The 120,150-nt window shown below is 45.5% G+C and overlaps 1 protein-coding gene across 1 annotated transcript; it reads right to left on the bottom strand.

The window, feature by feature from the left end:
- Window positions 1-57,040: 57,040 nt before the first annotated feature.
- Window positions 57,041-119,781, bottom strand: GPC4 (glypican 4). The gene is made up of 9 exons (XM_052672903.1): window positions 119,598-119,781; window positions 94,368-94,526; window positions 80,570-80,961; window positions 70,125-70,290; window positions 63,758-63,888; window positions 63,400-63,546; window positions 62,849-62,985; window positions 60,445-60,620; window positions 57,041-60,116 (listed from the first exon to the last, which is right to left on the bottom strand). Exons 1-9 carry the CDS (start codon window positions 119,764-119,766, stop codon window positions 59,908-59,910), a joined length of 1,686 nt encoding a protein of 561 aa, XP_052528863.1. The 5' UTR covers window positions 119,767-119,781; the 3' UTR covers window positions 57,041-59,907.
- Window positions 119,782-120,150: the final 369 nt, after the last annotated feature.

Raw genomic sequence — 120,150 nt, 5'->3', positions numbered from 1 at the left:
AAGAACTGGCTGTGATATTGATGAGAATGAGTTGTTAAAAGAAAGCACTTTGGGCTGCAAAGTATACACTGCCATTGAGATCAATATTGGAATCGGTTTAATTAATTTGTATGGTCAATAACCTGGCAGGGGGAAGGCACACGCCAGCTATGCAATCTGTTCACAGTACAAAACAAGCACGGCAGAGCAGTCAACACACAAGGCGATGGCTCTGCCTTGGACCACAGAATCATAGAATCATTAAGGCTGGAAAAGACCTCCAAGATCCCCAAGTCCAACCCCAGCCCACCCCACCATGCCCCTCACCACATCCCTCAGTGCCACATGCCCATGGTTCTGGAACACCTCCAGGGATGGTGACTCCACCTCTCCTTGGGCAGCCCTGTGCCACTGCAGCACCACTCTTTCTGAAAATAATTTTTTTTGTAATATCCAACCTGATCCTCAGCTGGCATAATTTAAGGCCATTACCTCTCGTCTCCTGCAAACACTCACCCTGCAGTGAATGCCAGGACAGGAGAATATGGGGAACGTGCCATCATTAGTGCACACCAGCACTGCTCCCATTTCTGGTGTGAAGGAAAGGGGACAGCTTATGGGAAGGTGAGGACAGAAATATCAATCCTCGGGGAGTGAGGCTGAGAATTCCCTTGTGTTTTCTGATCTGCAAACCCTGTCAGGGTCTTTCGATTCTCTCGGAGCAGAGAAAGGAAGAGAGAGATGCTGAGATAATTACTATCCTGGCAAAGAACTTATTCTTATATCCAGAAGGAGAGTTACAGCCTCACAGCTGTCTTCAGGATGGAGTGAAAGCATTTTTTCCATGGTACATTGCAATGGCAATTAATTTACTCAGTAAATTTAAATTAACCTTTATTTTAAAGAGGGAAACAACTAGTTGTATGAGACATCTTCCAACGTGACATTTACTAAGGACAACGGGATAATCATTTGAAAAGCAATTAAAGGTACATTTTTCACGTTTCCCCTCTGGCAGCCCCCCGTGCTCAGTGTCTCTTCTTCCACAGCACATTTCGAATTGCTCATGGTCACTCAGAGCCCTGAGTGCCTGGGGTCAAACCTTGACAAAGGCTCTGTAAGAAGGGAAATGTCTTCTTCTGGATTGGTGATCATAGCATTGGACAATTCTCCTGCACAGGAGGCATGTGAAACTGCTCAGGTTATCTTCTCTACTGCACAAAACTAGGAAGCCATTTTAAAGAGCTCCAGTCTTCCAGCAGATGATGTTGAAATGTCAAATTCTGAGTTCCAGCACTCTCCTCCAGTCTTACAGAAGACATTTTTTTTCCTAGACAAACATTGCTGAAGTGTGTTCAAGAGGAAAAATGCCAAATGAGTGCTCAACAACATTCTATTCTACTAAATAATCCCTTTATCTTAATGGAAACAGTATTTGGACCATTTAAAATAATGCATTCTTACCTTTTTAATCAACAAAACCTTTATAATAATGCATGTGTAATTACTGCCAAGAACACGACAGTATCTCATTCTAAATTACAATAGAGGAGGCAGCAATGAGCTGAAAGGCACAGTTCATGGAAAAACTAACAGCTCGGTCTGGCTGGTGCTTTTCTTATGAAGCATTTAGTCAGGAGTTGGCATAAAACTGCCTGCAAGGGCACCAAGGCTGGTGCCAGCCAAGCAGTGGGAGGTGGAAGGGAATCAGACAGGTCACTGCATCAGCAACCACCAGCCCTGAGAGCTCTGTTTGTTTTGAAGCTCTCCTGCCTTCATGCCTTTGACATGTAGCACACAGAGCAGCAAGATAAAATACCTCCTGTCCCACCTATTGTTTTGTGGGATGACCTGTCAAAGCCTAATTAGATCATCCTGTGCATGGTTGTTCTGGAGAAGCTTTGTGATCCTTGAATGTCAAGCTGTCAAGGAGATAACCTAACCTTTGGAATAACAGTATGTTAAGAGCAGGAGCTATTTGTTACTGGCAATGCCGCCTACTTGTCTTTGGTGAGGAAGGGCAAACCGAAAATCCAAGACACAATAATTCCAGTACAAATGAGTGAAACAAACATGCAGCAAATGGGATCCAATAAAAAAAAGTCTGCAGAAATCAGCAGCATTGCAGAGAGCTTCAGGAGGCCTCGTGGAGCACCATGCCTCGCTCGGACCCGTCTGCTTTAATATTTGATCTTCTGTGCTGGCTTCAGCTGCTCCAGCATGATATCTTGAGGCTTCAGATCTCTAAAAACTGTGCTGCTGGATTCTAGATGAACAAGGAAAGTCTGGATAAGACTGCTTACCAGAGGGAATTAGCTTACAATATTACTTTAGGCAGAGAGACCTGTGGGAAAATGAAGTGTTCTATATAAATAACTCCTGCAAATGTGTAAGAGAGACCTGGGACAAGCTGATAAGAGAAAACAAATTGCATGCAAACAGATATTATAACAGACAAAAACACTCAGCTGTCACATTGACCGATGCAGTGACCAGAGAGGCACCAAGCACGATGAGATGCAAAGTGTGGGTGAACACACACTTACAGCAGCACTGATGCGGCCGCAGCCCCTGCCCAGTGGGCAGCCTGTGCCCCTCTGCCCACATGGTGGGATGCTGGGTTGTCAAACCAGGGGACCAGAGTGCAGCACTGAGCGCTGACTGCAGACATTTGGAGGGGAAGGGGATATGTGTGTCTGCATACTTTCTGACGTGCGGACAGCAGAACCCAGCAAACCCCCAGCAGCTGTGCACCAGTGCCAAACACGAAGGTAACGCAACTCCCTACTCCTACTGCCTGCTATACTTAGCCATATACCCAGGAAACGTACTGGTCTTTCAGCTGCAACCACAAGTGGGAAATCACACGCATTCAGTTTTCCACTGCTCCCTTACTGAGTTATTGCTTCCTGAGACAGCGTCGTCCTCCTCCACTAGCCTGACCTACATTCTTTCTTTCTAAATGCTCAGCCTTGCATCTGCATGTCTTGGAATGCATACTTGTCCACTTGCACTTGGCTTAGCTACTGCTCAGGTTGTCTGTCGGTGAGCAGCTTTTTCTTCACCCCGTTCCCAGTCTTGTAATCACTTGGAAATCTTATCGGTACATTCAAAATTTTTTCTTCCACACTGTAGATAAAAATATAACAAAAAGCTCAGAACAAAAGCTGATCCTTGGGAACAAAAATAAGATAAAGAGATTTCATTTTGGACAGAGGCCACTATTATTATTAAATGTGTGCCCTAATGATTAAATAGCATTTTTGATTGATAGAAAAAGTTTGCATAGAGACATCTACACATATTAGGTCAATAGTATTGCTTTTATTGAGCCTGAGTGTAATCTAATGACAAAACATCGTGTTAATGTGACAAGGTCTTGTTCTCACAGCCTTACATTGACTGACATGAATTATCTCACTTTCCTTCAGCACTTATTCACCAGGATCTGCCCTTGCATTACTCGACCCACATCACCACCCAGCCCCTGTCACTCACCTTGCCTCCAGGCTCTTTGAACTGTCCCTGATTTCTGAGATTAAACATTTCTGTCTAGCCTAATGAATCAGGTCACTCGTTGAGCAAGTTGATTGAACTGGGTTGCAAAATAGGTCTTTCTTGGGTACATGAGAGAAGGCCGTATCTTCCACGCATCCAAGGCACTTCATCCCACTTGTACTCACAGTAAAGAGTGCCATACCGTAACCTGTTAGCATGGAAACATCTTTGTAGGTTTGGAATTGGTGAATTCTTTGACACCTGGAACTTCTACTTCAAGAGATATCAGGTGAAGTGTCCTGGGTCAAGTAAAGCAATCTGGCATAATGCAAGACTCCATGGAACCATGTGATTTCTAGGCGAGATCAAACCATCAGAGCAGTCCTAGTGAATACAAAAGCCAAAACGCATTGCTCAGCCTTCCCCACTGTGGTGTCATAGAATCACAGAATCATTAATGTAGGAAGGACCACTAAGATCCCCAAGCCTAACTACAGCCCACCCCCACCATGCCTATAACCACATCCCCATGGTTCTGGACCACCTCCAGGGATGGTGACCCCACCACTGGGCAGCTGTGCCAGTGCAACACTGCTCTCTTGGAGAAGAAGTGTTTGCTAATATCCAGCCTGTTTCCAGACACTTCACAAGAGGTCACACTGTCCTTATGTTCCTTCTTCATTATGTTCCTTCTTAATTTCTGTTTTCCAAGGGTCAGGGGTTTTGTTTGCCTCTTTATGACAGATGTAGTGTAAAAATAATCCTGTGGATCCCCTGTTGGCTGGGTGGGCACAGCTGCCTGGAACAGCTTCTGCCCACATCTGCTCACTGAATACCTTATGTCCATAAAATGGGCACCAGCATCTTCCAGCTGCAACTGTTCCATTAAGACACATGTCAAGAAATATCTGTCACACCAGCCCTTGGTCAATCCTGCATGGGGAGAAAAGAGGAGGCAACTCCTCCAGTGCCCTATGAAGAGGAGAAGCACAAGGGCACACACCTGCCACCAAGGAGAGAAGGCTGCTGTGAGCTGAGCAGCAGGTGGTGCTCCTCCTGCCCTTTGCACACACTGCAATGAGGTGATGACATTGTGCCATGTTTTCCAGCCAGGAGATTATTGGTATTTATAGCAGTGATATAGCAGATCATTTGGACATGGAAAAGAGACAGGAAATCAATTAGCATCGATGCATGTCTCCAGACTGTGAATTTGCTCATACAAATCCAAATAACCTTCCCTCTCCACAGCCTGTGGTGCTCAGGATGGGAACAGGTCCCGATCGTCCTCCAACAGGCCTCTGAGCACAGGAAGAAATGGAAACAGGAACTTGTGGAAGCAAACAGCAATTGCTTTGCCTTGCATGCAATGAGGACTGCGACGGTCTCTCTGCTAAGCACTAAATGGAACTAACAAAGCACCAGCAGAATAACAACAGAAAAAAAAACAAAACATTAAAACTGAGCTGTAAAAAAGGCGTTACTAATTCACGTGGCAAGCACAGCTTTATTGCTGCCCATTCTCCACTCTGCCAGGGATGCACACGGCAGACAAGATACAACACTGCTCTTTGCTCTCCCAACCCCACTGCAAACAGAGCTCCTGCAACCTCTGTCCCTCTGTGAGCCTCGTGCTCTGACCCAGAAAAGGAAAAACCACAAAGCAAAGTTTTTGTGTGATCAAGATGGGGGGACTAGGATCTCTATTCCGCAGGCATGGGAGGTGCTGATGCTCCCTGGATGCCCATCATGCATGTGTCTGTATCCGCTGCAGTGGCATGGTGGTGCTTGGTGCCCAGATATTCCAACCAAGTTTTTGATTGAAAATATTCCAATGTGGGGGAGTGGGAGGGAGCGATGTGCTGGCCGTCTCCCTGCAGATAAATCGAGGCTTTCTGGAAGCTGTAGCGCTCTGAAGCACAGCTTGGGGAGCTGCAAAAAGCAAACCACCAAGGAGCTGTGTGATGTGAAACCAACTCCTTTTGAATATCATCTAAGAGTGAGAGCATTCCCCCTGGAACTGCGCACAGAAGAAGGAAGCGGCCCATACAGGAGGGAGAGACAGCAAAGAGCGGAACAAACCGTGTCTGCGTGCCGTGAAACCTAGAGCGTGCCAGCGCTCAGAGCAGAAGGGGGATGGACAGCCTGAGACCAAATCCCTCCGTGTTTGGGACCAAGGAGGAGCTCGGCAGCAAATCACCAAATTGCCCCTGGGGTTTGCAACCCCTGGTTCAAACTCAGCATCTCATCATCCTGAGCGTTTGGTGATCCACCAGCCTGAGTGCGCACCAAACCGTTCTGCAGTCGTCTGCTGTTCCTGTCAATCTGTCTCCCTGTGTACAGACAGGGAGAGAGAGAGCAGAGATCTCTGACAGTGGGCAGATTAATAATACATTTATTTTCTGCATGCATCATGGGGAATGGGAAGAGCCGTAATTCAAGAGCCTCCCTGAGAGTTTTGCAAATTTTTCACAATAGGAGACAAGAGCAGGAAAGGAGCTTTGTGCCTCAGCCCCTTAAAGCTGGTGCCACTCTGTATTTTAATGTAACATTTAGAAGGTGCACAAGGACCCGTGTGCACCATAAATACAAAGTGCAGATATGAAACCGATCAATACAACTAGCACATCACTTTCCACAAGCTCTTAGGACAGGGAGACAGCAGCTCCATGCGCATCCCATGGCACTGGTGCTTCTTGACATCGTTAAGAAAGAGCTTCTGGGGCACCCGTAAGGGCTCCCAAATGGAGCTCATCTCTGTGGGGGAACAAGGGCAGGGCTGGTTCTCCTGTGCTGCTGTTTTCTTGTCCGCTTAAGCACCTGCATTCCATTTTAGGGAAGGAAATGGTTATTTAGAAAGCCAAGGCTATTTCTTGCAGTCTATTTTTTTCCCTCTTAGCTCGTTTGCACATTCACCTAGTTTCAAGCAAAGGGAAGCAGAAGATGAGATTTTCTGATATCAGAGTTGCTTTACATATCTGACAGGTAGGTACAAAACAAGGTGATAATGAAGGCATGTTGGCGTGTATTAATCAAAAATGCAGGCAGAAAGGCACAGGCTGAGACTAGTAATTTATACGTCTTGCTTTCTTTGCAGCTTTTTGAAGCCTTAAGAAAAGGAGAACCTAGAGAAGTCTGAATAAGAATTACCACTGGATGTCTGCATTTCAGAGGCAGATCTGAGCAGGTCTCCCTGAGCGCTCCCACCCCGTGAGGTCACCATTTCCTCAGGGCTGCACAACTAGAACAAAACCAGCTCACACTGGAGCAAAAACCCCAAATAAGACATGCAGATCAGGACATGCTGGGAAAAGTTGAGCTTCTGGCTTGGCTGAGGGGCCTGTGGGCTAACCTGGCCAAGAAACTGCCTGTCAATTTCACAGTTTGGCTGAGAGGTTGAGGATAAGGAGCGGTGCAGAGCAGACGGCTTTGTTTTCTAATAGCCAACTACTGTTTTGAGACCACAGACCCTGTCAGTACAAGTACACAAAGTTTTTTGTTGCAACTCCTGATAAGAATGATAGCATAGGACAATGCTGTACTACCAAGAGGCAGGGTACTCCATGCCAGTAAACCACCAAAGTCAACCCCCACAGTAGAATCATAGAACACCCCAAGTTGGAAGGGACCAATGATGATCATCAAGTCCAACTCCTGGCTCCTATAGGACCACCTCAGTCTGCTCTTCTCTGGGCTGAACGAACCTCAGCCACTCCTCATCTTCCTCCTCCTCCTCCTCCTCCTCGTCTTCCCCCTGCAGACCCTTCACCACCTTTGTAACTTCAGTATACGGGACCTCTTGGGAAAATCTTGTTGAGCCCCTACAACATCATGCAGATGCCAGGTGCCGTAAGAGTGGAGGAAAAACAATTTCAAAGGAACTGGAATCAGCTAAGTCATATTTTTCAATATATCTGCATTATTGGTAACTCTTGTGATCATGACATAGTATTCTGCAGCCTTATATATGCCCATGCTAGATTCTGTTAGGTCATCATTTGAGTCAGTAGAGCTGCTGTTCCATCTGCATTTCAATTATAAAACTCCTTTGCAGAGATTAATAACATAGCTCATGCTTTAAGCCAAGAAGCAATTTTTTCCCCCTTCAAAATTTCATTAAAGTCTGCTGATAGAGCAAAAAGCACAGTGACTTTCTTTGTACTTTCAGATGCTACTTCTATACTCTCTCACTGTGGAGAAATTATGCTCCAGGCAATTAGTTCTTAGCTGGGACTAGTTGTTCCTGACCTCCAACGTTTCAAAGGAAAATCCAGATCCTACACAGCTAAAACACCACTGCATGAAGTCCCTGCAACAGCAGTGATTCCCCAGATGTACTAACAGCTATAGTCTGTATAACAAAACAATTAGTATTAGTCTCAATATACTGGATACAGCCAATTCCCTGTGAAATAACATTTAGAATTAATTCTGCAAATGATTTCATGCCTATTATAGATGTGAGCTGCACCGTGTGGTTTGATGGGTCTGAGACACTACTCTTAAGCACATGGAACTGCTGCATTCCCTGCCTGTTTTGCATCAAAGTAATGGCTACAGGCCATGAGAACAACATTGCTACACTACTTCATATCAGTCCCTTAAAGACACTCCTGTGTCTTTTCCAACCCCAGCTGGAGCTGGAATGTTCTCCCAGTTTTCATTGTTTTCTCCCTACATTTTATTGTTTTTATTGTTTTTTTTTTTTTTTCCCTTACCTTCCCTCCCTGTGAGATTTTTCCCCCCTGCGTTTCAGTAAGCCAAGCAGCTGGATTGCAGAAACAATCATCTTTACCCAAAGTGAAATTGAATCATGACATTATAGGATTTCTGTCCTTTCAGTTCTCAATTTCAGTATGTTTTGTCTTACTTTGCCTTAATGGTCAATAGAAAGATTCCCCGAGACCTTGAGAGGATAAAAGAAAACTTGTTAACATAATAACAACATTTCAGGGAATCATTGCTAAGCTGCTGATGGCTTTCGGCTCCTTCCAAGCTGTGTCAGTGGCTTTGTTCTGAGTACTGCTGGTACAGATCTCACCTCCTTGCCCCAGCAGAGTCCTGCAGGGTGGGTCCAGAGCCATCTGTGAATCAGAAATTCAAATTATTAGATGAAAAGATGGCTGAATACACACAAAAGAGTTCTAAGAACATCAAGCCCAACCGTCAACCATGTCCACTAACCATGTGTCTTGAATTACTGCCAGAGCCCCAGCTTGGAGATCTCATCATCTTTTAAACAATATCGGAACAAGCAATGGGTGGTAAGGGCCAAGACCTTGTGTGTTGCCTTTGTTGTTTGACAAGGAGCAGAGAGCAGACAGCCCTTCCCTGCTCTGCAATGTGCCAGCAAGGCTCAGCTCTGGGCAAGGCTCCACTGCCCAGGTAATGCAATCCAGCCCAGGAAATGCAAAGCCATGGCTGTCCCCGTGTTATTAAATCACAACCTGAGCACACTTTTACAAGTACAGTAGCTAGTTGTTTGGCTAATTAAACTATTAAATTAGGCTGGAAAATAAGCATTTGGAAGTTCCAAGCAAGACAAAGCCATGAATACTAAGAACTCCCCAACTTAGTGTGATTGATTATACAAACAAACCCTATGTATTGAAGAAGTGTTGCGAAATAACATCGCTTTCATCAACTTGTAAACGAACAGTGGTAGAGCGAGAGTGGGGGGAATAATTAATTACACTCTGAAACATTTTACTGATTGAATCCATGACCCCAGTTCTTGTAAGGTCATCAAATGATAGATTAGTGCTGCACAGAGTATCACAAATGGCATTTGTGCTGGGAAGCTCATTATATGAGACGTCAGGTCATGTAAATCATAGGAAACAAATACAAACATCCATCAGAGAAATGCAGACAGTCATTACAGGCAGCAGAGAGGAGTTGAATTATTATGCAAAATTTATTTTGACTATTAAAATACAAAGAGATGACACAAAATTGTCCTTTAAACAAACATAAACTACAAGCATTCTGACAGGAGGTTTTGTTTATATATGTTTCATCTCTTCAGTGTGCCACGGCTGTAAACAGTGCCTGGAAAACAAAGGAGAGAGGGAAAAAAGAAACAAACAAAACCCATCGGTGTTCCAATATTTGGGTCTCCAGATCTTTGCTTTATTCAGGAGAGAGCTCATCTTCCTACCTCTGCATAATCGATGCAGAATAGGAAGGAATAGAGTGTAATTACTGCGTGCGAGTCATTTGTTACACATCCTGTCTGCTCAGAGAGAACAGAAGTGAGTGCTGCTTCCAGACAAGCCATTTTTTGTTGTTTAGGGAGATGCACTACACGGGTTGGCAGGAGTGTGTAGATGCTAAAGAAGAGAAGACCAACAAGGAGGAGGCACTGTAGCAGGAGGGTTTCTACAGGCCTCCCAGTGTTGGGACAGGAATCCACTCACCAATTCCCAATACTACGAACGGATCCGGGAGTTGAGATGGCTTCTTCTGGAGTCCGTTTTCTTGCACGTTAAAGGAACCCTTGGGTGTTCATCCTATTTCTTTTTCATTTGCTTAGTGAAGCCAAATTTGTACCTTCTAACAGGGCAGATGGGTGTATTTTTGATTTGCCCACTAGGGAAGCAAGTTCTTTCTTAGCTCCAGATACAAGAGCTGAACACCAGAACCATAACAAATACTGGCCACTTGAAGCACCATGAATTACAAACTAAGCACAATTGCCCCATTTTGAATGCAAGAAAAAGCATCTTTTTCACTTTTAAAAAGCTCAGTGACACAACGAGATACATTTTTAGAATCATAGAATGGCCTGGGTTGCAAAGGACCACAATGCTCATCCAGTTCCAACCCCTGCTATGTGCAGGGTCACCAACCAGCAGCCCAGGCTGCCCAGAGTCACATCCAGCCTGGCCTTGAATGCCTGCAGGGATGGGTATCCACAGCCTGCTTGGGCAACCTATTCCAGTGCCTCACCACCCTCTGAATGAAAAACTTCCTCCCAATATCTAATCTGAACCCCCCTGTCTCAGTTTAAAGCCATTCCCCTTTTCCTATCACTGTTCACCCTCGTAAACAGCCATTCCTCCTCCTGTTTATACGCTCCCTTCCCTACTGGAAGGCCACAGTGAGGTCTCTCCAGTTCCTTCTCTTCTCCAAGCTAAACAAGCCCAGTTCCCTCAACCTTTCTTCATTGGAGAGGTGCTCCAGCCCCTGATCATCTTAGTGCCCTCCTCTGGACTCGCTCTATGAGCTCTGCATCTTTCTTGTACGGGGGACCTCAGACCTGGACACAGCACTGCAGATGGGGCCTCACAAGAGCACTGTCATAGAGTTTAAGGGTAAGAAGGAAGGCGGGGAGCCTTTCCACAGAATTGCTTGTTTGGCTTCACAAAAGGCAAAAGCAGGGATGGTAGGTCATGTTTTTAGGTAGAACACAGGTACTTTGGTACCAAAACACCTCCAAAATAAGTCTAAATCCCTGGGACTGGAAAATCACAGCATCCCTTCTTGAACGAGGCTCCTTCCAACAGGCTCAGGATGATGTCTAATGAGTCACATCTCCTCTCAGTCTTGTTCCATCTTTCTCTATTGTAAATCACTCTAATCTCATTTTATGAACACCATATAAGAAGGTAGGCACTGAAAATTACAAATAATCCGTCAAACTGTGATTTGTGAATAAGGAACGCAATATCCCTCCTGCTACCTGGAAGTTGTTTGTTTGATGGAAAGGAGGAACTGGACCTTACAATGAAACAGAATAAAGTAGATTTATTGGATCTTTTATCGTCTGAAAAAAATGTTTACACTGTTACTAATGTAAGACCGATTGATACCATTTGTACATTTCTTCTACTGCTGCTCCATGGTGGGATAAATTAGTATGCTCTGAACTTTCCTTGGGTAACAAGCCGTGAGCATGCGACCACTGCCAGTCTCAGTACATTCGCTGCTGCCAATATAAATTGCCTAGTCCCTTTGCAACCAGATAAATGGAGTACAATTCCAGTAAAATAAACACAATCCCAGCACTGGAAGAAATTGCATTTGTTGGTAATCCCTTTTCTAGTGAAACACCAATGGGGGTTGTGTCAAGGAACTATAAACAGAGTTGCTGGAGATACAGTAAGCAGTACTTGGGTTCAACCAGATATACAGAAGAAGAAAAATGCTGTAGGATCCTGCTGGCCATGTTTTAGGAAAGCATTGCAAATAAAAGCATTTGCAGGGTTAGTGCTTGGGAAAGCCCTTGGGCCAGTGAGCAATGAGCTCAGCAAAGCCAACAACAGCAGTGAAATAGTGGCAGGGAGGGTGCTGTGGTAGAAGCTAAGAAATAATTAATAATAAATAAATGCAGTGCCATTTTATGTCAGGAAAGGCTCCCAGTGCCACCACAGCTCCCAGCATCCCTCACATACCTGCTCAGCTCCTATGGACAGCTTGACCCCCCCAGGAGCTATGCAGTGCCACAGTGATACGTCACAGTGTGGCTTAATATATAATCCAAGAGGAGCTCACCTGGTGACATCTCTGTCTTGATAGAAGCAGCAGCAGTCAATGCATGCTATTTTCAGCTTGTTTTGAGCATCTCCCCTGCTGCTCTCTGAGTCGAAGCCCCAGGTGAGTTCATCCCAAAGGGAAGAGCAGCGATGCTGGAGCTGGGCACACAGGGCTTGGTCCTGTGCCTGGTGTGGGGAAGGAGCTTGCTGGCTGTCCCTTCCCCCCCCACACGCCCCATTCCTCAGCCCTCACCCCAAGTCCCTGTTTACGATGGGGACAATCCTTGGGCACCCACCCCACTGCAGCTCCTCCAGCTCTGATGTGCACCAGCCATAAAACCAGCGCTGTACTCTTTTAAACGAGGGAGGCTTTATTACAGCCTCCTGTAAATCAGGCCTGAAATTACCGCTGTGGTTTCTCAATAAGCCCGAGTCCTGCTGAACAGCTCATGTAGCTTCTGTTTGAAATTCCTATTTTAAAACCACTTTTGTTGCTCCCCCATGAAAGCAGCTCGATTTGCAGCCGTACAGCATGGAGCAGCACGGCCCACCGAGCGGGAGAGACTCTTTCCCTTTAATGACAGCCATCTGCGGGTCCCTATAACTTAGCAATGTTCCCAGCTATGATTGATGGAGGGTGCTTAGCTTTACGGAATAATCTTTACTATTTTACAGGGTTCCCTTTTTCTCAGTTAAATGTTGTTTTCTGAATAATTCCAAGCTGCCAGCAGGTTTACAGAGAAGAAAACCGGAATGAATCTCTCCTCACTTTTATTTACTCCTCTTTGAGCACTGTGTTTCTGCATCCATTTTGGAGATTTACAGCAGCATTAAGTTTGCTCCCCTCGTCCTCGTTTTATAGATTTCTGCCGCAATCATTTTGAAAGCCAGAAAGCTGACGGGAAAATTAGGAAATTAGATAGTGTGTTCCTATTCCCTCCAGTGCCCTGATGAAGAAGTGGGGAAAGAAAGAAAATGAAGGTGTAATAAATATCAGAATGCAGCCTGGGGGCTTTGTGATGGAGGTGGCACCTCCCCTGGGCATCACCACTGTACCCCAGTCCTCCAGTGCTGCTCTGATCAGGAGCAGAGGCAGCTGAGCCCCAGAGTGGCTCTGCAGTGGCTGTCGAGGCAGCAGCGATCCCATGTGCCAAGTTCACAGGCTAATTGTTTATCTCATTTTAATTGCTAATGGTGGCCCGTGGCGCAACGGCTCCCTGCACTGAAGTTATCTCTGCTGAGTTTTTAGGATTATTGAAAATAATCACCACAGAAAGAGAAAAGCAATGGCAGTAACTGCAGGATCGGGGGACGATGGATAGGATTCCTGCTTGACATATCATGCGTGACCTGGGACAGCCCCACCACCAGCTCCCTCCGAACAGCCTCTGAACACAGAGGAATCTCATGCATGTGATGCTCAGGGCTCATTACATATCATCCAAGCTCCGGGAAGATTGCACACACTGCTGGACAAACCATGTTTGCTTTCACCTGAGCTTTGCTTCTTGTCCAAGGTGGCTGCACTGGCCAAGTGCTGCCCTGCAGAGACCCTTCCACCACCTTCAGCACACAGGATATTGTGCTGGTTTGCTCCAGCAGCACCAGCTTGCCAGGAAAACAACCTTCAAATCAGCCCTGCAGATCATCCACATGACTGCCTGGACTCCGTTTAAACCTCTCAAATCAAAAAAGGCATGCTGAGAGTTGCAGAAAGTTGCTTATCTAGCGACAAGCGAGGGCTGGGTATCTCCCAGGAGGTGGTACCACCCGCAGCCAGTGACAACTTTACCCACAGCATGAGCAGTACGCACCCAGCTGCAGGTGTCTGCTCTGCTTGAGCTCCGTAGTCGTTGCAGGCAAAATAAAAATGCTGGAAATCCTCCCATCAGGTCAAAAAGTTACCTATTTGCTTGAATTTCTTCCCATACTGGATTACAAAGACTGATACAGTTCGCTCTTGCCCTGGTTCCAGGGATGCATTTACTATGGAAGGAGTTTTCTTACTCATTTTACCCAAAACAAGACTGATTTTCTACCTACCTTTGAAATCTGACTCACCCATTTTGTATAGTGCACTGGCCATGGTTTGGGTTAAGAACGGATATTTTAAGCAGAGAGAACATGCAGTCCAACTTTCCTGCTCTTTATAGAAACATCTGCAAAACGAAGCAACAAAACACATCAGAATACTGAAATTGCCCACGGAGTGAAATTCTGAAATTGCATTCTGCAAAAACTGACACACCATTGTCATTTAGCCCAGTAAGTTAGAAAGAGATTCAAATATAGCTTTTATTTTGCCATCACAGACTCCAGCTCTATACAACACAAAATGTGACTATGTTAATGCGTGATATGATATACAAATAAAAACGTGCCGCTTCTTACTCTTCACACTGGTGCAACTTTATACTTCAGAATGTAGACCTAAAAACTCATTTAAATTATAATATAAATGATACTCATTGCGCGACTTTGTACTTTGATTTGATGTCTGATATTCTGACTGGCAACGGAGCATTTTTAGTGCTGCAATACAGCGGGCATGAAATAGAACGGTTCAAATGAAGTAAAAAAAAAATTTAAAAAAATGAATAGAAATAGACTAATGATGAAGTAAAGAAAAATCAGGCGTGCTGCTGGCTGTGGTGTGGCGGCCCAGCTGTCCCCATCAGCCAGCCAGCTGGGCAGCAGGCGAGGAGGCCGGGCAGATGTCTGGCTTCTGCTGATGGCTTGATGGCATTGACGTGTTCCCACAAAGCATCTTGATCCCATCAAATCAGCGCTTCCCAACAGAAAAAAAATTGTTCTGCTGGAAAATTGTTGACCCATCTATTGGCGGCTGATTGTTCAGCCGAGTGCTGTGCCTCCAGATGAAGAAAGAATGGAACAAACCCTCTTCTTCCTGGATCGGGAGTTTGGAGAGAGAACTGAGTAGTGCTCATCCCTATCTACCTTCATATCACTCAGGACAGCCCATACTTTTACTATTCCCCCTTCAATCACATCCTTTCCAAGCAAGAGCCTAAGCATTTTTAGGTTTTCTTTCATAGGGTCATGGAGTTGTAGAATCTTTAAGGTTGGAAAAGGCCTCCAAGATCATCAAGTTCAACCATCACCACCATGCCCACTCATAGAATCATTCAGGCTGGAAGGGGCCGGTCCCTGTGTCCCTATGTCTAAAGGTATTTGTTGTCTTCTCTGTACCTTCTGTTCTCCTTTGATATTTCTGTCATTGGCAAACAGACCCTCAGGTAGGACTGAGCCCATGAGGATGGCGCCAGCGCTTACAGAGCAGCAGCCATAAGGGCACATCCTGATTACAGGCAAGTACTGATTGAGAGCCCTTCATTCTTCATTTGTGGGTAGCACAAACATCTCTAGAATTTCTGCTGAGTTTTCCATCCATTGTAAAATCTGATAGGACTTGATTCCAAGTCCTTATTTCCTAACTTTTACCAGTCCAGGATCCCATGAAAGCCTCTTTAGTTGCTTAAAAGAGGTCTCTGGTTATAATGTCCATCAGGCAGTGTCGTCCTGCTGGCTTAATTTCCAGTGCATTTGCTTTTGTTAAGTACCCAAATGAGCAATATCTGCTTGTAGGTATCACTGATGTGATTATATATTTTTTAAATTTTATGTTCATTCCAGTATCTTCTTAGCTTGCTTCCTCATTCTTCTCTATCATCTCCTGCTTTTAAAGTGAAATGCATCTTTTCTATGATGCTGTTCCATAAGGATGTTGAATTCGATAAGAACAGTCACTACTATAGAGAATAACTCATTTGTAATCATCTTCAGTGAGTTCCTCAGGTGTGAAACAAGAGTTGCATTTTCTCACCTGGGCTTTCCGATTGCTTCGAATAGAAAAGATCTCTTATGGCATTTCCAACCCTGACCTGAGACTCATGACCCCACATTGCCTGGAAAACTACCGGCTCCTTTTACTACCGATGTGCTGCCTTCTTTGTGCAGCTGTGAAAGTGTGCAGGGTTTGAAAGATATCTAGTAAAGCCTTGGCACACTGGGCCTGGGAAGGAGACTTCAAAGCTATCACGGCACAACCCATCCCTCTCCCATCTGGTGCAGCGACGCTGCTCCTTATTGACTGGGTTAGAATTAGAATTGATTTTCATAGAATGGCGCTGTTGATCCTCTTGGATTGCATTGTTTTCTGCTCCGGCTGCTTGTGCACTTTTCAGCAAAGCTGGAGATTTCTCTGCCACGTGTTTGGCTGTGCCCAGAGCTCCTGCTGACGGTGGGAGTGATGGGGAAGGGGCTGCTGGCACCGGGAAGCAGGTGATGAAATACTGTACAAATCCTTCCTAGTAAATCAGATTTAATTCTTTTATGTTATTACAAGCTCAATTGAAAACAGTGCAAAAAGTCTTAGTAAATCTGTCCCCTAGGTGCCTTATGTCTGTATTTATTCTGTCTTTATAAATTCATTCATTTACCCCGTTCAGTTTTAGCTTCTGGGTGTTAGTTTTTATCCAACATGATTTAATTTTATACTTGGGATTGGGTTTAAAGCTTGCACCATGAACTAAATAAGTTCATTAAATGCTCTAAGTTTCTCTGGTTACAAGTATAAATTCATCAGCATGGAAATAATGACATCTTAAACCTATTAAATTTAAAATATCTTTATGCTCAACCCCGGAGCTCAGATATGCCAGCCAATGGTAATCAAATGCCACCCAACCACTCAAAAATTTCCAGGGAAGAGAAAATGAGCTGGCTTGAGTATGCCTGCGAGGCAAATCAGGCTGTCAAAATCCTATCATTCTTGGGAGAAATTTACATAGCTCATATTAAACACACCGGTGAGACTGGGAACCCGGAGTAATTAAATGCCAGGGGGAGGATGAGGCCCTGGGAGATGAGAAGGGTGCCGGGGGGGCAGTGGGGCTGGGGAAGCACCGAGCCGCGCACCCACAAAGTGCAGCAAAGCGCTGTGGATGCCCGTGGTGCAGGAGGAGGTGAGCAGATGGGGAGCAGCACCTTTTTGCGTGCTCAGCCCTCGCTGCAATTCCGAATCCTCAGCCCCAGAGCAAAGCTGCACTGCGGTTTCGTTTGGTTTTCCCAAAGGCGACCGCTTCGGTTTAAGGCGGATAGATCCACACTGTGCGGAGTGTGAGGAGCTGTAAGCCTCCCCTTATTGACGTGACATATTGTAATGGCTTCTTTGGTTACCTATCAAGTTACTGTGTACTTAGAAAGCTTTAATCTGTAGATTATTTACTCAATAGACTGTAACGGCTTCACATAATAGCCCATAACGGCTTCCAGCAGTTATAGCCTATTGTGTCAGGGAGTTGGTGTTGATTTTTCCACCCTAAATCTAACACAAAGCATCTGGGATAATATATGGCATTGTGCTGGCCTAATAGGAAGTGCCTGCGCTCTCATTTTGTTCAATTCTTTTGCTTTTAAAAAGTCAATATCAAGAAAAGCGTTTGTTTTCCTAAAAGCACAAGAGGAATTTCGTAACTCCCAGTGCTTCTATGGCCAAAAGCGGGCAGAAAGCTCAGAGATGGTGAAGGCTGAGCGTGCACTGCCAGCATCCTCCCATGATCATCAATGACAACACAGAATATAGAACCTCAGCATCATTAAGGTTAGAAAAGACTGCTAAGATCCCCAAACCCAACCCACCTCCACCATGCCCATAACCATGTCGTCCAGTGCCACATCCCCATGGTTCTGGAACACCTCCAGGGATATACAGATGCAATATCTTAAACACATTCTTAATGTTTTGGTGTTTTTTTTTTACTTTTAAGATATTTGTCATTTAAAGGACGGTTTCCACCAGGTGAAAACATCTCTAATTTTGAGCCCAACTGCTCCAAATTGATTTGATTTCATTTAAAGCCTAGCTAATTAATTAAAACCACTTGACAATGCCCCTTTAATGTTTAACCAAAGAACACACTGTGCTCCAGCTGAGCTGCTAGATGTTTACGTCTTATTAGCAGGCTTCCCAAAGCTTGGAGAGGAGGATTTCCGTGCAAGTTCTCACCCCACCTTTTAATTACACCTAAACAGCTCATTATGGTTCTACTACAAACTTTGCTCACGAGAACATCCTGCAACATGCATTTAGCATGTTCCGACAGTGCATCCCTACACACTGGGTCTCATACATCACTCTATTTTTATTCACTGGAAGATCTCAGGAAACCTCCCTGCTCCATTTGGGGCAGAGCGAGCACCAACGCTCGTTTCCATATTAATTGCAAACATGAAATAAATGCTCTGTTAAGACACGCATTCATACCGAGCTATAATTAAGCAATATGCAGACGTGCTCCCAGTACTCAATAAGCTCAGGGAAATTGCAAGTAGCTGAGGCTGTGGGCGGCATGGGGAAGGGTGAGAACGGCTTTCCCTGGGGGATGTTTCACCATATGCTTCTCCCCATAAGCTGTGCATGCAACGCGGAGCCACACTGGTGCTCAGGGCTCCCATCCCAGCCCCTCTCCCACGCTCTGCTTTCCATCCCTGCTGCACTGTCCCCATCCTGCTCCACACCCATACCCCACTGCAGCTCCCACTCAGGCATTTATAAAGGGTAGTTGAGCCCTTTGTGCCACTTTTTTGCATCTCCCTGGCTGCAGGGGCAAGGTGGTGATGTTGCTTGGTCAGACGGGGGTGGGATGGATGCTCAGCATCCTTGGGGGGGTTTCCATGTGGAGCAGAGAGAAGACCCAATGCAGGTTGCCGGCGGATCGAGCCTCCCTCCTTTGCTCAACCCGGGGGCTGAGATGATAATTTGCTTGCACTTGAGTAATTTCTGAAAACATAAACAACATCTTGCCATGTGTTGGCCTTTTTCTGTTTCTTGGGATTGATTTCAGCCCGTTGTGACAACAGAGGGATTCTGCAAGAAAGCATTGGCTGAGGGAGTGAAATCATTAACGCCAGCTCACAAGTCCTAATTGCCCCAAATGAGTTACACACTGAAATAGCCTGGCCCAGTTATCAGCCAGAGCATCCCTGAAAGCCGGCACTGAATGCAGAGAAGGCTGCATCAGAAGCACCATTCTCAGCCCTCTCCCAGTTGCTTTTCTGAACAACTCCACCAGGATTTATACCGTCGATGTGAGATTATTCCCTATACTTCTATTCCTTGTTCAAATGTATAGAAATTAATTTTCTGGTCATAATTTCAGTACCTCTGGGACATTAGCAGGATGGAAGTAAAAATAGAACATCATTACGGTGTCAGGTAATGCGGATGAGTGTGACTAATAACCTGAGTGTCATTGATTTAATAATCTAATAATGTCTCTGCACACTCAGCTCACAGACTCACAGTTTGCAGATCAAGATTTAAGCCCGGCTGCAGCTGCAGATCAGAATCAGTACCTCTGCTTTAGGGCTTGGACCGATGATAAGCAACCTGCAGCTGGTTTTCCAAGATGAAGGAGTGGGAAGGAGACGGCTGGTGTCTGCAGGTGTTGCATTCCCATGGGTAACAGCAGTGGCAGGTCACAGCTCCCGCTGGGGACATTTCCCAAGCTCAAAAAGAAACGCTCATCAAGCAACAAAGGTCTGGCAGCTTCCAAACAGCTGCTGGCCCATCAACAATGTCACCTAAAAATGCAAAGGAAAAGAGCTCTAAGGTTAATTATGACACTTTCTTAGAAAGGTGTGTTCCACAGCCTTGGAACGAGAAGGAAGGGAGGGACTGGTTGGACAGGCAATCATTGCCCCTTCCCTGGCATCCCCAAGGGCAAGGTGACAGATGAACCCACACTTCTTTCCCTCACCACTGTGTGTGAAACTGCACAGAGATGCCCACTAATGAGACATGACATCATGTTTGCTATAATTCGGGTGTAACAGGGACTATTGACCTTCTCAAACAGTGTGTGAAAATCCTGTTCTCTGGCTAAGCATCTTCAGTGCAGTAAAATTTGCCTCTACCTCAGTGCCAGCCTCTTCTCGCAGGTAACAGCAACAGGACAAGGAGGCGATGGCCTCAAGTTGCTCCAGGAGAGTTTCCAGTTGCATATTAGGGAAAAGTTCTTCTCAGAAAGAGCAGTGAGGCACTGGCACAGGCTGCACAGGGAATGGTGGAGTCACTGTCCCTGGAGGCGCTCCAGAACTGTGGAGATGTGACACTGAGGGATGTGGTTATGGGCATGGTGGGATGGGTTGGTGTTGGACTTGGGGATCTTAGTGGTTTTTTTTCCAACAATTATTCTGTGACTCTATTCTATGATTCTGTCTGGGGCTGCCCTAAGGCACCTCAGGAGGCAAGTGGGCTTTAAGCACAAGCTTTGACCCCCCGAAAACCCTTTGCAAATAATTCCACTTTTTCCAGACCGTGCCCCAAAGGCCTCATTGGTCTCCAACCCCTCTTCATCTCAGACATATTTATTTGTTTCCACTTAACTTCTCCCAGATAAGAGGAAGACTCCCCAGGGAGTTACCATAGAAACACTCGATGCAGACCTGGCAAGATCAGGGTAGCAGAGCCCAGAAAGATGGTAGAGATTATGAGAAATTTCACAACCACTCTCCAAGCGCCATTCCACTGGAAGATAAGCAAACCCAGGACTTAAAATAGAAAACATCCCACATGGTCACCAACAGAGTGGCTGCAAATGGCTCCTCTCTCTGGGGACATTCAGTGCCCTGAAGCCACAAACGTCCACTGGAAACTTTAAAAGAGCTCTCAGGGAGTTCCCATATTGTCTTTTCCAGATGCCTCGCTGCAAGCAAGCCCTGCAGCAGTTCTTTGCCGCACTCTGGGAAGCCCTGCTCCATAGCCACGGTCCATTTCTAATTAAGAAATATCCATCTGTGGTAATTAGCTTTCTACTTGCTGGGGGTCTCAGTTGTGCCCTTTGGGTTTTCCCAGCAGCCAGGCATTGGAAGGGTTCTCTGACAACTTCCCAGCCTCAGCAAAGCCCTGCTGACTCTCACACTATCTGCACAAGTGTTTAAGAAGCACCCAGGTCTTGGCTAGTGCCTGGTGACATTGAGAACCCTTTAAGCAAGGAAATGTCCTTCTGCATAATGGACTGAGAATGATGGGATTAAATGCAAGAAGGAAATGTAAGAAGTCAAGGAGCTACCTGTCATTAACAGCTATCTGGTGTCTCGTTCAGGGCGATTTACCACTGCTTCTTCTGTCCAAGCTGATCATTCAATAAAACACTATTGTGAAAGCAGATGTCATTGGAAGCACTTTTTAATATAGAAAATATTAATTTTCTGCTATTCAACAGTGCACCCAATTCCATTTTTTCTATTAAACTCTTCCTAGACTTTGAACAGAAGAGAGTAAGAAATTAAGAATCATGGTTTTCCAAGTGAGCCGAATTTTTGGGACAGTTACTGTGCTTCCTCCTGCCTGATGCTCATACACAGAGATATTGAGAGCCATTAGAAATAAATTATCCTTAACTGCAAAATAGAAGGGGATTCATCAACAATATTGATTTCTCTTTCACGTACGTGGAGTTGCTTTGGCAATTAGCCTTGGAATCACTGTTTCTTTCCTGTAAACCAAATTTTAGTTGCAGAGTTCAAGAAAGGAAATTAGGAAAGGAAATATTGGGAAAGGAAAAGGCAATTTGTAAGAAAAAGCATACACTGTACCAAACACGTGCCTCTGCCTCTAAATGTAGGCTGGGAGGTTGGCAGGGCTGGGTGGAGTCCTATGGGGGTTTATGAGTACATTTATCTTAATTGCATTCATGTGGCTGTGGAATGGTTTGATCTGGTGATAACTGATATCTGATTTTTATGTGCATTTCTGACAGATGTGAAGGACACACAGAGCAGGGAATGGATTGGATGTATGGATGGAGTTGTGGAAAAGATTCTTAATACTGTAACATAGTCAGGCATTAAATCTCAAAAAGAAACAGGCAAATTATGCATCTAACTACTTATCATGTAAACTTAGAGTGAATGTGGATGATACTCATTTCTTGGTTTACGAGCACCAGAGAGGCATGTCATAAAAGGGAGAATAATATGATTAAAATTAATGTAAAATACTATGGGAAGCATAACTTTCAAGTTTCATTTTTGCAATGCTGGAACTTCTAGATCTAGCTAGAATAAAATAATCTCAGAGCACATCGCTTTCCACTGTAACTACACTCATAGAAATTAATGCTCCTGGAGATGAGCACTTGCTTGAACAACAGCACTGCAACTGATCACTAACTGGCTTCAGCATCACTGCAAATACTCAGCAGAGCCCCACACTCTGCTGCCCCACGTTCACTATGTGGTAAGCTAAGCTCCTATGCAATAAAAACAGTGAATAAAATACAGAATTTCTCTGACCATAAGATCATGATGGTAATCCCTGGAATGGCAAAATTCAGGAAAGAAGTCACACTTCAGGTTGGATATTAGGAAAAAATTGTTCTCCAAAACAGCCTTGCTGCAATGGCGCAGGGCTGCCCAGTGAATGGTGGGGCCACCATCCCTGGAGGTGCTCCAGAACCGTGGGGATGTGGCACTGAGGGACGTGGTGATGGGCACGGTGGGGTGAGGTGGGTTGGACTGAATGATCTCAGTGCTTTTTTCCGACCTTAATCATTCTATGATTCCATGACTAGCCCATTAACACCACCCCAGCCAGCCGTCCCTCCTACAAGCCATTTGCTCGCTTGGGCTGCTGCGCACTGCTCTTCCAATTCACCACAACACATCTTTCACTAGTTCTATTATTCTGTGTTAAATTCACTCATACGGGTTTTGTAAACCTACTTCCAAATTTTTATCTTGATTCTGTTCTCCTAGAGATTATTTATCCTTAATTTCCATGCTGATCTATAAAAAAATGCCTAAAACATGCAGCAAAACTTTTCAGCTCTACATTAGTCGTACCATGCAGATTATTACAGAAGGCATAGCTTGGAAAATCCCTAAGCTACTGTAATTAACCTATTTATACCTCAATTTTCTTATAAGATGCAAAAGAGTTTGAAAATTTAAAGAGTGTCTGTGCTGTTTCCAGCTTTGTGTTGGAGTTCAGGCTGTGCCTCCTCTCCTATGCACAGCTCCTGCCATATATTGTTTAATCATTTTGAAGATGAGACGATTGCATCTGTGACCCACGAGGGCTTGCCAAGCAGCTCGTCACATCTGCAAACCCCCGAAGCTCATGTGGAGAGTTCCCAGACCTTCTCTTACATATTCTGAAAAGAACTACTGCTGTTTGTGCCTCCCATCAGAGCTGCTATTTCATTTCCAAGCGGATGTAAATTAACACATTTTATTAATCAGACAGCATTAATGTCTGAGCAAAAAATTTCAGCCTCCTCACAAAACCGTAGCATGGCTGTTATGAGATCCCCCTGGCTTTGCTCATGACCAGGAGCAAATCTTTTTTCCTGTCACAGACATGCTTGGAGGCTAACAGAAACAAAGCCCAAGAGAAGCACGTGCAAAAGGACAGAAATATTTTCCCACATACCTGCTAAGAAAATGCAGCTTACGTGGTGCATTGATGTCACATTTCCAGTAGGATCAATCTTGGTTGTAAAGCATCTTACTGGAAACAATATCAAAAGGCAAATCAGTCACACATGAAAGTAAGACAGGATATAGGAGTCTGACTCTGTAGGACACCATGGAATTCTTTCACTCTCACTACATATATATAAATATTTTTTGCCAGACCGCTCCCCCATCCCCTCTAAATTAGAATAATGTCAAAATGTAAAATGTTTGGGTTTTTGTGTGCACCTGGACTTCTGGATGCTCACCAATCCCACCCACAGACATGAGACCTCATGCCTGACTGATTTCAGTGTTGTCTGAAGTGTTTTGGAAGATCACCAGAATCCCAAGAGATTTATCCTCATAAGCTTTCTGGATTTAATAGTGACAACTTCTACTGGGCAAATTAGGCAAGTCAATTTTACAGCAAAGGCAAGTCAAATATGCTATAATTAATTCAAATTAACACACCCACAAGATTCTGAAGCCTGTGATCAGTCAGGTGGGGATGCCTGCAGGAATATCCAAATAGAAGTCATTATTAAGAACCTTGAGACTAAACATTTCAGAGGAAGCCAGAAATAACCTGCACAAAAACAGGCTGGATTGCAGCAAACCAAATGTTATCTTTCTGTAGAACTTTACTATTAGCAGTGACCAGCAAAGCGAAACATTTCCTGTAAATCTGGTTCTTTAACATTACATTTAATTGTTCAGTATCCAGCCTCTGTGGAGGACTACTGGAGTGCATCTCGCTCCACATATGGTCTATAATAGGAAACGATACCTCTGAAACTCTGAATAGCACAGTGCCATTCAGGAAATTAGAAAATATTACGTTTTGTAGTTAGAACCTTCACACATCACTTGCTGATTTTGTTCCTTTATGAAAGCACAGTGTCCAGCATGAGCATGTATTGTGATCAGGCATCGATGAGAGAACCAAGGTGAAAAAAGCTTATCCTGAGACAACAGTTATTATTTAGATGCAAGGGGAAAAGAAAACAATTTTGACATTAGAATGAGAGCGTGGACTCATGACTTCAGCATTATATTTCAAGCCCTGGGCAAAGCTGCAGGAAATGGAGGCCAGGGAGGGATTTTGGATCATAAGGATGTGGATGGCTCATAGGCCATCACTGGAGGATGGCCAAGATCTTTTGAGCTGTCCATGGGCTACTGAAAGGAATAGAGACTGAGCAGAGATTCATGTGAGAAGAACCATGCTTGTTTGTCGGGGCTGGACACAGGCTGCCCACTGCTTCCCCTCCCGTCCCCATAGCAGGCAGCAGAAGGGCACCACAGAGGAGGTAAGCTCAACAACGAGGGACACATTTTCTACAGGCTGTACTGAGACACAACATGTCCAGGAGAGATGCTGAACACCATCACCCTCCTCCAGCTCACTTCCCAGTTGCCTACTTACATGAACATTTGCCAGCTGACAAGCTCTTGCTCAGTTCCAGTGAAAGCTCCTGGATTTTCTCCATTCCCAGTGATTATGTTGAGCTGCTGGGATCAGCTCCTGCTGATACTGGAATTGCCAGATCACCCCTCTTTAAATCCCTCCTCCTTGCTAATATGAGAAATGCAAACCCCAACACAGGCAGAATGCTTTTCAGCAGGACACACAGATGATAGAATCATTAAGGTTGGAAAAGTCCACCAAGATTATTTAGTGCAACCATCACCCCATCCCCACCGTACCCACTAACCATGTCCTTAACGCCACAATGACAGCCACCTCCTCGGTACTGGCTCCTAAAGTTGAGCAGAGGTTCTTTGTAGCAGAAACAGCTCTCAGAGATGCTAAGGGCTCACACCACTCATGAGAGAGGTTGTAAAGATGTAAAATCTTCCAGCGCTGTCTAAATGAGAAGAAAATAAGCCATCTGGCCATGGCCAACAAGCCACAAGCCATGAGAATGGCCAGTTTGTATCCTCCAGCCCACTATCCTGTCTCTGACTCAACAGAGCTGTTGATGCCTAAAGAAGGGGTTCAGACCAGGGCAGACACACAGCCTGTGTTCTCTGACTGTCTCCAGGGAGCTATGCTTAGTGACTTTCTATGCTTGAGGCGACTTCCATGTGTTACCACCCTTGCTGTATCGCTCTTCCATGAACTCGTCTAATTGCCTTTTGCATCATTTAAGCTTTTGGCAACCAGTCTCCTGTGGCAGTGAGTGCCACAGCTGAACAACATATTGTGATAGGAAACAGCTCTGCTGTGTGCACTGACAAGTACCCAAGCAGCTACTTTGGGTTTCCCACCCTGGGCCAAGCACTGTGTGGTGGTGCTCTGCTGTGCACACCTCCCACAGACAACCATGGCATTGTCTTCAAGCTGCAAGGCAAGCCCAGCCTTGGGGTCTCACCTGTGTCTCCTTGTCCCAGTGCCAATTTCTAATGGTAAGAAATAATCATTAGAAGCAGAATGAGACCAGGACCCCATGACAACTAGTAATAAATATGAATGGCTGGAATTTAGGCAAGGTCCAAGTTCTACTTTCTCACAGACCTACAGCTCAGCAGCCACATCTGCTTTACCTGAATACCTTTGACCCATTCTGGCCATCAGACCAGAAAATTTTGCCAAAGATGTGGAGATGCAAGATCTATCTAAACACTTAAAGATTCCTCTATTCCATTCTGTTGCCTCTTTTTTTTTTTTTTAAATCATTTTCTCCTAAAGCTCAATTTAGCAATCACAGTAGAGATGTGGTGTTTTCATGCGAATCCTTAAATTTACAGACGTGCTGAGCTGAAATGGGATTTGCAGTGAAGGCTTCCTTGCTATTCCTCCTGTCTCTTATATACCATGCAGGGATATGCTGGTGGAGGCAGCCAGAAATAGCTCTGAGACTTCCAAAGTCAGAATTGAATCCTGGGGTACCGAGAATGGGTGAGAACCAGCACAGCGCAGCCCTGGTCTGAGCACTCACTTAGGACTTCCCAAATCAAGGTTGAGATAACAAAGCCAACACTGGTGAATGCCATCACCCTGCAGCTAGTATTTTCTGCCAAGCTGGATGAACTGATATTTTCTGTTAAGAAATTGTTTTGCTGAAAGTTTCTGCCTGGCTCTCTGAAGCACACAGCACCCCAGTGCAGGAGCACAGTGCTGCAGACAATGCACCTCTGCACTGTGACACCCAGCAGCTTTGCCCCCAAACAGCACCAGCCAGGCTGCAAGAGTTAATGACAGTGTGTTGCTGATAGTGTCAAGAGAGTTGCTGGGTCACTGTGTCTTTAGCCTGATTTAAACTGGTAGCAGCCTGGATCTCATTTTTAATTACATTTTGACTGTAGCTGTCTGGTTATTTGTATAAGGAAAAATATTGGCATGCCAACCAGGTCATAAACTGTCAGGCAGATCATGTAGAGGAAAATGCCATGTATGCTACTGTCACAAGCATCATTCCTAATAACAATGCACTCTGTGAAATATAATATTTAGCAAGTTGTGCTTAAAAAGCAGATTGCATTTCTGATATCCCCTGCCAACGAGGTATTTACCAGAGTTGTGCTGGCTCTAATGTCCCTTTTGCATCCTTTCAGAGACAAGAATAGATACATCACCATCATGACGTTAGCAAACTTGGAGACTGCAGACACTTCATGAAATAAATTGGGACTGGCAGGCTAAGTACTCGAATTGGCGATGCAGGAACCACTGGGCCTGTCTCTCTACTGACACACTATTGCTGGGAGAATCGACAATGAACCTCGCTGCCTTCAGCATTAATGACTGCAGCTTTGCAGCAGCATAAGCTGGGGATACGGCTGCAGCATCGCCTCCACACAGCCCAGCGTGAGGCAAAATTAAGAAGTGACAGCAGTGCCTTGGCAGGTGATCTTATAGACATGCTGCCATCCTGCTATTCAGCCTGCCATGTGCCTCACCTTCTTTAAATGTGCTTTTTTCCTCCTCTCTGGATGCCTCAAACACACTGCTGCATCCGCTTGTCAGAGCGCTGTCATGAGCAAAATGACACATCAGCTCTGAGGCTCTTGACCTGATCTTGGACTCGATGAAAGAATGGCGAGAAAACAGAAATAGCTTATGTTAAGGAGTAAAAATAAAATAAGTAGCAAGAATGACTTAATTGAAACAAGAAACTGAATAAACATCCATTAATGTATTCCTAAGGGATCAGGAAGAGGATGGCACTTCCAGATATGGCTCTAAAGTTAATCCAGAAGCATCAGCTCTCCTCTGGGGATCCAGAGGACGACGTCACCTGTCTGTGCTGGAGGCACTTTGGGAAGTGCAGACCTGCTGGACAATCTCCCTCCTGCAAAAACAACAGAGAAAACAACTCAATGCCCTGTGTGTAGCTCAGCAGTAAGAAGATGGGAATGGCCAACAAATTTCACAGCAAGTCACAGCAAACCAACCTACTTCCCTTCATAGCAAGATGATTAGTGTGTAGGGAAAGGTAGCAGTGGACATCATACATCTTGGCGCAGGAAGGCTTTTGACACCATCACATTTAACTTTCACATAAGACAAATGAGGAAATTGGAACTAAATGAAATTTCCCAACTTGTCACTATAGGCAACAGGATTGTGGTTCAGCGTGACCTTCCTAAGTGGGAGAGATGACCCAGTGTAGTGCTGGTAAAGTTCAGGCAGTCTGTAGAACACAACTACACAGCAGTTTGAGACTCTCTGAAGCCATATTTTTTCTCTTCGAATGGCAGAGCAACATCTGGGTTTCATCCTAGTCTCACTTTCATGCAGTTGGCAGCTTGGCTTGTTTCTGCTCCCGTGCTATGTGCTCCTGATGGACCTGGGTGCCAGCCTTCCTCCCTGACCCACGAGCCATTAACTGGTATCTGCAAGGAAAACCAACTCCTGAAAAATCTGAAGTTCTTTCCCAAATTTTAACAGCACCCAGATATTTTTCCAGTTTTTCAGTGGGGGTATTTTTACCCCTTAGCATAATCTTGCCTTTAAAACATTACAAACCACATTTCAATAGATAAATAATTTAAAGCAAAGAAAATAGACGCTCCATCAAAGAGCCCAGCTGTTCAGCCATCCGTCGGGGCACAATATGCTGGGATAGTTGGAGGCTGCATGCAGACCTGATTGCCCATTAAAGAGACGTACATTTCACGTTGCTGCAATCAAGGCTCTCTGGAGAATTTTGCATTGTGCCCACATGTAATATGTCAGATATTTGCCAGCAGGGGAAACACTGTAAGAAGTGAATGAGTTTTCCTCTGTTCAGTGACATTACTAATGACTCATGCAGGATTATGGGTAACAAACCTTTGAAATGAGAGGTTGAGTTGTACACTACATTATACATCTGAATTTCATGGTATATTAGTGACAGTGATTGGTAATACAATATGATGGGAAATTGCTAACATCAGTGAGAAGTTAATACGACGCACTGTGATTTCTCAAAGAGTTCCATACTTTTTCCAGCACCACCCATAATCTGCTCATTACTGCTCTGCAAAGAGCAATCCCTCTCATGGAGTGAGGGGCACCAGTGCTCTGACAGCTGGTCATAAATTTGAATAGAAGATATGCAATCTGAAACGTTCATGTTTCCATGGATCGTTACCCAATTGTACCTCCTCTAAGAAGCAGGTGATTTTTTAACATCCTGCGACAGTTTGTTTCTGCTGATATTTTCTCTCTCCAGATAAATCTGATGCCAGCTCATGTCTTACAGTTTTTCTTCCCATTCTTGGTCTATTAAAATGGCTGATACAGTCTGTACGCACGTTAACTAAACACCGGTTAATGGAGTGTAACTAAGAAGAATGAATATATTTACAGAAAGAGTATTTCTAGGCATTAAAATAAGCGTACAGTTCCTAACACAAGACAAATGTAACCACAAATTTATGTTTATAGACTGGCAAACCCTGTGGCTATGAGTGTCCTCTCAGTTATTCCCTCTTCAAACAATCTAAACAAATTTTGCTAACTCTTTACCTGATAATAACCTGGAATATTTTGTAGCTATTTTACAATGCCAGTAAATGACCATCTGGACTTCTCTGTTTTTAGAAGATTTAGTTATTGCTGGGGGAAATGGGTGAATTAACTGGAGTGATGGCACTGAAGGCCGAAGCCAATGAACCCATATTGTAGCTGCACCAAGACTGTCACCCTCCAGAGGGGACTTGAAATGAATAGTCATTTCCAAGACAAAGTTAGCAACACCACTTTGTGCCTTGTCCATATTTACCCCAACGGCATTCTTTTCTTCTTCTGTTTCTTCACTTCTGCCTGCAATGGTGGAAGTGGCCAAGTGAAATGTTTCTAGCTATTCCAAGGCTATTTCTGAGTCCGGCCATGACTGTACAGAAACACTCCAGGTTTAACAGCAAAAATAGTTCAGTTTTATGGTTCACTCATCTCTGACGCTGACCTGCTGACCAGTAGCAAAAATAATCTCTGCTGTTACGTTGCCCTGTGGAGCTGAAGGGATGAATAAAAGGTCACTTATAAGCTTCAGTACCATCAAGTCCCTCAGTGCTTGCATCCATCAAACCTACTTAGGAGCACAGGGTTGATCCAGTAGAATCTTGAAGTCAATGGCTCTGAGGCTGAAGCACAGTCACCCATCCTCTGTTTATCCACTCCTCTTCTACCTCAGGTCTGTTCTGTGCATTCACACCTCACCCAAACAAATACCTCCCAGAGCTGTTCAGGCAAGATGTCCAACACAAAAGAACCTTCACACGTCCTAGAGACTTCTAGCAATACCTTGAGTAGATGGAAGACAGAACTACACCTCCTGTTACTGATACAGCTCAGCTCACACGCCAAAGGAATGGATTTAGAGACTATTTTTTCTTTTGGTTTAACCTTCCTTTTGTTGGAGAAGCTTTTGGATGGATGTCCAAAACTCCTTGTGTGGCAAGTCCACTGAAAACCACAGCTGAGATCCCACCAGTGGGTTGGACCGGAGCTGGGTGGTAATTATGACAAGTGAATGGAAGACAGTATCTCCCTCCAGCATTAAATTCAAGCCCTGACCTTTTCCAACATAATGACTAACTCAACCTTTACATAATAATGTGTGTGATATTTGGAGAGTATAACATATGTGTCATTTTAATTAATTGAACAGAAATAGATTTACAGAAGAGAAATGAATTAACCAATCAGCAATCACCTTTCTATCTATTCCGTGTCAGAATAATTAGTTTATTCTCCTAATCTCTTGACTCCTCTAGAAATCATAACCTCACTGACCTCCTTGAGAATAGGAACTCATTTGAATAGTGCCATAATTGTGCTCTGGGTGCGTTATCATCCAGTTTCATTTTTATTAAGGTAATCTTATCCCTTCTTATTATGCCTGTCTCTGACAGGCTGACCGAAACCTCAGCAAAGACTGCTCAATAACAGGGGTGTTCTGTGGATAAAGATAGTGGCAAAAGAATCCTTCCTCCTAGAAGATGGGCTGGTTTTGTTGACTGGAGGATCAGCAATAACTTCAATAACTGTCTGTCTGTTCAGACATGTGTCCTGACATTGGCAGTAGCAGATTGCTACCAACTAGCAAATGCTTAAACAAGATCACAATTTGTTCCAGAATGATAAAATGACCCTACAAAGTGAATTACACTGTGAAAAATAAATGTAAAATACTGTGTAGATGCACAAATGATTATTTCATTATCTGGCCAATGTATGAGCGACAGATACAAATTGTTCCAATCATAGCGTGATGAAAGAGTAATGAACAATGGGTTCTTGAATGAGCACAGGAAGAAAATAATGAATTGCAGTTTAAATGAAATCAGGAGTCAATGGACTGGATCACAGACTGTCCTTCAGATGTAGGAATTCTGCATTAGTTAAACACTGTCATTTGAAGAAACGTCCTTTAAGAGAAAGGAATCTAAATGGGTCAGAAAAAGAGGCAAATAAGACAAGTCTGGCCACTGGCTTGTTTTTGCAAGCTGGATTGGAGCATTCCTATTCCTGCTGCTTTGCTAATTCACGTGGCAATCTGCAGATTTGTATCTTGCACTCAGCAAAGATAACAGATCATTTGTAATTCTGCCTTTCCCCTACTTTAACCTTGTTTCTTCTCTACTACTTGGTTACCTTTAGGTGACATCTCTAGAGATCCCTTGCCCATCACATAATTTCTACATGTAATGAGGACCAAGATAGCAATAGTTTCTGGGAAGGAAAGGGTCAGTGACGTTGAAATAACTCATGGCAAAGGCTCCTTTATTTATGTTTATTGGAAGTCTATCTGCAATAGCTGAATTTCTCTTCTTCAGTTGTGTTTCATACCAATAAACCAAGAATTAGGATTTCTAACATTATTTCCACAGATACATGTCATGTTTATGCATCACATCTATCCGTCACGTTACACAACAGCTTGTTAGATCTACAGAGCAGCGGCATTTCTCTTGTGAGTGCAGGACATCTGACCACGCTTGCTCACCACACAGAATTTCTTTACACTCTAATAAGACATCTTCCTCCGCAAGCAGCCTGCAGAAACCAGCTGGTTTCACAGGCAGGGCTGAATGAGTGACACAAACCAGCTCTGTCACTGTCTATTGCTGCTCTACTGCTGCCACATCCAGAGCCCACACTGCTCCCCAGCAAAGGGCACAGTGCTCTGGGCTGGGTGTCCCCAAGGGACATCTTTTGCTGCCTTCTGCTCAACAACCTCAAGACATTTGGGCCACAGAGTCATCAATTTTAGGAAAGACCACTAAGATCATCCAGTCCAACCGTCAGCCCATCACCACCATGCCTGCTAAACCACTTCACTCATTTGAAAATGAGTTGCAATCCCGGCTCTGCTGAACACTGTCAGAAGACAGAGAGTGATGGCAAGAAAATGTCCAACTGCCAGCTCATTGTAGAGCAGAAACATGTGGCACCTTACCTTTGTGGGTGAAGAGGCTCGGGGTGAGCGCCGACATGTGAGAAAGATGGCATCACTGCCCACTCCTGGCTCAGGTCCCTTCTGTCCAGTTTGATAACAAGTGACACCACTTTGGTCTTGAAGAGCTGGATATTAGGAAAAATTTCTTCTCTGAATGAATGATGGTGCAGTGGCATGGGCTGCATGGGGAGTGGTGGGGTTACCATCCCTGGAGGTGTTACAGTGATGTGGAGATGTGGCACCGAGGGATGCAGTGATAGGCACGGTGGTGATGGAGTGGGGTTGGAATTGGTGATCTTTTCCAGCACTAATGGTTTTACGGTTCCAAGAGGCATCAGTCAGCTGGGGTGCTTCTTCAGGATGAAAAGTGAGCAACAGTGTCCATGCTGTAGTTAAAAGTGGGGAAAAAACCAAACACATTAGATTATTTTGAGTCTGGAGATATGACCTGACATGAGCACAAGGACAACCAGGCTGACCCGTGCTCTTGGTGCCAGAAGCCCTGAGATGAGGCAAGGCTCCAGCCCTGTGACTCCAGCAATGCCTGCACAGAGCCCAGCGCTGCAGTGCAGAGCAGCCAGCTCCTCCATGCCAGCATTCTCAGCCAGCAGCCACCCAACTCTGCGGAGCATGACAGCACTGAGATGCTGCAGGGTCCTCTGCAAAAAATAAAAAATCCGAAGTGCTAATTACAAAGTTACACCCTGTGCTTAGCAACTGAACTTGGGTGGCAGAGCCCTGCCCACCCAGGAACTGTATCACCCCAGGATGACAGCACAGCCAGGGCCAGGCTGTGCAGCAGGGATCCCCAGAAGCCAACCTGCTCATTAAGAACTCATCCACAGCAGGAAAACGCCTGGAAAACTTTGCTCTGCACATCAGGAAACAACAACAACAAAATATCCAAAGCCAGAAAAGCCAGTATGGGGAGCAGGGAATATTTACGGTGGGGGAGGTTTGCAGGCTGCACATTATGAATGTGCCTGGGTATGTTATGCACCTTCCATGCGAGCATGCGTCACTGCAGGGCTTTCTGTGGGTGTGCATTTGTTTGGTTGGATTTTACTCTGTCCTTGTCTCTGCGTGCATAGCTGCACAAGTAATGAATGCGCCTATTAAAGCGCAGCCAGAGCATTTGTTTCTGAGGCTGGTGGAGAGGAGTCCCCACACCAGCAATGTGCTGCGTTTCTTTCTGCTTGCTCAGAATGCTTTGCATGCTCTGTTCAGTGTTCTTCTGAGGCAGATGCACTGGGTTGATTTCTAAGGCAACTCTTAATTACATATACCCGGCAATGGTCTCGATGGGAACACCTGAAGCAGATTTGAAGGCACAGATTTGCTGCACAGGACCATGGCTCCCCACGTCCTCCATGTGGTTGTGGTGCACAGGACATCGTTCTGGATTAAACACGAATGAGATTTCAGTCTCATCAGAAAAACACCCAATATCAATTACAGTGAGTGCTCAACGAGGAGCCCAACACAGCCTTTATCATAACTCTTTCCCATCAGCAAAGCTGTTAAAACAGAACTTAGAGAAGTTCAGAGTGAGCTCTCAGCACTGGACATTTCCTGACTCCTGGACCTTTGATTTTCTTTTCTCATCATTACATTAACACTTTTGTTATGGAATATTTATGATGCACACCACATGCTTAATGGATTTCCTCCTTTATTCGCAGCTAAGCTGCATTAATACAATACTCACACTATTCAATTTGAAATCCATCAAGGATTCATGGGCTTAATATCACCATCACTTTTAATGAGAAAGGAAATCTGTAAATCAAACGAGCCAAAGCAAAGGCTGAGAGGAAGCAGCAATAGCAGTTCAACAGTACCCTTCATATTAAAAGCACCTGGAAGCAAACTCTGTTAACTGGATCAGTTTTAAAGCAGTGAATTACTAAGAAGCTCAGCCCTAAATCGTGGCTGTGGCTTCTAGAACAGATGCCATCACATCACTATGTGTTCCTCTCCCTGTTTTCCTGTGCTGTAATGTGCAGGTACATGAGCAAGGTGATAGGAAAGATGGATTAGAGCTGAACATGGGACTCACCACTGCTCCTATTTATTTATTCTCATGGGAGGAAGAAATCAGCTGAAGACCAGGCATGCACTGGTGTGTTTGTTTAGCTCTCATTTGCTGGCATGAACTCCTTGGCCTTGCACTGTTGGCACAATCAGATGCAGATGAGCACTCACCATTCCTCATCAACCCTGTCATCTATAGTTTCTCCAAGCAAACTTTCTCCAAGCACACACACAGCATTAGCAGCTGTGTCACTGGGAGCAGTGCAGCAAAGGAACAGTGACCAGTGTGATCGACAGCTGTTGTTGCTGACTGCCATGATTTCCTGGACTTTTCTGATATGTTTGTCACAATAAAACAGCAATATTGATAAGGAAAGGATGAATTCTTTTCTCCTACCTTTCCACACAAGCAGGAGCTAACCCTGAGGATTAACAGATGTAACAGATGCTCATACTGAGGCTGCCACGATCCCCTACAACCCAGTCCAATTGCACCAAGTCCTAGCCCAACATTTAGCCCCATTCAGCTGCAAGACATGCCCAGAAAATAAATATAACAGTGCAAAGACATGTCAGTGCTTTGCAGGCTCAAGAGAGATAACTATCAGTGGATGATACTTTTATGAAAGCACTCTGGGAGCCTTTAAGGCCAGTCCTCCCCGTTGGATCTACATTAGTGCATTTCAGCTCCCCACGTTGTCGGGTTTGAGCTCCTTGTATTTCTTTACTGTCAGGCTCTGTTTCAGCAGGAGGCCTCAGGAGGTGCCCAGCTTTGAGGATAATGGGGCAATCACACATTTGAAGTCTTTCCCCCCGTTGGTAAGAGAGGTCCTTATACTGAGTTTAAAGGAAGATCTGGCAATATTTCTATTCATCATCGTGCAAAGGGCAGAAGTTACAGATTTAAGAGTGGAAGGTGATTTCCCCTTCTGCTCTCAGCAACGAGGAGCAGTGCCGCAGGCTTTCAAGCAGCTTTGCTGACAAGGTTAAAACTGTCAGAAATGCACTGTGAATGTATTGAAACAGAGCTGCTTTTGCTCATATGCATCCAATTTCTACCGAGAGGTTGGGTAAGGAAAAAAGCGATCATAACGTGAGTTTGTAACCAGTGGCAGAGTCACCAGATGGGAGGCAGAAGAAATTTGGATGCGGGCTCATTTGCTGTTTGCTAAGCATTTGACTTCCAATGAAACAAATGCGTTCAATGAAGCAAAGCCAACCCGACAGCGCAGGAACTGAGCTGGGGGATGGCACATCGCTCCCAGTGTGCTCAGGGGAGAAATGGGGACAGCAGAGATGTCATGGGCTGGAGGGAAAATCTCTGGAGACAGCTCCACTTACCTCAGTGAATGCCAGGTGCACACCTGGTGCGATATAGGATGCAGTCAGCTCCAGGAGCGCCGCTCAGACAGGACTCACTGCCCAACATGGCTTCAGTGAGGGACTTCCAGGTGTCTGCACATCACTGCTGAGCTGACATTATTGCAACTTGCTGCTGTTTGGCAGTGCAACACCAAAGGCATCAGTACCCAGAACCTGGCTGAGCCTGGGCTGAGATAAACCACAAAAAACCCCCAAGGAGTAAATCAGCATCTAAAAAGAAGCAACAAGAAATAAACAGATTAGTCAGCATTACAGAATTTCTGCTCAAAAGCAGAGAAGGCTGCTGTAAATGCAGACCTGTGGCAATGGAAAAGCCCTTAGGAAAGCTCAGGGGGTCGGGAGAATCACCTGGAATGAGTTCATAGCTCCATGAGGGCAGCAGCTCACAGATCTGGGCACGTTCTGCTCAGCATTTTCATCTCATCGTTTAATCTTTCCAAAAACACAACACTCTGAAGCAAGGTTAGGCTTTTTTTTTCTCCTGTCCCTTCAAAAATTGAACAAAAGTGGCAATGGAGACAGACGGACTCCAAGCTGAAAACATGGTGACTCGTTGTGACCTTCAGATGAACAAAATGCTGTAAGAAATAGCAGTATGGATCAACGTGGAGCACTTGCTGGTGGCTGAAGACAGATCTTCCCCCCAGCGTTTTCAGATGACTTTGTGATATGCATCTTTCCCTTCCTACTGTTTGCCTTACGCTTGGGAAAAAAAAAAAATGTTATCTCAAGAGTCCTTTGAACATTAAAATGTATGCCGTGCATGTGACTTTCCTCAAATATCTTAAAATATTCTAAATGTGAGGATGTTGGCGCGGTGCCTGGGATCCTGTCTTTTTGGATAAAAGTTTCAGATAACCGACACTTTCCATTACCATTTCTCCCTGAAGAGGTCATCTCCGATCCAGCTCCACTGCAGAGCAGGGAAGGTACCTGGGCTCCCTGAGATTCACAAAAGGTGACAAAGCTGCACAGCTGCTAATGAAAGCTGCTGTGTGTGTCTGACCTAGTTCTGCCTCGCTTTACCTGGGTATCTTCAAGCCACTTAAAAATTAAAATGGTTAATAATGCATCAGAGCCAAGCGTTACCCAGGGGGAATCTCAGCTTCGCAAGTGAAAGGAAACACTGCAAGTCTTCTTCCCTGCCTTTATGCCAACCATGCACACACTTAACGTCAATTGATTGATATCCTGAACCTATTTAGGCTGATTTTTAAAAAGTGATAAGTTAGGAAACATTTATTCACTAAGAGTACAGAGTGTTGCACTGACACAGCTGCCCAGGGAGCGGTGGGAGCACCGTCCTTGGAGATGCTCCAGAACTGTGGGGATGTGGCACTGAGGGACGTGGTGATGGCACGGTGGGTTGGGCTTGAGGGTCTTAGAGGTATTTTCCAGCCTAAAAGATTCTATGGTTCTGTAACAAGTCACTTCTGCACACTGTACACCTCCCAAGGAAAACCCACGTGGATTTCCACAGATCCCTCTTACTGCCATCTCCTCCCTAGGTGTAGCTTCCCAGGCACCACAGGGCTCAGGAATTCTGTTGATGGCTGCTGCACCTTGCACTGCCGTTAGATGAAATATTTATTTGGGAAAGTTTCATTTTACCATAATTTTTACTTGACTGCCACTTAGTGGCAATTTAAAGTAATAGCTCAGGGAGGTTTCCTGGCAAACCCACAGCCCTACAAATCAGCCTGGCTGTTGGTGGCTCTTCCCAGTGGTGTATGGTTACTCTCTCAAGAATTCGGGTTTCATTCTGTTCTCTATCCACAGGTGGGGAAGCAGGTTATCAAATCCCATCTCCTGTACAAAGCATTGAAACATCAAAGCTGTTATGAAGGCAACTTCCAACTCAACTGTGCTCTTAGTTCATTCAGAGGCTGCTGCTTTCCAGCAGGTAGGACTTCCAGAGGTTGGGATCAGATGGTCTGGAACAACACCAACGTGGGAATTACAGAATCACAGAATCACAGAATCACCCGGATTGGAAGGGACCTCAAGTATCATGTAGTTCCAGCCCCCCTGCCTAGCAGGGCCACCAAACACACACATTCCCACAACAGAGCAGAACACTAAAAAGCCAAGTGAGATTTTCACACTTCCCAGTGCCCAAAGCCTGACATCCTTGCCATGCAGCACCTTTCATTGCTCCAACTTCCATTTCTACCTCCATAATTGCACTGTCGAAAAAGATGTTCTTTTTTGGTATTCTGCACAGAGGTGGAAGACAGATGCTGAAATCACCACTTGCTGCACCCTGCACATTGCAAAGGCCGTGCTGTGCATTCCTTTCTTTCCGTATTAATATACATCTATTTTTAAACCAGCGTTGATAAATGTCAAGACAAGTTTCTTGGTGTGAAATAGAGGTACATCCTTGTAACCAGACCCTGAACTTAGGCAGGCATTTCTATGACCTGATTTAAATAAATTAATAAATACTAATAGTCAAACCTCAGGGAAGCCCTCCGGTTCACCTCGTGGCTCTAACCCCAGCTCCTGTGGGATTCTCTATCTCAGCTTGCCTGCAGTAGTCACGCCTGGGCCTGGCTGCTGCTGTATTTTGCCCTGCAAAAACAGCTTAAAATGTTTTAGAAGCACCATAGGCCATGAATAGATGTGCTCCAGGTCCTGCTCTTGGCACACACAGGCACCACAGCAGCACCCCAAGACAGCAGATCCAGAAATAGGTCGGAAAAAGCCATTTCTTGCTGCACTGAATTTCTTTGTGATGAATTTTAATGGCACTTCAGATTAGTTCAGCTGCTGCGAGCGGTTTGCATCCCATCTCTACCTGCTCTGACACCAAGATGAAATGTTTACCTTTCATATGGCTGCGCTTTGTGCTGTGCTGTGGGAATCCAGCTTTTCAGAGCTTGAGCCTGACGAGGAATTTAGATCCTTTTTCATCTGCTTTATCAATTGTCTCCTCGAGGAAACATTTTGCCAACGCTGTGGATGATTTAAAGGCTCAGGAGCACATGCCAGGAGGTGGCCTGGAGTTCTCCATCTTGGGGATGTCCCCCTGCAAACACAAGGGGATCTCAGGCAGGGTGACTTTGGGCTGACACCATTTCCATCTAGCAACAACCAGTGCTACAAGCACAGGATGCAAGAAAGAAGGAAAAGAGTCTGCAGCAGGATCTGTTGTGATAGGACAAGGGGAAATGGTTTCAAACTAAAAGAGGGGAGATTTAGTTTGCTTATAAGAAAGATGTCTGTATGATAAGGGTAGTGAGGCACTGGCACAGGTTGCCCAGAGAGGTATCCCGTCCCTTCAGACATCCAAGGTCAGGCTGGATCGGTTCTGAGTACCTGATGGAGCTGTGGGGTGTCCCCGTTCAGTGCAGGGAGTTGGACCAGATGGCCTTTAAGGGTCCCTTCCAGTTCAGTCCATTCTATGATTCTATAATATAGGGCTGATGGTGGCAGGCTTCACAGCTTCCATAACTCTGATTTTGACTCATTTTCAACATATTTTACTCCCTTGGAACCATAAGAAGCACTCACATGGGGATGTCTGGCACAGACATGCCCACGGCTGTATGCAAGCAGGTAGAACAGCAGAATCATTAAGGCTGGAAAAGACCACCAAGATAACCAAGCCCAACGCCAACCCACCCCCACCGTGCCCATAGCCACATCCCTCAGTGCCACATCTCCACAATTCTGGAACACTTCCAGGGTTGGTGACCACCATCTCCCTGGGCAGCAGTGCCAGTGCAGCACTGCTGTTTGGGAGAAGAAACTTTTCCTTACACCCATCCCAAACCTTCCCTTGTGCAACTTGAGGCCATCTTGTCTCATCCTAGCGCTGTTACCTTGGAGGGAAGGCTGACCCCCACCTCATCACCACCTTGCGAGCTCATCACTAGATTATCACAAGCTTGCACAAAACTGTGGACATCAGTGAGGTCTCCCCTGAGCCTCCTTTTGTCCAGACTGACCCATCCCAGTTCCCTCAGCTACTCCCCATCAGACTGGTGCTCCAGACCCCTCACCTGGTGACTGCAATGCCTTGGCTGCTGATTACATGCAACTTCTCAGATCTAAGAAAACCCATCTGTATCAGGCAGCAGCAGGAGCAGGTAACATTTAGTTCACTTCTTGATAGAAAAGAGATGATGGTAACAATATGAAATCAACAAACCTAAATATACACAATAGAAATAAATCACATCAGTGGAATAAAACACAATAAATCTGCCTGTAGTACAGGTTTGAACTCAGACTGCTTAAGGCACAGCTGGTTATTGGGGGCTCTCTCAACCTGATGATCCTTTGCCTTCTCTAGGGGGATATTTCTAAGGAGGCCCTGGTGCCTTTTGCTTGCCCATAGGCAGTGAGGGGCAAAGGCCAAGGGGAGCCCCTGGGAATGCATTTGTAACGCACGTTTCATGCTCCCTATGCAAAGTTCAAGGCACTTTGTAGGTGGGAGAGATTCCCCTCACCAACACCCCACAGCAATGGGCTCGGCAGGACAGCATTTTTCCCTTTCAGCCAATATTTTAGGGGAAATGGGATAAATGTGTTCCTTAAAAAGGGCAGCGTTAACATTCTGGCGCTCTCCTTGCCTCGCCCAGGGCAAGTAATTTTTTTGACAGGTGAATAAAATATCATTAGCTTCTCCACTGTCATCAATCATCAACGTGAAGGATGGGCAAGTAACCTCTCCAGACAGTCCTGGGGACTGCATTACCCCCTGGTTTCTAAAGAAGCAGAGCTGGGAGGCTCCCATTCCATCTCAATGCACGGGAGGCAGACAGCTAAAACCTCTCCCCAACTCTGACTTTTTCCCCTTGACTGTTGGAAGCTGACAATGGCATAGAAATGTAGATTTCACGTCGTCCCTTCAGCCTTGCCCAGCCATTTGTGCCCAGGTAGCCCAAGAGCTCACAAGCTGCGCCGCGCGTTGAATCGCGGCGTTTCTGAGACCGCCGGAATAAGTGAAGGAGAGAGAATGACAAATCTGAAGCTTTTGTGCAGAGGTCACACACTTGATGCTTCTTTCGCATTTGTGTGAGTTAATTTACTTTAACAAAAAAAAAAGAAAGAAAGAAAGAAAAAAAAAAAAAGAAGAAAAAAAAGTCTTCACAACAAAGAAAAATGAACAGAAATCTGTCCCTGAGACTGCCGTGGCCATGAACTTCCAAAGCTATTGTGATTTCAATAGAAGAATAGAAGACACTGCCATCGAAAATGCCATTGATATTGTAACAGATCATTGCCTAAATAGACCATAACAGCTCCCATTTCAATGGTTACCGAGAAACGCTTTAACCCCTTCACTTCTGAGCGCCTGCACAATCTCTGCGTGACACATCAAAGGAGACACACCAGATAGTATGAATTTCACACCCTTTTTTCGCCTCTGTCAGCTCTTCTGAGCTTCCCCGTCCCTTTCCTTTTCCACACTGAATCAGAGCTATCTGCCAGCTCAAATCCTTTTAAGTGCAGGCAGAAAACCTGCGGTTAGGGCATTGTCTCAGCCCCCCAGCAGCATTCCCCAAACCACCCAGGAGAAGGCAAAGCCCCCCAGCATCACTGCTCAGTGGCAGTTAAAGTGCCAACACTTCACTGAAGAGACACACACATACACTTTATACACATGCACATATCTGGTTTGAGTTACCACATATCTGGTTGAGTGGACCCAACTGCAAGCCTTTCCAACTCTAAAAGGAGTTTTGACGAAAAAGAAGTTAAAAAAGAAAAGTGAAACAGAATTCGAACATCTTTGAATGACAGCTCTTGTCTTCTAGACCCAAGGAGATCTCTGTACAGGTGTTCTTTGAGATCACTCGTTTACCTCATTAAGCACTTTGCTTCATCCCACTGCTGGAGCACCATACCTTGGCCAGAACCTTCCCAAGCACTACGTTCCTTCACCACTATGTGCTCTTCCTTGTCACCTTGATTTATGGATTCTGGGGAGGAAAAGAACACAGGCAGGTTTCTATGGGAAAAAAAATAAATCTTTCCATAATGCTCCATGTTAATTGAATCTAAATCCTTTAATTCTTTACTAATTGAGCCTGGAACCATGTTTGCCATTATTTAGCAGAGGATGGGTGTTGGGCAGACTGCTTAGAGCATCATTCCTTCTTGCACTGAGCTCCAGGCAAGGACAAACCTGGCACAGAAATGCTCTTGATGCTCTGCATGGATGAATGCAGCACCCATGCTTCAGCACACTGTGGTGCTAAGGGCTGAGCCAGGTGTGCCTCTGTAAGGCACCAACCGGGACATCATTCCTTTCTCCACCACCTCTGGGGAGAAGACAGCAATATTTTCATGGAAATCCCATTCTTTATGGGCTGCAATTACTTTTACTTTTCCAGAAGACTCAGGGAAGTAACCTCAAAAGCCACTCCCATCAATAACAACAACAACGAAAAAAGCAACTGATTCACAGTTGCCACAAAATGGCTCTGATAACCCTCCGTCCTGTTCTCGCCTCTGGGAGAGCCCAGTACAATGAGAAATAAAGCTGCACATTGGAGGGCTGCAGTGGCAATTTCCTCCCCATATGTTTCTCAAGACACTCTCTTAATTTAGTTTGCCTATAATGAATTCTGTCATTATTCCAAACATCCATTCTCATGACCTAGACTTATAGCATATCACCACCAAGTATCTTTTTTTGGCTATCCAATCTCCCCAGGGAACTGAAAATTGTCTCCGTCTGCAGCACAGCAATGCTGGGGAGCAGCCTGGAAAACAGATCCGAGATTATTCCTTTCTGTGTCAGTCATTTAAGCCTCTTTGTGTTAAAGTTGACATTTGTCTCGATGCTGTCTCAATAGGCCCTGCTGGCTGGGTTTCATTCAGTGCTTTGAGCCGGGGAAGAACTTGCCTCTTGTTTTACTTTCAGGCCATTCTTGTGCCAAAGCGTGAAGGGAGGGAGCTGAATAACCACAAACAGGTGAGGCGGGGAGAGGCTTTCTGTCTCCACTCTCCATTTGCGAGAGCTGAGCTCTTTGGATGTCTTTCAAAGCCAGGAGAAGCCAAAAGCAATAATCCTCACCATGGGAGCAGGCAGGAAGGAAGGGTATCTGGTGTTGGCCAGAGCTGTCCCAGCTCAGGGACGTGCATTCCCATGCAGTGACATCGCATCACACCAGGGCAGCTTGTTGAGGCCAGAAACACAGGGATTGACATACATCCAAGCTCCACACCCACCTGGAGCAGCAGCAAGGATACTTTTTAAGTCTAAAGCATGAGAAAGAGGTGTTAAGATGAGGGGTCTTTGCATTTGCCACCGCTGCTGTTCTTCACTTCCGCCTGACTTCATCAGCACCACCCGTAGGTGTCAGAAAAAGGTTTTTCAGCAAAGTACAACTGTTTTTATTCCCCTCCTCCTTCCTACCCCATGCTTTCATTTACTCAGGAACATAAAAGAGCTCTTCTTTTTGCCAGACATTCACACAGCCCTACGGGCTGCCTAGGCAGTGAAGCACCCTCCATGCAGGGATGGGATGCAGGCTCCAGTCACCCTGCTCAGGGCTCTTGAAGGAGAATGCTCTCCAAGGCAGGGATCTCCTCCAGCTGTGCACCTGGCAAAGCATCCTTCTCCTAGAGAAGCACAATCATCTACCTGTGGTAACACCCCAGCAAGGTCTGCATTCCTGCCCCAATGATATCCTGTCTGTACCCCAACCCACGCTCACTCTCTTCAGGCTCCACATCCTAGGGAAGTGTAGAATATTATGCCAGCATCATCCTCTTCCTTAGGTTGGATATTAGGAAAAAAATATTCTCAGAAAGAGCAGTGAGTGGTGAAGTATTGGAACAGACTGCCCAGGGATGTGGTAAAGGTATTCAAGAAAAGGGTAGATGACACACAGAAGGACACAGTCTAGAATGGTCACAAGCATGGGCTGGTGGTCAGGCTAGATGATGTTATTGGTATTTCCAACCTTAATGATGCTATGATTGATTAGTATCAATCAAGCAGGACAAGGAACGACAAAGCATTTTGGGTAACATCAGGTTTCAGCTGCTGCAACTGTGTGAGCTCATCAGTGGTATTACAAGCACATCCAAAAGCTCCTGTAACAAGGGGCTAGGGCAGAGGCTGGGAAAGTTATAACTCCCAGGCAGCCCAGTGCCAGCTCTGGCCTTTGGAGGTAATGCAGACTTATTGCTTGGCACCAAAGACCTCAGGCCTTAGGGACCCTCATTCAGCACCTTCTAATTTCCCAGCGTCTCCTCTTTTTGGAGTTGGGACAAGGAATGCATCTTATGGGGTGTTTCTGCGACACCTCAACACACAACATGGACACCATCCCAAGCACAGGAGGACACGAGCACCCAGCTGCTAAATGCACATCGTGACCACAAAGGGGTTTGAAACATTTGTGGTCAAAACAGCAGTTTCACTTCTCAGGGCCCATGCATGAAAGAAAATGCTTCCCAGCCAACATTAGCTGGCAGAGCTGGTTTGTAATCAGCCAGGACAGATGGGAACACACAATACCTTGAACCCAATCAAGAAAACATCCCAGGAATGCTTGTTAATGTGAACCTTTAGAGGGGTAAAATGGTCATTCGAATCAGAGCAGGATGATTGATTCCAACCTAAGAGAAAAGCACAAATCAAATTGATTCCTATCCAGGGGACAGAAAGGTTTGATCTGAAGCAAGGCTTGACGGCAGATGAATTCAAATTTTTTCAGCTTTCAAGATAAACAAATGCAATGGAAATGTGGATGTGCAGGCATTGAGGAAAGCCAAGTGGGGAAAGTCCTATTTGTATACCTTGCAAAATCATGGAAGGGTGATGTGCCAACTCCTTCCACCCAGACAGCTGAGTTTGCTTACCTGGTTTACCAATAAGTGGCATCTACCACTTGGTTGACCACCACAAAAGCAAACAAGAGCTGTCCCATGGAAAAGCTTGGGTTTGTGAAGGCAGTCACTTCCCCTTCTTAAAATTTCCCTCCATGCAGAATTATAATCTCATATGTCAGCATGCATTTTGGTTTATAAAACAGGAATGCAACACATTTAGAAGAAAAATTGCACCTGTCAAATGCCTTACCCCATGAAATAAACCTGTGCAATTTCACTTTTCACCTAGTAAATACCCAATCGCTTCCCAGAATGGCCCCTCACAGTATTCAAATCTGTTTCCATTAATATTAGAAGTTAGGAGGGGTTGGGAGAAAAGGAAGGAATTGATTAAAAGCAGATGGTATTCATTATCTTGCTAATCACAATCCTGCAGGGTTTTTACAAAGAAAAAAGAGAAAGAAAAAGCAACATCAAGAAAAGGTCATGCTAGGACTTTTCAAATAAAACATTAGAAAAATAACACTTCCAAGGATTTACTCTCCTCTCATGAGAAAATCAGCTTGTTTCATATCACAGCTCAGCCACGCTGGGAAAATGCCTTTGTGATAGAGACATCATTCTCACATTTTGTGTTGGGACTGCAAACTTTGGTGGAAAGACTGAGAGAAAATATGTGGTAAGGATGGCGACCACCTGCACCTCCCAGTGGTTTTTCCTGAAGGGAAGTCACAAATAAGCAAGTAGAGCAAACAAAACCAAACAGGAACAAAACAAATAACAAGTTAATTGGCCAGAATCAGCGTAACAGGAAAACACTGAGGTTATGTTCAAGATGACTGGCTGGAGTTCACTCACTGCAATTTTCTTGGGAGGATTTTCGCTGTTGGTATCTGAACCTGCTCCCAATAAAGCCAATGGAAACGCTGTTATTAACTGTCCATAGCACTGGGTCTGGAGAGATACCTTTACCAAAGGCCTTGGCACTTTTTCACACTATGAACTTGCCAGATTCCAAAGAGTCGTGTTCAGCTTTGCTTCAAGACAGCAAAACAGGACGCCACTCAAGAAGAGGCAGTTTGCAACACAAAATCCCAGTGTTTTTTTTTTTTTTGCAACTGCAGGAGCCCAAGCGTTTGTTTGTTCGCCACCACCCTCCCCTCTGCCTTACCAAAATGCACCAGTACTTCACAAAAAACTGCCCAGAAACCAGACCTTGGGGTGCTCCCACCCACCTCTGGGCATGTGGAACATGAGCACCGGTGGGCTCAGGGCTGGAGCCACAGCAGTGGGGCTGTCTGAAGACAGGATGCAACAACCAGCCAGAATAGGCTCATCCTTCTGGAATGTGAAGCACTGGGAAACCACCAGCAGTTGTCACTGACAAAAGGCTTCATTTTTTTCCCCCCTCTTTTCTTAAATAGGAAGTGGTTTTACAACACACGGCCAAAATGTTCCACAAGCAGACATGGTGCTACGTACAGCTATGTGCTGGTGAGATTTTGTGGTCTTCAGGCTGAGATTCCTAAGCAGCTATTTATATGATAATTTATTTTTTAAACCACAATGACTTGAGTGCCCAGAATGGCAGCAGATTCATTGTCAGCTCTCTTTCTGTGCCACCTCACGTGGTTTCCAATAGCTGAGAGAGGCAACCAACAGCATTCCTGCTCCCCACCTGGGTGCTGCCACCCATCTGTGTCGGTATTTAGACTTGACCTAAGGTTTTCCATCAACTATCCCAGATTATCCTGCTGTCATTTTCTTATTTCCAGGTCAGTCCTTTTTGGTAGGCAAGGGTCTTGTCTGCAACAAATTTCATTTTCAAGATGGGGTGAAAACATGTGAAACGGAAAGAGAGAAAGATAGATTTCAGCTTTGTTTGGAGGCACAAGTACAAGAAAAACAAGCAGATCTGTGAGCTGTTGTGCTTAGGAAACCTAGCTTTCTGCAGCTTTTGCCTGTGGGTTTTCTAAAGGCAACTAACCACAGTTGAGATTCACACCATGACCTCCTGCCCAAGGGGACCAATTTGTGTCCTTCTCCACCACTCTGCTATTTATTTTCACGAAACTTAAATCTCAATCACTGAGACTTTTACCCACGAGAGATGGAAGCAGGCAATTGAGTCAAAACGTGTTCAGAGTGGGGAACACAACCAGACAGGATGATGCTGTAAGTCTCACCAAAGCACCATTTTCTTATGAAGCCAAATGAAAAGCCCCAAAGCCATTCCTTGGATTCCACACCGCATCCTGATGGAGTTGGCAGATCTTATTAAGGGTTGAAGTCTGACCACGCACACAGGTGGCATTCCTCAGCTTACTTTTCTCCCCCTATTATTATGCCCACAAGACCAAGTCCCAGCAGTACTTGCGAGAGCATTGCCAGAAAGCATATATTTCTGATTAGCACTTATGAAATAAAAAGATCCCAGATAAAACGAAGGGACAGTGCACTAACGCTGATGCTGCAGAAGGGAAGGGCAGCCCAGAGCCCTGTTGGGTGCTCAGCTCTCAGGTTCCATGGAAAAACTCCACCAATGCTCTGAGAACAAAGCGCGACATGCGTTCGTGGCCAGCTCAGTTGTGGCCGCCCAGTGGTGAGCTCAGCCCAGCACCCGGCCAGGAGAGGCCACCACACCCAGCAGAAGCAAAGCCCTCCAGGAAATACGATTCTCCTCCATCGGTTTTTGTTCTCATAATTTTGTTTTACTTCCATTCAGCTGCCTTGACCTGCAAGTAACACTGCTGGGTCAACCCTCTGTTCAAAGCCACCGGCCAACAGCTCTTACTTCTCTCTCTTTCCCTCTCCCTCTTCAGGTATAGATACACTTAATGAAGGAAAAAAAGGCCACAAAACGACGGCATGTCTTTCATTTTAAGCTCAGTCATGCACTGCTATTCTGGAAAAGCACAAGGAAATATCCTACTCTTCATACATCGGCCACAAGTCAACAGTAGCAGAGCACATTTCCATTACTCCTTACTGTACGCCATGATCCTACGCTGAAGTCGAAGACCAAGTCAGTTGGTGGAGCTAGAAGAAAGGCAAAACATCCCACACTGGTACCAGGCATTTCAGCCTGGAAAACAACACAGAAAACCTTTCAGTTGGAATGAGCACGTTGTTCTTCTTCCCTTGCCCAAGCCACTTGGTTGGACCTAAACCAGACCTTTAAACAACTATCATTTGGTCTAAGACCAGATACAGCAAAGCTGCAGCCAAAATGGCCATCTTTTCAAAGGGAAGTCTGCTTGCCAGGGTAGGTGCGGGTGGTCATGGATGGAGATGGGATGTTTATCCACCACCCATATCTAGGCCATCAAAATTCACCCCGAGGGGTCTTTCTCAAATGGAAAGACATCACCAGCCAAAACAAAAGCTAAACAAACAAACACTAAACATATTTCACAAAATATTTCTTGATTTTTTTTTTTTTAAATTTTTTTTTTTTTTTAAACGTTGTCACTTGTAGGGCATGGAGGAGGTTTGCAGACTGACTTCCTCAGGGAGTTCAGCCCTGGGAACTCACCAGCACTATTCCTGCACTCATGGCACAGTGTGACCACATTATCCGTGTCCAGGGGGCACCCCCAAACCCCCCAGTGCACAGAGCAAAGGAGCAGCCATGGGAACTGCAGCAGCTCCTTAGCCCTCAGGAGAGCAGCTTTGCAGGAAGGGGCTCCAGCTGAGCGCATGAGATTTTTTTCCCCAAGACAAAATGCCTTTCCTATCCCCCTCCCTCTCCCCCAAACACACACATTGAGTTGATGGGAAACTGCTCGCGAAACAAGAAGTATCCCCCGTGGAAAAGTCTGAAAGAATTCAAAGAGTGAAACAGCTGCATTCTTTAAAAGTCACTGGAGTGGAGTATGATGGAAGGTAAGATCTTCTCCATAGTGTTTTTTAATGCCTTTAAGAATTCAGTGACAGAGATCTAATTTTCTGTTAAGTTCCACAAGGAGGTTACAAACAAAATCCACCGAGATAAAACCTGCTGCTCAGCACCATGTGCTCGGGGTTTTTTCTTTCTTTCTCACTAGATAATCAAACCTTCACCTGGATACCAAACAGCAGAGGCTTAGCCATAATTTTAAGATAGAGCTCACATGCTGAAAGACAGATCATGTCTTCAGCACATCCTGAAACATGCTGTTAGATATTAATTCTGTTGCGAAAGCGCCCAACTCGAGGCAAAGATGGCTTTGCACTCACAACACAGCAATTGCCCCAGTGCATGCGAAGACCACAGCTCACCTCTGCCTGCTTACGACACCAAGGTGGGCCAGGTCTTTTATAGGGTGACAACATTGTAGTTTTACAGCCTTTCAGAATTACGCCAGGTTTCACCAACAGCACACTCTATGGAGCCAAAGGAACTGCTGCATGGAAAGGCTTTGGGTGGACTTTGGGAAGTATTCCTGACCTGCTCTTCCTAATGAAGCCACCACAAGGTCATGGAGAGGCAATTCTCAATGAAAGATTTTCTCAAGACGTCCCTACTTTAATGAGCAGCATGAAATGGAAGCAGTCAAGCCTGGCAGAGCTAGGGTCAGCTAAATACTCACACAATTTAAGTTGTAAATACGAGCGCTGCACTTATTCACCCAGCAGATGGACACAGCTCAGAGCGACCATAAAACAGTGATATTTGGACACCAGTGCTCCAAGTTCATGCATCTGATGGTTGGACTACGTGATCTTAGTGGTCTTTTCCAACCTTTGTAATTCTATGAATAACCATCCCCTTTAATAAAGCTGAAGACTTCTGATACTCTGCAATCACATACTCATTTCTGTAGCCTCCAGGATTATGCCCATACACACGCTCCCAGCTCATCCCCCTAAGAAGGACAGTAGAGATGATGACGCTGTATGTTCATTGCCTTAAAGATATATGCTGCATGTCTTGAAGCCTGGTTGTTTTGGGGTTTGGGTTTTTTTTTGCACAGAGAATATAATTGGTTTGAGATCACATGAATCCAATGAGATTTCTTTCCTGAGTGTGCAGTAAAAATGCACATTTCCTGTCCACATCACAGACCCAGATACAGATGTTCTGATTCTCTGAGCATGTCACATTACCCAGGTCCTTAGGAACACTGAGAATTGTGCTCTTGGTGCTTTGAAGCCGATAGGGGAAAAAGGCAAATTTATATTCTTTATGATGGCAGATTTTTTGCTTGCTAAGACAGTTAGCATTTCCGCTTTGCTTAGAGAAAAAAAAAAAAAAAAAAGTCAAAAAATACAATGCAGCTCAAAGCTGCCTTCGTTCTTTGCTGCAAATAAAGTTTTATGTCTCTGAGAGGGTAACAGAGCCAAAGATCATACAAAATATATCTCATGCAAAACAAGGCATGAAACCAGGAATCGATGATTGACAGCACTACAATGGCCCAAACAACACGCTGAGGCCAAGTTCCTCTCCCAGGGAGCTCAGCTGCACACCAGTGCACACTTTCCAAGAGCAGCTCTGCCCAAATCTTTGCACTGGGAGGCAAGGCAGCCAGCTCGGCATCCATGCAAACAGAAATACCCCAACAAAGTGGTGTGAGCACCTCTCCTCACAACCAAACGTTTACTTGCATGCAGGGAAAAGGCTGTTTGCACGTCTGCAGAGCAGTGCTGTACTGACAAGTCTCTGTATTATGGGGGTTGTTTTTTTTTTTGCTCTGGCAGGGCTGGAAGTGCTCAGAGCACAAACACCCAGCGTGCACCACACAGCCCCAGCTGGTCTGGTAACAGAGAGCACACCCTGGAGTGCAGATACGAACAGACATTGAGGAGCACAGAAATAACAGTGAATACCTTAAAACAAGCTCAGACTGCACAAAGCAAGTGATAATTTCAGAAGGCTCACAGGCTTACGGTTCCTCTGTTTTCAGGACTGCCAGGCATTCAGCACTATTTGCAAGGAACCAGGTTAAAATCACTCAGCTACATCCTCTGCCCACACAGATCTTTGTGCATCAGCGCCTGTCACCGATCCCAGCACACAGCCAGGAAAGCACTGAAGCAAAGGGTTGATGCAAAGCTACGGCTGTAGGCAGCAAAAGGCAACGACCTGACCCGAAATGATGCTGTGGGTGAGGGCAGCGGTACCGTCGCGCCCACAGGGTGGCTGGCACAGCCCTTTGCCCAGCCCCAGACACGGCCCGCTCCCTTTAGCTAAGTTGGCAATGCCATCTAGTGCATAGAGGCAGAAATAGCACAGTGTCCGCGGGCAGACGAGCTGTGCAGCGCCAGATGTGCAGCCCAGATGTGCTCCCAGCTGGGGCCAGCAGTGCCACCAGGCTCCGTCCTGCCGTGCTCAGCCCTTGCAGTGCGCATCTACACAGCCTCAAACATCGCCTGCCCAGGATTGTTTCCCACCAAAGGAGAGCCTGGCATTATGCAGAAAGCCCCACTTGCCTTGAGAGGGAGGGGAAATCCTTTCCTTTCCCCAAAGGGTTTCAATTTAATTGTTCCAGCTTCATCAGCTTGCGGTCTTACGGCCAACACAACTCAACGTTTTGGCTCTCTGGCGTCACTCGAATGCAAAACATCTCCCACAGAAACATTTTTTTCATGCAAGACAAACACTCTTTCAGTAACAAGAAACATTTTTCTTAAGGCACGAACAAAGGGTGAGGTTTCTGCAGACAAAGGAACTAAAGGTTTGGTTTTATGGGGCACATTCTCTGACGCAGACTGAAATCTTTTTGCACCGGGGGTTGTGTTTATCCTGAGCTTTTACTCTTTCCAAAAATACATCTCATCTGATTGTAATTTTCACCAACAATTTAAAACTTCTTCTCTCTTTTTTTTTTTTTAATGGAAATCACTCGGCTTTTAAAAATACTTTTACCAAAAAAGCCACCATCCTTCACTAAGAATGTGTGACCTCTACAGGCAAAATATTTCAACCGCCATTGAAAGCAGAGAGCCTGTGAAGAAAATAAGTTGTGAACTTCTCGTTTTGTTGACAAACAGGTCCATGTCTCACTCCCTAAGACACAGCTCTCTCTCCCAACATTCTCCTGAGCTGTTGCTCAACCTGGTGTAAAGGAGACAGATTTATTTAAAGGTATGAAAAAGTTGAAAGCTTTATCACAAAAAAGTCATAGACTTGCTGCTCCTCTTCGCCTTGCAAGTGCAAATGTCCTTGGTATGCTTCTTAGACACGAAAAGTCAAGAAAGGGAAAAAATAAGTTTACCTAGGCTTGATTTGGGAATAGTTTAATAGGGAGCCCAGGTCTACCCACTTTCAACTGAAGGTTTCTGATCTGTTTTGTTTCCCCATGCCTGTACACCCAATTAGTGGGGTGATTTCTTTTCAGGTAGTGGCGTTCTCAGGTTAAACCCACCCGAGCCATGCATGGACAGGGCACGAAGCTGCATGGGGTGGGAGGGGGACCAGCATGGGCTCAGCCCCAGCGCTGCTGGAGGCAGCAGGAGCTGCTCCATAGACTTGGAGCAAAGTCAGGGCTTAAGTAGCAACTGGAGGGATAAAAGCTTGTGGAATCAGGCCTTAAACAAGCTTCTGACTCACCACAGCCTTAGAGAATGTCTGAAATAATTAATACCGTTACGGGCCCGCATGTTAAAATAAATGAAAATCAATAATGTTAATAGACATTAATTCATGCTAATGGAATCACTCCTGCAAAAGTGGAGTTAATAAGCCCAGCCAGACCACTACCACCGTCTACACATTGAAAAGATCCAAAACATTTAAATATTGACCACATTCCTTTGAAATTAGCAGTATTTCCTTTGGATTACGCATTGATCTCGGCTGAGCTGTGCTTGACATCTGGAGCAGTTAAAACAGCAACCTGAACAGCCATAATCTGCCCCTCGTTTTGAAAGGAGAAAACCAGTTTTAACTTACTTGCTCTCGTTAAAACCACTCGGCTGTCTCGGTGAGAAGCCAGCAGAGCCACAAAACCACTGCCTGCAATTGGCTGAGCTGCAGCTGCTGCCAGCGCTTGGGGCTGTTTGCATGGCTCCCCAAAATCCCTGCCTTCATCAAGAAAGGTTCCTGCACAGCCCTGACACTCACTCCTGGATGCCATTTTGTTGCTTTTTGCATTGACTCACCCAACCAGCGTGCATGCTGTGGGGGGATTGGAGGGAGGTTTGGGTTGTTAGTTCTTTTTTTCCCCCTTTTGAAAAGGATGGAATACAACCTGCATGCATCAGGACAGGTCCAAACCCAGGTTTGCTCATGGCTGTACACAAATCATAGCATCACTGGACCACAGAACCAGGTTGGAAAAGACCAAAAATAATATCAACCAGCCCAATCCCAACCCACCCCACTATGCCCGTCACCACGTCCCTCAGTGCCACATCCCCACAGCTCTGGAGCACCTCCAAGAATGGTGACCCTGCCACTCACTGGGCAGCCCTGTGCCAACACCTCACTGCTCTTTCAGAGAAGAACTTTCTCCTAATTCTCTGTGCAGGGGAAAGTTCTCCCTTCCAGAAGCCTCAGTCCTGCAATCATCTGGAGGATGCCGCAAGCAGGAGTGATGCTGGAGTGGCCACCAAAGGCTCAGCAGAGCTATCTGCTGTATAGGCATTACCTTTTAGCTAGGAAGCCAAATGTCAGAGTTATTCAGCATGAAATACACAGGGAATACAACACACCTAATTCATTTGGCTAATTATTTTCAGGCAGCGAGGCTCTGGAAGACCTCTGTCAAAGACAACAGCGTCTTTGTAATCTGTCCTCTCTCAGCCCTTGGCTGCCTGTGGGGAGTTGTTCTCCCACATACACACTGCTCCTCAAACGTCCCTGCTCAAACCCCAAAATCCCACCAACTATTTTGTGGCAACAAATGCTTATTTAATAAAGAAGTCTACTGTTTCTGAAGGCACACACATCCTAACATCTTCATAATGAATAAATAGCTGTTATATATTCTAAATCTCCTCCAAATGTGGGTATTCTTGGCTATTGGTTTTTTGGGTTTTGTTTTGTTTTGCTTTTTTCCCCCCATGGAAGCAAAGAAAAGAAACAAAGCCACAAAACACAGCCAAACATCACCCCCACCCCAGCCATGGAGGCACCACTACCTCACAGCTCTCAGTGACTCCTCTCATTCCCCAACACGTTTTACCTGGAACGTCCTCAAAAAGAAAGCATGGAAAATTCAGAGCCAACAACAAACTCCTTTAGGACTGTTTCAGCAGGATACAGGTCCTACTGGAGGAGGAGGAGCTTTTTGCTTTATTACACAAACCCACGCATGCACTGGACACAAATCCCCCCACCTGCAATCAGGGCATGGTGAACAAAATCTCTTAAACTCAGAGGATGGTCTGAAGACAAATGCACTGAGAAATGCCTCCAAAACCCAGCCATGAAGGCACAGATATATATATGGGATTGCCCATTTCAACTCTGATACATATCCACCCCATCATGGGGCTTTAAATGAAGGCATAAAAAGGAGGAGGAAAAAAAAAAAAAGAAAAAAGGAGAAAAAAAAAAGGGGGGGGCGGGGAGGAAAGGGGAAAGAGGGAGAAAGAGGAAAAAAAAGGAAAGAAACAGAAAAAGAAAAAACAGCTTCTTTGTTAAATCAGAATAGTTTTTCTACTGAAAAGCACTGTTGATACCTCTCTACGACCTTGCTTAGATAAAAGTCCCTGAAAATGCAGATGCACCTCCTGTTAACATCACTGAAAAGCCTCCTGCAGACTTCACAGCCCTCAGATACACTTCTTGCACAGAACAGCGAACGTGTGTGGCAGTGGCATGGGGGAAACAGCTGAGCATGTACAACAATTAGCTTTATAAATGTAAGGCTTCAGCTATTGTCTTAGTGGCCTGTCCCTGGGGATCCTCGGCGTTACTGTATTATTGATGATGCTAAATGGGGTTTTCAGCAGAGCTGTTTTGAAGGCTTGCAAATGCCAAAACAGCATTTCAACCCATTAAAGTCAACAGACAAAATCGTTTCTTCTAAAAATAATCACTGGTTCTTCCCACCAGAAAAATTTAAAAAAGCAAAAAGAAAAAGCAAAAAGCAGAAGCCTGGCCAATTCCTAATGTGCCAAGTTGCAGGCAAGCCTCATTTTACAGCAAACGCTCAGAGAAAAATTCAGATGATGGAAGCAGCAATGGACATGGATGGTAGGTGAAGAGTGGCCGCCCTCCACAATGGGGCTGAGCAATGTGGGCAACCACATTCCACCCTGCTAATCCCAAGTATTCCTGTTCCCAGGAAAAGATGGGATGTCTGAACTGCCGCTAACATCCTCACCATTATAACATCCTCACCATTATGTGAATGCAAATACAGTCACAAGGCAATTACCAGCCCAGCCAAGGGCCAGGCATTGTGGGGCTGACAATAGCTCCTCCAGCCATTTAGAGGAGGAATAAATACCCTCAACTTTCTCCAAGATTTTAAGTCTCATTAGTATAAATCAGTAACCCAATTAATGAGGGTTTTAGCATATTGATTTGCATCAGATTACAGGAATTAATGACACACATAGCAGGAGACAAAGCAGCAGGGCATGAAGATGAACGGCGATGCAAAGCAAGGTGCTGCAGAGCGCTGATTCCCACTGAGCCTCCTTTCAGAGCAAAGCTCTCCTATCAGCTTGCTCATCCTCTGCTGGAGATGTGGCAGTGCTGCAGGGGCACAACCCCAGGATCCTCACCCCATCCTCAGTGCTGAGCTGCTCCAAACATGGTGGGCATTGCTGGACCAAAACCCCAAGCAGGTTTGTCGGTTGATTGCTGCCCTTCCCACGGCATGGCCCATCCTGAGCTTCCAAGAGAAACTGGCTTATGAAACGTGCAACAAGGGCAGGAGGTGGAGATTTTAAGAGCTGCTTTGGGATGAATACGAAAACTCTTTTGTCTTAACATGTCCAGGGCTCTGCTGGAGGTTAAAAGGAGGTGCGCTGTGGCAGAGGTGACAAAGACAAGAGGATCCACAGCAAAGAACAAGTAGTATGGGAAAAGCCAGCCAAGTCAACACAGAAACAAGGGACAAAGTAAATGACAGAAGGATCCCAAAGGGAATGTGGGGATCAAGGCAGAGCAAGTTCCAGAGAAGCAGCACCCAGTGGGAGGGAGATGGGAGGGCAATGCAGCACTGGGACCCACCGCCAGCAACCTCTGCTTGGTGTCACATGCAGGGTTTAAATGTGAATTTCTTACCTGGTAATCCTGCACCACCTGCCAGGTATGGCCAACATCTTCCCCCAGGCCCCGTCTCGGCACACTGCCCAAACAGGGCAGCCAAAGGGGAAGGTCCCATTCAGATGAGGACAAAGAATGCCTTCCCCTCCCCTCCAGGCAGGCAGCCCCTCCTTACTCCAACAGTTATAAAAGGGCTCTCAATCCATGTAATCCATTAGATACAAATTACAGCAATTTAAGCACACTTGACTCAGAATTACAGCTAGCCCATAAAGAGCTGTGTCTTCCCAGGCAATTTACACTGTTACATGCCCTCAGACAAACGGCGGCAGAGGATTAAAAAAATATAACAACAAAAAAGAAACGAACAAAAAAACCCAAAACCAAACACATCAGCAAAACAAAAACAAAACAACAACAAAGTGGTGGTACTTGAAACAGCATTATCACAAACTGTTAGTGCTGAGGTTGGATTACATTCAGGTGGTCAAAAAAAAAACCAACAAAACCTGCCACTACTACACAATCATTAGTCAACATATGTCTTGCAGATATGGATCACCTTAAATCATTAATTCATTGCCATGTGAAAGAAAATGCCACAAAGGAATGCAGCAAAACTGCTCAGGACAGGGAGACAGCAGCATCAAGCCCAGGGGCACTGGAAAGAACAGCACAGGACAGGGCTGACCCAGAGGCATTCGCTCTTGGCCACAAATCCCACTCTGTGGTGGGATTCTCACCAGCCAGGAGTGGGACTACAAAATGAAGGTGCCATTTATTTTCTTCTAACGGGAGATGGATGTATTCAGGTTTGTAGCAGCAACGATGCCCTCCAGCTCCCACTGGCACAAATCCTTGCTGCTCAGCACCCGAGATGTCCCAGCTGTGCCCGTGTTGGTAGGACCTGCCTATCTGCTGCCCCCAGGATGGGGATGTGCCAGCGAGTGGGCCTTCCAGAGCTGAGAAATGCTGAGGTTGTGTGCTAGAAAGCAAAGACAAGGCAGCAGAACTGACATGAGGGCAACCACACAGCAGGCAGCCACTTTCACAGCAGGAAGGTAGGAAGGAAGAGAGTGTCAGAGGTGCTGGTAGGGTGACAAACAGGGCCACGGGTTACTGTAGGACACACTACATTAAAAGCACACAAATAAATGGGAAGGTTTTTTTGGTTTTTTGTTTTTTTTTAACATGCCTTGCTCTTAAGTGTCTGATACCAGGTGTCAGTGCGAGCAAGGAGCCAGCTCTGAGGCAGAGGTCCTGCATCCAGCCAAACAACAAGCAAATGGCAAGGGAAAGTTCAGCACCATCAGGTTTCAGAAATAATCAAAAATTACAGCAGCTCCTCTCACTGCATTCTTTATTCCGACTCTGGAAGTACACCACCTTCTCTTTCGAAGCCCACCAGTACTTCATTCATTTCAATAATTAATCTATGCATGGAAATTGTTCTTTAAAGCACGGCCACAATGGCAATGGTTATATGGAAAAAAGAAACACTGGAAGGAATGGAGCAGATGCCTTCTGGCCAGCCAGCAGCCCGCCTCGGTCCCACCCGTATGGTTTAGTTTATGAGCTCATGTCAGAGAGCCGATTTCACACACAAACACAAAATAAAAGCAGGAACACAACTTTTGATCATCCTACATTGATGTTTACTCTTGTTTCCTGTAGCCCCAGGTGACAAATCTGTCCTTGATATAGCAGAGGACTGTTGCGCTGTTAACAGCATCAGCTGGACATGTTTAAAACGCACGTCAGGTCTTTGCAGTGTCCACTTCTACCAAGCTAGTGAGAAATAATTAGTAAGCAATTAGACGTAAAATGATAAACATAAAGTCAGAAATGTTCTTCTTTAAGTACACGCTGGGCAGAAGGCTCAAAAGAGGAGAATTTACAAGCAACGTTCTGACAGATGAACACTTAGGCCAAAAAGTGAGATGTTGGAAAAGTCAGCCACTCCGAACACAAGGGCTTTTGTTCCACCATTCTCTGAGCTCTGAAGAAGTTTAATTTATTTTTTTTTTCTTCCTTTAACTTTGCCGGCCTGCCAGCTGGGTATAAGCCAGAAGGGTTATCCAGTCAGACCTTAGCGTGGTGTATTTACAATGGTAGTGCATCTAAGGTTTGTTTATTTCAGGGTTAACATTCAAATGGCTAGAACCATTTAAATAATTAAAGGGCAATCAGAAAAAAATGCCATGAAACCAAACAAATCAGTAAAAGTCATGGAAACCATCAGCAATATTTAATTCAGAAATTCTCTTTGTTAGGGAACTTAGCTGAAAGAAAACAGCTGGATGTAGTTCAACCCTCTAAATTAAAAACAATCTAACAAGGTCTATAGGGATAACTCTTTCAGCTACATATTGGAGACCAGATTCACTTCTACCAAGTAAATGTAATAGCACTCAAAGCTAGAAAGGAAATTCCTCAGAACTGAGGTAGTTTCTAAGTATCAGCACATTTTCCAATTCCTCACAAGGCAACTTAGCTATTTACAATCCATTTTTTCCCACACATAAATTTATAACTTTTTCAGTTTTATGCTTCCGTGATTTATTTTCTAAAGAAAAATAGCCAGAATATCCCTACTCCACTAACATCATGTTTTAATAAATAACGGGCTACTTCTAGCAAAATTAAGCCTCCAGGATTGTTTCCACCGGCCAAGAATACTTCATCTTTATAGCTTTGCAGAAATTTGGTGTGAAAATAAAGTTGAATATAACGCTGACCCTGAGCTAACAAGTAATTAATGCTTCAATATAAAAATAGAAAATTATCCTTACAACACAAGACTGGAATACAGCAAACTTTTTCTCTCTCTCTCTCTGGATTGTGTTCCTGGCTGGATCCCAGCACCCAGCCAGAGCTAAAGGCAATACCTAAAGCAGGAGACACGCAGAGTAATTCAGAGTCTTTCTGAAGACTCTTTTTCACCCCCCCCAAACTCTTTAAATTCTTTTTTTCTTTCTTAAAAACAAAATTTCTTTTATTAATGAATTGCTGTTCATCACTATGCTGTTTCAACCACAAAAGGCACAGCTAGAGAGAGAAGGGCATCTCAGGCAGTGCTGGAAAGCTGTGCTTGCTCAGTGCCAGGGCACCAGGTCCCAGGTGACCAAATGCACCAAAAAGGGGCATTTTCAGCCCAGCCAGCTCCTACCCCCACCTGTCTGCAGCACTGCAGCTCTGCCTGGCTGGTCCTTCCCCTCTGCACCCAACCAAAGCTGCAAAAACAAAACCAGCAGCCCCCCCTGCTTCACCCTCGGCAAAGTATTCCTAAAAACAATAGTAATAATAATAAATCCAGCGCTCATCTAACAGATTTGCAGTCAAGACAGGTGTTGGCATTTGGATCTGTGACACGACAAGTTGCTTCCAACTGAACAAGTTTAATGCCTTATTCCCATGAGGGATGCATGTTGGGGACTGACCTACACGAGTTACAGCTAATTGCAAAGATCCGGGGGAACACGTGATATAACTCTTCTCAGCATCCACGAAACTGGATTTCTCCACAGTCTCTTCCAATTTAACCAGACATCCCGTCAAGAAAGTACAACCTGCTCCTGGCATCACCACCTTCTGCACATGGGGCGTTTGGCACGCTGACCAGCTCTGCCTTCATCTTCTCTTTCATCATAAAGACAAATTCCTTCCACTTCTTTCCAGATAAGGCAACTAACATAAGGCGGATAAATGGGAAGTTAACTACATGAAACACGTTTTCTGCTTGTTTGGTAATTATTTTTCCCCACAAGATAACATGATAAATAAAACCTGCTTCTGTACAGATATTCCTCATTTCAGAAACACATACTTGTTACATGCCAAGAGAGGACCGTGGGTTTCTTCTTCTCGTAAGAGATGTGGTAAAATAAAATAACATTAAAAAAAAAAAAAAAAAAGAAAAGTGATAAAGACGAATGCAGAGCTAACTACAGGCTTGTATATACATTTTTGTTATCCACCTCTATCATGGACTCTTGGTGAACGGGACAGACTGACAGGCCCCATTCCTGTTAATCCCAGAATAGCAAGGGAAAAAAATACCAGTATCTTAAAACCAGTGGCAACATAGTAAAAACTGTACACTGTTGTCCATTAACTTAAAAAGCAAAGTCACTAGATGGTATAAAAGAGAAAGCAGGTGCCTTCTAACGTTTGATAATAAAAGTCTTGTTTTTCTCCCTATGCTGCACAATTATCTCCATTGTCTTTGCATGGCCAAGACCAAAATGCTAAGGAACAAGGCTGCTTGTGATAAACCGCTACTGGGAGCGGCAGAAGTGTTCACTTTTTTATCACTCTTGTTGGAGTTTCCAGTAACTTCAGTCGCGTTGAACTCGAACTCCGTGGAGCACTGCTGGAACTCACAGCCGCTGCCGCTCTCCTCCCCGCTGCTCTCCTCACCTGCAGGAAAGAGACACGCTGCAGCCCTCTGCCTTCTGCAGCCCAACGCTTTGCTTGCAAATGGCAGAAGAGAGAGAGAGAGGGAGAGGAAGAAGACAACAAACGCAGACATTTCCGTGATGCTCTTGGTGTAAGGAGACGGCTGATGCCCCGCAGTGCAGAGCACTTTGGCACTGATGAGCCCCCTTTCAGAGCCTGCCAGACACGTCATTCGCCACCCTCCTCACCAACACGCTTATGATAGCTGATGCTTAACCAGCTACCCTGTGTGTTAGCATGAAACCCAATTAAAAATAAATAAATAAGAGGCAAACGACAGCTAACGTACTGACGTCAATGAAGTCGACGTCGTTCCCACTGTACGCATTCTTCAGCTTGTTGGTCATCACCCTCAGAACCATGATTTGCCGGCGAATCACCATGTCTGGCTTGGTAATATCAACTTCCACCTCTGGGTTGTTCACTTGACTCGCTAAGCCGTTTCCAGTCACTGCAAAGTCGTACCTACAAAGAAACCGCTGCAGCTGTTACTGGAGTTGCGCTCAGCAGGGACCATGACAAAGGGTGAGAGTGGGGAAATCCAGTGATGCCACCCCTCATCTGGTAATTTCCTGAGCCTAATGCCTTCTTCCCACACATTAGCCCTCACAAAGCACTTCTTCAGTACCTTGCAGCCTTTGGAGCATGGAAAAATCACACAGTGTTTTCAGATACCCCTGTGATAGGAAAGCTAAGGAAAAGAATTTTCTTCCCAGTCCAAAACAAAAAAAAAAGGAAGATTGGAGGTTTATAATAATAATAGCTTACAACAGCATAAATCAGCTTGCTGCAGGCAACACAGCAAACGAGCCGTTGAGCTGCCTGATGTCCAGTTAGATGACACTTCTGGGAAAACAATCTTTGGGGTCATAGCTACACCCACAAAACCTATGGGAACTGTGGGAGGCAAGAGACATTCTGGTTTTGCATAATGTGCCTTTGCAATCAAGCTGTGGTATTATAGACGTACTTCTTACCACGCAGACATGAGATGCAATTTCTCTAATAACCCCGGCAGGAAAAACATCTGTGATTTTGAAAATGAGATAACATAACCCAGCTCATCGAAGCAGACAGCAGCCGTCCTGCTCTGCCTGAGGAGGTGTGCATGCTTAGGTCTGCACTGCTGCACACCTCAACAAAGACAATATGCTGGTTTAAATGAGAGACTGAGCAACAAAACCCACAAGAATATGTCTCCTGGAACAGGTATTTGCAGTACTGTCCTACAGAGCAGAACTCGACACCTTTTATCTTACAGACCACAGATACGAACTTCTCTTTCCTCTGATCCTGGTGCTGGGCAGTGAGATGTAAGCAGATGTCTAAAGGCCTTGCTCAAACCCTAAATTTTTAAGAGTTTCTTTTTATTATTTGTTATCAATAACACATGTTGCTAAGAGATCAAGAGACCAAAGTGTGGATGAGCACTTCTAGCTGCTTGGAGCTATAGGGAAGAGAGTAACAGTGAAGCCCAATCCACCTAGAATGGCAGTCAACAGGGGCCAGCATCCCCCAAGGTCCCCCCACTACTCCTTGCTTAGCTCTGCAAAGTCTCCAGCTCCCCTCCTTGCTGGTGCCAGACCTCACGTGCAGCAGGAGATCTGCTTTGAAAACCTCTGCAGAAGCTGCTGATGAACAAGACCTCAGGAGAGGCAGAGTCATTTCTTTTGACAGAGTCCCAAACCATTACCCTAGCTGAGCAATGCAGAGTTCAAGGCACCCATGAAATGATGAAAAATGAATGCAGTGTGGCTCAATCTTGTGCCTCAAAAATAGCAGGAGCAAAAACACTAAATGCTAAGAAAAACTGCTGGAAAACTCTGGACTTTTTTTTTTGTTTTTAATGGAACAACTTGGATTTTGCTTATTTCTTCAGTAAGCAAACAGAAGAAAAATAAATTTCTATTTCCAAAATAAAAGTTAAACAGTTACATAAACCATATGACAGAAATCCTTTGGCTTACTCATGTGTTGGTAATTTCTTCCTTAGAAGGATGAAAAAAAAAAAAAAATTGTAACTATTTTTCCATACAAAGTGTGCGTGAAAACCACTGGTCCCCTTGTCCTCAAACAGAACAGAAGTTGATCTTTCACCAGCCTCTGTCTCCTTTGCCCAGCAAGAAACCCAGCAACAGCTGCTAGTAAGCATTGTGTGAGAAGTACAGACTGGAGACACTGAGGCAACAATCAATGTAGGAGAAGCATCCCCACTCTTTTGGCCAAGATTTTGTACACATTGCTTTCCTAAATCTGCAAGTAGTCAGTAAAACATCTAGGTGCAGAGAGATGCTGCATCTGGATATACCTGAAAACAAGCCACCACACAGGGCTTAAACAACCCTTTAGTTTTGCTTTAGTGAAGCACTGGCACAGGTTGTCCAGAGAGGTGGCAGATACCTCATCCCTGGAAACATCTGAGGTCAGGCTGGACCAGACTCTGAACAACTTGACTGAACTGCAGGTGTCCCTTCGCCCCTTTTCAGTGCAAGAGAGTTGGACTAGATGGCCTCTAAAAATCCCTTCCAACCAAACAATTTTACAGTTCGTTCAAGCTCCCCTGCCTACATGAATGGAGCAGCCTGTGTGCGTGCCCCTAAGAGTAAAGGGCTCGAAAGTAAAGTGCTGGGCTGCCCAGGGGGATGGCTGGGGCAGGAGGGGAGTGTTCACCCAGCACAGCCGTGTCTCCAAACCTGCTCTTGGCGCTCCCGTTCCAGCACTCATTCTCATTGCCCGTGCCCACAGATATCTTTTCATCACTGCAAATATTGCCAGGGAGAGATGACCAAAATTTTTTGGCCTGCTTCAGCTTTTCTTTCACATCAGTAACCTATTAAAAAAAAAAAAAAAAAAGAAAGAAATGCAGGACACAGTCCAGAATACCAAAGACTCATTAAAAGTGAAGCTGGAAAGGTATTTTTATCACAACAGACATGCACAGGCCAGCTCGTTAGGCTGCATGTAAAGTTGCGTCGTTTTGATGGTTGATTTACTTTTTTAATACAAAATTAAACACCACTCTTCAAACACATATTACTCATAAGCGAAGCCTTTAAAACAGGCACTTTCTGACACACAAGCATTGAGGTAATTCACATGCAGAGCCACGGGCAGACTACACCCCTCAGAGAGTTTAAGACAGCCAAGGAGTATTAAAAAACCCTATAAATCACCAGTGGAAAAAGCACACTGCTCAACATGGGGGAGCAGCACCCGAGTGGTACCAGCAGGACGGGGCACTCACCAGCCTGTCCAAGCTCGTGCCTGCAGCTGTGGTCGGCCTCTCTTCAGGGTTGTAGGGTCTGAAACGAGCACTGAAACCACCCTCAGAGACGGAGCGAGCGGTTCGACCTTGGGCGAGTGTTTTTGGCTGGCCACATCCCTGGAAAACCTGGGCAAGGGAAAGAAACGAGCTTAGAAAACGGGAGCTCACAAGAAGCCTCCACTTTGGAAGCCTGCTGACCGCCCTTCAAAATAATAAATCAGCTCTCTGTATACTTGAAAAGGCATTAAGGAAAAAAAAAAACAAAACACCAATCAACTAGAATAGGGGAATATAAGAGACCGGATAAATAAAACCTGTGCACCTGTTGTCCATTTACCTTCTGAGACACTTGCATGCTGTTCTCCTGCATATTCATGATTGCATCTGAAATTTTCACATCAATGGGGTCCATGACTGACTCAATATTAAAGGGCCCCTCCAGCCTCTCTGCGACCAGCAGCATCGAACCTAACACAGAGAGAAGCAGAGGTTTTTAATGGAGCTGCCTCAAAGATAACTCTCACCAGCATCCCCCCAGACACCTGTAAAAGGCAACATGGTGTTGGCATTTGGAACTCCACACGACACAATGTGAACAAGACACTGAGGCAAGATGCAGTGATGACCTGGTCAGTGAGGACCATGAAGGTGCCACTGCAATGTCGCTTCTGACCAGCACGCATCTCCAGGAAACATTCTACTGCATTCCCAGAGGTTGGAACATCACCAGGCTGCTTGTCGGCACTTCCCAGCCTGCCAGCACCCGGCCACGGGCTCATACACATCAAAAGCAGCACTAAATGAGGGAGAGCCTTTGCAGTCTGCCAGAAGGCAGTCTGTAATCAGCTACTCCCATTAGAACAAGCATTACTAAAACCCTCCTCTCCATGCTCCATACTTATTTATTAAAGGTTTCCTTGTGTCATTTGTTTTTAGAGACTGCTTTCAGCGCTGAGAGAAAGGCACCAGGGTCTTTGTGCTAGTCCTGAAGATGACACCAACATAGAACACCGCAGCCTCATCCTTACAAAAAGCTCCAGACTTTGCTGTGCCTGGAGAAGAAAGATGATTGCACAGTCTGGCCTTGCGTGGACAATTTACACAAGGAAGACGGCAAGAGAGCAGGGTAAATGCTTGGCACACGTCTACTAAAGGGGCTGTGGAAAAGTCCCTCAGCCAACACTAGGTCAGTCTTCCCATGCTGACGTGCACGTATTCATCAAAAACATCATTAAGCAGAGGAGCTACTGAGCTTCCATTACTTCCACTGGGAAATTATTATTAGTGTTGAAGACTTCAACCTGCATTGCTTTCAAGCCTTTCCCGAGTCATCCCTGAATGGCAGCTCCAGGCACACGTCTCGTGCTAAGCACTCATCTTTTCTTGCCCATTGCATCGCTTTCTCTGCAGTCTTTCCATCCCCAAAGCACTGTTCTCTCCTCTCCTGCATCACTTCACGCTGCTATGCCACAAACTCCTAATTTTGCCTTTGCATTGAACTCTTTGAATTCCCCCCGCTGTGACGCAAAGGCCAGCGCCATGGCCCCAAGAGAGCCCTGTCCCAAGGAGCTCCTCCCTCCTCCCAAGGATACGCCTGTTCTCCTCCATTAAGGAGAAATGAGTGTTTCACATTCAGCCTATTAATTTCCCTTGAAAAGTGTTTCTAGTGACATTCATTCTCCTCCTTAAGTGCAGAAGGGTACTTAGGAAAAGCAGAAAACTTCTGTGGACTTTGCTTATCAGTTGAAGTCCATTAAAGATGCTCCACACGTGAAACAGTTTACTAATAGCACTGCCTCAGTGTCTAATTCTTTTTAAATAAAAAGCCACCACCCTAAAAATTATAAATATATATAATCAAGCTACTTGCATATTTATAAAATTTAAAAAATCTATATGTCCCAAGAACTCAACACCAAGACCACCACACAAGCTGCAGAAGCATTCCTAGCTTAGAAATGCAGACTGTAATGACAACTCAGTGTAATAAAGTGGCTGGGCATTAATTAAGGACTGATCAGTGGATCAAGGCAACCTAAAAATTGCTTTGGAGGAAACGCAGCGTCAGAGGGACCAGGGGTGCCATCCAAGGGATGTTTAGGGACAAAACCCACAAGGAGCTCAGCACCCAGGAAACACCCTCCCCCTGCAGATGGACAAAACCACCGTTAATGCCGGAGCTGCTGCAGGGCATGGCTGGAATTTGGCCGTCAGTGACTACAAACAGGTCTGAACTAAATGCATTTTTATTTTTTTTTTTTAAGAAGGTAATAACAAACGAAACAAAGAATCTTAGACTGCATTGTGGTGGGCTCCAATAAAGTGATGCTTCAAATCTCTGAGTAATGACTGCTAGCATGAATATACCATTGTGCCAGGGGGGAGAAAAATGCTTTTGATGTGCTACCAAATGGAGACTTTTGTAAACAAGTGGAGCACAACTTAAATGTGTTCATCATTGTCAAAGCGCTTGCGGTTTTTCACGCGCATAAAGAACATCCCATCACAGTTTGCAGGAAGCTGCTCATTTCAAATAAAAATATTATGAATGGGCAGATAATAAAAGCACGCAAAAAAAAAAAAAAAAAAAAAAAAAAGAAGCATAGTTTTAAAAGAAAAAAAAAAAAATCATTCCATTTTGTAACTGCTTAATTCTCCGAGTGGCCGGGGAAGGCCGCAGATCAATAAAGTGTTTGTGAAAGACTGAAAGGAAACATAAACCCCGATTCTTCTGGCTGTTTGGCGTCTTTGTAAACTTTGAGCCGGGCAGGCCATACACAAGACCATGGGAATGTAGAGCGAATTGGGCCCTTTGTTACCGATGGTGCCATGGCGTTACATGTATCACAGAGAAGGAATGCAGCCTCTGCTTTGACTGCCGATATAGAAAATGCATTCGGCCTCCAGCAGAGCTGCCAAAGCTGGCTATAAAAGATAAGGAAAGTAATAATTGCCTTTGGAGAATACGTTCGACTGTAGCTCTTCACGAGCGGCGTTAGATACTGGCAAGGAGCACTAAATGAAACCAACTTTCATTAAAAAGAAAAATAAAAGGAGGGGAGAAGGGGGCTCCACCCAGCCCTCGGTTTTGATTCGGGGGCCATCCCACAAACTTCTACCTCCCACCAGGAGCTGGCTGGTGTCCCCACCAGCAGGCAGAGCCAGCGGTGGATTCCCTCTGGCAGCCACATCTGACATTAATAAGGCTGGCTGGGATTCAAGATAACATTAGCATCGCGGCACTTTGAGAGGGGAGGCAAGTTGCACTACAGCCGTAAATAAAGCCTAGGTGCAACTCGTCTCCCCAAAAGATCTTCCTCTCCTCACCCCTCCCCAGCTCCAGCTCAAACTAATTGACATTTATAAGGCAGGGCAAGGTGGCTCAGCAAGTTTGATCTGCTTCACAAAAAAAGTCCAGCAGAGTGAAAAATGTACCCTGGTCGCTTATTACAAACACACAGCGTGACAAAGACTGTCTCTCCTCAATGTGCTGGGGGAGATGGAAGTGGATTTGGAGGGGGGGAGGAACAACAAAAACACCACACCGTACAGCTCCGTGCCTTAAAGACCCTTTTCCTCCTGCATACATTTGTCCTTGCTACTGGCATTGAGACAATCCTTGGCGACAAAGCACCTCGCTCTCATGAAGGAAAGCAATTCTTTCGCATTGTGCCACAAATAATCAGAAACCCACATCTTCAGTCTCACTGTCTGACTTGAAGAACAAAAGGCAGTTCTCAGTCTTAACCCCAAGATCTGATTTAAAAGGGGAGGGAAGGAGGGAGAAGACCTTGACCATTCATTAACAACAATCGTCATCTCTAAAAGGGAAAAATTCTTTGTGCGCAAAGTAGTACTCCAGATATGTATATGGAGCCTGAATTCTACATCTTCGAGCAGAGTAAATCTTTGTAAGGAAAAAAGAAAAATCATGAAAAGGCACTGGAGATTAACACTGCTCATTCAGGAAAGCCTCACACACACCCCCACCGCAAAGCTTGCTTGAAACAAAGTACACCCCTGTCTAATGGGTGCACAATTGTGCTGAGGATGGATGGCGAAATAATTTAAAGACAGTTAAATGAGAGAAAAAGAGTAAAATTCAGCCGTTATGTCACACGCTGCAACTTTAAACGGTACTTTGCAGAAGGAAGGCAGGAAGGAGGCTTTGTGTTGAAAAACCTACAGACTCAACATCCCCGTTTTGGAAAAGCTTTACACAAGTGACTTTCACATAGAGCCGCTAACTGTAGAATACTGTCAAGCTGGGAGAAAACAGGCAACGGACATAGAGAGAAGCAAGGGTTACTGAAGAAAAGGAAAGGCAAAGATAAGAAATAACGCTTAGCCATACTACAGTGAGAAATACTCCTATAAATTAGGTGCTTTCTTAAAAAACAACAGGAGCACAAACACATGCATACGCAGATGCTATTCTACACTCGCATGTAACTTTGCACATACTTCCAGTATTTATTACAAGTTTCCCCCTTCAACTGCCTTTATTTTACTAGTTTCAAAATCTACTTTTTTACACGCAATAAATAACTTGGTATTTAAGCCCAAAATGCAAAACAGCAGAGCCCGTGCAACTGGGTTGCTGTGGTTTTTTTTCCTTTTAAACTTTTAAAAACATACACAAAGGACATTTGTCACACGTTTCCCTCTCAAACACGAGATCTATTTAAGTTTATTTGCCTCAAGAGTCAAATTGAGATGGAAAAAAAGCCTGCAATGTAACCAGCACCTCTTCAGTTATTAAACTGACCATAGAAAGCACAGCTTCAGTTTTCAGTATCTGTACTTCACTGCAAGAATCAGCCCAGAATGCAAAAAAAAGCAGCAAATACTGCCAGCAAATGTAACAAAGCCTAAGACTGTACTTAAGCAATGAGTGGCCAAGAAGCCCTTTAGGGAGGAAGCACTGCAAGAAGCTTTGCTTCCATCCTGGAATCGTATTTATTTACTTTGTCTTGTTTAATAATCTTAATTATCGCACGCAGTCCCTGATCAGCCTCATGTGACAGGGCTCGCTGGCTCCCCCCAAGTTTCCTCTTTAGTTGCATGCCACCTACAGCAATTAGCTGCTTGTGCTTTTGTCTGTTTCCTGGCATTATGCCCTTCCCTTTCATGGGATTCCTCTTTTCTACTTGGACTAGATGTGTGCAAGCCTCCTGGCTTTGAGCTGTTTCAGCAACAATCGTAGCTGAAATACTTAATATTCTCATGAGAAAGAGGGCTGGGAGGAATGGAGGGGGGCGGGGTGTCAGACTCCCAGAGAATGACTTGGAAACCCAATTTAGTGTCACATTTAATTCCCTGTGTGGGATATACAGGCAAAAATATATGCCTTCTGAAAATATTATCCTGCACACAAGTTGGCACAGTCAGTTAAGTGAAAAGCTGATGCACAAAACATGAGAAAACAAGTTCTGTGATTTGAATGCAGCCTGAGATGCCAATTATCAGCAATTTCCCCCCTACCTTTTTCTTTTTTTTTTTTAATCTCACAGCTTAATGAAAGGGAAATCTTTTCTTCCTAACAGCTCCTTTTTCCAAGAGCAGGATTGGAAGAGCACCACAGCCTCGTCAGTAGCTGCAGGAACTTCACATGTGCACTTCATCACACATTAACTGGAGTGAAGTGACTGCTCCCAAAGGATGCTCTTACACAGATAAATCAAGATCCTTGAAAAGGAGAACAAATGAAAACATTTAACGTTATTGCCTGTGTCCCCAGAACATGATGCGCCACAAATTCTGCTGTCCTGACCCAAGGTGGAATTTAATATTTCAGTCTATTCATATACCTGACTTGTCAGTCTACTGCATATACCAAATAACACCGTTAATAAACACGGAAGAGAAATAAACAGGAGGAAGATGATGGCAGAAATGCTTGCAGAGCATCACTTACAGCCTATCAACATTTCTAAAGGACAGCAGCTGAGCGCCAAATGAGCTGTTTAGAAATGGATTTAGACACATGTTCCATTCAAATTTTTAATGTAAAATACAGGCCTACAGCTTTTCCCAAAGCTCACCACGGCTGCATAGCAAGAAAACTGGCTTTAGGAAGGACAGCTGTATGGTGACAAAAACATGCAAAGAGTCATATGGAAAAAACAGCTTGTACATACATTACAACGAAACCAGTGAAAGGATATGAGAGCTTCATGATGGAAATCCTTGGAGGCAGAGGGAAAAAACTAGGGTCTGATCCAGCAAGGGAAAGCAGAGGCTGCAACAGCAGATCCACTGGCAGTATTGGACAAAATAGCTTAGAGGTAGCAAGTCTCCACACTAAATTAGGACTCTCTTTCCATTCTTCTTAGAGGTCATAGTCTAGCTCAGCCTCCAGGCTTTTGGACATTGTGATGAATCAAGATAGGGGACGTGTATCACGTACAGCATATATTCTTGCTATAGCAAGAAGAAACACTCCAAACCTACAAACACATGGCAGCTTTACCCTCCTAAAGTTTGCTTCAATAGAGATTGCTGGTGCAATGAAAGATTCATTTATCCAGAAATTAACATGAACTGCAAAAGCTTTACCATATACAGAGATGTAAAAGAAAGAGATACCTGCCACAGACACCTTAAAATCTGCTGTAGCAAACATGGCCGCTGTCAGAAGCCATTCACAGGAGGGACATAATATCAGGGAGTACTTACATGCAGATTTAACCCATTTTCCTTACCCATAAAGATATTCCACTCTGTATCCAAATCCCCTTGGTTGGCCAAGCAGCCTCTCATGACATTAAAGCAGTAATTGTAACAGGGCTTCACTGATATCAGACCTCGACAGTGCGGGCAGTACATCATTTTCAGCAGTGCTTGCGTACCCTGTGGTGTAGGGTTCACCTTTAAAAGAAAAAAAAAGAGAAACAAATTAGCCCTTAGTCATTAAAGCAAATACCCCACACATTTGCCATGGGGCTGGTGGGAATGGAGCTGTGCAATCAAGACCCATCAGGTCTTCGCTGACGTGTGTGCTTCCAGGGATCTGGAAAGCGGATGAGGAGTTTTTGGCCCTCCTCCTTGGGCAAACCTGCTCTCAGGGGTTGCAGCCAGTCCTCCCCTCAGCATGAAATCAGCACTAAAACACACCCAGACAGACGTCGTGGGTCCCCTCCTTGTGCTGGAAGGACAGCAGAGCTATCTGCGGTCATCGAGTCACCCTTGAACCCTCAGCAGAGTTGTTCTCAGAAATGACTCACGGTCATTCATGTTTGATTCACTCCCTGGCCTGGCTTCAAAACATTCATTGAAGCAACTTCCACGCCGTCTGCCTGCAAAGCACTACCACCAGCACCACGCCTCCCTGCTGGCTGCATGGTAGATCCATCTGAGGCACTGAGCAGGCTCTCCCCCTCAGCAGCCAGTCTGAGGGCTGATCAGCCATATGCAAAAATGGAAAATTAAGTCAGGACTGCAGACATGCTGACAAAATAGAAGCAGTCTCCAGAGTTTTTAAGCAATGCACTTGTGACCTCCCATAAGGCATTTACATAGAGTGCTCTAAATAGGTTGTGATCCAAGACTGAGGGGAGGAGACGCACGTGCACCAGAGCAAGAGGAGAGGTCATTCAGTACACGTGGCACACCTCTGCAAACTTCTTGCTCAGGACTGTGCAAATCTATGGAATAAAGACCCACACAGAACTGCCACGTTCACCTCCATCTCCACCAGCTTCTGAGCAGCAGTTTCTGGAAGCTAGGAGAACACCCGAGGAGAGGTACTCCCATCGCCTGCCCTGTGCTCTCCCTTTTCCTCAGGCACCACCACTGGCTTCAGACAAACCTCTACCTCTTGACGTCCCCCAGGGACTGGGGAGATTACCAAAACTGGCTGGCTTTGCCAATAATGGCAGCAGAGTTTTTTTCGGAAAAGAGAGGAAAGATAGAAATCTGTTGTCTTTGTGCCAACTCCAAAAAGAACACAGTTTCTCTTCAACAGGCAAGGAAACCAGGCAGAAAGACTGAAGGACAATTTTCTGTGGTTGAGCTGGGTTTTGGCTGGCCAGCAACGATCATTCAGGCATCATCTGTACCTCTCTTATCTGTGAGGAGCACTGATTGCAGCTTCCACTACTCAGGCACTCAGGGTGCTCAGAGCCTGCTGCTGTCAACAAGAGCCACTTGAATTTTTAGAAAGGAAGCGAGATGCCTTCACACACCCCAGACAGAGGGCCCATGACAGTTCTGAGACATGAGTTAAGATCCCAAGAAATAGCTCTGTGCTAAAGAGGCAGACAGCAAGATGCCGTCAGAAACCACCGCATGTCTGGCCAAGACAAAATCCTCCACCATCACTCTGCACTGAGCAGCAGGACAAAGAACGGTTGTCCCTCATCCTGCTGGCTGAGCTGAGCCATTTGGGGACTTGACAGAACTCATAGCACTGAAGCAGGAGCACACTTGGTCCCAAACCCTTACAAACAAAAGACCCCGCTGCCCATTTGGTGGAGCAAATGGAGCTGTGGTGCTCAGTGCAGAGAGCTGTTTGTGGCAGCAGGGGAATCTGATCTGGAGGCATCAGAGCACGGCTGTCTGGAAGGCGCAGCAGGAGCAGGAGCCCCAGCAGAATGCTCCCCATTGGGGCAGAGCTAGTTCAAACACTGGGAAGAGCTCATGCAACAGAAAACAGCCAAATCAGATGATTTATAGTAGGAAAACTGGAAACAGACAAATGTAAAGGTATCATCTGCCAGCCAGATGGCTCAGTCCTTGAACAGCAAAAAAGCTGAAGAAGGAACAAAACATCTCACAGCCACAGACAGAGCTCTGAAGGACCCCCATTTCCGTCACTTTTCTAACAAAAATCCAGTCAGTGCCAGGATCCCCATGCTTAGCCAAGGCTTGTGAGCAGATCCTGCCCATCTCACCACTGCTCGCCCTCATAGAAGCGCCTTGAATCCCTCTTGGGAAGAAAATCAGAAATAGCACCATGATGCCCTTTAGCCAAATGCCAGAGCAGCGTTCAGCAGAACTGAGGACTCCATCAACCCCATGATAGAAAGGTGAGGTTTTATGCAAGGGACCACATGGCAGCACGTTATGAAAAACCATCAGCCCAGCACCTTCCTATCTTAGGCTCCTTGTTCACACCAAGCGGCTGTGACCTTGCAGCATCCACCCCGCTTTGATATTTCATCGGGTTGATCTTTATGGATCCCAGCAGATGCAGGGGAAACCGAAGCTGCCTTCCCACGTTCCACTGCGGACGAACGGTGCTACGAAGACATCGGCCGCTCGCTCAGATTTGATGCTGCAGGCATCCTTGGAACAAAGACCTGGTTTGATTTTAAAAACCAACAGAGTTTGGCTTCCTTTCTTATACAGGGTCATTCTGAACCTAAGATAAACCCCATGACAAACCTCTGCCCGCAGTGACTGCCCAGTAGAGCCATAGCCTATGATGGATGTAGTCCCACAGATAAGCTCTTATTTTACAATACAACTGCAGGAGGGAGACAAAGGAGGAATTCACCAATCCTGATTTGACATTTTATGGCTTTAGAGAGCAACGGGTATAAATAGAGATTGCCTATAAGAAAGGGTTTCAGGGAAGATTATGAGTAATTACGCCTCGTTATAACACTGATAAATACTTAACTACCACATATCACTGCAACAAGAACCTTAACCCCTGGCAACACGCCCTTGCCCAGTCCAGACCAATTCTGGATCTGTCAGAGGGATGTGCCATATGTTGCACTGGCAATTCTTCACAGGCTTTTAATGTTCACTCTGCCATGCCAGGTGCAAGCTCTTAAAACACCATTGTATGTAACAGAAAACCCAGATATGCTTTGTTCTAGGGTTGTGTTTATCTTGGAAAGCAACTCAAGTTCATTCAAATGCTACTCTAGAATGACCCTCAAAACCAAGTAATCTCCTTTCTAATAAAGCTGAGTCCCAAAGAAAGCTTTATTTGCCAAAGAGGATTTACTCCAATAGATTTGAACCCAGGTAGTATGTTGCAGTGCACGTAGCTTCCAAAAAGCTTATAATAGAAGTAAATGCACTCCAAACCCCTCCTTTTATCTTGTGGAATTTATTTCCTTTCTATGCCATTCCATGCCACTGCAGCAATCCATCACCCTGTGGTTTCATCATGGAAATTACAATTTGTCTGTGTCTATATGCTTTGTCAAACGTGAAGATTAAAGGTTGCTGACAGACGTATTTTGGCACCCATCTTCACATACAGATACAAACTTCAAAAAATTACAGATTTTCACACAAAAAAGGTAAAAAGAGACAATTACGGGATTTCTGAGTTTAACTTCAATGTTTCATACTGTATTTATCGAGGTACACCCCAACTTACATTGACTGGTGAAGATGCAGTCATGTTCCTGTTAAAAGGAAGCGTGTTCTATGTAACAAAACCTGAGTTTTGTGGATACCTTGCTATATTCACCACATTTTTTCAAGTTTCACATGTTTTACTCTGCATCCTTAGTCTTCTCCTAACAGTTAGCACTTGTACCTGGATGCACGATGCTAGTAGAAATTTCACTGTTGAAGCACCTACCTACTAAGGGAAATACCTCCTTAACAGCCTCCATAAAGCCACCAACACTCCAGAAAACCAATTTGTGCAAGCAGCGAAGGCTCAGAGGCCCAACCAGCCTCCATTCCCCTCCCTCCTAAGGCAGGAAAGAGCTGAGGAGGGATGACAGAGGTCCAGCTGTGGTTCTGCAGGGAGCTGCAGCCAGGCAGGGAACTCCCACCAGCTGCCAGAGCCACATTTCATTCTCTCACTACCCAAAAGTTAACATTAAGAATCTTAATAACAACATTTAAAATACTGTCAGCTTTAATAACTATTTATAATAACACTGATAACTTAGGCTTTCTTATTTTCCAAGCTTGCACAGTTACAGCGTTGCCATGCCAGCAGCACTGCCACCAGAAAACAAAATCCAACAATTTGAAAATAAGAGCAGTGAAATTACTTTTGATTTATGTTGTGTTCACTTCACAAAAACCAAATTAGGGCAATACTAGAGAAAGAAGATTTAAAAAGCGACTTCTCAGTGATATGGAAAGAAGATTTCATGACAAAAAAGGAAACAAGAACAACAAACCAAGAAGCCTCCACGACCAGCTGAAGGACCGGTGAGCAGCCACTTGTAAGACAAGTGAAGCATCGTTGGTTTTGGGGATTGACACAGCCTCACTTGTGTAATATTTTCCTCCACTCCATGTTTTGCAAGAGCACACACCAGTCAAACATTCAGCTCCCTGTGAAGATCACTCGAGCGGTTCTTGGTTTGCTTCCCCAGCCCAAATATTCCAACGAAAGTGTTTTGGAATTAACAGCACATTTCAGTGTTTAACTGACTCTGCTGGCCCAGCGTTGGTGCATGAATAATTTAGAAAGCATCTGATTTAACCACAGATCTGGGCCTCCAAGGTGTTGCACAACAGAACACATTTTAAGAGAGAGATTTGGGAACAGCGCAGCTCTGTGCCTCGTCAGTATTCAATACCCATGATGATGCTTTCTGCTATTTTATCTGTCTGGTTACAGTCACCAGTCCTCTGAGTAAGAAAAAGTTCAAGAGTGCATTTACACTTAATTCTCTACTCACAGTTTGCCTTTTCTCTTTTCCCCCTTCAATGCATGCAGACGTGACACTGTCAGGCAGGAACAGCGGAGTTCCTGAGAACCAATGCACCATGCACTTGACCAGCTCAATTTTAACATTAATGTGTCAAAAGCAGACTACTATACGCTCATCTTGAAGGGTTTGTATTCTTTAGCAGTTGTCATAGGATTATACCATCCCACACGATGCCACCAAACACAAGTGCCCTCTAAACACAGCTTCTTCTCTGAGCACCCGCCTCTCTCCACAACCCAGAGACACAACACACAATTCTGAGCTTTTTGTTTGCTTAAAAAAGCCGAACAGTGAGACCATTTGTTTGGGCAACGACACCAAAAAACTTCCTTAGTTATCCTTCCTATTGTTTTCAGAATTAAGAGCCGAATCACAGTGTGGGGAATGGCAAAGATGGAGAAAGAAAGAAGAAAATCCATCAGACTGAAACGCTCCTGCATTGTGCCATCAGCTCGAAACCCACAGCCATATACATGCATGTTCTCAGCCCCTTAAACCCGCAATGACTGCTGCTCAAGCATGCTTTGAAGGCTATGCCTAGCTCAGACCCTCAAATGGCTGGAGCTGAGGCAGATGCAGCCACATTCTTGGCAGGTCTTCTCAGGGTCATCTTTGATGTGGAGAATTGCTTGGTATTGTTTTCTGCATTGACGTTTGCCCTTGGCACATGGAAGGCAATGTCCTTGTGCACGGTGGCCCCTCAGTACAACCCCACAGTTTGCAAATCACTGTCTGGACATAACTCTTCCAAGGCCTCTCTGCAACACTAAAAGGGCTCCTTTGCTCTTATGGTTGGTTCTCAGTTGCCCACAGAGCAGCAGCATCTCTCCCTCATCTCTTCTCGGTGCATGCATGCAAGCAACAAATTTCATTTCTGTCCACATCACTTCACTGGGAGGATCTGCTCATGCCCAGGGCATGCCTAGCTTCATCTGATATAGAAAGACGAACTTTCTTTTGGAAAAGCATTAAGGATACATTCTCCTTTACCAAGGGCGAAGGCCACACAAAGGAGATTGGATGGTTATTAACTAAACTTCTAGATCCAAATGGTAATTAGGAGGGGCACAATATTGAAGAGCTTACTGTCCACATATTTTTGCTGATTGAGGCCGTAATTACATTCAGCATCCATGTAATAAAGGGCAGGAGCTACTCTCCAGGAGATGCAGTCAGAGGTAAGGGAGCTCACAAAGGCCAGTAGTAACTTGGTTCATGCAGGTTTAACTTCACCTTGGATGCCTTGTTGGAGATGAGCAGCTCAGAGCAAAGAGTTAAAAAGTCATGGGTCTTTCAAGCAGCTGTGGGAAGGCAGATTACCTGCCCCCTCCATAGTTAGCTTCCATAAATGGTTTTCAAGAGAATTTCCTCCTCGGCTGCTATCATCACACTTCATTAGAGAAGAAATGGTAATACCAAAGAAGCTCTTCTACCCACCACAAACACCTCCAGCAGCTCCCTCATGGCTTTTAATGTCTTTTGAGGACAGTAGATCACAAAGTAGGTGCATTCTTCATATGAACCTGTGCATCTATTTCACACGGTTGGTATCTGCTCTTCCAAACTAAATATCATTTCTTGCATATAACTTCGAAGCTGCTGACTGTCCCTTACAAAACAAACAGGGTCCCTGAGGACGGGCTGGAAGTCCCTTTCCAGAGACTCAGCTGTATTGAGGCAAGTGCATCTCATGTGGCTTTCAACACATAGTGGGTGTGATTCGGGAGCCTTCACTGCTCAGATATAAGTGTAAGGAGGAAAAAAACAGTAAAAACTCCAAGAGAACAGTTTATCAGCATAAATTTCCGGGATAGCTGCAGCAAACTCTCCCCACCGGCACAACAGTAGCCTGGTTTCCCCACGTCTCCTCCTGCACCTCATCACAGAGATGGGGGATGCAAATGTAGCAATTCAGTGCTTCATGGCTGCACTCTGCATCCTCCAGAGGCCTTTGCTTCTGACTCTTGACCTCCAACAAAACCTTCTCTGCTACACTTTGGGTCAAGGATGCTACTCCTGACCCTACAAAATGCTGACAACATGCTCAGTTCTTCACTTTTTTCTTCCCCCTAACAACAGGAACCTCTGTCCCATACCTGCACCCGATGAGCCACCAGGCATTTTGCCCTCAAAGATGTCACGACCCCAGACAGGGACATGGGTTTAACCGCGTGTCACCAATTAAGGAAACGTCTCTGCAGCTTGAGAACTGCAGGATTCCTGGTTCTCACCCTTTCTCAGGCACTCTGGGCTCTGGCCTGTATTTGCTCTGTTTTTTCCCCCAGAAAAGAGCCTGCTCAGCTGGGGCAGGAAATGTCAACGCTGGCAGCAATTTAACCCTGCTGATTTTAGTGCTTGTCAAGGGCTAAGTAGCAAGCGAGTGATTACGGGATGGGCAGATTTCCGTCTCCCAAAGGCAGGGGCAGGAAGGTCAGAGAGAAAGCACCAGTCTTCAGCAGATGACAAAGGAAGCACTGGAGGCCTACAGCCAGCCATAGAAGAAATCTATGGAAACATTTCAAGCAGGCGTAAGCAACAACCTGAGTTTTTTTTCCTTGGATTTGCAGTTCAGGACAGATCTGGAGAACTTTGTACTTTGGACCCAAATTAGGAAATTTGAGGGGGGAAGACCTGAATAGAACATTAAAGTGCACTTTATAGACAAAGGTGGAAAAAAAATCCATGCTTTCTCTGAAAACCATATGACTTTCTCACAGTTGTGTATTTGGGCAGCAACACGCACCTTATGACCCAATCAGTGCTGAATTGAAGTTATTTTCTAGCATTCTGGCTCTGAAATCACACACATCTGCAGCTTTTCAATATTCTTTTCCTTTTCCTCTTTCGTCCCCAACTTATGCAAGAACAATACTTTCTAAATGCATCTCCCTAGTGATGATGTAAAAATATATAGTATCATTAAAAAGCTATCAATGCTGCTCTTCTGTAAAGTGCTCCTTGCTCTCCTAACAGCACCACTTGAAAGCAAAAAACAGCTGGATCTCGCAGTAGTTTGTATTTCTCCTCCTGAGAATTTTCAATTACGAATTTTTGACTTACTCGTTGCAAGCAGCATTAAAACTAATTTGCATTACTTTGGACATTTTTTCATAAAGATGAAGATTTATCCCTCAAGCTAATCCCCAGTACAAGCAGTTATCCCACTACAGCTCCTCAGTAAAAATAATAAGGAAGCAAAGACAATGAAGTCATTATATAGAGCTCAGCAAAGCTGGACTAATCTATATGTAATGCAGGAAACCCCAAAACGCAACCACAAAGCAGCAGGCATAAAAACATTCGATTTTAAACCCACGTATGGAATTTCCCAATTGTGTCTTACAGAAATGTGACGTTAGGTTTTCACTCTATGAGACTAAAACACCACTAGGAAGATTATTCCTTCCACTGCTGCAACTAAAGCTTAGTGCTCAGCAGCACAGACTTCTGTTCCAAAAAGCAGATCTGTCACACGATCTGTAACGCAATTTGTGAAACCGAAGTGCTAAGTGCAGTAAGCGTAATTCTGCGTGGAGCATGAGCTATTTTTGCAGCTGAGTGGGTCTCTGGATAACCTTGCACACTCAAGCTATTAATTCCAGAGTTGAAGGCAACTCTACAATCGAGGATCTTCAAAAGGGAGAAAGAAATCACAGTGCCACCTCGGGTTCACAGCTTTGATTCGTAACAGATGCGAGGACCGTAGCCCTTGTGGTACCGTGTCAAGTCTGGAGGCATTTTGATGAATTCTGAGCAGATGGAGCATGAACACAACCCCTCACTCACACAGGTTTACTGTCTATCAACTGATTACATTCCCCAAAGCCATACTGGCATTCAGCATCTGGACCCCCCAAATACTTCATCTTCACTGCCCATCCATCCTCTTTTTCCCTTTCTTACTGACCATATCTACCACAACACCAAGCAACCAGAAATGAAATAACAGCAACTATATCTGAAACCTCAACCAAGAGGCTGGAGGCTTTGCCATGATCTGACATGGAAACAAACGTTTGGTCTGATCCAGCACCAACACTCCCTCTCCCACAGCTCCTTTCCCCCATAGGATGGCATCTCTGAGGCTGGAGGATTTTGTGATCCCATCAAAGAGACCCCACATAACATCCATGGAGCCCCCAGTGCTCACCCTCAGCTAGATGAGAGCAGCACAAAGATACATATGAGTGTCATTGCTATTAAACAAGGAGCCTAGGTGTTAAGTACCTACAATGGCTAGCACTAGCAACATACTCCTGGAGATTGGATGTATTAGCAAAGAAATTCTACCCTTGTTAACATTCTCTGTCCTGTCACACACATGCAGTCTTATTACAAGAAAAATTAACGTGGAAACAGATCTTTTTTTTTTTGTTTTTCACAGTCCCAGTATTTTCATGTCATCCCTGGAAGTCAAAGCAACCTGAATGATCACGTCACTTATCAAAGTTAATTGTGCTGCCTCCAACATTGCATTCTTCTTCTAAGAGTGCCTCATTTCTTTTTTCTTTTTTTCTCTTTGTTTTTTTTTTTTTCCTTGCACTTAGGATGATTCAAACTCATGCCTGCCCTTCCAGCCTGGTGCTTTATTATACTCTGCAACCAGGTAAAAAGAAAGTAAACCTTTCTGTTTGATTAAATTATTATGCTACATCTTCTAGACCACAGGAAGTGAGCCGAGGTTGTTAAAAGGAAATCACTAATTTTTTTTTTTTTTTTATCTTAGACAATCAGTTTAGGGGGATTATCTAATCCATCTGTTCCATATACCACACAACTCAAAGTAAACTACAGGCAAGTCTCAGGGAAGAAAACAAAGTCATCCCATTTAGAACATTCTATAGTGGTCTATGAAAAGAGAGAGGTAAACATTTAGGTGAACAATAATGTATTAGTTTGAACCCCCAAAAGTGACAGCCATGGAAGACCGAGGCCTGACTTCTGCTACATCTGTGGCACCAAATACAACAGGCTCCTGCCCTGCACATATGGCTCCAGCTTATTGTTATCATAAAAGTACTGTTTGTTCATGCTAACAGCCTCTCTCCATGCCTGGGAGCAAGGAGCAAGTCATCAGCTGCTCCGTAATAGATGCCCATAACATCCATGACTCGCTGTAATTTGAGGGCAATATTAAGAAGGTACAGTAATTACACAAGCAAACATGTTTATCTCCACTGCAGATGGAACTTAATTTCCAACCTGTTGCTGTTCCACACGCAGGAGGACAAGCACCAAACAGGGAAACAGCCCTGCTGTTGGCCTAAAGCACTGGACAGTGGTGGCCCATGGGCAGAACATCTCCAGACTATCACAAAACGCACAGCTGGGCTGTCCTACCAACAGATGGAATCCTGTCCCATCTACGCTCAACCATCCGTCATGCGTTTCAGGCACCTATGGAAGAGCCAAGTGCACCTATAGCATTCTGCAGAAGCGTGATGACAGGGAAAGACGCAACCCACGGCAGGTCCATGGGAAGGAGGCATGAACACAGAGCTCACCGCGGACACTTTGCTGACGACGTCCCTGGCGACGGCAAGACCTTGCGCGAAGGTGCGGGCTGCCACAAACGCTCGAGTCACTTGAAGCTTCAGCTTGCGCGGCACGTCCCCGAAGGGCTTCAGCTGCTCCGTGTACTTGCTGACACACTCAAGGTACTCATCCGTGAAGTGGTACTGCGGGTTCACCAGCCGGAACATGCGCTCCAGCAGACGTGCCCAGAAGTCGTTGAGCATCTCCTCTAGGTTGACGTTGCCACCCACGTAGTACCGCTTCAGTTCCACGAAGAGGTCCTTGAACAGCTCTGAGTTCTGCATGTACAACCGGCCATACGTCCGCACAAACATGTCGTTCAGCGACTTCTCGGCGTTCTCCAGAAGCTCTTTGAAGAACTCTAGGAAAGAGCAAGAGAAGCCATGGTAAATGTCAGTACTGGGTTAAGCATTTGCACGTTGCTTAACTTGAAAACGCAGCACCCAGGAGAAACTGATTTTTAAAATGATTTCCATATCTTATTTTCAAATAATTTCTCAAAATCCTTGCTTGCTTCTCATAAAGTCAATCACCCTTCAAAACCACTCTCTAAGGCCTCCTAAGGCTTGGATGAGTGAAATATCTTTTGACCAGTACTAAATATCATGACAAAAGTCAGTAAAATGGAGAAAATTAAGCAGCCTTTACGTTACCATTCAGCCAGCTTGAAATGTTATTCTGAAGCCCCAAATTATCAGAAAGTAAAATATTTTAAACAGTGTCCTAAAAAAGCTGGTTTTCAAAGAAATCTTTTTAATTACTGTCAGTTCACTTTCTGCAACGATGATAAACCAACCTCAAAAACTAAACAACTTTAGTACATTTTTAAAAACAGACCCAAAAATCTACCTTCGTGTTCTTTCTCCTCTCTTTCAACTCCGCCAGATCTCAGGGCAGGGCCTGTCTCTAATTATGTAATTGGTTCTGATTGCAGACAGGACTTCAGATGTTTATGGCAGTACAAAGAAAGTGCAATTAAGCCCGAATTTGCTCAAAATCCAAGGGCTAAACGCTTGACACTGACAAGAAGGCCAAGAGATTTTTCAGCTGACGGAGAACGGCTCCGGGTTTCATGGCTTTCAAAAAGCAAAGGCCAGCTTCAGTTCAGTGTTTGAGAACACCAGACAGGCTGGTGCCGGAGAGCAGCCATTGCTGGAACACCGTCACGGCATCGTGGCAGTGACGCACACATCTCTGACGCCGGCTGCAAGGTGACCCAGTGACATCTGGCACTCTGCATGCATCTGCCAGGTCAATTTAAAGAACATCCCCCTCCAAGTCAGTGCTGCCAAAGACACAACGCTTGGGAAAGGCTTCGTTTCCAACGGAGGGAGGCGCAGATACTGCAGAGGGCAAACTGGACGCTGCTAATTAAGCTGATCTACATCAGCACAAGTGAAAAGACAGTCTGCTCCTATGTAAGTGGCAGCGGTTCAAAGGAGAAATCCCAGCATTTAGTAGGTCTGATGAAAGATCACAAGATCACTCTACTTGACAATCTTTGCCTTGGATATCTGTTAGATGAGATAAAGTAATAGAGGAGAGATCCATTAAGCTTTTTAGGCCCTTTTGGAACACAACTCCATTTGTATAGGCATGGGAGGGAGCTAAGGCAAGCAAGACTACCAGGGGGACTTCCACCATGTGCTGGTGGTCAGCATAAGCTGCTCACAATTGATATTTTCTCTGCCTACCCAATAGGACCTGCAAAACTCTCCCAGGAAAAGCAAAACCACAAACGTGCTGGTGCTCATCCATGTGCTCCGAGCCCAGCAGGACATCGGCACCCGGGGTGCAGACTCAAGGGGGGCCTGGGGAGAGGGTTATTTTATGCATGCCACTGCAATTGAGGATTCTGACCTCTGCTTTTCTGTGACTCATATTCAATAAATATTTTTTAATAAAACATGCCTCTGTTGGTTTTTTTTTAATCCTCAAAGGAGTAATGTTTAAAGCCAGAAGTCGTTAGAAGGAGGGGGTAGAATATTTTGGCGTGGTGTGAATTTAAACCTTGTTAAAATGTATTAAAGTATGCTGAAGTTCAGATTTTAGTCTTCAAAGTGGTCCAGTACAAACAAAGACTAACACAGAAAACATTTTCTGGAAAAACTGAAACATTCTTCGAGTTCCTGACGAACAAAGTCATGGGGCTTGGTGGTTGACATAGCTGTATATAATGCAGCCTCTTAGGAGCACAAGAGAAATGATCCAGGGAAGAAGAGATTGATTTCAAACACCCGACACGTCCTCTGTCCAATATCAGCAGGAACCTCCACTTTCGTTCCCATGACTGGCATTTCCTCTCCAGGAAGATTTTTTTCTGTTGAGTTTATACTATAGAGATTAGCTTGGTGTATATTAATTTCTAATTCACTTAATCATTTTGAAGGCTCACTTCCTTCCTTAGCTCAGGCCTTTTAATATCACTAAATAAGCTGTTTACTTAAACACTTTCATACCAAGCACAAGATCTGGCAGATGCATCAGCAGAACTCTTCAGTAACAACTGTATTTTAAAATGACATTGATGTGAAATCTATTACATATTTCCAACTATTGGTCTAAAGGAACCCAACGCAATGTTTTAAGCCAAGAAAGTTGCCTCAAGCAATACATCTATATTGCCATAACCAATTCATTCTCCAGCCTAGACTTAATTACTGGTTATGCTCTGAACTGAAAGTTGAATAAACTGATTCAGGCTTTACAGCCGTTCGTCCCTTCACAAATTTTAATCTGGGCTAAAACCAGGTATGTTCATTAATTATCCTAAAAAACAAACAAAGGGAAAAAAAAAAAAAAACAACCCATAAACCAAATTAGTTGTAAACATATGTGCACAGAGTCTTCCCTCTCCCCTTAAGGACATCAGTTTGGGTGAGAAACCAACACTTTCCCTGTGCAAACCAGGGGTAAAGACATCTGCAGCAAAGAGAGGAAAGTCCGAAAGTCCTTTTTATGACTTAAATGCTAATCTGACTGGTAACTCAGTCTGTCTCATTAGATATTAATCCTCCCCTTCACAGAAACAAGCTGATTAGCAAACGCCAGCGTAACCCAGCATTAACCTTGCCACCACAAGAAGAAAAATGGCAGGTTCCTCTCTTACATCTTGACTGTTTGCTGGGTAAAATAAATGACCACCTTTCATTTGTATTAGAAGTTGACTTGTTCTCAAACAAAGCAAACACACAAAGGACTTGGTTGCTTATTTTACAGCACTGTAAAAGCACGTTTTACAGCTGTGTTGCAAGCAATCTGTACTCATTAAATTATCACTCTGACAGGCTTCCTGTGAAAAGCTGTCAAATGCAAACATTTTTCACAGACGACAAACCATAGTTTGCCAGTGCTCTCCGAGACTCTGCTATCCAGAGAGATGTCAGGCTCGCTTTGGCTTCCCGGTTATCTGGTTTAAACTCACAGAGCAAGGGGTGGCCCCCAGACAAACAGACAAAAGCAAGCAGCGCACAAAATCAAGAAACATTTCACCAATTGATCCCCAGAAGCAGCAACGTGGTTTTCGAGCAAATCCAGCACATCTCACCTGCCTGGTCTCCAAGCTAAAAGCAGAGCACAGAGAGATGTTTGGGTTACAGGGATAAGTTTTGCCATTTTGCTGGGTCTGATCCTCACAGATGCAGGTCACAGGCACTTGCCAGCAAGGCTGTGGCACAAGCTGGGACACAAGTTGCAGGACAGACAGCAGACAAAGTGCTGAGAGAATGGACAGCAGCAGCGTTTGGGTTGCACAAAATTAAGGAGCAGCATCTGAGCAGTCAGCATCAAGGCAGAAATCTCACAGAAACAGAGGCTGCTTTGGACAGAAATCCTCCACAAGCAGTGTTCACGAAGACCCACTTTCGAGCACCTACACCGATCTCTCTGTGTTTGGTACCAGCGTTATTCATGACTTACTGAATGCTGCAAACCGTAAGGAGGTGTATAATGAGCTGTCATCTCCCTAAGAAATGCTGCCTTCCCAACACCTCATACAATCCTTGTAAATTTATTTCTGCTTGCACATTTTCCTACTTTCCCCACCTCAGCTGAGACCCACTGATGGAAAACCACCTTGTCACTCAGGAAGGTGCCAGGAGGAAGGGAGCAGGGCTCGGCCATGCCAACCTTTGATGGTTCCAGGGCTGCCATTCACAGAGATATCCTCTGGCAGCAGTCAGAAAATCTTTTCTAAAACCAGGATGAAACTCTGAAATTTGTAAATAAATCCTCTGGACTCTATGGACTTTGCTGCTCAGAGGAAGATGACATTTATAATGCAATTAACTTCTCAGGATAGAAAAGGATGTAATCTGCAGACAGGCAATCTACAGCTCTGGGCTATGTTTATTCTTTTAACACGTTTGAATTTCAGTGTAGAATTTCAGTGCCAGCACTCAGGGGAAAATCTAGGATGTCAGGAAAAAGTAAGAAAGACTGGACATGACACATCTGATATTTCTGTAATAAGAGTCCTGGAGGAAAAGGAATTCCTGCTTTTAAACAAGCCCTTCCATAAAACAAATTTCCACAATGGGAAAATTTAACCACAGTTACTTGGCAGTTTCCTTTTTCCAGGTAATACAAGCAATCACCTGCTTGCAGCTTGAGGGCAGACAAGCCCTGCTGGTAACCCAGCACCTCTTGAAGGTGCTTCCACATTACACCAGTTTCCACAGCCAGAAAAATTCTAAGCAATCCTCCTTCCAAGCTGTGGATATGTTAGCTATTTGAAGAAACAATCACTCCACCCACTGTAGGGCACAGGGCAAATTCCACCTACAAACCATAAATCCACTTCCTTGGACTCTTTTTTTTTTTTTTTTAATGTTGAGTTCACAGGTCTCATCTGAAAATATCCTCAAGGAGGAACGGATGTAACATTTTCCTATTTCTTGTGCTAACATTTTCAGATATTTAGAGTGGGATTTTCATATTAGATGGCTTTTGATGGGGAAAGCCCTCTGCTATACAGTACAGCCCTACCTAAATCAAAGGCAGCTCCTGGAGATTAGAAGAACACATCAAAGGGGCACGCTGCAGTTCACCCACAGCCCATTTTGGCATTTCCCTACAAACACTGCTAAGGAGGGCAGCCCCAATCCAGGAGCCCTGAGAGCTCAACCCAGAGCTGCTCACCCTGGAGTGTGAAGTTTTGCTTTGAATTTCCTCGTTGTCAGGGATGAAACGCACAGGTGCCCCTTTGTTGGCACGTGTGTCCTTCCAAACCAGGGCTATGCCACATATTTCCCTTCCCAGCAGCCTTCAGACGTTCTAAATTTCCCACGCATCAGGTTAACTTATTTTATAGCCACGTTTTCAACTGGCCTTAGAGTTATTCTGATGAAGATTTACAAATTAACCATGCAAACTGGTAGACGTGCAATTATTGAACACGCCCTAAGAAGCAAATAAAACCAGATTCAAGCACACGGAGGGAATATGCTGTATTTTTATGGGCACAACTAATTAGTTTTAGATAATTTGCCACCCGCACTTTTCAGGTATACTTTTAATATGCTGTCCAGATTATGATTAATTAAGGACCGTCTGCCTTAGCGAAACCTTTAATTTGCTTGTCTGTATAGATAATGACGTTTTCTAGTGTGTGCAGCAAAGTGCTGCCACAAAGAGATTAATTATACTTTCCCATGAATTAGTTTACTCATAAAACGTGCATAGCAGCAAGATGGATTCCCAGGCAGACACCCTTGTCCAAGCTGCAGCATAGAGGGGCCAACCCCATCCCCTCATATAGGTGCATATATACATACACCCATAAGTGCAACTGTGAATGCAAAGCCCAGCCTACAGCTCCTCCGATGATGCACGCAGAATTCACATCCGATAGAAAGGTCTTGGGAAGAAAAGGCACCAAAGTTTCACAGTTTCAAAGCTGAAGCTATCCACAGCTATGCCACCTACCCCAAAGGAAAAAGATTTTTTTTTTTCCTAAACATGCCTCATTACTTTTAATAAGCTTTCACTTCCTTTATTACATATATCACATTTGTAATTTCCACCAGGGAAAAACAAACCATAGCTTAACAACTTTTTTCCAGAAGTGCTGAGAAACCGATGAATACATAGTGTTAACACATTTATTGAATATGAACTCAGGAAGGGCAGGGCAAATCCACAAGCTGTTCCTCTGTCCTGCTTTCAAACATGTGTTAGCACTTAGTGACATGGGAAGAACTCTTCCGCATAGTAAGAAGAAACACAGGCTTAAATCACCAGTGTCACAGAAACAGCCATGATATGTGAGCCTCAGAGAGCTGGGAGGCACTGCCAAATCTCCCAGAACTTTGCTTAATTATTCAAATGCTTCAAGACAAAAACAACTGGGACACAACCTCACAGAGGGGAAAGAAAAGTAATAATTTAAAAAACAAGCAAACAAAAAACATTCCTAGAACTTCTTGTTTCTGATGGGCCCAAGAACATTCGTGCGTACCCCAGGGCTGGCAGGAACTCAGAGAAGCTAACAGCCCGAGAGCAGTGCTGTCACACAGTGATCAAACTCTGTAAACGAATGAAGCAATGAAAGAGAAGGAGAAAAAAAAAGCACTACTGTCTGTGATTCAAGAAGCAAATAACAGCACATCATGTCCTGCTCCACCTAACACCTATCCTAACAATTAGGAAAGCAGAAGCACTCCAGTCCCTTCTTTGTGCATCCTGAAGGACAAACACAAGCTTCATATCCTCCTCACCTCCATTTCTAGAGACCTTCCACGCTCACACTCGCTGCTCTGGGCCATCCATAGAGGTTTTATCCCCCAGTAAAACACCCTTCACCCCAAGCTCCCAACCCAGCAACCACGACTCAACACCACCTTCCCCGTCACTCCTCCCTTACTGCTGCCTCTCCTTACTGCCCAGTCTCCTCCTGGCTAATTTTCACCCCACCCATTCCCCTGTTACTTCCCAGCTGCTTTAGAACTAGGTCCAGCTGGTACCAGAACACCAACTTCCCACCCCAACAGAGCAAACAGCAGCTGTGAAATTTCGAGCTGCATCCTGCATTTCTTAAGAGCACTCAAGGGTATTTGAGACGTGCATCTTTTTCTAAGTCTCCCTTCCTACAACTGCTGTTGAAGAGACTGAGGAGGACCTGTGCTGCTGAGTATTGGACAGCTTTCTCACTCCTCTTTCTCACTTCTCGCTCTTTCTCACTCCACCTCACATTGCACTGAGCTCTCCCAGGCAGAGCCAGTGCTCTTCTTCACCCAGTGTGCAAACAACTGGATGCTAAGGTACGTGTAACACTGATAAGGCAGCAGCACAAGCCAGCTCCAGGGGAATATCATGCAATCAAGCCCACTGCAAGAACCCAAACACCACCAGCTCCATCAACATCCAGGGAGCAGCTCCTGATACTACACATGCAAAAAGAGTCTGCACAATCGCTAGGTGGTTTCTTTGTGCAGGAAGGAGGAAAAGAGAGTTAATTTTAAACAGACAAACAATAGCTCATTGACAGGTTGACAGCAATTAGTAACCAGAGAACACCAGACACGTTTCCTGTAACCAAGTATAAAGCATGCGGCCCACATCTTTGTCTTTTGACAAAATAAAAGCATAAGAAAGGTTTATCTGCAATCCTAACAGCAGAACTGCTTGCACCTGAGATGGCAGAAAGAAAACTGACCACACAGAAAGTGGTCTTGCCCATAGCTGAACCCTTCACTCACTTATAGAAATCTCAACTTTTTCCCCTTCATCTGTGGGGGCAAGAGATTCCCTCTACATGGGGTTTCCTTCCCCCAGCGATGCTGTGACCTCAAGATCTTTCTGGGCCTCCCAAATCAGAGGTCAATTCCCCCTCACTGTTAGCTCAGCGTTGTGAACCTTTTCAAAGAACAAGAAGAAAAATCATAGTGTTTTTTTGTACCTTTTTAAAGATCTCCAGATGGAAAGGAGCCAGCTACAAGAAAAAGAATAAACAAACTTCCAGGGCAGAGAGAGCAGAGAAAGCAGACAATTTGCTTCATTATTGTTGGCGTGAGTGGGAAAGTGCAAACAAAAACCCACAAGTGGGATTTTCTAAAGGAAGTGTGTTGGTGGTTGCTCCCTTCTGCTTCTCCATCTGTACCCCAGACAAGCACAAGTCCAAAACCAAGTCTGAAGGACCAGCTCTCAGCAGGAGGCAATGTTTTTCACTGCAAAGCACGAGGGATCATCCCACCATTTTCCACCCAGGTTGGTATGTGAGGTTTTGTGACAATCCTTTCTGGAGAGAAAAGAATGAAGCTGGTCATTCACCTACTCCTGAGTGGCAGCAGATAGACCACTCTGTTTTGTCATCTGTATGTTAATGCCACTCCAGCAAAGCTGTCAAAAATTTATTCAAAAAACACACAGCTCTTGCACAACAGGCATTAAAGATCCATTGCATCTCCAGTCTCCCTCTGCACAACTCCTGATGCACTGGGATCCTCAGAAAAGCATTCTACAGGTACCAAAAGGATGAGGTAGCCTGGCACAAGAGCAGGACAAGGCTCCACTTCTCTGCTCTTGCAGGCAGTTTCTGATAAAAGAGTTAATGTGACAGTAAGGTCCCAAAGGGCAGTTATTTTGGTCAGGTATAGCATCCTGATTATCCGCCAAATTCTAACTTTAGGAACCAGACAGCCACAGGGTTCATCTTTCACTGTTTGTCTCCGCTCTGTCCGAAGCAGTGGGAAGGAGACCACCAAGATGGAGGACAGAGAAGAAAGGCCTTGATTAAGGGAATATGCCTTTCCTCTTCCCTTGGGATGGCAGCTGGTTCTCCTGTAGCAGCTGCCCGCACCCAGTGCATAGTGCAAAGCAACACAAAGGCTGTATGTGAGCTACCCATCATCTGCAAGGGGACAATGGATCAGGAAAGTTACGTCCCACTCCCACCTCTCAAAACCTGCGCCACATGCAAAAGCCCTGACTTACATCCAGCCCAGAAGAAATAACCCCACTGAACCCAACCTGTGGCCCCATGTGCCCCTTGGGGACCACTGCCCAGCTCCTGCTGCTCGGATTCGCTTTCCTTCCGCTCGTTGTCCCACAAGGGTTTCATTTTACACTTTCATATTTGTTTTATCTTTGATACTAATGGAAAAGTCAGGGGGCAGCGGGGAGGAGCGGAGCAGAAATGGGACACTCAGCATTTAATAGCTTCCCAGATGCCGGCTGAGGCTGAGAAGTTTTGTGCAAATCCTCCTGTTGCTGAGGCATAGCGAGCACCAAGCCTGCTGCATGTTTGCCTTTTGGACATAATATTCTTAAATATCACTGGAGGCAAAATCTTGCTCGTCTTCCCTAAATACAGAGCGCTCAGAAGAAAGAGACAAAACTTGGTTTAAATGCAGCAGCTTGCTAAACTCAGAGGCAACAAACCAGCCAGCATTTCACAGCAGTCATTTAGCAGTCCCTCTGCTTACAAGGGCTTTAGAAATTTGTTTTCCCCTCATTTGCTGTGCAGTGAACCTAGAAAACAGAATTTCTCCCTAAAAAAGGCTTGGTACAACAGTTGTGTCTTCTGAGAGATTCAGAAGGCGTCTTTAACAAAAGCAGACTACCAAAGAACAGCTTATCTAGGAAGAAACAGGATAGCAGAAATGCTAAAGGAGAGTTATCTGCTGCTTCCTGCCCTGCTCCAATTCCTCAAAACAGCTGAGCCCAATTTCTGTTCTGGCATTCACCTCATCCTCCCAAAACCACTGCCCCCAGCATGGAAAACTTCAGCCTGAAAGGTCAGTGGAGATGAAAGTTCAAGCTTAATAGAAGGGATCAAGCATTTAAACAATCTTAATGTCACCATTAATCCTTCTAAAATTATTAATCCTTAGGAGAGCGGAGGGGCACTAAGCGGTGAAGATGAAAAAAGGCTGCAGCCACTGCTGTGCCATGAGATGAGGTCACACTGCACAGCTTCACAGCTTCCTCCGTGGCAGCTCAGGACAGACACCACATCAGAGCACTCCTCCTGCATCCCATGGCTATTGTCATATAGGGAGATGCTTATATGGCCACGGAACATCACCCACCAGTTTCTCAGTGAAACCTGTAAACATGTATCTGACATCACGTATATTAGAAAAACAAAACCAGCAAATCCTCACCTTAAAAACATCTAGCAATGGAGAGTCCAACAACTCCCAAAGCACATATTTTTTATTAAAAAAAGAATTTCCCTTATTGCTGGAAATGTGTACCTTTCTGCTACGCTGAGGCTGGGCTAGGTTTAAATTACAACAGGAGAAACCCCCAGGAGCATGCAGAGCTGTGCTGTAAGCAAATATTTAGACAGGATATATAAGATACTGCACTCCAAAGCTCCAGTCTTCTCCCTGTGTCTGCAAACCAAACACACACAGAAGAATCTGGCGCTGTACAATTACATAGGAGAAGCTGAAGTGACTTGTGGCCAGCCATTTGAGGACTGGTAATCAGGAGCTTGGTGTATGCTCCTGATTAAGAGGAGATAATCCATTGCTGAAGCACACGGCTTTGGTGTCAGATCAGAGCAATTCTGGCAACTGTTCCAACATCACACAGCGCTCAAGCAACAGCTGATGCAAAATGCTCCCACAGCAACAGGGCACTGCCGCCTCCATCCAAGGACTGTCCTTTTACAGTGGCAACTGCTGCAAAGGTCAAGCACATAGCAGAGGCAGCACAGATTTGCCTCTTCTCTTGGACCTGAATGTCAAGGCTAAGAGATTAGCAGCCAGAGAGCCTGCACCAAAGATTTCCAGAGAGCTGGGAGGTCATGGTTTGCTTCGCGCTGTGAGGGAGCTGCTTCCTGGAGTGCCATCGCCAAACACAGCGATGTGACCCTGCAAGGGGAGTCACTGCTCCATTTGCTGGGAGTTAAGTGAATTTAGGTCTCTGCAATAACTCATCTTGCCTTCAGTCCAGCTTCACAGTGTAGATGATTTCCGGTTAAGCAGAGGAGGATGCATGGCTTGTATTCTGTCAGCTTTATTTTCATTCAAATGGATCTGGCTACTGGTAACGAGGCAGCCCTAAAGAGCTCCAAATGTTAAAATAGGAGCAAGGGGCCATGCAGAGGAAGAGTTTGGGGGGATCGTATGCTTTTCAAACCTCATCCCCAGAGCTCAGGGCAAATACATGGGTCTTGATCATCTCCTCCCCTTCTGAGTTGGACGTGTTGCATCCAAGCAACTGCCAAGCCACCTTCACCAGCTTTGTGTTCCAATCACCTTCCTCTTTCCAGTTATTTCAACTTATTTAAACTGAAAAAACGTTTGGAGTGCATCAAGATTCAAAGATACACCCAAAACACAATCACTGGGGGGGGGCAACAAACCAGGAAGGCATCTTGAAGCAGTGTTTCTCTCAGTCTCCATTCCACCCCCAACTATCATTAACTGGTTGTGTAAAGGATTAAAATGTGTCCTTGCAAAGCTTGTAAAAGACAGGAATGCCACATACTCAGGGCAGAAAAGTCAGACCAACTCAGTGAGGCATTGGCAAAGTGGAGAATTGATCCAGAAAGAGTAAAAGGAACACGCCCCTGCCACAAAAGGACATTTGACAAGAAATCAAACATGCAAAGCAAAAAACAGAACGTGTGTGACCAGATTACCAAGCATCAAGATTGTAGAAAGGAAACAACCACCACAAACAGCCAATCAGTCTATAGGAGGCAACACAAACCCCCAAAACCACCTCAGCAGTCCAAGCACAGAACTCCAAAAACATGCCATTTTTTTGCAGGGAATCTTGAGAGAAGTAAAGGATTGAGAACTTGAGAGGACGACTGCTCAGCCACCATCACCAAACAGCACCTGTGAATGGGGTGCAATCAGCCTCCAGGTGACTCGGCCTGGGAGAGGGAGGCAGTCCTGATTAAAAGTCTTCCAAGAGATAAACAAGGGAGGATGGGAATCAGTTAATTTCTGCTTCCACCCCAGGTAAGATTTTAAAAAAATGCCTAAATCAGTTCTGTCTACAGCAAATAAAGATTTAGATCTGATATTAACAACTGCTTAAAGACGGGAACGTCAGGCTTGGGGACAAGCTTAAGAAGTTGCTAATTCTCCTTTATTAGTTTCAGAAAGGGCAGAGAAGCACGCTTCAGGGACAGGCTGGGCACAGCAAATCTAGCTTCCAGGAACAGTATCACTCTATCTGCTTCCAAATTTGCCTTTCAAGGACTCCCAGGATTAAGATCAGAGGAGCCACAGTGGTGAGAGCAGCAGCAGGCACGCTGAGAGCTGCTGATGGCAGAACCACGCCGCGCCAACAGAGCAGCTTTGCAGGGCTCCCCATCAAAGCCTCCCCCCAGACTGAAGCACAGTGCTTTGAGAGGGATCCAACTTAGCCTAATACCCTCTTCTTGTCACACAGTCCTGTGGCCATAAGTCACCATGAAAATGAGAAGACACACCTGGAAATACATCTACACCACATCAGGGATGCTAATAGAGTGAACCATGCATGCCCTTTGTGTTCAGTGCAGCATTTTTAAGAAGCCTCGTTGTTCATTAAAGGTGAAGCAGATGCTGTTCCTCTGGCCTCTTTCAAAGGGCTTATCTATGGGCTGGATTTCATTAAGTGCCTTGCTCTGTATTTAATAAGCTTGCAAGTCTAGACACTTTGGTTCTCTATCACCTCTTTGGTGTAGCAGCAGGTAAAGACAACAGAGGTTTAAGAGGGAAATACTCAGCTAGTAGATTTAGATGCTATCAAGAGGGTTGCATAATTTCACTTTGACTCACTGCAATTTCATACTCGGGGACTTTTTCCTTCTCATAGGTGCCAACTTCTTTGAAGGAAAAGGGCTGCTACTTGCTGCAGCAGCAAAGAGGAAGTCCCTGGGAGGTTCAAGGCACAGACTTCAGGGTGTTGGCTCACGTGGATTCTCCACTAACAACCAAACAAGGGAGAAAAAAACCCTGAAGAACTGTGCATTGGAATCACCTTCTGCTAACAGATGGCAGTGATGCAATGGACACAAAGGATGTCCTGACAACAAATCCAGTCCACATAACTCATCAGATATATTCATATGCATCTAGGTGTCACCTCATCCCCACAGCCAAGAAGGACAGTCCTTCTTGCAGGAGCATGATGCTGGGCACACAGTGAATACAGGATACTGGCACAGGTGACTGCCAGCTACTTCCATAGGGATTTTCTTCCATCAGGCTATGAGGAGAGCACAGCCATCCTGCTGATTGGAGGGCAACAATGAGAAAAGACATTTGCTTATCAGTCAGCAATTGGTGTCACTTGAGCGATGGGAACTCAGCCGAGACTTTGTTCACTTTGCTTCTGACCCTGCATCACACTTGAACCCTCGGTTTCTGCACAAAGACATCTCTGTATTTATTTATTTGCTGCTCTATTTAGCCCCAAAGGCTAAGTGAGCTGATACAAACCCCGCTGGTTCATAACAGACTGGAAAAGATCTGCATTTTTGTGGATCGGGGCTGCAAGACGTGCATGTTACAATCACATGCACCACGGGGATATACAAACAAACTCACTGCAATCTAAGTTAACAGCAGTACAGTTTTTTGAAAGATTAATCAGAAAAAGATCTCTCTTTAGGAAACGAACAACTGTAATCAGCAAATATTTCTTTCACATGGGATTGCAAAACAAGCCATGCGCTACCCTCGCCACCAGAGCAATGAGTCATGAACTTCCCCAGCAAAAGGGGAGGCAGAGCAGAACAACTGCACACAGAACAACAGGATGGGAATTCTTAGCATTTTATGCAAAGGAAAGTAAGTTCAAGGTCTCTGCACTCACCATCAAACTTCTTGTATCGGGAACTAAACATTGTTTGTAAGTGATTGCTAAGCTCTACGACGGCGTTTCTGAAGTCGTGTTTGCTCAGTTGACTGTATCTCTCTTCCATTTCTTGAGTGCAGCACGTGTAGGCTTGTGAGCAGACTTTCAAGTGGTCGCCTTAAAAACAAAGAAAATACTCTAAGTTAGAGGAATTCCCTTTGCGACACAAAGAGGTCAGTGTGCGAGGCCCCATGGTGGCACCGTCTCCAGGGAGTTTTAATTACTTTCAGTTCACTCAGTTAATACATAATACACCACATCAATGACATCGGTCCTTTTTGAACAGAAAAATCCTTTTTTCCTTCTCCTTCCCTTCAGCTATCACTGAAGTATTCTAAGAATCAAAGATATCACTGATATGAAAATAAACTTGTTTTATGTAACTGCTTGTGAAAAGACTTTACATTTCCCAGCTTTTAATTTTACGGTTTTCTGTCATCATCTTGGGTGAAACTGTGTTTGTTTTGCAGAATTCAAACATATTTTTCTTCCCTCACCCTAAAAGATGGCTCTCATAAAAATCTTATGGCTCAAGATTGCTTAGCCAGAGGAATCGTAAAGGGCTCCAGTATCTCTCTTACCCCTGAGTGCCTCAGCACAAGGAGGCAGATGGTGAGAATTCCCCCGGAGGTCCAGCAACAACCTCCAGCACTGCTGGGACTCACCAAGACTCACCCCAAGAGCTGCAGGGCAGAAAGAATCACTACATACCTTCTGAAGAGCCACCCAGACTGCTAAAGCATCGGAAAGGTCTGCAGTGAACAAGAGCTATTTCTGCTCTATGCAAAACAAAGCCAGATTGTGATCAGTGCAACCAGATCTGGCCCACAACTGCACGATTCGCCCAGCTACCAAACCTTCACACTGCTGTGTGTGACTTTCTTGCCTGGAGACCACTCTCAGGCCATTTTTCAAAAGTTAAAACCATACATATTAATTAAACACACACATTCCATCTCTAAGACTGCCCTCTCCTAAACAGCTTTCCTTTTGTGTCATGGAATTTGTTTGTTTTCTCAGACATTACAGAGACCTTGACCAACAGATAATTCTGCCACAACTAATTTATTGCACGAGACTGTCTGCTGCTCCAAGTCCAGTACAGAGAACAGCCCTGCTTAGACAGCCTTCAGAAGACAAAGAAAAAAACCTCACTGTCTCCTTAGAGACTCTTTTTTTCTCCCTTTTCATTTTACACACTCCTTTTCCTCCCAGGAACACCTCCAATGACAAGCACGCTGCACTAGGACTAAGACTCAGTGCTCATGAGACCTGGGCATACAGAGCCTGCCTCCCCAGCCAGCATTCAACCAAGCAAGTCCCTAGGCAAGGCCACACTATTTCACTTTGCATCCCTTTTGCTCCACTTCCAATAGAGGGCTAAGTCTCCTTGACACTACAGAACACAAATAAATATCAGCAAAGTGATAATTCCTGCTAGAGCAACAGCTAGACTTGAGATGTCAAAACTGTTTAATTTTAAAACACTTGAATTTTTAATTTTTTTTCCTAAATTTCAGATGGAAATATTTTACCTGACACGTGCTCCATGATTTCTGTACCATTTTCATTAAGCACTTCTTCCCTCGGTGATTACAATTTACATACTTGTAATTCTTTTGTGTTGGAAGGGCAAACCTCTACCCTACTTGGCAAGCTCAAGCCTACTGTCAGCGGGATTTCTTTTCCTCACTGCACTTCAGAGACACTTCTGAAGTTGTCCACAAATGCCTTGGGATCCTCAGAGCAGTGATGTCTTAACAACTACCACAATTTATTGATTGATTAAAAAAAAACAACAACATTAAAATCCATTAAAAGCCCAACGTATTTCACAAATACAAGGAATGTTTTTGTATCTGTTTACACTACTAAAACTGAAGTTAACATCTCACCTATCTGACAACGCCTTTTTCTATTAGATTAACCTGCTGCTTATTCACCATTGTAACAACTTTTGGCTGGGAGGTTATAAATAAACCTAATGTTGATCTGCCTCCGAAAAAGAATTACTTTGTTTTATATTTCAGAGTACTGAATCAGGAGCTAACATTTCAAAGCAAAAACGTCTCTCTTTAATCCCTTTTGTCTCAGATTTGCACGGTGCTTCTCCAGTACACACTGCAAAGCCAGGCAAGGGGAATAGTACTGATAGGATCTGCACAAGCCTGATTTACTATTTGGTTGATCATTAACAAATTACTCTCCAGAACACAACTCAGGCGTTCAAAAATGAATGACCAAGCAATCTAATTATGGAAGATATTTCTCGGTCATGTCAGCACTATGTGGTCTTGGCTTGTGATCAAGAATTAGCTCTGTCTGGAGCTGAGGAGCTCCTGCCACTGAGTGCTAATGCAGGGCAGGATGCACTGTGTTACTCAGTGGTTAAAAAACAAAAACCAAAAAAAAAAAAAAACCAGAAAGTTTAAGACTGCGGGCTGCTTTTATTGAAGCTTTACTATGCCACAATGGAAGATGCCACTGAGAAGTCACTGAAGCCCATGTTTCCCATGGGGAGGGTTGTCCCTTAGCACCTCCATATCACTGACTGAATGAAACATCAGGCACTGGTACCTTGTGAGGAATCTCATTTCTAGCTCTCGCTTCACACCAGCTCATAGGGCTCTCTGCTTTCTCTACTTGGGCAGCACTCATACCCATACACAGGGCTCGTTCCCATGTGCTAGTTTGACCCAGAACACAGCAACCTGGAGCTCAGACCAAGACACCACTCCTAGGTCCTCCTGCTGGCAGCCAGAGCTCCTCTAAAGAAAGGAGTGAAAAACTAGGTATTAGGCCCACTTAAGCAGACATCTAATGTTTATGTATATTACATAAAGAACACTCATTGTGTGTGCTCGCTGTCAAGGACACATTTGGCAATAATTATTTCTCAAGTTGATACTCATCAAACAATGCCCATACAAGGCAACCCTTCATCTACTGTTGAGTGTTAAAGACTCTGCAGCTTTTGTAATTTATCACCATATGAGCCCAGCAAAATATAACTCTGCCACAGCTTCCTTTCAAGTTACGCTTTTATTGAATTGTTTGCAATCATCACACTGGGGGCTGTGTGGCAAAAAGAGCTTAAGTAGCAGAGAACTACTCTAAATATCGACTGCACATGTACACCATACCTGCAACTTGTCAAGGACTTGTGGCAGATCTTTTCCATAGCCTGTCACAGCAAGACATTATATCTATTTTATACTACACACACATATATAGAGAGAAAAGCAATGGACCAAAACTAGAAGAGAAGCTTGCTCCTTAGCTGGTTAGCAATACACCTCTGGGGAATGGAATGGTTAAAGACAGAAATGCAACAGTACACCATGTCACCATCTGCAGATCTAAGGAAATGTGCTCAGAAAGGTAATCTTGCAAACTTATTATTTAAGCCATTATAGAAATACCACATTTAGCAGGCTCTAGGCACACAAAGTTTCTTCCAAATCAAGCAACTATTATGCAACATGTTGGAAAACATGTTTTCATCAAATGAGTAACTGTGCAGTACGAACTCAGGGGCTCCATTATCTTGAAAAGCAGCTCCCTTCACCAAACAATTTTCCAAGACCTTTTCAAAATGTTGTTTCTGGACTTCCAGGCTAAACACGCCATTCCCACCCTGCTCCTTGTTGCCCTGACCAAGTACTTCTGGCTGCAAAAGCAACTTTCAGAAGCCATTAACTGGGAGGCAGAGGGGTGTTACCTCTTGAAAAGTCTCCTGTGCACAGTCTAGCCCTTCATTGAAGCTCAGTCAAGGAGCCAAAAGCACTTTATGGTCAGAGATGTTACTGTTGGACTTGGCTCCTGTGTGTGAAAACCCAGGCTGCTGGAGCATTTGGAGCCTTCCCTGCTCCCCTCCAGGAGGGGCACGCAGGGCCACCAGCATCTCAGCTGACACCCCACCACTGCCCCTCTGGTACACATCAGCTCGTGTCATCTTTAAAAGAGCTTTATGACTTCCTCTGAATCTACTACAAAAGGAATCCTGGACTGTAATGCCAGACTCTAATCCGATTTCACACTAGACTTACATTCTAATTATCACAGAATATTAGGCTTCCACCCATCATATATAATTGACATGCTACAGAGGCTTTACAAAACCCCCAACAAAGATGACAAGAAATACTAGCATCACCCTTGAGCACAACTCTGCTGCTCCAGCCCTACTTTAACAAGGGACAAAAAGAATAAAGAAAAATGCGAGACTGTGATTGTCTCCCGTGGAGTCATGGAGAAAGACAAGGCTATCGAACCATCCATCCAACCTGACCACCTCTAATTGCACCCAAAATACCAGAAACCTCCCAGTTTTCCTGGCTACAGGAGCAGGGGATGCTCAGCACCTGCAGAACAGCCCATAACGCCTGTGAGCTGTCGGCACAGCCACACAAGAAGGGGTGTGCTGCTCCCATCACTGCTTGTGATGCTTTTAGATATTTGCTCATAAAAAGTGCTACACAAACGTGGATAGCATCTTGTCACAGTAATATTTTTAGGTGAAATTATACTAAGTTTCAAATAGTAAAAGGAGGAAAAAGTCCTGCTCTGGGCAATGCCTGACGCCCAGAGCAACCCTGCTGCCCTCTCCTAGGCTGTCTCACATATGAACAATGTTTGAAGGCACACTTGTTGCCTGGTATAAGCAGCAAACTTGAATTTTGAGTGGATGGCTCTTATCTGTGCTTTCCTCTTCCACCAGTTGGTCAGACTTCACTGCTTGCTTTAAGGCAGTGCTGCTTTGGCACTTGTGTTTATTTTCCTATGGAGAATACTCCTGCAGAGATGGTCGCGTGCCAGGAAGGAAGAGATGTAAAACAGCATTGAGATTCTGCTAACAGAGGCAACGCATCCGCCAAGGGCTACAGAATGAGAAACTTCTGAGCAGGTCTGTCCAGGCTGGGACCAACAGACCAACATCTCCTTGATGCTCCTGAGCACATGGTGCTATTTCCATTCCAAGTCACAGTTTCAAACACAGCTTGCACACTTCAACCAAAAGTGCTGCATGCAGCCACCTCCCCACATCTTCCACATCGAGCCCTTTCGCAATGCCAGGAGCCCTCTATCCATCCAAACATTGTAGCTGCAATGTCTGCCCTGTCTTCCAGCCACCCAGCAGTTTTTAAACCAGAAGCAATCCTCATGCACAGTCATCTATGAGAGCTGGTTATGGAAGTAGAGCAATTTGGCAGTGCATGCCAATGTGCAGTGTATTTTACATCCCACTCAATTAGCAACCGTTTTATATAAATGGTTTATTTGCCTTATTAATATTAAAGCCACTTGTTTCCTATGCGTTTCCACTTAGGTTATTAATCAATGCATGTTTCAGTTTTTTTGCTGATTACTCTAATGGCACAGAAAAATTCCCCAGACTCACAGAGAAAGCTTATAATATTGAAATGATTTTTTTTTTCTTCTTGCAAACTTGTCAAGCAGTCAAAACACACTCTTTGATACCCAAACCAAAGCCCTTTCACCCATGCTTAACAACAGTGAACTATTTTCGGTCAAGCTTTACTGCATCTGTTAACTCAGCTGCTAATCCATCTCGCAGGCGTGGGGAATGCCAGCACACACAATACCTCGTCGACATACCTCCCTTCAACACAACAAATAATTCTAATTATTTCCACCGCATGTACCTACAGTTACTTAAAATATCGTACACAACCAAAGTCTGTCTGGCTTTTATTTTTCCATTTTGCTTTGCTGACAGCCTCAGGTTTGCAAATTTACTGCCAAGAGGGCCAGGGACCGAAAAGAACAAGAGAGATTTATGCATATGTGTGCACATTAAGCCAAATGCACATTAGGAGCCTTGATTTTTGTTCAGGAAAGAGCAATCTAGGACAGAAAGAGGTCCCTTGCCTTCCAGCCATTTGAGACCAAATGTTGATGGTCATACTCGTCTTCTGGTCAAAGAAGCATAGTCCTGAAGCATAGTATCAGTAAGATTGGAAAAGACCTCCAAAATCACCAAGTCCAAGCTCAACCCACCCCCACCATGCCCATAACCACATCCCTCAGTGCCACATCTCCACAGTTCTGGAGTACCTCCAGGGATGGGGACCCCACCAGTCCCTGTGCAGCCCTGTGCCAGTGCTTCTGAGGAGAATTTTTTCCTAACATCCAACCAGAACCTCCCCTGGCACAACTTGAAGCCAGCACCTCTTGCCAATTGCACCTGAGTAATTGGTATTAAACTAATCACAGGGTCGTTCAGGAAGAACCCAAGCCTAAGCCAACAGTGAAGCCAACGTGAGTGATTTCAGGGAATCCCAGGCTCTTAATACAGTTCTTAAAACCAAAACAAGATGAAAGCCTATTTCCCACCTCATCTGCCCCCACAATATCAAGAATTAACCTCGCTTTGGGCAAGAGTGAGGCCCTAGGTGTAGCTATGGAGGCTCCAGAAGGCTCCAGCTCTGCACCAGCGCCATCAGCGAGCCCTCCAGTCGTCTCCAAGAAACCTGCTGACCTGGGGAATAACATCATTGCTGTTTCATTTCCACACTGACTCCCTCCCAGGCAGGGTGGCCTGAATGCTGCAAGGTTTTACACCCTGGCAAACTCTGCTGTGATAGAGCGCTTTCATTTCCACAAACAGGATATTGAGTCAATTAGTGGCACACCAAACGTAAACCAGACAGATGAAGATAATGCATTTCTGCAGACATCAAAAGGGAGAGAAACCACACAAAGACCTGAATATACAAATAAGGCAAGAAGAAAAAGTACGTAATTAAGCATACTATTTAAGTAAGCCTGGAGAGCAAAATAGCACTGCTCAACTGGAGGATTCTCCCTGGCTCCAGCTAAAACAGAAACCTTCAATGAAAACCAAGAATTGTTTCTTAATTAAAAAACAAAACCAAAAAACCCCACTTCACACTGTTGAGGGAGAATCTGGGAAATGCAAATTCTCCTTATTATCACTGAATTCCTTAGGCATGAAATTGTTTTCATAATGTGCCTCTGCATATGTGCCTTAAGTGAGAAACAGCGGGCAATTTGTGATGAAAATTATTCTTTTTTTGTTGCTCTTGTGGTTGGCTTTTTTGTTTGCTTGTTTACTTCTCAGACAAGGGGAATGATGCACACAGTGCACAGAAGATCCATCCCCAGGGCTGTCCCTGTCCCTCCACCAGCATACTTGTAACAGTAATGCTGGCTACACTGAAAGCCAAAAATAAAGCAGTCACGATAAAACCCATTAAAAGCCCGCATACAGTCAGCAATCAGACTTTAGAATAGAACAGAACTTGTCTAGCGGATTTTACAGGGATAACATGCACTCCACCACCATCATCCCCCCAAAAAACAAAGCAAACAAACAGAAAACAATCACCCCAGTGAGTATAATTTCATGCAATTAAAGGGGAAAGAAAATCCATTTGGAACAGCAAATACACAGAATTACTGAAGCCTCAGGCGCAAGGAACAGTAAATAGAAGAGATCTGGCTGGGAGACAGTTACTTTCTTTGTAAGACTTTTCATTTTTTCCTTAAATTCCCCAGCAAGAAAGCAAACAAAAGCCAAAAAACTGCTCATTTGTTTTTTTCCATAAAGCTTTGGGATATTTGCCAAAAGGGCAGCTTTTTAACCCAAACGGATTCTGCCACAGACACCGTTATGTGAACTGGAATATTTTTCATTCCTAACAACGTTTTCCCGTGACACTTCCAGCTCCTTTCCTCCCTCATCATCCAGACCCACCGGCACGCACCTCCCGGGATGCTCACCACTCACAGCACAGCACCACACACGCGGCACCGACAGAAAGGGTTGCTTTTTTTTCTTCTCTTTATAAACATATTTGATTCCAGCTTCGATGCACAAAACCACGCTTCAGAATCACACAGTGGCTTCTTGTGAGATGTACCCAACCTGGGCTGTGCCAGCAGCACGGTCATCTGCTGGCTCAGCTCAGCTCCAGCAGTGTTGTGCCCCTGTGGTCAGCCCCCTACACCCTTGGGTGCCACAGAGAAGCTCAAAAGAAGCAAAAGGTTGCTGTTTGCGAAAGCAGAACAAGAATGCATGGTTGCCCAAAATGCAGCCACCGTGTCCATGTGTTGAATTGCACCAAGAGCAATGGAAGTGATAACAGTATGGGAGCCAGCAGCTTTAACACAAGCAAAGACCTAAGAAAGCTCCAAATTATAAAGATGTTTTTAATCCCTTAAGCAAAAAAACAGAGTTCATGAAATTCAGCCACCATTTCCTGTTTTTGACTTAAAACTGGACTTTATACAAACAATTGCATAATCTATAAATTGGAAAAAGGTTAATTAACTTCCATAAAGATCATTCAGAATTTCAAGACCTACAATAGACACTGCAGAACTTGCTGCCATTCTGGGATGGACTTTTTTTGGAAGAAGACAAAAAAACACCCTCATATCAATTGCACAGCATAGCACTGAAGGACCATATACAAATCCAAAATCCCCACAGAGTGGCAGGATGATGCTCTCCATCCATGAGGATGTACTCCTTCATCCTGCCCTTCACAGGGCTGTTTTGGGGTAACGAGCAAAGGCGAGCAAAGGCTCTGCACAGAGCCAGGGCCAACCAAAAGTTGCTAGAGACATGGAGTGACCCATGTGCCACTGACCACCTCCACCTCAGCACCCAGCAACATCCTTCCCAGGGAAAAAAAAAAGTGATAAAAAGCTCTGCATCCAGGAGAAACACTCCATCTCCTCTGTCTGCAGAAGCATCATTCGTTTGCTTGGGGAAAGTATAAACAAAAAGACAAAATGCTTCAAGGCTTGAAGTATAGTCAAGCCCAGCTATAACCTAACAACTGCCCCACGCTAGGAAATGGGGCACTCTCCCCTGCTACCACACATCTGCCTCATCCATCAGAAGGCTTCAAAGAAGTCCAAATCATGAGCTTAGAGCACTTCTGTCCAAAATGGTTGAAGTTCAAGGACCAAGGAAGAATAAATGCAGTTAGGGAACGCTGCCCACCTACACTCGCAAATCCCCCCTTATTCAAACCAAGAGAAATCAGTGGCCTCTACAAGGCCAGAGCCCCCATCCTGAGCTGCTAGGGGAAGTAAGGTCTCCAAAACATCTCTGACACCATGATGACATTTCTCAGAATGAACTCACAGGCATACAGGGTCCATCAGCCCATCCTATCGACACCAGCTGAGGCCTGGCAGGCAGGGATGTCACCTCCCTGCACAGAGCAACGCCAGCTGAAACAGAACCCAGACATGGTGAGAACCACCCATTTGGAGTACATTTACCAGCAACTGCAGAAATGCCTGCTCCAACACACTCAAAGCCTTTAAGAAGGAAGAACTACCCCTTTATTTTATTTTTTTCCAATCCTCTACTTTCCATTCCTTCACACAGAGCGCAAACCAACCAAACCTATGCACATCCTCCGTAACCACTGAATTTTCCCCTTGCATCACTCCCCATTTGGCCACATCCTTCCACCCCCTCGCAGAATGGGGCAGACAATTAGCCTTAATCCTCGTTAGTTTGTATGTTTCCTTTAAATCCTGTTACCGCATTCCTTCGTGCAAGCAAGCGCTGTCTGAGAGCAGGAGGCTCAGCCTCCTCCGCCCGCAGCCTGACCCCTGGGTCCGACCCGAGCCCAAGGGCTGCAATGCCAGCAGACCGAGTGATCAGTCACTGATTGCTTCTGAATCAGAAAGGCAGGTGTGAGCTGAGAGCACAGGGCAGAGGTAAATGAAAACCGAAAGCAGGGAGGATTAAAAATATATATAAAGATTTGCTTCAAGGAAACGATCTCCTTTGTCACTATAGGAGACAACTATGAAAACTTGGTCCAAGGGAAGCGTTTGAAGTCTAGCTGCTTTCATATGCATAACATTTGAGTCACTCTGCCAGAGGAGAGCGGGACTGCTACATTAATTTATTTTGGAAGTTTATCCAAGCCGCTGGTCAAAGATAAACAACACGCTGGGATGGGAGAGAACATCAGAACTGGGCTGCCCGAGCAGCAGGGAACTTCCACAGCTTTGATAGCACAAATGCACGAGATGGTGTCAGCACGACCCAATGCTCCATCCCAAAAACGAGAGGCAAAAACACTGAGAAGGTATTGCTTTTCCTTGGGAGGCATTCTTGCTATAAAATGTCATGCAGGGGATTCAGCTTAAAAATTTCAAGCACAGTCTAGGCTTTTAGACCCGACCCATTAGTGGCCAGCTGTTAATAGGCTGAAGCTGTAATTACTCCAACTGGGGGCTTTCTGGTGTTTCAGCCAGTACTGTGAAATCAGTATTACAGCTGCTTTACTGAGCTATTGCTGCAGGTAGGAAGCACATTCCAGCCCAAACACCCTGAGAACCAAAAGTAAAATTAGACCTTATCAGCAGCTCTCCTCCTGAAGCCAGTAAGTGCATCATTATTCTTAAATCTGCTTCCAGGGGGGACATGGAAAAAAGTTAACAGTAACGTGCCTGAGAAGTTACAGCAAACACTCAGCACTCTTCAACATGCCCAAGGAAAAGCCTCTCTGAAACTGAAGTCTCACAGAGCACAATTCCTTCACGAACAGCACCCGCATGTCAAGACTGCAAATTAGCCCTCACAGGCTGCCCTAATCCTTCCCATTCAAAGCTTAAGGCAAGAACAAGAAAAATTAAAAATAAAACAAAAAAAGCAAAAAAAAGAAAGGAAAAAAAAAAAACCAAACCCATACAGTTCCTTGTGAGAAGATTTTCCTGGATACCACATGGTTAACATATTGCCCAAGTGGAGACACACCCCAGAGGAGCAACGATGCTAACTTGTGGTACTTCAAATAAATCTGAGCCAATCAATCTGGAAGGTCTGTTTTCTATTTGTGGGTTTGGGTTCGCTGTTTTGTGTTTCTTTTTTTGTCTTTGCTGTTTGTTTGCTTTCAGTTTGGCGGACCTTCCCTATTCTAACCTCCAAAACCCAACATGCCACGCTTGCTGGGAGGTGATGCACAACGTTCATGCGATCTGCGTACTCAAACTGGATGATGAGGAGTCTGCCAGCTCCTAAAGCATGGCCACAGCCTTCCCTCACTGTGACAAAGGCTTTGTTCCTCCTCCTCCAAATGCCACTGCTTTCATCTTAAATGAGCTTTCTTGGGCGCTGGATGGCCACGTGCCCACAGCACAGCATCTCTTTGGTACCCTCACCCCTCAAGGTGAATTATCCATCTCTTGTGCAGGTCACCAAGAGGCAGCAAACACGCTTTACCAGATGTGGGTTTTATCACCTCAGCTCCAACTACTCTTTTCTTTACAGGACTCCTGTTTTTTAAGCTTTTATCAGATCGCTGTGATTACAAAAGCTTCCCTTACGTGCTCAAAAGCTCCTATAAAACCTCTAGTTCAAGGTTTATTTGGTCTAGGTGTTTTTCAACTTGGAGGGACGACTTACAGACATGAGCAATTTGTCCGTGTGCTTTGACCACTTGCTCAGTGAGCTCAAACTGCATCTGCCTTCCCAGCAAAATTCCATAAACTCACTGACCAAAAGACGTTCTTTTAAGAATTCTTATTTAAAGGGGGGGGGGGGGGGGGGGGGGGGAAGACCTTGCAGCAAAAAGGAAATTTCAATTACTTTGTGCAATCAAGCAGAAAAATTAAGATCTAAGCACACTTTATTAGCTCTGACAAGCAAATGTTGGTGCCTTTGTTTCTGATGTGTGCAAAACTTTTACTGAGTGTGTGTGTGTGTGTGTTTTTGGGTTTGTGGGTGGTTTTTTTTGTTGTTTTTGCTTATTTTTTTTTTGGCTTTAATAACTTTTAAGCCACAGAAATATCCTTTCTCCATCTTCTCTTTGTTACAGCTGGGTTGTGCAAAGGCGTTCAAAGTAAGGAACTGACACAGAGCTATCGCAAAACAGCTGATTCTTCTCTAAGCATCCTCGAACATTTCCATGTGTCAATGCTACTTCACAACCACATTCATCTATCTAAAATCCACATGAATAAGCGTTTCCCCTGCCTACAGAGTTTGCCAAGCACAGTAACAGTGCAGATAACTTCAGAATTTATAGCAAGTTAAGAGACACTGGAAAGAGATACACAAAAGGCTGACTCTTCTCAGATGTATTTTGCATCCATACTTTCTTCCAAGATGGCCTGGCTCTTATGAAGCATTTAACATTCAGTTTGTAGCCTGCAGCACAGGGGCAACCAAAGAGCTCTGAGGAAGCACACATATAGACAACAGTGCCTGTAATGAAAGGGTTGTGGCTCCTCTAGAAATAAGATTTTTTTGGGAGGGGTCCACAAGTTTAGAGAGCTCAGGAGAGCTGCTATTCATCATGAGGCTCAGCCTGAGACACAACTGCCTTCACCAGCTCATGGCTATCTGTTCCCCACGGCTGCAAGGCGGTACAGCACTCAGTCTTTCCAGCTTCAAGGACCAAAAAGCCCCATTTGCTTAGAAAACAACATTCAGTCCAAGAGCAGGTCCTGGCAGACAGAAATGAAACTTCAGTTACAAGCTGAATGTTTTCCATGAGACATTTTCCACGAGCTAGGGGAAGGTAAGGCACTCAGTCTGCTCCATGCCTTCTGTTCCCCAGCTATTTCCCCAGTTCAGCTCAGCACAGGACAAGCTTCTCAGCCCAAACACCAGCTAACATCTCTCTCTGTGGCACACCAGACCTACAGCTTGTCCAGGTTTTGGATGCAGTGTTTCAGATGGGATGCTACACTTGCAAAGGATACAGAGCAGTTCACCCTCTCCTGGTGTCACGCTTAGCAGTAGCTACCATGACATGCAATGGGCTCTCTGCATCTCTCAGATACTCATAACCCATGATCCAGCTTGAGAAAGCTGTGTTGTTTTGACAGGAGGCACATATAGAGCATTACAAGGAGCATCCAAGCCAGCTTAAAAGGGGAGGGTGTTTGTCCAAGCATATTCCATTTCTCCATATTGCCAACAGCTCAAATGAAACAAAACTCACCCCAAATTAACTCACCGACACAAGGACTTACAGCCTTGCTCCACTCACCAACAACATCAGCAGGCCAGAGATGGCCATAAACACCACATTTCCTCTACAGAAACAGACCAACCATAGCATTCACCATCTCCACTACACCTTGAGGTGTGCCACAACACAGCTCTCATCCAACCCAGCTGGCCGGGCCACCAGCAGGAAGGATGCAAGGGAGGTTTCTGAGTAACTGGTGCATTATGGGGAAATCACTGCAAGGAAGATCATACACTGCCATTTACAGCAGGATGCTGCAATTGGACTCACCTCTTCAGCTTTATGGGTTAAAAACTCACACCTTTTGCAGTGGCAAAAGGCAGGAAAGAACATCTTCCTCAAAGGGAAAATCAGCACAAAAAAACAAGGAGGTGGGTCAGATTTAAATCTAAACAGGTCCACTGCACATCCATCCTAGGGCCACTGTTTATAAGCAGAGAAAGGCAACTTTATACACAAAGATTGCACATTAGTGGATCCTGGCTTTTCCCAGGAAGAAAAGCTGCTTTTCAGCTGAACTGCTAGTGTAAATATGACAAACCTTCAAACCACACATGGCTGAGCCCGAAACGTTACAGGGAGAAAGGCAAATAAGCAGCGCAACTGGAGATGGAAGAAGTCCCACACCAAAAACACAAGGTGACCTTTGAAACATCCTGAAACTGGGCCACCATGGGATAAAGCCATCCCTGCAGCCCCGTGCCACCACAGGCAGTCCCTAGTGATGGTTTTGGAGGAAAAGTGCTGGGACCAGAGCACAGCCCCCAGCACTGGTGGCAATCCGAAGCACTGCCCACATCTCTCTCATCTCAGCTTCATCTCTCCTTAAATGAATCACGTCGGAGCAAAGACCACAGCAGAGTTTGTAAATAAGCTTTTTTTTTTTTCCCCACCTGAAAAATGTGTTTTTAAGCCCTTGGCTGCTACTCACACCAAGCATTACTTTTCTAACTGCCCAGGTATCTGTTGTCCAAGGCGCCCAGCTCACACAAGCAGTGCACTGTGCTCAGCCCACATAATGTGACTTATGTCCAAAAACCATCTCGCTGGTGGAACAGACTCCTCATGTATTCCCCCAGCCTGGAATCAGGCAGCCATCTGTATTTGTGGAAAAGGTAACCTTGAGAGCTTTAACCCATCCAAGAGGCGAGAAGGGGGGTGGGAGAGAGGATTAAGATAAGGATATATTAGAATTAAAAATTCCCTCTTCCCTCCCCCATGGAGCCCTATCTGCCATCCCGTGCAGCTGTGAACACTGTGTTATCTGCCTGCGGGTTCACACCAGCACTCCTCCTCAATTAGCATAGATAGCTCTCAAATCCTTTCAACAATTTGTAAGCCAGCTTCTTTGCCACCAGCTTTGTTCAAGCAAAATTCTCCCAGGAGGGACTTGGAGGTCCCAGATGGAGGATGCAGAAGACAACTGCCCACAAGGAGGGCTGGAGTGCACAGGAGACCATTTCAACTTCTTAAGACAATCCCATCCTTTTGGTTTCCCCATTATAGAATTATTGAAGTTAGAAAAGACCCCAAGATCATCTAGTTCAACCCCAGCCCACCCCACCATGCCCATAGCCACGTCCCTCAGTGCCACATCTCCATGATTCTGGAACACCTCCAGGGAGGAGGACACCACCACATCTCTGGGCAGCCTGTGCCAATGCCTCACTGCTTTTTCAGAGAAGTAATTTTTCCTAATATCCAACCTGAACCTTCCATAGACCAACTTGAGTACATTACCTCTCATCCTATCAATGTTACACCTTGCCCAGGAAGGTCTCCTGTCTGTAACTACCAAACTACTACAACTGTGGCACCAGCAGCATAGTGGACTCCTGGCCAGTGAGGTAGGAAAATAACCAGCCCAGCTGCCAGCATCTTATCTCCATTCGGGCTATTACTGGCAGGTATCAAAAAAGTTCAATTTTGTTTTTGAAGCATGTCCCTGATCAGCCTGGCTCAGCGGGGGAACTGCAAACAGACCTCTGCCATCCCTGTCCCAGGCAGCACAAAGTCCACTCACAGAAAGGCAAATAGCACAGGGCAGCCCAAAGAGATTCAACAACAGCAAAATAGGTTGGATACTAGGAAAAATTTATCCTCTGAAAGAGTGCAAATGCATTGACACAGGCGGCCCAGTGAGATGGCGGGGTCACCATCCATGGAGGTGTTCCAGAACGATGGAGATGTGACACTGAGGAACACAGTTGTAGGACTTGGGGATCTTAGTGGTCTTATCCAGTCCTCGTGACCCTATGAAAATGCCCCTACCTGCATATCAGGGGCTGGTGAAGGAAAGGGACATAAATGCCAGCACCACCCTTAACCCATCCTGAGACAGTCAACAGTGCCAATGAGAGCTGGATGTTTTCCCAGTCCTTTTTAATAAGGGAGAGAATCTCCCTCCTTTCACCCCAGGGCTGCTTTGTTACCCAGGCACCACCTGAGGCAACAGCACTCTATAAATGTTTGCAGCTAAGAAAAGAATGGAGGAAGGACAAGAAATCCCACAGCAGGGAAGCATTTAGCAGCCCAATGCTGGCACAAAGCGACACTGGCAGGGTTGAGACATGGGATCCCATGCATTAGGGTGTCCTCGTGGGGACAGACCTGTGCCATGAATGAACTGCGATAAGCGGGCCAAAAAGCACCCAAAGGCAGCCCCTCTCCTGTTCCCGTGCTATTTCCAAACAATGCCATTTTTCCAAAACAAAGTGTTTTGCAATCCTTGAGCAATCCTTTCCTTTTGAAATAAAAGTGAAATTTTCTTCGTTCTCCTCTAGGGCAGACAAACACACAACCACAGCAGCAACCACCAGCTCCAAATACAGCCGCCCTGCAGACACAGTGCTGCACCGGCAGCTGCTCTCAGTGCCTCAGGAATGCTCCCAGGTTCAATTTTAACCTGGAATTTTCCTGCTCAACAGCTTGACTTCTTTTCTGCGCCGAGTTCCCATAACCGAGGGATTCCACTCTATTCAACTCTTGGATGTTCTTAATTTGTTTCCCTAGAAGACGTTGCTTGGTGTCTCAGAATATTAAAACAGATGTACCACTAAGAAGCCAGAGTGTTGAAGACGACCTGCTTCTCACAGCAACATACAGACCTTAGCAAAGGCATGGGAAAAGTGACTCCACAGCAAAATGCAACCAAAGCCAGTAACGTGATTTGCTCCAAAAGAAATGGAGATTAATCAAACCCGAAGGAAGCAGATTTCATGGCTGTGTTAACTGCCCTGCAGCACTTCAAACTGCCAGTCCAAAGGCAATATACAGTAGAATTTACATTCTGCGGTCATTCAGCCACTCGTGTGGTGCAAAAGGCCTGCACTTGAAAATAAAAACCTATTGAAAACATTTCTGGAAGAGATTCACTGTTTCAAAAACAAACCAAACAAAACACCCACGAGCTGAGACCGAGCAATGCAGTCACAGAAAACAGGGATGGATGCAGCTCAGTGCATACTGGTGGAGCAACATGAAGGGTTAAAGTTCGTGGTGGCCTCATGCAGCAAGAGCATGGAGGCTCTATTTAGGAATCAGAAATAAGGAATTTTGCCAGTTTTTACCCCTGATAAATCCGCATTCCAATCTGTCAGCTATCTTGTTATCCCCAGAGCTGCTGAAGTGTCTCTGGCTGTAACCACGCATGACTCCAGCTTTGAGTAATGGAAATAAAGTATGCGTCCTGAAACTGCGGCGTTCCTTTCCCAACCCCAGAGGAAGAAATGGACCCCGAGCAGCTCAGGGCCTTGGTGCAGGCAGCAGGAATGCTGCACACCCCATGCCCTCAGCTGCAGGGTTTCACCCCAGCAACCCCACATGGGAGAGGATACCTCAACGTTTTAAAGAAGATGCCAAGTTTTCACCTAATTCAGCAGCTTTGATCGTCCTCAGTAACAAACAAATACCCTTCTAGATTCACAGGTCCAGTTTGGCTGGCAATTCATAACCTGCAAACATTTGGAAGCAGTATTGTAAAATTAAACAAAGCTATCATTTACAGGAAACCCTGCCTCGAGTACAAATTATAGAGTTGTTAAGTTTATCTGGCAATGCCTTGCCCCTGAGTGCTATATAATTATTCCTAAATCTTTCAGGAAAGAATGCAAATATTTTAAAGCCGTAATTCACTGACAAGGAGGAAGTCCCATTTAACCTTTTGTGCATATTTTGATACCTAGAAATTAACCCTTCCTCACCACAACTATTCCTGGTGAGCTCGCTGAGCTCTCTGCAGCTTTAGGATTGCTGGAAAATGCCAGCCCTGGAGCCAGGCGTGCCAGTTCCTGCACGGAGCCTTCCCGGTAAGGGAGGTTTCTGCTGCTGAAAAGGCTGCTGTTCTGGCAATCCCTTATAAAGGAGCCTTTAACAGAGCAGAGAGTTATGCAAAGTTCTGCTCTCTGCATCTCTTCAGCAGGGTGGGTTCAATGGGGCAGAACAGCCCCGAGCTCCATCCGTCTGCTGTTCCAACCAGCCACATCTCCCCTGCCCTGCCCGCCAAGCCACCGCTCTCCATCCAATTAACCCACGCTAATCACCCAAAGCCACATGGCTGAGAACGGTGCCACCTCTCTCACAACGCAGCCCCTGTTAAAAACCACCCAGACCCAAACCTTGTCAAAAGGCAGCACTTGGGCTATTGTGTGCTCTGCCAAGCAGCATTATTTATTTACAGAGCTCAGCGCTGGGCTGTGTCCCCCAGCAGTTTCCAGCACCGCTGCTCAGGTAGCAGCAGCTGCCACTGACTGTGCACCAACACCACCCTTCCTTTACTCACACATGAAAAGCAAACGTGGCTGCACCAAGGTGAGGTGTCCAGCTAATCCAGGAATGTCACAGAATCACAGCACAGCTTGGGTTGGAAGGAACCTTGAAGATCGTTCTGTCCGTACCCCCCCTTGGCATGGGCAGGATGCCAAACAACCTCAGTGGTGCAGATTGGTGCTTCCAATGCTCAACAGACCCTGGGTTTTTCTGCTGGTGGAAGCAGGTTGATGGATTTCCATCCTCACCGCTAGCTAAAACCAACAGTTCTTAGTACAAACATAAACACTGCACTGAGAAATCACCCAAAATGGATTGAAACCCCACTGTGTGAAGAAGCCCAGATGACCCAAACCATTACCTGGCTCTTTCAGAAGCTTCAATAAGGCACTGTGACCGTGTCACTGTGCCTGCAGAGTGGACACAGCCCAGATTTATGGTCCCCACACCACCTCTGGGCTACAGTGGGATGCTATGAAACCAAACTGACAAGTCACTGTGCTAAAGGAAAGCTCTCTCATTATGAGAGCTAATGAAAGCCAACCACAATTATTATGTAAACAGCGCTGAATCACAAGCAGATGCTATCGAAGCCATTTTTTCCCCCCAGTAAGAAGAAAAGCACATGGTCCCATGGCATCCACAGCTAAGTGCCTGCATGGAGCCAAACTCAGTTTGTTTGCTTTCCTTCAGCCCAAACATGAGCAGCAGCACTGCTCTACCCTTATCTGCACACGGGGTTTGTGCCCTGCCATGGGAGCAGCATCACCTCGTTCTGTCCCCAGGCCTGCTGCCACCTCAGCACCATGCACAGCAGGCGCTGCAGGAGCACACCTTGCCTGGCACCACCAACACCCAGCACCAGCAGTCTGCAGACACACACTGCTGCCCCCATGCCCCAGCAAAGGGCAGACCCAAGCTACAGAAACAGTCCATTATCCTCCTGCAACCTCAGTGAGAACAAAAAAAGTATAATAATAAACCTTACACAACTCAGAGCAAAGGCAAAGCCAGATACCCACACACACCTGGCGAGGGAACTCGCATGCAGCAGGTTTCTAATTGTTCTGGTGCCTTTGATCACAGTGTTGCCCTGTCCTCTCATGGGAATGGACCAAGGAAACCCAGGATATGTGCATGAGGTTGTTTCCCCTCTCACTGTTATCACACAAAGCCTTACCCTATCTCAGGGAAATTTCTTTGTAACAGCACCCACTGGAGCTGGGCGAAGCTGTTTGCTCTTTCATTTTCCATGAGGCAAAGTTACCTTTTGAGCTGACAAACAAACAAAAAGGCACCTTGTGAAGCAGCTCCCTGAAGCCAGATGGCTAAAAGGCACTCCAACAAGATCCTCGTGTTTGTAGAAATAGCAAAAAGCAGTGTTTCCAACCAGTAAAATCCTGGCTCCGTCCTTATATTGAATCCAAACAAGCTCTGCTCTTCAGAAAGGGAAACAAAATGAACAGCACGGAGAAGCAAAAAGTTTGTATTAAAACCCTTGTAATCTTCTTAAAACACCATTATTAAAACCTGCAGCACCAGCCAAGAGTGATTTATCACTGCCTGTCATCACACCCTGCAGCACGGGGATTTTTATACCTAACAGTCAGTGCTACCAAGCTCCAGCCCCAGCGCATTATTTCTTAAAGCTGGCTCTTTTCTGCCAGAAAAATCCCCAAATCCAGAAGAGTTTTTGGGGATGCCAGCCACACGGAGCGATGCGACCCAGCACCAAGCAGCAAGCTTGGCATCTGCAGGACCCAAAACTGAGGTGTTTTGAAGCAGGAGGATGTTATAAGTCAATGTAGGTAAACAATACACAGACAGTTATTCCAGCTTCTTTCTGAAGAAGAATCAATGGGCCATGAAGACTTGGGCTGCCTCTTCCGAAGGCACCATGAGGCACCTGGATCTCTCTGAAATCCAGACACCCTGACATTTGGGGTTTTCCTATGAAGCTGTTTCTCTCACACACCCCAAATCACCAGCAATTTCTAGAATAGCACAACAAACCACAAGAGGTTAAACCTCCTGCGCTGCACTTAAACTAACCTAACTGTGACCCCAGGAAAGGAACAGCCATTGGATGTTGTGGTTCTGTAGAAACTCAATTACCAAAGCCAATTTCCTATGAGTATTTGAAAAAAAAGAAAAAAAAAAAGAAGGAAGAAAAGCAGCAACAATGCCGACAATGTGCATGGGCCACATATTTTCACCTCCTGAAAGCTGGCCCGTAAAAGATCAGTTCCTATTCCCACAGAAATGTTGAAACATATTTTAAACATTTCATCATTGTTTGCTGCCATCTGAATTTGCTTAAAATCCAGACAATTCTCAACTCCTCAATTGGAAACATTAAGAGAAACGCTCCCTCAAAATCCTTTGGTCCGGGCAGATGAGAGAAGGATGGACAATCCCAAAACCTCTGCTGGAAAGGGAAAGTAGTCCATGAAACACTAAGGAAAGTCTTTAGACTAGGAAGCAGGTGAGACAGCCCCTAACAAAGTCATTCTTCTTTAATTAAAATGCTTGGCAATTTAAAATAACAATAAAGGAGGCAGCAGCTTCCTACCAGAGATGCACAAAACCCAGCAAACAGACTGGAAGAGGTTGCTACAGGGGAGCTCACAAGGTAATTCAGGGAGCAGGGGCGAGAATTCAAGAGTTTTCCTGAGCCCTCACATTGCTTAGCAATGGGAGAAGGAAGTTATCTTCATAATCTCAGAAGAAAGAGAAAGCAGAAGGAATGCGAGGAATGCGAGGAGGTTATTGCCCCGGAGACCAGCGCTGGCAGCCCCCCGCCCCCGGGAGCTGGAGGGGGGGCACAGAGCTTTTTGGTTAACAAGGACTTCCTTGGAAAGGGGAAAAAGAAAAAAAAAAAAAAAAGGAAAAAAAAGGCAAGCAGAACAAAAGCAGGGAATTGAGTCCCGAGGATCGCTCTTTTTTGGAAGGAGGCGAAAGATTTTGCAGCAGACACAGCAGCGCTTTCCAGGGAGTGGTGGGGGTCACCAACCATAGTGGTGTTCCAGAACTGTTGGGATGTGGCACTGAGGGATGTGGGGATGAGCACGGTGAGGTGGGTTGGGGCTGGACTTGGACATCTTAGTGGTCCTTTCTAACCTTAACGATCCTACCATTCTACCATGATTCTCCATCACGGTGCTGCCCAAACCTTCTCCATCAATACACAGCCCTGGCTGCACCCCAGAGACAAACACATTGCCCACACCCAAGACAGCAGCTGCCAGCCCACCCCACCTCCACACACACCAGCACCCTGCTGGGACCCTTCCAGCCTCCATCATTGCCTACCTACACCTCCAAGAAAAAAAAAAAAAAAGCCTCATCTGAGACCTTCTCCCACCAGGGTCACCTCACACCCACAGCTCACAGCCCCATTTCAGCCTAAGCATTCCCTGCTCCTAGCCCAGAAGGGATGCACACACAGTGCAGGGAGACACAGCATCCCACAGCACGGCAGCTCTGCCCGGCGCCTCACTCTGCTGCAGTCTCAGGGAGAATAAAAAGCCTGTTGACATACGAAAGCCACAGAAAATCTCCCTGAAATTACAAAACAGTCCTAAAAACATTGTGCAGGAGGCCTGAGCTGCACAGTGTACACACTCCCATTCAGCCTTTTAAAAAAACAGCTACACGTCTAAGGAAACATCTGATAATTAAGGCGATTTTAACAATAGATAATCATTTGACTATGAATCGTACGGAATGTAACGACTGCTTATTCTGGCAGAAAAAACAGAACTTTCTATGAAGCATCTGCCAAGGAAAACGATACTCCCACTCAGCCCGGACCGCGGTTGCCGGTAACCACACAGTGCACGAGGACACAACGTGCTGCTGTAGCGGAGCAGCCCTGCAAGCTGCCGGAGCGCAGCGCAGCCCTGGCTTCTCTCTGCCCCATCTCCAGCAGTCTCTCTGCTCCCGGGCCGGTGCTCGCACGCTGCCAGCTGCCCCCCGCTGCTCCCAGTTGCTCGATGACATTAAAAGCAGCTAAAAATACATCCAGCGTTTTGCTCATTTGCTTTTCCGAGCTCGCCACAAGGATGTTCTCCGACGGTTTCCTCCTGGCCCATGGACAATCGTTCTAGTAACGCACCCCAGGGTGGGAGACAGCAGTCCTGGCTCCATCAGGCAGCCAGGCACACCTGCAGGCAGAGTGTGAGGAGCATGCAGTGCTCCCTGGGGCCAGTCCCTACCCCAGAGCCCCTCAGTGCCCACAGCCCAGCGTTTCCATTGCTCAGGAGGGCACAGCTGGGTGACGCAGTGGTGATAGCACTCAGGTGACAACCGGGCAGCAGGGCACTCCTCCAGCAGATTCAGGCAAGATCCTAAAAGCCCAAAGCTGAGGGGCCAAATGATTCCTCAGCCACAAGGAAAAGAACCTCTCCCATGCACCACCAAGAGACACACCTATTCCATGAGATTGGATTAAATGAGAAATAGAAGCATCGCTCCTAAGATTGCAGAGCTCTGCCTGCTTGCAGCCACCTAAAAGCCAATGTTTTCCAAATCTGCCTCAAGAACTCCTCTAAAACCTCCACACAAGGAAATGAAGAGATGGGAACACAGTACACCTCCACAGGGCTCCCCCAGGTTAACAGATGATACCTTCCACCAATCAGAGAGAGCTTTTTTCCCTTTTAATTGGGGAAAAGAAACACCTCCTTCCTACAGCTCGCAGGAAAAGGGAAGAGATTTCCACGAGTCCAATGCCTTGGATCAAGAAGGAGCCTCAGCTCAAAGGAACGCTGGGTTTTTGGTTTTAAATCACAGCCACACACTGGGATCTCAGGGATGCCACCATCCCCACCACCAATTCACTTCCTATACCACACCAACAGAGATGCTCTCAATGTCAATCCTCCACACCAGGCAGCTCTAAGTGCAACAGAAGCAAGACCGCACATCACCGTGACACAAAGTATCACAGGGCCATAGGGCAGAAGCTCCTACAGACCTCATCTTAGGAAAATCCCAGCGCACATTCCTCCTGGAGGTATCTCTTTACACCTCCAACACCAGGTTTAAATGAAAGGAAACAATTTCTCTGCTTTCCTTGCTACAAAGAACAGGTTGTACACCTCTCATGGAGCAATGAGCTGACCAGCTGTGCGCTTCTTTCAGAAATGCCCACTTACATCGGCAAGATATAATTAAAATACATGATATTACCTGCCATTTACATATTCTAAACTTAATCTAAATAAATATTAACTCAAACTCCTAGGTAATTATGCACAAGGAATACCCATTTGATCCAACCAGAACAGCAATGGTGTGGATAAAATAAAAAAAAATAAAACATCAGCCCGTTACAGCACAATGTTGCACTAACCTGCTGCTCTGGAAGAACATAAATAGGGTGAAATACTCACACGAGATGCCCCCACGTCCTAGAAGGACTCCTGCACCCACCAAGTGAGGACGTGTCCCACTTGCTGTCACACAGCTCGTTGCAGAGATGTCTCTGCCCACATTGCTGCATGTTGACAACTCAAGGCCACCAGATCTGTAGGCTGGGTAAGCCCCGCTCTGAGAGCAGAGAAACCCTACAAAAAGCAGTTTGCTACAGCCTGTAGGGCACCTTTCTGGAGACACACGAGGAAGTCTGGCTGTGCACCATGATCTGAAGCAATTCTGCAGGAGGATGGGAGAGCAGCACACAGCCAAGCAAACCAGCACCGAAACGTAAAACAGAACCCAACAGAGCTGGGCTCCTTCCCTCACACACATCATCTCAGAGCACATCGCCTTCAGCTGAATCACCCATGGAGACCAAAGGTCTGGCTGATGACTCATTTTTGGAGGCACGATGTGCACTGCAGACCTTCTGTACCCATGTCACACCTCAGCCCCCGTGAGGGTCACAGGAGACACCTGGAAGTGCTCACAAATCCCAAAGCAGCAGGATGAGCTGTGAGCACCTCTTCGTTTGCATACAATGGCTGAGGAGCAGCCCAAGGGGGGGTCAGGAGCCTTTTAACACCACACACACCAAAACCACCGCATCTGCAGGGGAATATGAAACTGCAGCAGGTGTTGCACCCCACGCTAGGTTTAACTCCAAGGGCAGCAGCATTCAAGGCACGTTGCACTTTCAAGGAGCACACAGTGCGCTGCATTTAGAGCCTTCCACCAAGCCTTTTAACACAGAACTGCAGAGGACCTGTTGCAGCTGCAGTTTTCCCACATCCCCAGCACAGTGACATAACCCAGGTGGTGTGTTCAGCGTGGCACAGCAGAAAGCCCCTTACCTTACCTTGCTCCTCGCACATCTCTGAGCCCTCCTTACAAAAGGTCAGCTTCACGAGCACTGCTACCAGGATCCAACCTGACATCCCCCAGAGATCACCTTAAATACCATTCTATGAGATAAGGACTGGGACAAACCTTCCAGACACCGGGGTTGCAAGGAAACGTGCCTATGTGCAGCTCCTCAAATCAAAGATAAACCCATTTATTAGAGACCTTCCCAAAGCAGGGAGGGCGGAGAAAGTGTTTTAACTGCAACCGGTCAGACGTTTCTCATTAAAATATTTCTTGGAGAAGTGAACAGGCCCTCAATTTCACGCAGTCATGGGAGAAAAGAGAACCATTAGCCTGCCAATATAAAAGTGCATCCGATTGAAATCATTTCAAGGATAACGTATGCGGAACTGGAGGGAGCGCCAGTGCTAAAGATTACCCCCAACTTCTCTATCCGCCATCTAAAGGTATTTACTTGGGGTCTGTCTGTGTTGTGACAGTGTCCCAGACTGAAATGAATGCCCCTAACACTCCACATTTTTGAACCATTCAGTCATGCATTTTTGTTATTGTTAAAAGTAGTGCGAAATTGCAGTGCATGAGCCGGAGTCCTTGGTGGTCTCCGAGGATTCCAGCTAAAAAGGCACTTCCTTTGTTCCGCGGAGAATGCGGTCCAGTAGGTCATTCAGAAGGGGAAATAAAAGCAGCAGCCCTGGGAGGGAGACGAAGGATGAAACAAAAAGAATAAAATGTTTTGGGTGTGAGCACATTAGCTACCATTTCCTACGGCTGCCGGCTGCGAGCACTCCTGTCCCCGGGATGCGCGAGTACCTCGGGATGGGGGGGGGGGGAAAAAAAACAACCAAGGAGGAGGAAAAAAAGGGAAAAAAAGGAAAGAAAGAAAAAGAAATCATTTCGCTGAGACTTCGCCCGCCCGTACCGGGACGGCTCCGGGGGGGGAAACGGCGGCCACAGCACCGCCTGCGGGAGCGAGCGAGCCGGCAACAGGCGCGGGCCCGGCCCGGCTGAGCTCGGGGAGCCGCACCGGGATCCGGAGCCGCAGCCCGGCAGCGGGAAGGCAGCGCACCCCGCGGAGCCCGGCCCGGCGGAGCGCGGGGCTCGGAGCACAAAGGAGCCGCGATCCTCCCCGACTCACCGCTGATCTCGTGGCTGGGCGCTTCGCTCTGGCTGAAGCCTTTGGCGGCGTAGAGCCTCCGCACTTCGGAGCAACTTTTAGCGCGGGGCTCGGCGGCCAGAAGCAGCGGCAGGCTGAGGGCGGCTAAAGTGCAGACGAGGGGCGGCAGGGAGCCGCGCCGCCGCGGCATGGTGCGGGAGGGCGGGGGGGGGCCGCCGGGGCCGCGGCCGGGGGAGCGCGGCCCGAAGCCGGAGCCGGCCCTCCGCCGAGCCCGCGCCGCGCAGGAGCCGCGCCCGCTGCCGTGCACCCCGCTCCTCTCCGCCGCGGCTCCGCTCCGCTGGGCCGTGCGTGCGGCGGCGCTCTGCAAACTTGGCCCGGCAGGAAGCACATGGGGTGGTGGTGGTGGTGGAGGAGGTGGAGGAGGAGGAGGGAGAGGGAGGAGGAGGGAGAGGGAGGCGGGGAGGGCGGCAGCCAAGCAGGATCGCGCAGGGCTGGGACAAGCCTCTGCAGCCCCCGGGAAACTCAGGAGCCGGGATCCACCCGCCCGGAGAGGCGGAGCGGAGCTCGCAGCCCA

This window comes from Tympanuchus pallidicinctus, unplaced genomic scaffold, assembly GCF_026119805.1.
Source record: "Tympanuchus pallidicinctus isolate F22 unplaced genomic scaffold, pur_lepc_1.0 scaffold13, whole genome shotgun sequence".
Taxonomy (NCBI): domain Eukaryota; kingdom Metazoa; phylum Chordata; class Aves; order Galliformes; family Phasianidae; genus Tympanuchus; species Tympanuchus pallidicinctus.
Note: the sequence above shows the minus strand (reverse complement) of the source record. Positions and strands in the feature narration are given on the sequence as shown.

Bases quoted from the DNA above. Each gene is read 5' to 3' on its own strand.
- GPC4 (XM_052672903.1), bottom strand. From the start codon at position 119,766: ATGCCGCGGCGGCGCGGCTCCCTGCCGCCCCTCGTCTGCACTTTAGCC. The intron at 60,621-62,848 runs GTTTGGAGACAC...GTTTCTTTGTAG, and splicing joins AACGGGAGCGCCAAGAGCAG to GTACGACTTTGCAGTGACTG. The intron at 60,117-60,444 runs GTACGTTAGCTG...TCTTTCCTGCAG, and splicing joins CGTCGACTTCATTGACGTCA to GTGAGGAGAGCAGCGGGGAG.